Below are 124,556 nucleotides of genomic sequence, written 5' to 3'. Positions count from 1 at the left end.
GAATAGTAAATTCCCTCTTTCTGATTAAGAGCGAAGTCTTATGTGTCCCTCATCCTGTTACATGTAATTAACACCCCCTTTTGGGTGATTCTAAGTGGTTTAACAAAATGGCAGACAAAGTTTCATTTGCAATGGTGGAACATAAGAGTTATAAAATCACATCTCTTCAAAATAGATGAGCATTGTCTACTATTCTGTTTGGTAAGCTTTTAGATAATCTTAGGTCAGAAGCCTCCTCAGTGGTGCTGTATGCTATATATTGAAGTTACAAATTATTGTATTATTAAGATTTTATATTTTCAAATGCTTGGGAGACACACAATAGATCTAGAACATTGCCATTAGCAAAAGATTTAAGAAGTTATTGCTGGTAATCTTTTATGAACTTCATTGTGAAATTCAATACAAAATAAATTAATGCTTTTTTGATTCAAATACAATATTTTCAGGTAAGTTAAATGAAGTCATTCCCTGTCAGAAAATATTAAATTGTACAAGAAATAGTATTCAAGAAGACATTATTGACCCAGAGTTCCATGAAACATTGTTGAAGATTCCACAAGAAATATAGAAATAACATGTATATCATATAAAGCAAAATAATTTTTTTTCTGATTCAGTATTGTACTCGGGTAACTTCAACGGAGAAACAGGCGTGACTGTGACAAGCATCTAGCAGATGAAAAGTTGCCTTTGGCTGTTCGACTATACTCAGACTCATCAGATGTCATCAACAGGTGTATGAATTTCTTTGCATACATATATATATTAACTGAAATGTTTTATATATATAATTCATTTCATATATAATGAATTATATATTTTAAATAAAAGGAGGTTAACTTCTACAGCAATTTTTGTTAAACTGTACATTGGCATTGCAAGGCTATGTATGCAACACGAGTCTAGCCAAACAGCCAAAAGCTGCTTCTCAGTTATCACATGCTAGAATCTAGTGTGGCTGTGTATGCATTAGTGACGTAAGACGTATAGGAAGAATTATTTGGTTGGTTAACCTTCTAAAACCGGGCCGAAATTCTCATAATATAGCCTTCAGACCGTCGCAATCTGAAACAGTTTTGCCCCCTCTTTGACATTTTCCTAATGAGAAAAGTCATTCGTCCCCCTCCATGGATGAAGTAAAATTTACGTGTTTGTCGGACGCTTACGTCCCATAGTAGAGGGGTTGCTAGATTTGCAATTTTTTCAATGATTATTTTGCTTTCATTTAAATGAAGTTCTAAATAAATAGTGCATAAATAAATATGCAGTACTGGATGCCTATCCAGTGCACAATTTATTTAGAACAAAATGTGTGCAATGTTTATATTTCACTCACTATTTCTGATCAATCTCGTAAATAATTTGTGAATTTTTTAACTTTGTTTTCACTCTTCATTTATATTCGCGTATTTTCGTATTAGAAATTAGAAAACGAGAACAAAATTTAACAAAATATAGTAAATATGAACTAGCTTTGTAAGTCTGCAGGCTGGAATGCGATTTTTAATAACGTATTTTCATTAATAAAATATGATAATGACTAATTTAATGAAATAATAATAATATTTATTACCATTAGATGATTAGAATGAGATTCAATACAATTAGATTTTGAGATGAACTTACAGCAATAATAAAGTTTTACATAACAATAACAGAGATTTAAATCTGCTTTTTTCGATAATTTTGTTATTATAATATAAAAATCAAAATCCGAGATACATTGGTTGCGTTTCATCATTTAACTTTAACAAATATTACATTGGACTATCAGGCAAAGGAGGTATATCTTTAACGAGAATTTTTCTTTGTAAAATTGGCTTTTGTTTATGTTAGCAGAGAAAAAAAGTCCGTGACCTATATATGCAATCATTAAAAGAATTTTGAGAACAGGTTTAAATGTTCATGAAGAATTAATTATACGTCAATTTCTTTTCTTAGGTAGAAATTTTGTCTAAAACCATCGTTAATCCAAAGTCTATTTCATTTTCAACGAATATTCTATTTGCACATAATATATTTTCTAATTTATTTTAGAAAGAGTAATCTCACGTTTTCAAAAGAATAAGAACATAGTGGGTGTTGACACAATGTAGTAAATCTGTTTTTCATATTTCTTCCAGTAATGAAAATGATTACCCTGGAATATTTTCAAAGCAAAATTAAGAAAACCGTTTACACCAAATTTTGTATAAAGTATCTTCTCGTGTATTTTTTATTTAAAGTGTGAAATTTTCTCTTTGAAAATATAAAAAATCATGAATGGAGCAAAATTAATTCATGAGAAATAACTTTGAAATGCAATAATTCCATCGTAATGTAAAATAGCGGAGAAAAGTGCAATTCAGTTTATTTATTCACAAATAATCCCCTCATATGCGTAATTTATGTACTGTCGATTGAGAAGTATAGGTTAGTAAATTAAACCGGTTATTTCAATACGTTTCCTTTACAATATTTTTACGGGCTCTTCAGTAGAGCGGTAAAGGTGGCTGAACACTTGCAGCTCGCTTGCGTTTGAATCCCGGCTAAATAGTTGGATTCATGGTTTTTGTGTAACGTAAATGCAAGCCAGCTTCTCTTAGAAAGTCCTCTGCAAAGGCATGACTCCCCTTATACAGGTAATTGTTGTGTGCTTTGATGTAATTCCGTAAGCGAACAAAATTAATCCAATCAAACCCGAAGAACGGGTTCATTACATGTGGAGTTTTCCACCAGGAACGTAAATGCGAGCAATTTTCTCTTAAAAAGGTTTACTTGAAAGCATCCATCCCCTTAAGCAGATAGCATTCACATGCTTTTCCGTAATCCAATTCTAATTTTCATACATTTAATAGTAAGTTGATATACACCTTATTACAGACAAAATAACAACCTTTTTTAAAGATATTTTTATTAACTTGTCTGAATTCCCTTTATCTCTTGAGGATTATAAGAATTTCAGCAAATAAAATTGGCCGAAATTTTACACAATGTAACTGATGTTTTGATTCAATTTAGAACTAACATGAGCTTTACTGATATTTAAATACTTTTTGGCAGATCTCATCCTAAAAGAGGGTCTAAAGATAAATTGATTTTATTTAATTGACAATCAATGAAAATCATTGAAAGCAATCACTGAATGAATGAAAATCACAAAAACTATTATGCATACAATTGTCTCTTATTTATCTCCTGATAAATCAGACAAAATTGCCTACATAATAGAAGCACTTTGAAAGAGTTAACAGTTCTTAAGGGTTTTATGCACTCCACAAAAAAGTGTCAAAATAAAATCTTATTATTCATAAGTATGAAAAGGAAGTAAACAATAAAAGCGGTTTTACCTATTTTCTAGAAAGGCATTAAATCTAAAATATTAATCTATTCTTATTTGTTATGATTAAAAAACATTAAATATGGTAAGCTTAAAGAGCGTGCAAAATCGCTGACGTTTTAATCATAGCAAAAGACAGTACTAAAAAAATTAGCATTAAAATTATGAGACAGATTGAGAGAGAGATGGCCTCTATTTGATTTTCAAGTATATTGGCACGAGACGAAACCTGCGGTTTTTGCCAAAATGTAGCCAAACTGATAAGAAGAGGGAAATAATGCGTAGCCAGCGGCTACTCTGCGTAGCAGCGACAATGGACCACCCAGAGATCTACAGATAGGCGATTCTCTAAAAGAGGGAGGGCATGGATGGTACGACAGTTGTACCAATGCCGGTGTCTAAAAAAGTCATTCTCCTGGTACAACTGCTGTACCAGCCGGCTTCAGAAAGTTAAACGGAATGTTTAATGAACCACAGTAAAGAATGGTTTAACCAACCATACTTTTTGTTTTACTGCTGTTTTTACTATTATTTTATGCAGTGCTAGTGCGTATTTTTTGTTTTATTGTTATTTAGTTTGTTATTTTACCTCTGTTTTTAATTTTATTTGGATTTGTTTCTTCATTTTTTAAATTATTCTGTAGATTTTAACAGTTAAAATGTGGTGATACTTGAAGATAAACAATCCATGTAATTCTGAAGATTTAGAATCTCTTACAATATTCTAGAAGATTGATAAAGAAGGAAGTGAAAAAAAGGTTCGTTGTTGTAATGAAAATTATTTAGCAATGGGCTTTACATGGATTGGTGATACAGAGTGCCTTCTTCACTGTGAAAGAAACTCCAAAAAAACATTAATATGAAAAATAAATCTATTTGTTATTTTAAAACTGTTAAAATCTCAGACTATAGTTTTTGACAAATATTATCAGTTAGTGAAAAGGCTCAGGATGCAAGTTTTTGGTAACAGAGCTTATTGTACAGAAAAGTGAAAGTTCACTCAATCAGTGAGAATGTTGATAATGCTGGTATGTGAAATTATAGTGGGTAAAGTGTTGGGAGAAGATGCAGTAAGGAAAATTGAAAATGTTCTACTTATGAACAATACAGTAAGTTGAATACAACATGATTTTGAAGATTTTGTGTAATAAACTGAAAAATGATAACGTTTCAATTCAAAATGGATGAGTCAACAGATTTAACCAACAAATGTTATGTTCTAGCATTTGTTTATAAGGGAGGAGTTTAAGAAGACTTCCCGTACTGTAAAGAATTACTTGAGAGAAACATAGGAATTGATATATTTAATATTTTACCTGCATATCTGTTAAAAAAATCTTTCTTAGAAGAACTATATTGGCATTTGTATGGACGGTGTAGCTTCCGTGGTTGGCTGCATTAATGCATTGTTACTCTTGTATAAGAAGACATTGAAATTCGGTGATTAAGTAAAGGCAGAGTTTTTAATAGTGTTTTTAAGTTAAAGGAAGAGATGCATGCACATATTCAACAAAACAACAAATAAGGTTTTACTAAATACTGTGTGGATCAAATGTGGGTGCAGATGCTAGCTTATTTAGCAGATATTTTTCATCACTTACGATTGGCTGAAGAAACCATTCTCTTGCACATCCATTCATCTTCAGAACCTGACTTTAAAAGAAGACAAATGTTGTAGTTTACATTAAAGAGTTTCAAGTGCTCTGCATTTTTAGCCATTCAGTTATTTTATAAAAGGCATGCAACCATTTCATTCAACTACTACAAATCAATCCAAGAAGAATTAATTACTTGTGTTTTATACTGTTGCGTGCATACGGGTTCCTAATAACACACAAGTCTCATGAAAAGGGAATAAAGTTTTATTCTTATCACAACAAATAAAATAAAAATGCTGAAATTTCCTCAGAGATATTGTTGCAGTATCTCACAGTAGTTATATTATAAACTACTAAAACATTTAACAGAACTCTATTCAAAACAGAGAAGGTTAATCCTATCTCACCGCGAATGCTCTACAATAAACCACAAGAATTGAGTAAACAACTGAATTTAGATATTTTCCTTCAGAATTTATAAGCTTTTTAAATGATGCACGATCGTATGCACATCTCGTATTTTTAAAATTTTTCTGGATAGCAAAAGCAATTGCGAGGTATCTATTTATTAAAATGTTAAATGCAGGTGTTCCTGTATTTTAATTTTTCCGGCATTCCTTTCTCTTCAAATAAGTCTCGTGCTGCATTGCACGGGAATATCAAACAATCTTAATTACTAATTCTACTAAAAATAGCTAAATAAATCGCAAAAACTGTAGCACCGCCACTTTCCCAAGGACTGCATGTCAGTTGCAGTACAATCCCAGGATAGGAAGCCAAACTTACAAATAAGCAGGGTTCGTACAATCCTTAAGAGTCCTTAAGTTTTTTGGAATCGATTTTTGGTACATAAAAGTCCTTATTTTTGGTCAAAATCGGCAGAAGGTCCTTAATTTTAATCATCAGAAATGTCTTTTTTTAAAAACTGCCATTTTGAGTGTGAATTATCATTTTGGAGGAATATATTTGGCGATTCACTGACATATATGGTTATCTTTTGAATGGGTTCATGGATTATAATTGGTTTCTATTTCTAATAGAAATGGTGGGGTACTGGAGTTTCTTAGCAAACATTTTGGCGATTTTAAGTCAAACATAAGCATTTCAGAATTCATTTTTCCTAAGAAGAGCTCTTTAACAACTTTATTAAACGGTTCTGAATTTGGCGATTTTAAGATCAGTTTCTATAGAAAGTTTTTAATTCCGATATCTGGGAATTTTTCGACACTTGTTTTTAAAACGTAACGTTGATAAATTTCATTAAAAATCATTAAAATAGTAATATATTGAAATTATATTTAAAAATAACATTAAAATAAAGCATTTTTATTTTTCGCTGCATATTATAAAGTTTCATTTTGGCAACTTATAATACAATATTTTGAGTTTGAAAAATAAACAAGGTATAATGTATAGAAAATGTAAGTATAAAGCACAATTTACAAAACACTTCTTAGCAAAAGAAGAATTAGCTATGTAATTAATTGAAAATGTCTTCTTCTTAATTTTTTTATAGTAAGAGTTTTTCCCATGCAATTGTATTAGAATATGCATCAGTTTTCTCTATAAAATTATTTTTACACTTTCTCTCTCTCTCTCTCTTTTTTTCCAAAAATATTTTTGGAGTTTTGCTGTTACAGAATTGGTAAGGATAATTTTTCTTTAGAATTTTAGACATTGGAGCTTGGAAAGTTTAAAAGAATTTGAAGGCAAGATTTATAGACCCATGATTCTAGAAGATTCCAGAGATAAGTGACAAAATAAAAAAATGTCTTCATATTATTAACACGTAATGGATGTATTTTACAGAAATTTTGCGATCAATTTCTTACTTTTTGGATAACGTCTGGAAGAATAATGAAAACATAATACATTTGAATGTTTTACTTTTGATACTAGAATCGTTTTCTTAACATGTTTGTCTTCCTTTTATTTTCAGTAGACACGAGTATGGAAAAGATCAAAAATGCTTATAATCTTATCACATGGCCAGGCATTATAGAACGGAATTTTTTTATTAATAAAAAAATTGAAAACTTAGGCTTTTAAAAGATTCATCTCATATTAGATGAATCTTTTAAAAGCCTAAATTTTCAATTTTTCTTAATACATCATACACCGATCTGGCAGTAGGCATTTTCCCTTTTGATCCAATCTTCTCTGTGCAACCTTTCTGCTGCCTAGTGCCTTTCTAAATTCTGCTTCCAATGTCTGCTCTAAATTCTAAAAGTTTTGCTGTTTCTAGATTTTGTTGCTCGGTATGTCACTAAATTCTAAAAATTTTGCCACACCAGCTCTGTAACCGAACCTTACCATATATATTTCATATTACTAAAGTAATAAAATTAGCCGCTTTTTCTATACATTCTAAAATGAAAAAGAAACCTGTTGAAGAGAGAAACAATACACGAAGAAAATTATTCTTCAAAGATATGTACAGTTATTATGTAAATTACCCAGTTGTTTGATTTCAGATTTTACTATAATTTCCTGTTTTTATTTCCTCATATGGTAGAGTTACTGAGCCAGTTTAAATTTAAATTAAATTGTATAATCTTTGACCAATAAAGTTTGACTGTTCTTGTTTCATAACGCCACCATGAATTGTAATTCATTTTGTTAGAATCAGAACATGCCTTTATGTTCTAAGTTCTTTTTAAATAAGAAACCTTTGTCTGATATTGTAGTTAATTTCAGGCATAACGATAATATGCTTCACATCTGTTGGGGGTTTTGGACTATTTAAATTTTACCAGATCAAGTAAACCCTCATAGGTATGTTGTGGAGAGGTTGACAAGCTGCAGAAACTAGTCAGAACATTGGTTTGTGTATTGAGACAAATTTCTGATTGTTAGAAAAGATGCTTAAAAAAAGAGAAGGAAATCGATAAAAATTAACCAAAATGTCTATGAAGGCTTCAAATTAAAATGAGGCATAAATATTTCATTGAGTGTTGTTGCAAGGCATACAAGGGGTGATCAAATGAAAAGGTACGAAACGACACGGTGGGTACACATGTAGACTTTATTCAAAATATACACCATAGGCCTGAGCACAACGATCCCACTGATGAAAAAGCCGCAGGATTCCTTGTTCCCAGAATTCTTGTGGCCGTGATGAGACCCAGTCCTTCACAGCGTCCTCTGGTTCGTCGTCCAAGTTGAAGCGCTTCCCTTTCACGTGTTTCTTCAGTGGACCAAACACATGGAAATCGCAGTGTGACATATCCGGACTGTAGGGCGGATGGTCCAACGTCTCCCACTTGAACTTGGCCAGTTCCATGTGTGTGACTCTAGAGACGTGTGGACGTGCGTTATCATGGAGCAGAACCACACCCTCCATGAGCAGCCCGGCCTTTTTGTTTTGATGGACCTGCGTAGGCGTCAAAGTGTCTCACAGTACACATCGGAGTTAATGTTTTTTCTGTGCTCGAGGAATTCCACAAGTAGCGGACCTTGAACGTCGAAAAAGACGGTGAGCAACACCTTGCCTGCTGACAACACGGAATAGCTTTGAACTTTTTAGGGGGAGGTGCCGACGCATGCTTCCACTGTATGCTGTCCCACTTTGTCTCTGGCTCGTAGTGATGGCATCAAGTCTCATCACCTGTAACGATCCGCTCCATGAAAGCGGGGTCTTCCTGATACTGAAACAGATGTTGCAGTTACCCATACGCAGTTCCTTTTGCTGGTCGGTGAGCTGCTTCGGAACCCAAGCGGCACACACCTTCCAATATCACAACCTGTTGTGAACAATTGTCCACACGGTTCCATAGCTGACGTCCACCTTCACCGCCAACATTCGCGATGTGACACGCCGATCACTTCTCACTAGGTCGTCCACCTTGTCGATGAGATCGCTCGTGACGACAGTGTTTGCCTGGCCTGGTCTCGGGTCATCACCCACACTGTCACGGCCTGCACGAAAATGGGCACTCCATTTTCTGACAGATTTGTGAGAGACACCTTTCTCCCTGTAAACTGTCACCATCCAGCGATTAATAGTTGCCGGTTTCTCACCTTCCGCTGTCAGAAATTGGATAACACCTCGCTGCTCCTCAGTCGTCGAATTTTGCAACGCGAATGCCATCCTGTCCTCATACGGACTGCCGCATCATTTGGACGTCGCTTTTGATAAGAGCCTCTGCTCACTCATGCGCATGCGGGCGCCCGCGCATGCTCCGATCCCAGTCACACACTCCAATCACTTCTCACTAGGTCATCCACCTTGTCGATGAGATCGCACGTGATGACAGTGTTTGCCTGGCCTGGTCTTGGGTCATCACCCACAATCTCACGGCCTGCACGAAAACGGGCACTTCTTTTTCTGATAGACTTGTCAGAGACACATTTCTTCCCGTAAACTGTCACCATCCGGCGATGAATAGCTGCCGGTTTCTCACCTTCTGCTGTCAGAAATCTGATAATATCTCGCTGCTCCTCAGTCATTGAATTTTGCAATGCGAACGCCATCGTGTCCTCATATGGACTGCCGTGGCGCCCGCGCATGCTCCGATCCCAGTCAGACACTCTAATCACATCCCGAGATGTTTCACTACGTTCTTCCATGGCGGAATATGCAAATATTTAACTGTTACGCGTTTTTACGTCGTTTCGTGCCTTTTCATTTGATCACCCCTTGTAAATGTTTTGTAGCTTTTAATGTATCCTAATATTGCGCAAGAATCAATGTCATAATTTACATATATTTTAAACTGTGAAATTTTATTAGATTTTTATAAAATTTTATAGTGATTATGTAAATCCATAATGACGAAGGTTATCTAACTACCTAATTTAATTGCTTAGAACCATCTGCTTACCCTTAAAAATTATCTCTGCATATTAAAGTTATTGCCTTTCATTAATCCTCACCGTGGTCACAAAATAAAACACAGAAAATTTAAGTAAAACATGTTCTTTGCATCTAGTGAGACTTAAAATAATACAAAATAACTTATCGCCTGTGGTGCTTTAATGTCTTATTGGAACCTTAAAGTATATTAACTGAGTTACAACCCCTGGAACTCTACACGAAGCTATGACACTAACTGCATCAAACAAAGCCCAACTAACTTTCAAAACTTGCAAACTGTGCCAACAACAGGCCTTTTAGGTTTGTTCTAATCAGCAGGTCTCTCTCTAGACAAGAAGCAGCAGTGACAACATTCAGTCTTTTGGTTATAAATCATGTTGATTATGATCTTGCTTCTCATTTTAACATATGACACTTGACATAAAATTTACCTGCTATTTACTAAACCTCTAGACCAGGGATGTCAAACTCATAGGTACACTTGGGCCAAACAAACAAGGTTTAACTTTAGGCGGGCCGAAAAAAAAAAAAAAAAAAAAAAATCAATATTCATAGAAACGTAGATTTATTTCGAATAATACAATAATAAACATATATATATATTTATATAGAAAAGAACAAGAAAAATTTAATGTTTACGTCCTGATACTTGACATCTCTTCTCTGCTATTATCTTTCCTATTTCGGGAGAAATTTTGTTTCCGTGATAACTTTCAACGCTGACCCAAGATAAGCATCATTAATACGGTTTCTAATAGGAAACTTATTACCTTTCATGACTGAAAATAACTGCTCACACTGATAAGTGCTACCAAACATGGAAATAATTTCATATACAAATTTTCAAGTATTTTCAAACCTGGCTGGTAAATATTTGTAAAATTCAGGCACGCCCACTTGAGTGAATTTTGCTTTCAAATTTGAGTTGCATTGAATCTCGATCACCTCCATTTGCATATGGCTGGGTACTGAGTCAATACTTATTGAGAAAAATCGAAAAAAACAAAAAAAATTTGTCTTCGAGGGAACAAATCCGAATTCGAGAGAAGCAAATCTAATTACAATTCTAAATAAAAAAAAAAAAAACTAAATAAATAACTATGAAATCCGTAACAATATGAATTAAGTAATAATTAATAATAAAGCAAAGTGCATGCACCAATATATCGTACAAAATTATGATTGGAAAACTGAGACCATGAGTTCGGCTATCGGGGGATGCGTACAAGTTCTGAGTGCACGTGTTCCCCAAAAGCCGAAGGTAGCTGAATGCAAGCTACTCTCACGCATTTGTAATTCAAGTAGTGTGTGTGTGTCCGCTCGCTGTGAGTAATCTAACAACACTGAATAAATTATCGTTAATTACTTAGCAGTAAACATTTAATTTTTTTCTTCGTCGATATGTTATTTTATTATTATATATTATTATTTGCCGATATATTGGCCGGGCCGCAAAAATATTTTTGTGGACCGCGAGTTTGACATCCTAACTCTAGACTGAACAAGTATGAGACACAAAAAAAAAATCAACATAAAGCCAACTGTTAGTAAAATGTAAATGCCACTTATCTTCTTTCAAATATGTCCAACTATTATAAGTGTAAAATATTTAATGCTACTTGATAAATTGCATAAAGTTTATTTTATTCTCGAACTTTAATTTTAAACTTTCAGTAATTAATTCATGTTTAATAGTGATGTGTCATACTTAGGGATCTATTTTATTTTTTAAATGGTATTACAAAAGTGAAATTCAGGCATAGATAATATTTGTGTTGGACTATAGAAACACCGTACGAAGTTTTGTGAGTTCTGCGCATGCTCGCCTCGGATGAGCGGTAGATGGTGATGAGAGAGCGGTGTGCATGAAACGGGAATTTCCCTTCTCATCGGAATGTTATTATTGATGTGTTAAATAAAGTTTATATATTTTATACCTGTGTCTTGCCTCACCATGGAACATTTACATTGGTGACCGACGTTGTACAACGCACATCTTTTGATCGTTTCTTGGAATTTGGACAAAATATGAAAACGAAACTAATCCAAACATAATAAACAATGGATGAAATATCAGCAGTGAAAATACCTCCTTTCATTCCTTCTGATCAATCTCTATGGTTCACGATGGTGGAATCTACTTTTGAATTAGCGGTTCCAAACTGAAGAATGAAGTCATTTCTCGCTGTGATGAAAGTAAATCGCAGAAAATATGTCACTTACTTGCGGGTGAGTAACTAGGAGATCAAAAGCCGTATGAACTTTTACGCGTTATGCAGCAGCTAGCTGAAAATCATAACGTGACGGATACTTTTGTTGTGTAATTATTTATGCAGCAACTACCTACAAATGTGCAATCTATTTTAGCATCAATCAACCCTCTAACCGTACAAAAGGCTGCTCAAATAGCGGATAAAATTTTGGAAGTGTCAACTGCTCAGGTAAGCGTAGTTTCTAATTCTTGTGCATCAACTATTGTTACACCGAACTCTGAACTGCTTAAAGAGATAAAATCGCTTTGCAAGGAAGCTTCATTTCTACGACGCTCAAGGTGTCATTCTCGTAATCGTAATTTTCGTCATGCAACAAATCGTGAGAAAACCTCTGAAAAAAGTTATCTATGTTGGTACCACCAAAAATTTGCTTCTAGAGCAAAAAGTGTACTCCACCCTGCAATTTTCAGGGAAATTTCCAAGGCAAGGAGTAGCGGTGACATACGCCTCGCCTTCTAGTTCTCATCGCCTATTTGTTCGTGATCTCAAAACCAATATTAATTTTTTAATTGATACAGGCAGTGATTGTTCCTTAATTCCAGCCTCAAGATCTGATAAAAATGACTACTCCTATTTAAACTTTTCTGGCTGCAAATGGTACTAAGATAAATGTATATAAACAAAAGTTATTATCTTTAGATTTAGGTTTAAGAAAACTGTTTGTTTATCCATTTTACGTATGCAATGTTCAAACTACTATAATTGGGGCAGATTTCTTACATTATTTTAACATAAACCAGATCTTAGAAATCGTCGCTTAAACGATACTTACACCAAATTAGATTGTCATGGTATTTAACATGTTTGCTAGTATATATTCAGTGAAATCTCTAATTTGTAATGATCATTATGCTAAGTTATTCAATGAATTTCCTCTTATTGTTCAAGCTCCTTGTGCAAACCAAATTGTCAAACATTCAGTTCAGCATCATATTGAAACTTTTGGCCCTCCCGTTTTTGCCAAACCACGTCGGCTTGCCCCCGATCGTTTGAAAATTGCAAAAATTGAATTTCAACATCTGTTAGATTTAGGCCACATTCCCCCATCCAACAGCAATTATGCTTCGCAATTGCATATGGTCCCTAGAAAAGATATGAATGATTAGCGTCCTGTCGATGATTTTAGAGCCCTTAATGCTCAGACTAAAAAGGACGAATATCGAATCCCTAGTATTTACAAGTAAACTCCATGGGTGCAACGTATGCTCCCATGTAGATTTAGTCAAAGCATTTCACCAAATTCCGATTGCTCCCGAGGATGTCCATAAAACTGCTATCTGCACACCATTTGGACTTTTCGAGAGTACTCGGATGCAATTTGGTTTGTGCAATGCATCAAGCACTTTTCAAAGGTTTATCGATGAAGTGACGAGAGGTTTAACTGGTGTATATGCATTTATTGATGATATTTTGATTGCCTCAGAAAGCCACAAAGAGCAGTTAACAATCTGCGAGCTCTCTTTCAAAGATTAGATCATTATGGTTTAGCAATCAAACCCTCAAAGTGTACATTTAAAGTTCTTACCTTAGATTTCTTAGGATATAAAGTCTCTAAAGAAGGTATTTCTCCCATTCCAGATCGAGTTGATGCCATTTCTAAATTTCCTAGACCAACAAACTTAACACAGCTTCGCAGATTTCTTGGCCTATTCAGTTTTTATCGCAGATTTGTGCCACATACAGTGCACATTTTGTCACCTTTAATTAAGCTTCTTGAAGGTCATTCTAACAAAAAGAAATCATTCCGTCCAACTAAGAAGACTGAAAATCCTCTTCCGTGGTCTGAGGGTGCCGAAAAAGGCATTTTTAGAAGCTAAAGAAGCTCTTGCAAAAGATATCCTCTTAAGACATCCAATTCCTGGTGCTCAACTCAGTCTTTGGACCGATGCATCTAATGTCTTATTGGCAGCTCTCTCATGCAACTCCAAAATGGTCAATGGGAGCCAATAGCATTCCTTTCTTTAAAATTGAATAACAGTCAACGGAAATGGACAACATATGACCGCGAACTTCTGGCAATATATGAGTCTATCAGGAAATTTCGGCACATGTTAGAAGGTCGCAACTTCATAATATTTACCGACCAAAAACCACTAACATTCGCTTTCAGACAAAGAGCAGAAAAGTGGTCTTCTCGATAACTGGGACATCTTGACTATATCTCTCAATTTTCCACTGATATACAATATGTTAAAGGTAGGGAAAATGTTATTGCCGACACATTCTCCCGAATAGAAGTACATTCTGTTTCTCACTCACCTATTCTGGATTTCAAACAGTTAGCCTCAGCGCAGCTCACAGACCATGAACTACGACAATTACTAACTTCTAAATCTTCTTCTTTGAAACTCACGAAACAGTATTTTCCGCTTGAAGATATTTATCTCTATTGTGACTCCACAACCAATGTCCCTCGTCCTTTCATTTCCTTTTCATTTAGACATATCATCTTCCAAAGTATTCACAACCTTTCACATCCAGGTATATCTGCCATTTCAAAATTGCTACGCAGACGTTACGTTTGGCCTAACATGCACACTTTTATCAAAAACTTTGTGAACGCTTGTGAGAAATGTCAACGTTCCAAGATACACAAGCACACAAAATCACCCATTTCGACATTTTTACTTCCTGATACCAGATTTTCTCATATTAACATAGATTTTATTGGCCCATTACCAATTTCTAAAGGTTCTCAGTATTGCTTGACCATAATCGATCGCTTCACGCGATGGCCGGAAGTAACTCTCACATCTGATATGACGGCTTAAACAACTTGTAAAGCTTTAATTAGTGGATGGATAGCTCGTTTTGGATGCCCTTCCACTATCACTACTGACCAGGGTCGGAACTTTGAATCGCATCTTTTCAGGGAGTTCACGAACTTGCTGGACAGTCATCGTATTCGTACCACTGCCTGTAGACCTCAATCAAATGGAATCATTGAACATTTCCATCGCCAATTGAAAAACAGTATAAAATGGCAAGAGAATCCTCGCTGGACAAAGTCGTTACCTCTTATACTTTTGGGTATTAGATCTTCCGTCAAAGAAGACATCTAAGCAACTTTTTCTGAGTTAGTCTACGGTACTACCTTAAGACTTCCTTCGGATATTTTGTCTCAGATCAGCTTTCTCCGCTATCCTCGACACTAACATATGTAAATAGTTTACGATCTGATTCCCATCGCAACATCAAAACACTGTTTAGAGCCTATCCACATTCATTCATCTTTAAAATCGTGCTCTCATGTTTATTTGAGAATTGACGCAGTCAAGCCTCCTCTTCAACAACCATACTCAGGTCCTCATCCAGTCATTGAGCGATATGATAAAACCTTTATCATCTCCGTGAACGGTAAAAATCAAACTGTTTCAATTGAGCGACTCAAACCTGCATTTTTCATTAGTGACAAAACCTTTGTCCCTAACACTAAACCTTCCAGTAAGACAAACACATTGAAACCTACCATCTCACATGTTCCTAAAACTATCACAAAATCTGGACGACATGTCAAATTCCCTCAACATCTGTCTACCATCTACTATATATAATTTATATATATTGTTTATTCAGTATTTCATTTATTATGTGTTTTATATTGTATCTTTTACTTTCACATTTATCATTGTATAATATAAAATTATGTATTATTTTTTGTGTGTCGGTCGGTTTCTCTCACTGGGGGGGATACTCTGTGGTGTTACTATGGAAAAACCGTACGAAGTTTTGTGAGTTCCGCTCATGCCTGCCTCGGATGAGCGGCAGTTGGTGATGAGAGAGCGGTGTGCATGAAACGGGAATTTCCCTTCTCATCGGAATGTTATTATTGATGTGTTAAATAAAGTTTATATATTTTATATTTGTGTCTTGCCTCACGATGGAACATCTACATATTTTTAATTCAATTTATTCAGTTCTTATTTGCTCATAGGTCCTTAATTTTTTTCATTAATGGTCCTTAAAAGTCCTTAACTTTGATGTGCAGAAATGTGTACGAACCCTGACTAAGGCATCAATGCAACAATAAATATTACATTACAATAACAAACAACATAAACAATAATTACAATAGTAACTTGAAACAACTCAAATACTAAATACAAATTTACAAGCAAAGAGGACTATGGTCTTATACTATTTATAATATTACAATATATACACTACGTACTATGGCCATAGTAAGGAGCTAACCTGTCGTAATGAACGACTTTAAGTTTAGAGTTCGAAGACTTACGGATCTGAACCACGACGTCGTTCAGTTTATTTAGGACTGTGTAAGGACCATCCCAAGGTGAGTCCTTTTCGTCGAATCGGGTTCCACAATGGCACCTTGTCTCCGTTGACTCGAGGTCCAGCAGCTCTCTTGTCATATCGGGTCTTCACCCTTTCCGTCGCCAAGTTAACTCGCTCTTGCATCACTTCGAACAGGCCTCAGGCAGGTGACTAAATAGATTACAAGGTACACGAAGGTCACAACCGAAGAGCATCTGAGATAGATAATAACCGGTAGACTTGCGTTTCTCTTCGACCCTAGTATGATTTCGGCAGCTTTCTGAGCTGGGGCTTTAAGACAAAGCGTCAGGTTTTCCATGTGAGGATCCCTTCTGATGAAGGTTAGTTATGTCCTAATAAGTCTCTATTTTTGAAGTCCATGAAAAAATTCTATTTCCTTAAAAAGTCCAATCCATGTATGCAAGGATCTGTAATCTCTGCCACATAGACCGTGTGATGGTAGGCAGCACTTCCAAATGTGATGTTAACGTTTACTTTTACGTCGATGTCGATCTTCTCGGTGGATAGTCTGGAGGGTAACGCAGGATGGCGTCCAAATGAGTTTATCCTTAAAATGTTGAGCTAAATCCTTCTGAATGATGGTAACATTAGCTCCTTGCAACGAACTCCATCGACATGGCCACTGATGGTTGGTCCATTACTGCTGCTACCCACTGCAGAAATCTTAAACGCTTTAGAACTCACTTTTTTCACTATCGTTCAAATGATCATTAATGCTCTTCTTGCGTCGTTGCCGGAAAATGGTCTTATTTTCCTGGGGTGTTCTGCAGTTCTTTCGTACGTGGCGTTCAGTTTCGCAGTTCCTTTGGTTTCTTGTCACTCTTTTTACGTCTCACGCCATTTAATTGTCTGTTTAACTCGTCTATCTTATTTTCCGTGCTCTGGGGTGTTCTGCAGTTTCTTCGTATGTGGCCTTCAACAACGCAGTTTTAGCACTTTAGAATTGGTTTCTTTTCTCTCCTGCTCCATCTCAAGGTAGTGACTTGTCTGGTCAAATCATTTGTTTTATTTTCTGTGCCCTGGGATGCAATGCCGTCGTATGTGGCCTTCAGCACTACATCCCCAACACCTTAGAGCCAATCCGTTCTCACTCCTACTCCGTATCAAAGCATCAACTTGTCTGGATAAATCTTCTAAACGAGACATCAATTGATCCACTGGCTCGTGACTCACAGAGCTCTGACTGGGTAGCGATCTCTACAAGTTACTTGCTGGGCTGCCTCGAATTTCATGGCGTATATAGAGTGCTTTTTATGTCGTTGACATCCGCCATTCCTTGAGCCTTTGGTATTTCCGAATCCCGGATGCCATCGATAAAGTACTGCAGGGACAGGATTTCCATTGTTTTTTTCGGGCACTCCATTAAGGCGAGGTGAGACAGCCTTTCAACATCCGTGGCCAGCTCCTGGAGTGTTTCTGTGGGCTTCTGTTGATGGGATTTTAATTCAAACCTAATGTACTCTTTTAAACATTTCTCCCCAAAGCTTTGCTCCAATGCGCCGGATAAAGCTTCAAAGTCTAATCTCTAATTTTCGGGAAGTGTCTGCAGCATATCGGCTGCGTATGCTCTCAGAGAAGCGGCGCGATGAGAGGCCTTAGCTTGGAAATCCCATCCATTCGCTTCCGCACTATTGAAAATTGCTTCTTATAAACTTGCCAAGAAGTCTTCCTATCATATGTAGAAAGCTTCAGTGAGGGACGAGCAGGAATGGGTAAGAATTTAAAAGCATCGGAATTGCTCCCTGCCGTCGCTTCGAATTTCTTTAAAGTATCAACTTCTTTGGCAACTGCCTGAAACCCCCTGTCATCAATTTGTTGTTCCACGGCAGAAACTCTCTCTCTTCTGTTTGTTCTTGCACAGAACAAACTGTATAATCTATTTGTTGTTTAACGGCAGAAACTCTCTCTTCTATTTTTTTCTTGACAGAAGAAACTTTCTCTTCAATTTGCCCAACTTCCTTTAAACCACGTCTTTTATACCTCCCGTAGACTCAAATTTGTTTTCTATTATACAGGCAATCTCTTCCACTTTAACAGCTTTCATCTCTACTTTAATTCTTCAAAAGGCACCGGTATATTATATATACCTTTTGTTTGTCAAATTTTTAACTGCCTAAAAATTGCTAATTTTACTGTACCAAAAGCTGTAATTGTAAGTTTCTAGTGTTTTCTTTCGATTTTAAATGAGAGTACTACCCAATAAATGCTCAATATTTTGCTGTTTTTAAATTAATATACCTCGTTCCAAGGTATGTTTGAAGATTCATAAATTCTATTGGAGGGGCAGGAAACATTCAAAATCAGCAAATATATGACATGTGCAAATATATACACGTGCTGAATCTTTTATATTTACTTCATTTCAGTCAGAAGTGATAATTAACAGAAGATTATATATACGATTTTGAAATCGGTATATAAATTTTACCGGCGTCCACACTGAGACTACCACGTCAGTAGATGGCAGCACCAGGCTTTTCCTTCTCTACTCTGTGAGACAACAAAATTTCTTTATAATTGTTTGCGATATAATAATTTGTCTATGATTAATTCATAAGTTGTTTAGGATTCAATATTATGTTCATGGGGGATGGGGAGTTTATTGACCCTGTGCTAAGAATGATATAAGTATTTTAGTTTCATTTTATTCTTTGCTTACTCATGTGGAGTTTCTCATTCATCTCTGTTTGGCTAAAATTTTAATTTCAGTGCTTCACTCTTTCCCCGGATAAAGACTCATCGATTTCAAAATCGGCATATACCTTCTAAACGTTACACAATTGTAGGGGTTGAATATGGCATGTTAGCCCGTAAAGACACCCGCTGCTTCGTGTTTCCAAAATCCTAGAATGCAGCGAAAATGATAATAAGTGATCGACAGCTAATTTGTCATTCCCGAGTCGCGATCTTCACAGAGAGGCTGTGATAAGGCCACACTAAAGGAAAGCTCACAAACATGAGAAATAGAAATCCACTTTAGGTCCGTCTTTTAGTGGAATGGAAACACGCCCCCTGATGATTTGAGGGTATGATTTTTGTTAATTTCAGACGAGTTTCCTCCTGGGTTAGGATGCAAGTACATGGTTTTCAAAATAAGTTCGCAGTTGCTGAAAGAAGGGAAAACATTTAAGGCTGGTTTTAGATGCATAGCATTTATCTTTGGAAGAAACAAATAGGGACAAATGTTTATTTATTTATTTCAGTTTTAATGAAGCTTGGCCTTTTTATATATTATCAAAAGCATAAAGTATAATGACTTCAAAAATGCAACACAATTTTTCAGCTGAGTCATAGTGCTTCATTTTTCTACTTTTTTATTTTTTGCCTGAGTTATATCTCCTTGTAACATTGTAATAGTTCAATTACAGCATGATACGCTTTACGCATGCAGTGTTATATTTGCTAATTTTTTTCATAAAATAATGATATTGAATTTTAATCACTTTCAAAAGCTTTTTACCCATATTTTACATCAGTATGCTCACCTGGGTGGCATCATTAAAATGTACATAAGCATAAATTTTATTTCCAAAATTTTAAATTTCTAGCGAAATTTTAAAAGTTTATAATTTCAGACTTGCATAACTATATTGAAGCACCCATCTCTATAAATGTCCATCAAAAGTACGCAAAATAGATTAAAAAACAAAAATGAACAATTGTCAGCTATTGGAAAAAAAATGACTTAGAGAGGCACCGGTATACTATATATATCGGGTTTCAAAATTTAGGATTTCGCTGTAGATTTTTTGAGTCCTAATTTTGTGTTCTTAAGATCTATAAGCCACAATTCATGCAAAATTTTATCATAATTTAAATTATTTTATATACCGCCCCTCAAAGGGTTAACTGATTCTTGACAAGTGTCATCTTTCTTGAATGACTTCCATCTTTCTTTAATGAATTTTTGCCGCGCTTACATTACCTCTTTAACACCCTTCTTTCTTTTTTAACAGAATCTTTCATCTCTCCTTTAAATGCAGCAAAGGCGGCCATGAGTTGCTTTAACTGTTATTCCATTGCTCCTGTGATTGGCGTTCTATACTCCACTCTTGACACCAAAAAGTACGTATTCGTAATAAATTGAATGCACAAGTCCGATGAAAAGTGAATAAAATTTATTCATATCACAACAAATAAAACAAAAATGCTGAAATTCACTCAGAGATATTTGTGCAATATTTCACAGTAGTTACATTATAAACTACTAAAACGTTTAACAGAATTCAATTGAAAACAGACAAAGCTAATCCGATATCACCTCGAATTCGCTACAATCAACCGCAAAAACTAAGTAAACAACTCATAAAACAGCTGAATTGAGATGTTTTCCTCCAGCTTTTATAAGTATTTTAAATCATGCACGATCGTATGCACATCTCGTATTTTCTCAATTTTTCTGGATGGCAAAAGAGTACAAAGTACAATTACGAGATATCTATTTATTAAAATGTTAAATGCGCGTGCTCCTGTATTTAAATTTTTCCGGGGTAGCTTTGTCTTCAAATAAGTCTCGTGCTGCATTACACGGGATTATAAAACAATTTTAATTACAGATTCTACTAAAAATAGCTAAATAAAAACAAAAACCGTAATAATACTTTTATTCTGATTATAAACAGATAATTATGTATCTTCCCTATGAACCTAAATTAGATCTTGTTCTAAATGGATTCTAGAACTGCCTTAATTGTTATAGTACACAGATTATCAATGGTCATAAATGATACTGCATAATAAATTTATCTTTATACTAACAGTGCAAAATAAAACGAATTTTTAATCTTCTCTTTAGCATTTTGTCACTATTCATTTCAGTAAATAATAAGGAAGTGCATACGCTGCCTCATATTTGTTTTTAGAAACTTGTGTTTCAGTTTTATTTGCAAATATTAATTACTAAATGTGAGCAAAATCACTTTATCTTTATTTCACATATACTATTTCACATATTGTCTTGAAAAAAGTTATTCAAAACGTTTTTGGTTGAAAGCGTAAATTATTCAAAAAAAATGAACTCGCATAAATTATTTCTACATTTTGAACAAACAATTCAGATTTAATAAAAATAAAAAAATAATAGGATATTCAGCATTTTTTTTGGGGGGGAGGGAGGATATCCTTTAGCCAAAATTACTTTTCATGCACTTTTTTATGGATTCAATAGTTTTTTTTCGTGTAAGAATGTTCTGTTTTGCACTGTTCCTCTGTAAGAAACGCCTTTAATAGATCTTTCGAAGAAATATCGTTATTTCCATATTTTTTTAGCATTCCAAGTTTTCTCGTAGACGCTTTTAGGTTTTCATCAAGAGTAATTCGTATTCTTCTTTTATCAGGACTGGATTCAGAGATGTATATGTGTAATATGTGTATGCTCATATAATGCCATACATATATACATTTCTGAATGCTGTTCCGATAACAGAAGAGGACTGAATTCTGATAATTATGTTAAATAAATCAGAAAATATTTTCATGTGTAACAAATAAATAAAAGTTTAGCTTTTATCAAACAAGAACGTACTAACACACTTACAAAGACATTTAATATCATAAAGTCCAGTAATGAAGTATATTTAAATATTTAATAAAGCAATTAAGTATTTTGATAATTATGAAGTTATTTGTATTTCTTCATAAATACATTTTAATTTATTAATTTTGGTATGCAGATAGACATCCATTCATTCCAGATGTGACATAAATTTCCAGTCAGAAGAAATTAAGAAAATCTCCGTAAACAAGAACACAAAATTAGAGTTTGGAAATATGCAGCTTGGAAGCGATATTAAGAATACCTGTATTAATATCACTCCAGCACATTGCCCACATTGAATAGGGAGATGAAGGCGATACTGGGGAAAAGTTCCTTCTTGGGATGGGAGAGGTCTTTTTTCATCGATCGTCCAATTTTTCCTATGGCCGCGACATGGTTCGAGGATAAATCAGTAATCCCCTCCAGTGACGTGGAAGAAAGTGGCTGATGGAAGAAAAAAATGTCGTGACGTCAGTTAAGGTAGTTGGGGCGGTAAGTTGCCTCCACCGGAACGAACATGTAAATAGGATGATTTCCCACTTAGTTATGAATTATGGGACCATTTATGTTTGACCGATGGCAACCCCACTCAGCGTGTTTGGTTTTGAGATCACCGCCGATGAGTATGGGACTTTGATTCTGGAGAAATGTGTCTAGATCTTTTGCACGGGGTATTTCGCTTCGTTGGAAGTTTGACTTGTACTTTCACCACCTTGTACGCCTTACTATTAATTTGTATCGTCAGACACAAGATACGATTCGTAAATCCGCTTTCTGTAAATGAACTCTCTACTTCCTCGGTGGCGCCCGAATGAGCAAGTTGCTAGCTTTAGGTTTTTGTAAGGAACTGCGTGGATTTCTAAATGCTGACAACCTGTTCTCGTGTAGTATAAAATTGAATTTTTCGGAAATGACGTATAACAGAAAAAACAATTATAATTATTCCGTACCTCAAAAGATTTTAAACTCCGGAAATAAGTTTCCACAAATTTCCGAATTTAAAGAGGAAATTAAGAAAGGCTTTTCTTTGGATCTAACGTTTTAGTTATCCGAAAAGAGGAATGGATTAGAGCAGCGAAAATCTGAATTATGGTATATAACTAAGGGTCGACGCTTGGGGTCGTGAAGTTTATTTTTTTGGATGTTTTCTACTTTTTATGGGGTTCCAGATGAGTATTAAGAATTGGAAAATTGATGTATGAATCAAGAATGTGTAGGTGTTCTAAGGCTTCACACAAATAAGGCTGGTGATTATAAATAGCTATATTAGCACATTTTATATTTTCTGTTTATTACCTTAATATCTTGATATTCAGTTTAGTAATTTATAAACGCTTTCATTCGAGATATCATAAATTCAGTCTATAAAAATTATGTGAGAACGTCAGTTTTAAAGATCATATATTGCTATTAACTCATCTTAATAATAAATTTATGCGAGTTCTGAAAAAGATAAAAAAGTGTCGGCAGTTCTTCGAAGAATATCTGAAGTGTCACATTCTTTTGGCATTAGCAGCTAAAACACTTCATAAGAATTACTGTCATATTTCAAATTAAATTAATATGCATCGTTAAAACATATCACAGAGAGAACAAGAGTTAGCATAGTATAAACAACCTCTTGGTTATTATAATCGCCAATAACCTCCATCGCTTTTCTGTAACAGAATATTGTCAAGTATCGTATAATGTGTAATATAGTGAAATGCACGTATTCATCAAATTTAAATTTCCGATTCTGAATAAGATTCAAAACAAACTAGATATAGTCATAAAATATAGACCACCCTATACATTCTCACATGTACAAATATGGAGCATTATACTTTCATTACAAAATTTCAAAATTTTCAGTTTCAAAAGCCTTGCCTCCAAACCAGTGTCAAAATCCTTGCTTAATGTTATTTTGAAACGCTGGAGCCTTGGCTGGGGGCTCGAGCCAAGGAGGTTACACTTCACGACAAGCGAACCTGAGAACACATACAAGGCTAGAATAATGAACGTCTATGTAATATATATTCTATATATAATTGAAAAAGAAAATGTAAAGCGAACTGGTAATTAGACGAAAGACCTATCTGGTCTCAAAAACTTTTGCGCATAATGCTGCAAAAAGATTTGAAAGAATAGTAGTAGGTAGGAACATTGCTGCAACCTTGCTAAAAAGTTACCAGGAGCTGTAGCTCCACGAAATGTTGTAACATAGTACTACGAGGGTTGGAACTTTAATAGTGGCAAATATTTATTTACAAGGAATACAAAAGTGATTCATGTCACCATGTTTTACAGTCCTTCAATATAGTCGCCAGCATTGTGTACAACCCGTTTCCAATGATGTGGAAGTCGCAGAATACCTGTAGCAGCGCCTGTTTTGTTGATAGTTTGAATGGACCGGTCTACTGCCGCAAGAATCTCAGGAACAGTTTGGAAGCGAGTGCCATGAAGTGGTTCCTTCATCTTAGGAATTAAGTCATAGTCACAAGGGCTTAGATCTGGGGAGTATGGTGGATGGTAAAGCACTTCCCAGCCCCATCACTTGAACAAATCAGTCACAGCTTGCGCTGCATGCGGCCGAGCATTGTCATGCAAAATGAGAGGAGAGCTCTGCAGGAAGTGTCGCCGTTTTTTTCTCAAAGCTGGTCGGAGATTGTGCTCCAAAAATGAGCAGTAATACTGCGCAGCGACGGTCTGCTGTGGGGGAACGGTATGCGTTAGGATGACACCATCACAGTCGTACACGAGAATCACCATAACTTTCACATTGCTGGGGTTCTGTCGAAATTTCGAACGTCGTGGTGACCTGTGATGACACCATTCATTTGATTAGCGTTTCAGTTCTGGCTGGTACGATCGGGCCCAAGTCTCATCCAACGTAATGATACGGCATAAAAAAAGCATCTCCTTCGCGCTCATAGCGCTCCAGGTGGATTCGGGCAGCGTCGTATCGTAGCCATTTCTGCATTTCCGTCAATTGATGTGGAACCCATCGTGAAGCAATTTTTCTCATGGACAGGCGTTCGTTCAGAATGTGCAGCACAGTCGTATGCGCTAATTCTGTTTGTCCGGCCAGCTGACGAATCGTTTGGCGGCGATCACTGTCCATTAAAGCGGCAACAGCTTGCATGTCTGCATCGCTGACATTAGGACGACCTGGCCGCAGCATGTCTGCCACGTTTTGGCGTTCTTTATTGAATGCTTTCACCCATCTTGCTACGATTTTGTAAGGCAATGCAGATTCTCCTCAAGCCTCTTGAAGCCCTTGATGACACTGTCGTGCTGTACGACCTCTGGCACTTTCAATTTTTATCCAACAACATTGATCTTGTTTTGAAAACATCCTGACAACACATACTTTAGACCGCGAGCTAATACAAGGATGCGTTCTTCGCGTCACTCCGCATGCGCGTGACGTAGGCAGGACGAGTCTTTTTGCTGAGAGGTAAGGTAGGTATGTAATTTACGTGTGGTTACGCGTGTGGTATTTCAGCTGTGTTGCCACTATTAAAGTTCCAACCCTCGTATATAAACAATAAGAAATTTGCCTGGTAAAACTGGAAAAACTGTATAAGAGCGATAAAACTGCCAAATTTTAGTGCTGGAAGACTTGCTATTGCACGAAAAAATTAATTAATCTGACCGTTGTGTAATGTGAAAAGTTAACTCACATGAAAAATGATGGACGGAAAAAATATATATATATATTAGGAAGTTACAAAAAACATGGGTTATAAATGTCAATATATAAAATGCCTATACATAAAAAATTAAAATTAAGAGTGATTATTATTATTCTATATATTATTATTCTATATATAATATATATAGAATATATATATCACACAGTATATGTATATTCTTTATATTACGTAGTATATGTATATTCTTTATATTACGTAGTATATGTATATTCTTTGGCTAGAACGACCTTTTCACGGCTTTTCACCCTGTTCTTCAAGTTATCCATACGCACCAAATCGGCCGCGGAAATTCAATTCCTCCAATTCGCTACACATATGCTGACTTCTTGCCAAATCCAGCGCATTTTTAAGTTGCAATCTTTTTATGCGATGAAGCTGCAGTTGAAATTGTTAGTTCATTGTGGTGTAAAATGTAGGGCATGTTATTATCTTAATTTATATGAATTTTTGACTATAATCTAAATATGATGCATACGAATTTGATGACATTTAAAACCCGAATAATTACGTAAAACTTGAAACGGAAGAGCTAACAATGTATTCCATGTAGTTTGGGTTAAATGTTTTCCCCCAAGACCGTTCGCTTAGTTAAAAGTAAAATATATAAATTTAGAAAATCTGCCACGAGTTATTTTCTCTTAATTTTTAGGAGTTCATGCAGTTTGTTGCTTCCGAAACAGTGAACCAGAGAAAAATGCCGATTTTTATTTTCTAAAGATGTTAATTTGATTTTAATTTTCCATTATTTAAAAAACTCTAATTATATTTTGTAACAGACATCAATAAAAATTATACCCTGTAATTTCTCCTAAGACACATAGTCTTCCAGTCATGCCCAGACAATCACTGTCCTACAGTACGTCTTATCCTATCTTTTTTATTACTGTTTAAAATCAAAAATAAAATAAATAAAAATACTGGAAAATGAGATCTTCGGATTACAGTCTAACAACTGAAGAGTTTACCATTCGAAATTTCAAGATATTAGAAAAATATTAAAAACTTTAAAATTGTAAAGCAAACATAAAAATTAAGACGTAAATGATCTTATACCAATTAGTTTGTACCAATCAGTTAAAAATATAATATTAGAAATATCTTTTGTTAATTATAACAAAGCGGAAATGTTTGTATGAACTAAAAAATTATAAAAATATTAAACTCTAATGTAATGACTGTAAGCTCTGAATTGGAGTATCTCAGTGTATTATATAAAAAAAGTCCTTTACCCTTATAGTCTCCACGAAGACATCTCATTCTTTAGACAGAAATCCTTGTTCCTTCTACCATAGTTAACTTAATTGATCAGTACTTCCGTACTGGTTAGTTTAGGTGATTTGAATATGGCAAAGCACACAAGAGCTATCTGACTAAGAGGTGAGATATATTCGTGGAGGACTTTCTAAAGGAAACGGGCTCGTATTCACGTTATACATGGAAAAAACCACAAATCCAGCTCGTTTGCTTGGGTTCAAACAATGTCAAACTATCAGTATTCAGCGATCTTAAACATTCTTCTACTGGTGGGATACTTTCATATTATATTTTCTAATGGATGTTAGCTTGTATTTAAAATGTTATTTATAACTATTTATAGTTCTGCCTTTTTTTAAAATTTCTGGCCTTGAAAACGGCCCTTGTATTTTTAGTTTGTGGCCCTGAAAATGGCCAGGACTTAAATGATTTTCATGAGTTAAAAATTGAAATTTTTACTATTATGTTAGTGTACGCTACCTTGATTTGCCACCTTAAAGCTCTGCTTGCCTGATCTCAGACTCTTATTTTCGCCTTTGGGTGAGTGGCGTAAGCATAATGTGGTATACCATAATAAGCTGTTTCTCGTCTTTTCGGCGTTAAGGCTGTTCTCCGAACAATATCCTATGGTTTTACACATTTTTTTTTTTCCCTTACGTTCTCCTTGCTCAGCAGTATTCATATTTCACAGGGTAATTTTTTACAATATTACTTCTCGAAACGGTAGAACTATATTTTTCGGCGGACGCATACACTTTCTAGTATATCCAGTGTTCTCAACTTAGGTTGACCTGTACTAGAGATACAGGCTGACTCGTCAGCCATTTTGAATCTAAGCTTTAGGGTTGCATTTAGGTGTGGAGCGCCAACTTTGGCTCTTTAGCGCTGTTCGCTAAATTTCATTATTTAACATTCTAGAGAATCCGAATTTCAGCTTTTTCTGCACTCCTATAAAGATGCGTGGCTTTTCCTCCTTCTTTTGTCTGCAGTTCAGATTCTTTCTCGTATTTTTTTTTTTTTAATTGTCAAATTTCTCGTATGATTCAAGTTATTTTAAAAGTTTCTAAAACATTAGTTAAAAATACTTTCTTTTTGAATTCCTTTATTGAATTTTCAATTTTTCCTTTTAAATACACGCATAATGTTATTCATCTGAAAATGTATTTTTTGACAAGAGATTTCGCTAACCTCCATTAATTTAGGATAACGTTTAAAGTTTAATCTAATTCTTGTTTTTTATTTTTAATATGTTATTTCAATTTTGCTCACATGGAATCAAACGTCTATTATAGTAGCCTTCATAGTAGCCTTAACTTATTCTAACTTCCTAGGCTCGAGCACAGGCCTCAGATCGTCCAATCAGATCGCAATGCAATTTTCGATATATGAAATGGCAACATGTTTTTCCTTGTTTAATTTAGTCATTACATTGCAGTCTAGCAATTTCGATATTTGACTTGAAAGCGTCAAATTTGTGTTCAAAGGGGTTGTAATATAAGTATACAAATATGTCTGTTGCATATGTTCCACCTTCAAAAGTGAGACCATCTCCATCGCCTGCACAAATCCAAAAGGTGTATATTCTTTTTTTTAAGCAAAGACTTAAGCAAAGATTTTCAAAATGTGAAAGTTTAAAATGTTTTATCATGTTTCAAAATAATTTTCTTGTTACTTGAAAATTTGTTTTAATTAGACATTCCATACACATTTAAAAAGAACATATTCTCGAGAATCTAACCCATCAGAAAGTCTATGATTGTCATTGAGAATTATTTTTATAAAATAGAACTTTTAAAAATTATGACTATTTTGTAAATGTAGTAAAGGACATCTTAAAATCGTGTTCTTTGTTTAGAATGTAATAAAACTGTCATTTTATCAATGAAATTAATTAAATGACAGCAGTAATATACTACTTTTCATCACTTTATTTTAAGCATGACTCATATGGTGATTTCTGGCATCTATTATACTCTTTAAACTACACTTATGATTTTGGTTAATATCTAATTAAATGTTTGTAATTTATTCTTGTGATTTGGGGGGTTTATACTTAAATATACTGAATTTTAGTTTAATTGTGAAATTTTTGAACTGTTTTTACAGTATTGCTGAGTCTCTCTCTTTTTCAGTTTCCAGATTTTCTGGTTTTTAGTTAATCTGAATTTAGATCATCAGTTCAACTGTAGCTTTATAAAACCTACCGTCAAAGAAAAAAAGTTCTGAATGGAAAATTGGCACTGTTATCTCTTATCAAAACATCAGCGGTCTGAGGAATATTCAATGTAATTTTTCTGATTAATTTTTGTTTGATCCCATTTTGAAGATTTATAAAGCACTTTATGATGATTTAATTAACAATTAATAGGTAAATATTAGTATTTAATTTTGCTTTTGCACATATATTTAGCACTGGAATGGAGAATTAATAATTTTTTCACCAGATGTTACAAAAATTTCACTTCGGGCAGAATGCTGTTATTATTATTCTTATGCTAGCCAGAGAGGTTTTCTTTAGCTCTACAGTTTTCTCAGTACTGTCTGATTTTTCGTGCACCCACAGAAAAGTTGTAAACTTGCTGACTTAGAGAAAAATTTTTGTTTAATTCTTTTTATATCTATTTCAACGAGGCACTGAGTATACCACCTATTTTTTTCATTCAAGACTACACGCTTTTCGTTTCTTATGTTGTTGTCATCCTTATATATATATCTGTAATAATCTGTTTTTGCCTAAAGAAAATAATTCAAAGAATTGCACAAACATCCAACCTAAAAGCAAAAAAGAGTTGTATGATTCTTATACATGAGCCAAATTATGCTGTATTCATACAGGAAGCTAGGTTCAAGATTTCAACATCTTTTTCTCTTTCAAGGAATATTTAGCAATATAGTTCATTGACGAAATTGTCATTGTGCTAAAATTTCGGTGAGAGGGATCATGCTAATTTTTATTCACACTGGAAAAAATGTTTAGAGAAACAGAAAGCTGTCTGCAATGAGGGAAAGTTATGTGCATGTTTGGGATGTTGCATAAATACTTTTTGGCAATATTGTGGGTTGCTGCATCAATATTTTGGATAAAGTGCAGAATCACCCACTTATATGGCATGTATCGATGTGTACATGGACAAAATCAAGGGAGTGCACAATGCCAAATTTGTGCAATTCTCTTATTTTTTAAGTGAAAATATGTTGATGTGTACATGGATACCGAGTTTGTGCAATTCTTTGACTTGTTATTTTCAAGTTGATGCTACTAATATGACTCGTATCGATGTGTACATGGACAAAGTCAAGGGAGTGTGCAATGCCAATTTTGTGCAAATCTCTGATATTTTTAAGTTGAAAATGGGTCTATGTGTACATGTATACTGAGTTTGTGCAATTCTTTGACTTGTTATTTTCAAGTTAGCGATTTTGAGAAACGCACGTAGCAGGGGGTGATTCTGCACTTTCTGCAATACTTTTAGGTGGTGTATTGCTATATCACTACTTTTCAGTGGGAATTCAGATAATCAGAAAGAATCAATTTCCATTATTTGTAATTGATGTATATATTATTTGGTAAATAGTTTGAATGCGTCATATTATTCCAATCTACGATCGTATTTTTGCAAATGTTTAGCTATATATCGCATTGTTTATGAAACTTACATTATTTTGGCCATCAGAATTTGATATTCCATTTATTGAAAGTGATACTAATTTCTAATATATTTTATGTGATGCATTAATGAGAATGTACTATGTGTGTGTATAAGTAAAGATATGTGGCAGTTTCAAATGGCTGGACACTTGTAACTAAACCCTCTGACCACTCAATTTTGTTTATCAAAACTGCTTCAAAATTTGCATATTTTTTTAGTACATATTTCAAATCTACATATATTTGAGAGTTAAAATATGGAGTACAGTTTTGTAACCAAGATTTTGTTTTAAATATAGATTTGTTGCATAAGAACCAGCTTTCCTGACAGTCTGTTCAGAATTACTCTTATATATGCCCTCGGTTGGCGACAAATTTCTTGCCAAATATTTTTGGCAAGAAACTCCACGGTGTCATATTGCTATCTAAATTTTGTGTCTACATTTCAAATTTTAAGCCTAAAAATGTTTCCAAAAACGTGGTTTTTACAAATGCAAAATCCACATTTTGCCAAAACAAAAACAAAAAATTTAGATAGCAAAAATGTAAAGTTTCTAATCAAAAATATCTGTGTGCACAGTAATATGTTTTAACTTAAAAAAAAAAATTACGAATTGCACAATCTAGGCAGCGAAGGAATCTACGAACTATGCACACCTTGCTTTAATAAATTAACAACAATAAATTTCAAAGAATACCATGTATTTATAATAAGAAATAAACTTTACAAATTGCACAATCTAGGCATTGCTTACAAATCAATAAAATAAACTAAAATAACAAAAATGAATTACAGACAATTCAAAAAACAACAATAACAACAAAATTTCATAGTAAAAAAAAAAAAAAAAAACCATTAACATAACATTCTACAAAATAAAAACAATAAAATAAAATGCACTTGCCATAATGAATGCTTCTTCAGATAGCAGAATGTAGCTTTACCATGGCGTCATGTATTCTCTATGGTATTTATATGACAGCCAGACTCTATCCACAAATTTGATACTATGATTCACAAATGATCAAAACCTTCTTTTGCTTTGAACACAATCTAAAATACGCAACTGAAATCTTGCCATAGGTAATTTCAAAACATGCACGACACGAACCAATGACCAAATAAAACTGCTGTAACAAAAGAGGAAGTTTCAACATCAAAAGGGTTGCCATACAAACAACATCATCCCCAAAATCGGCGCACAACACGCAGACGCACCAAAAACCAGCGCAGAATGCATATCGCCACATTTGGTGATCTTAAGGTGTATATAAGAGTAGAGCCATTAGTTCTAAAAGTAATCATATAAAGACAAAAATTCTGAAAATAAATCTAATTATTTTCAGATTAAATTACAATTCACTTTAGATTACAAAAGTAAAGTAGGCGTACTAATGAAAATGTTCAATATTTACATAAATTACACAGAAAATAAATTTCACGTTGGTAAATTTGAAAACAATGTTCCAGGCAAAGTCATACTTTATATTCTTTGTGCCAAATTTGCGTTTCTTTGTAAGTTTTTGCGTCAGTTGCAGTTTTTGGAGCAACAAACAGCACATTGTCTGGGAAGCCAGACAATGTTAGGGGATTAGGAATTATGTGGCATGTAAAATGATGAGCTATCAATCTCAAAGATTTGAGAGCAGAATTAGGTCCTTCAGGTTTATGACATGTATCCATGCAAATACAGAAATTCAGGCAATGATAATGCCATCCATTGACCAAAACCTAATTGAAAGTCTAAATATTGTAGAAAATGCATTATTGAGAATTAAATGCAGATGGGAGATGCACTTTTAAATAGATTGGTATACTGTGTACCGATGAAAATCGCAGGCTAAGTCAATTTTGTTACTTTCATATTGCTCATGCAAATCGTGGTATAAACAAGGAGTGGTCAAACTTTATTACTATGATAGGAGCCGCATGGTAAATTAACGTGAAACCTTGAGAGCGGCAACTGGATTTTCCAAGAGTCACAAATTCATGTATCCTAATGATAAATACAGGCATAAATAAGGAGAGGGATATCTAGCAGTTCAGAAATGCTACATAATCCTTGAAGAATGTAGAGATCTAATGTTAAATTTAATGATGCCGAGCCAGATTTAATGATAGCGCCATCAGATCTTCCATTCAGTTTTAATAAAGCATTCCTTATAGGATGTTCTATATTAATTTATTAAAGGTGAGAGAAGTTGCATATATTTGTGTTATTTAAAGCTAAAGGTCTGAGACAAAACTTTTCTAGAAAACGACAGTTTAAAGTGATAATTCTTTGAAATGTAGTCTGTACGCATATGGGGTCACTTAAAGAAAGGAAAGATGATGTTCAAAATGAAATGTTTATGGGGCTAAAATCCAGCAGAACTTTACAATCCATTGTAAGAAATTTTTAATGATCAGGGAATGGATAATAGTATAACATTCCTTTTGTCTGTTAAGCTTTCGTGATACAGGCATACAAGATGATCAAATATTAAGAAGATAAAAAATATCAACTGATTAAAGAATTATAGTGCATGCACCAGAACCGGGAAAACCGGTTCTGCTGCACTGAACTACAGAATAAAGAGGTGAAAAATGTTCGAAGTATAGGGTGGCAGAAAGCATAACACCGGCTCTAACTGAATATAATATTTGTGGAGAGCTAAAAAGATAATGTTGTCAAGTAACATATGAGGAAAAATCATGAGAGAAAGCAATTTCACTATGATCAGTATCTTGACAGATGGTGTTAGGAAAAAGAAATTTGTTTTTTGGCCTCTCATTGCATGATGCAACATTATTGAAACAAAAGTTTGATGATAAATGTGAAAGCTTTATATCTCGAATAATGGCAGTTGACAAAATATAAATTAAAAATTTTGACCAGAATTAAAATCGGTGTCAGTCCAGTGAAGTCCATTCTGTCTGTGACCCCGAAAATTTCACCATGCTCAACCACTGGTTACGTAAATGATGAATTTTGCTAGGATTATCAAATCTTTATTGTAAAATGGGAAAAAAATGTTTTTCAGGTATAAAGAGTGTAACTGCAGCATTTTAGTGTGGGTAAAATTATGAAAATGAAAAAGAAAATTGCATAAAAATGAACAATATGCATAAGAAATGCATGCATGGGGAAGTAACTTGTGAAATGACTAACTATAAAATCCACATATTTCAAGTTTTTCTCCAAATTAAAACAGCTACCACATGGACAGCGATTTCCCTCCATGAAGGAGGTTCTTTCAGTAGTTATCCTAGCTATTCAAAGATTGAATAAAACTAATATCTCAGGAGGAATAGCAAATCTTCCAAGACAATGGATCACGACTGTTATTGTAAAGAAAAGTATTTACAAAGAACATAAGCAGGAAGAATCTGAAATAAAATTAACCAGAGGAAAAGCGTTCGAGAGCATTAATTTTAAATTGCCCTCATATAAGTATATTATGTGCTATCCTGATGTCCATTATCTGCTCTGAAGGTAACATGACTGTGATAGTAATGAACAGAAATAGAATTATTTGCAATTCTGCTTCTTATTCTGACGATAAACTTACGGCAGAAAGCTTGGAATCTATTAAATTGTTACATGCATAATATACTTTAAGAAAGCAAATTAGTAATTAATAAAAAAAAAGGTCATTGTATTATTATTATTATTATTATTATTATTTTTCAAATTGCAGTTATGTGTTGAAAATTAAACTACTGTTTATTGAGAGCAAGTCTCATTTAAAGTGCCAAAGAACCACAAGGTTTCGAGCTGCAGGTAAGATGTGGGAGAGGCGCATGCAGCTTGCAAGTCTTAGTTTGGCCATTCCTGTTATAAACAGTTAGGATTAATGCACTGATGCATTCATCAGAACTGAACAATACCCATTGTTATTTAGCTGTCACAATATCAAGAACATTGCCAAGGAGGCAATTGGATGATGTGCTTTAGAAAAGGGAAATTCTATTAGTGTTGACAGCAAGAGAAAGATCTCCCGCCTCTTTTTTCCTGTCACCAAACCTCTTAAGAAGAATTTTGAGCTCGCAGTATTTTATAGAGCCATTCAGACTGTGGTTTATCTGAACTAACGGAGTCATCTGACATAGTCAACCCATCTCCAAAACCAATTTTTCCCCATAGGGCAGCGAGTTGAAAACTCTGAACTGTAGGTATAGCGAAGCTAATTGACACATTGAACTGACTCTGCTAGCTCAGATAAGCTCCAACGTGAATGGCTCTAAAGTGTACACATGCCACACAATCAGAGAGCAACATATAAACTTGGATTCGATTCCGGTTTGAATGATTTCGAATCTATTTATTGAAGAAACATGAAAAACTATGAAATAATTTCTTTAAAAGCTGAGAGTAAGACATAGTAGACTGATATGCACATAGCATCCCCCCTCCCTGTTTTCCATTTCTTCAGACATATTTGGAAGTATGACTATAGCTCTCTCTCTCGTAGGAATCTCATTTTTTAACCCCTTAATTTTTATGCCTGTAATGATTTGCCCGTACAGAGCGCAGGCAAGCTGATTTCTCTGTCGTTTTCACTATTTTGGCTGTATTTTTTCTATTTTTAATGCCAAATTAGTCATATAGATGGTGGTAGTTGTCCACAAAATGTTAGTTTGCGAAGTGTATTCTGTTTGGTCTGAAAGCACGGGCTTTTTCATAAGCTTTGCATTACACCATGGGTTTTTGTCTTTGTGTGTTTAGCTTTAATATGTATTTTACACAAGTATTGTAACCTATCTTTATCATAAAATAGTGGATGATTCAGAAGGTATGGAGCCAATTTTTTGTGATTTGGAAGCAGAATCTGAAATATCTGCAAATGAGTCTGAAAGTAGTGAAAGTTTTCTATATGACTGCGACACTAGTGTCTGATAGTAGTACAGATGGTCTCAGCCAAGCAAGCAATATTTTAAAATTAATTCTAATAATTCACCCTATCCACCTCCTAGATTTGCTTTCATTGGAAATCCAAAAATTTACTTGAATATTGATATAGCTAATGGTAAACTTCAGTTTTATGAAGCTTTCATGGATGATTATTTGCTAGACCTGATTGTTTTGGAAGCAAATAGATATGCTGAGCAGTGCATGCAAAATAGTGTATTTAGTAGACATTCTAGAAGAAAAAAATGGGAACTAACATCGAAAGATGAAATACTGCTATTTTTTGCTTTGATTATTCTGCAAGGTATTATAAAAAAGCCAGTAGTCGAGCAATATTGGAGCAAAAGGCATTCTACATCTACACTGTTTTTCCCAAAGTAATGTCATATTGTCGTTTCCAGTTAATTCATAGTTATTTACATTTTTCAGATAATGAAAAATTTGGTATTAATTCTCATGAGTGCCCAAAATTAGTTAAAAGACATAGTCAGTCTAAAGTCAGGTGCTAAAACATTTGAAAACTAGATTCCAAGAAGTCGTTACCCCTGAACGAGATGTCACCATAGACTTAGAGACACCATAGAGTCTTATGTTATTCAGAAGAAGACTAAGTTGGAAACAGTATATCTCACTAAAACAACTGTGGTTTGGAATAAAAATGTACATACTTTGTAAATCAAAGACTGGATATGTATGGTCTATGTTAATTTACACAGGAAAAGGAACTGTATTTGATGACAGTAACAAATATTTGAGCAAATTGTTGTAGGTTGTAATGACACTAATGCAACCACTTTTACATAAAGGATACTGTCTAACAACAGATAACTTTTATTCATCGCCTGAAATAGCAGATGTCCTCATTAGTTGCTGCACAGATATGTATGAAACATTAAAACTTCAGAGAAAGGAAGTTCCTAAAGCACTGTTGAATGAAAAACTTCAAAAATTGCAAATAGTCACTCAGCAGAGCGGAAAAGTGTGCATTATGAAATAAATGGAAATGGAGCCGTGTCTCTTATATCTATAGTACGTAATCCAGAAATGGTTCAAGTACCCATGTACAAGAATGATATAAAATGAAAACCAAGGGTAGTTATAGAGTACAGCAACACAATAGGTAGTGTAGATCAAATGGACCAGAACCTAAATACTTATCCTATGATAAAAAAAAGGTTCAAAAATACTATAAAAATACTTTTTCATCTTCTAGACATCATTTATGGAACGCTTATGTGTTGTACAAGAAGCATGGCGATAAAGATACAAATTTACAGTTTTGATTAGATATTATCGACCGCCTAGTTGAAAGCTATGAAGCAATAGAAGAAAGAAAAGGTCGATCTGGAAATTTATCAATTCCACTAAGACTGAGAGACAGAGAGACATTTTTCAAAGGTAATTCTACCTACAGGGAAAAAAAAAACTAAGACCTGCAAGACAGTGCTATGTGTGTTCACTGAAAAAAAATGACAACAGCAAGAGAATTAGAAAAGAGATTAGGTATTTTTGTCCGGACTGTGATGTTAGACTATGCCTCTTGCCTTGTTTCAAGATGTATCACACTAAATCAGATCTTTAAAAAACAGCGTAAGTAAATGTAGTTGTAGTATTTGTAATTGAAAATGATTATATAGTAATTGTAATCGGAAATAATTGCGTAGTAATTGTATTTTTTATATATGCGCAACTGTAAGTTTAACTTCCCTGTGAGGCAACAATGAGAGAGAAAAGACAACTTCCAGGGAAAACATTTTTATTGTATATCCTGTAAAAAAGTTGTTATAAATGCTTAAAATAATTATAAATATTACTTTTAATAACATTTTCTAGCTTACAAATGTAAAATGAACAACGATATGCAATAAAAAAATGTGACATTATTTGGTTCGAATTCATGAAAAAAATGAAACTGTTAAGAGGTTAAGCATAGTGGGGGACCACATATTGCAGTTTTTGTCATCTTTGAAGTCTTGGATTTCCTTTCTATATGCATAGAAAGAGCATAATGTGGTCCTCTTAAAAGCGTCATGCACCTCTTTTTTTCCTTCTTATTTTAAAATTTTAGTTCTGAGGTTGTGTGACTGGTTTTCTGATTGTGTTTTAGTAGAAACAATTTGCTGTGTACATAGGGAAAGCAACAGCCCCAAAATGTGGAAATGTGCATGTATGGAAAAATAAAATTGTAAAAAAAATAGGTAACAGTGGGTGCATGGTTGAAATCAATGTAAAGAAATTCAAACAAATGTTTTTCTCCAAAATTGAATACCAGTTCACAAATGTTCTCCCAAGTCAGACTTTGTGATAAACGTTACCCCTACTAGAAAAATCACAAACAAGCAACTTTGGAGAACATTCATGAATTTTGTTGGGGACTAATTTTTCACCAAGTCAATGCTTTAAATACAACAGTCATTTTCATAGTTGCGGCATATTAAAAAATCTGTACGTGAGCAAACAGTCAAAATAAAGAAGCATCAGTAATAAAATAAATTTTTTGAGAAATCCTTCCTTTTTCACTCTTTTTCCCATGTACTCAGCAATCTGATTCTGCTTAAAAATGCACTAGAATTGCAAAAATTCAGCATCCATACAACTTTGGCAATGCACAACATCCAAAATAGGCATGCATTATGTGCATACCTGGGCTGTCACATAAATACCTTTTGGCAATGTAATGGGTTTCCACATAACTATTTTAGCGACACATTGCTTTGCCCTAAGAATACTTTTTCGTTATTTAATCAGCAGGGTTGTGGATAGTTAGAAAGTATCAAAAAGTCATTACTTATTTGAAAAAGGAGCTCAAAATCTTGGAAGAAAATTTCCTGTATTGACAATCATGTTCTTGCCTAGCTACTAAGAGGTGAAATAAGCAGATCACCACATTTGGCACTTGGCGTGTAATTTTTGCCTGTTAATTAGAAAGTTTTGCAAAGTTTGCAATTAGTTGTCTCAAAAATGTGTATTTTTAAAACATAGGATCTTCAGTTGAGATTTAGTTGTCTTATTGCTCTATGTCGGTAGATTTTTTGTGATGAAAATTCTTTATTCTGATAAAATAGTAAATAATTTATTTAGTATGTATTTTTCTTTTGCAAATATTTATTAGATGCTCGATGAAAATACTCAGCTGATTCAGGCTATTGTGGATTATCAAAATAAAGGAAAAGCTGTTGAATGTCATCAGTGAGTATTTTGCCTTGTAATTTTTGAGTTCTATTGTCTTTTATAATTTTCCTTTTCTGATTTGATCTATTTTATGGGAACTAAAATCTGTTTATTTCAATCTAATCTAATTTAGCTGCCATATTTTTAATGAATTATTTTTATTACATATTTTCTTGGAAATGAATTTGGTATTGAATTCCCATCAAAAAGGAATTTGCTGAAAAATTGTTATCATATCTTCTTGAAATACACATTAAGTATGTTCTATACGTTTTGAGATCTATACATAATAATGCAATGCAGATTAAACTCTTCATTGTTTTAGGTACCAAAAGCCAAATTTTTAATTGTGTAAATAAATATGCATATTTTTTATTTAAAAAAGAAAAAGGGGGCTAGATTTTGGACAATATGAGCAGATTATGTTAAATTATCTTAAGCAAAAGCATAATTGTTCTTTAAATATGATTTCTTAAGGTGCAAAATAAATTAAGAAATTTTTTACCTTGACCTTTTCATGTGGGCTGTAGAGTCTAAATTTTTATATATTAAAACCATTTAATCTTCTATACAGTTAGAAAAGAATAAAAAACAAAACAGCAGGATCATTTCCTCTGCCGTGTGTTAAATAGCAAATTCTAGTCTCCGTATTTAATTTATTTTTAACCTTATTTAATATGGTGGATATGTGAGACTTAATATCCCACAAAGAAATCTGCCCAAAGTGTAAATGAAATAGAACATGAAACAAAAATTTATAGATTTTTCTAAGTTTTTGTTAGTATATGTGTCCTTAAAGATAGTAGAAATATTTAAACAAACTGAAATATATTCTGAATAAATTCAGGTGTGTATGATACAGTACTTGTTGGTTGTTCCACCTTGACAGGAAATGGATATTGATGTATTTCAGCCTTTTGCCAAGAAATACACAATTACTTATAAACACACCTAGTTTGTTCAGGTATCTACAGTGTACAGTTTATTTATTGTATATGTACAGAAGCAACTTTATTTGTATTTCTCATTTTATTCAATACAATTTTGTAAACAGTTTTTTGAAATAAACAACATACAAAAACTTGAAATTACAACAGCTTGCAAAACAAGTTGTAGAACATCTTGAATACATGTAGCATATAGAAATATATCTAAAAGGCCACTTCTTGGTGGTCACAATATGGTTTCTTTTTCATCATACAATTGTATCAAATTCAAAAAGAAACATGTTGGTGTAAAATTTTAAATTAAATGAAACAGCAACCTTATTTGGACATAAAAAAAAAAAAAAAAAAAAGCACTTTCTGATAATCTGCACTTTTAAAAAGTCGTGAAAATTAGCAACTAATTTTTCACCAAGCTAACATACAGAAGGAAAAGCCATTTTCAAAATAGTGCTGCATTGAGAATTACATTAAAGAGCAAAGAGTTACTAAAATTTAAAAAGCAAGAAACATTGGTAATAAAATATGTAGCCTTTTAACCGCTTGCCTGATTATCCCGAGTTATCTTGGGTTCGTATATATTGCAGTTAATTATTATCCCGAGAAAACTCGGGTGAAGCAGAATTTGTTAGTATGATTTCTTTTATTACGGTTTTACTCGGTCTGGAGGAAATGAAAGGAAATATTCAGCTTTGATTGGCAGTTTGCCAAATTTTGTTGGTTGCACGGTTCTTTTGGAGGGATTGGTTGCGTGTTTCAATATTGTATAGTATACGTTGGCTTGTGGATTAGTAATGTATAAAGAAGGATGCATGTGTTGGGAAAAAAATAAAATAATGTTGATGATGCAAGATAGCGAAAGCGATGATTTTTCAGATAGTGAATATGAAGAGGTGGGGGGGGGGATCAAATCCAACGAGACAGTGTACTCTGTGCTCCTGTGAAAGAGATTCCAGCGGTAAGCCAGTAAGAAAAGAGACCAGATACCAGTGTAGAACATCAGGTATCACTCTGTGTTGTCCCTTGTTTCAAAAACAATCATACAAAGATTAATATTTAACTATTTTTGTTTGCCCGAGATAACTCGGGATAGTAAACTAATATTAAAATAAATGCTTTTACACCTTCAAAAAATTAAAAATTCAACTTAAAACATACATATTTTGATTTGTTTCGTTTTGTTGTATTTAATAATAAAATAAAAAAAATGTGATGATTTTTTGCAATTTAAAAAAAAAAAAATTGTTAGGGAAGCGGTTAAGAAATCCCTTTTTTTGTGTGTTGTTTTTCTTCTTATATGTAGAGAAATTTGTTTTCGCATTAAAAAAATCAGAGAATTTCAGAAATTTACATCATGCAACATTCACATTGTGCACCAGCCAAAACAGACATGTGTTATGCACATACCTGGGTTGCCACACATAAGTTTTCTGGAAATTGGAATGGCACATAACTATTTGAGCAAAATATTGTTTTGTCTTGTGAATACTTTTTCATGACTTTATGTGAATTACCACAAATACTTTTTGTGAATTACCTTAAATATACTACTCATGCAAGTGCTCTTGGCGGAAAAAAATGCAGTACTATGTTTTTCAGTGGACTATTTGACTGCTAACTTTTGATCTGGACATATGATTTGTCATACCAAATACATGCCATACAAAAACATATTGTACAGGCAGCTAGTAAAAAATAAATGTAATTGCTAATAACAGGTATATAATAAGTATTTTCCTCACTAAAAGACTAAAGTAAACGTCTCAAAAATACATTTTTGGGGGGGGGGTACTTATCTACCATTCCCAATAGAGTCGTTGATGACCAAGAGGTTGATATCCGAATACACCGTCAATTCATTTACGTAATTTAAATCACTTTGATTATTAAAAGTTGATAAATAATATTGATAATTAATTGTTTATTGATATAAAGTTAAGCAAAGTTTTATTTAAACACATGACTACAGTGAGTTTCAGAATTTAAGTGTTCCTAGAGAAATATCCCAAAATAAAAGTTGTTACTTAGCCAACATTATTGATTTCCTCTCTTCGTGCGTACTAGAAGCAGGCTTTGTCAAATCAATAATTTAATATGGAAAAGGAAAAGCAGGTTGAATGTTTTTGAAAGAGGTGCTTTAACCCTTTCTGGCACGCAACCTTTTAAAGATGAAATTTTGATAAAAAAAAAGGTAGGCAGTTTAATTAGGCCTAGAGGAGTACACAAGTAAAATTTTGTAAAGTTAGCACTTATCGTTTTAATTCTGTGGGTGTGCCTGCTTCAGGCCACTGATTAAATAGAGCTTCGAAAAGAGTTCTGAAACAAGCATTGATGGGAAGAGCGTAAATGAGTAAGAGATTTTGCCTATGATTAAAAAAACACTAGATTCTGTATACCATAGCAGATTTAGCATTACCCAGTATGTGCCATGGGGAGATCTGCTACTCTACCATCCCCTAAAAAGCTCATTTTTGGTTATATAATGATTAAATGTTAAATGCTTATGAATGAAAAAAAAGTAACATGGGTATATAATATTTACATTACTTACATTTCATATTTACACTGTAGTCTATTTTTTTCATCGTGGTACTTTTCGAAGAAAGTGACACCACCTTTGAAAAAAGCACAACCCAATACTGTATGTTTTGCATGTGTGCTGCGATACGTATCAGATTCACTATCTTAAAGCAATTAGAAATGGTCAGCCTTCTCTGATCCATTCAGAAAATAATTAAAAATCTGAAAAAAGAATAAACTAATAATTATATCTACAATTTGAAATTATAAACTATAAAATAAAAATATAAATGTCTACAACTCCAAAACTGTTAAACGTAGCACTAAGAAAACTTCTTTGAACCAAGCGAAGCGAAAGAGAACTGCTCTAGTGAAAAACCAAACAGCTAACTGATAAAATTATCCTTGACATTCAGAAAGTCACCCCAACAATTTCTTAGTTGATAACCAAACCTCCTGCCCAAAAAATAAAAGGGGGAAGAGAAGAAAGAGAAAATGAAATACAGATGGGGACCCACCTTTCTATGTTAATCAGCTGACCGATGAGCTGCAGAGGAACAAAGATACAGCTGCCTCTCAGTGACCTAGACTCGTAGTGAGCACAGTCTGGGAACACCTCGGTTCGCCATTCAATTTTAGGCAAGATTTCAAGGTAAAAATTTAAAACTAATATAGAATAAGGAGATTAGGATATAGCCAAAAAAAAATAACATAGAAATTTCCTTTTAAACAATTCCTTTTATACCCTAAAAAGATCTGGAAGATTTCTTTGAAAAATGAGGGTCTTAAAAGACTAAACATGGCCAAAATATATGGACTGGTTTGTGTTGAGCTGCTATCTACTATAAATAAAGAAGGTTCAGGATTAAACATGCCAACGTGAACTGTTTGTGCAGTCGATATTTGTGGTGGAAGAAACTTTCGTTAAAACGTAACCTATAGTAACCTTCAAATCCTTTTTCATTCAATTTTTCTGTGCGTACAGAAGGAAATTTTTAGGTGCTGCAAAGGATTGAGCATTTAGCATTTGTATGCCTAATGTTCAAAATAATGCTTTGACAAATCAAGTACAGCAATGATGAGAGGAACATTATTAAATCAAACTTTTGTGCTATTATAATCCGTGATTTTCGTGGCTATCATCTTAATTATCGTTGCCATGACATATGGTAGATGGCCATAAATTATGCCAAGCATTTTTTAAAGTATCTGGAAACACAGCCTTCCACGATCTTGTGATGCTACACACAGCAGATTTTATGCTAAAATATTTATTATTCAAGAAATTGAACATGGATTGTAAAAATGCTACTCTATATTTGTATTTCAGTGCGCGAATTCTGATAGCTACAGGCTGAATGATGGATGTACAGTTTGGAGAAAGAATAATACGAATACATTATATTTCATTAAAACTTTAAGTCAGTACAATTTTTGTGTCATCAGGTAAACCAACCAAATTGAAATGTTGTCGAGTGTTGGGTATAAAATGATTTTCACTCATCTCCATGCAACTTTAATCACTGAAGATATTGTTGCGTGCGTACGGGTTCGTTATGAAATGAATGCACAAGTCCGATGAAAAATGAACAAAAATTTATTATTATCACAACAGAAATGCTTAAATTTTCTCAAATTATCATGCAGTATCACAATATCTCACAGTAGTTATCTTTTAATTTTTCTATTGTACATTTAATTTAATCAAATGTACAATAGAACGTAATTCAAAACAGCTAAAGAACGCTAATCCGCGAATTCGCTATAATCAACAACGGCAGTTTTCTAAACAACAACAAACTAAGCAGCTACTACAAACTGAGATGTTTTCCTCCTTTTATAAGATTTTAAAATCACGCGCTAGAATTTTCCAGTACTTTCTCGAAATCAAAAAGAGATATTTATTTATTTAATGCACGCGCTCTTGTATTTTCAATTTTCCGGCTTAGCTTTCTTTTAATATTCGTCACGCGCTGCACTGCGCGAGCAATAAAACCATTTAATTTATAATTGAACTAACATTAGCTTTTTAAATACCAAATTCGTAACACTGCCCCCTTCCCAAGGACTGCACGTCCCGGGCAGTACAATCCCTGGACAGGAAGCTAAACTTACAACTGTGGCATAAATGCATTAATAAGCATTACATTACAATAATAAACAACATGAACAATAAATGCAATAAATAAAACAAATCAAATGCTATCAAATACATTTCAAATACAAATCAAATACTAAATGCAAATCAAATACTAAATACAAATCAAATCAAATATACATTTAAAAACAAAAAGGACCATGGTCTTATATTATTTACAGTTATTTACATTACGTTCTATGGCCATAGTAATAAGCTAACCTGTCGTAAGAGTTCGAAGACTCACGGATCCGAACCACGACGTCATTCGTGTTCAGCACTGTATATGGACCATCCGAAGGTGATTGTAATTTAGGACTCAGTCCTTTTCGTTGAATCGGGTTCCACAACCACACCTTGTCTCCTTTGTTGGATCTATGTCTAGTAGCTCTTGTGTCGCATCTGGTCTTCATTTTCTCCGTCGCCAAGTTGACTCGCTTTCGTGCAGAACGATGCATCCTCTCAAACCGGGCCTGGGCATCTTGGATGTGTTCCTCAGGCGATGAAGGCGCATCCATAGGGCGACTAAACAGGCGGTCACAAGGCAGACGAAGGTCTTGACCGAAGAGCTTCTGAGATGGAGAATAGCTGGTAGTCTTGCGTTTCTTTTCGACTCTGGTATGATTTCGGCAGCTTCCCGAGCTCGATCTTTCGGACAAGGCGTCGACATTTTCAGGCGAGGATCCCTTTTGAGGATGGATAGTCATGCCATCAGATGCTGAAAGCAGCTTATTGTTTTTGAAATCTAAGGAAAAATTGTATTTCCTTAAAAAGTCCAATCCGAGTATGCATGGATCTGTAATATCCGCCACATATGCCGTGTGATGGTAGGCGGCACTTCCATACGTGATTTTCAGGTTTAACTTCCCAGCTATGTCAATCTTATCACCAGACGCAGTCTGAAGGACACAGGATGGCATCCAAATAAGTTTAAACTGTTCAGCTAAATCTTTCCTAATGATGGTAACATTAGCTCCTGTGTCAATGATCATATTGCAAGGAACTCCATCGATATTCCCATTAATGGACATTCCGTTACTGTTGCCATTCACTGTATAAATTTTAAGCGCTTTAAAACAAGGTTTTTCATTATCTGGCAACTTCCGTTCCTCAATATGGTCATTAATTTGTTTACTGCGTCGTTGCTGGGAAATGGTCTTATTTTCCGTACCTTGGGGTGTTCTGCAGTTTCTTCGTATGTGGCCTTCAACTCCGCAGTTCCAGCACTTTCTTTTCACTTCTGTTCCGTCTGAAGCCACTGACTTGTCTGGTTAAATCACCTGCTTTATATTCCGTACCCTGGGGTGTTCTGCAATTCCGTCTTAGGTGACCTTCACTACCACATCTCCAACACCTTAGAGCCACTTTGTTCTCACTGCTACTCCGTATCAAAGCATCAACTTGTCTGGATAAATCATCTAAACGAGCCATCAATTGGTCCCCTGGGTCGTGGACTCGCACAGCTCTGACTGGGTAGCGATCTCTAAGAGTTGCTTGCTGGGCTGCCTCCAATTTCACGGCGTACAACAGAGCGCTTTTTACATCCTTTACATCTGCCATTCGAAGAGCCTTCTGTATTTCAGGGTCTCGGATGCCGTCGATAAAGTATTGCAAGGACAGGATTTCCCTTGTTTCTGTCGGGCATTCCGAAAAGGTGAGATGGGACAGCCTTTCAACATCCGTGCCGAGTTCCTGGAGTGATTCGGTGGGCTTCTGTTGACGGGATTTTAATTGAAGCCTGCTGTAGTCTTTTAAACATTTCTCGCCAAAGCGCAGCTCTAATGCGCCGGATAGAGCTTCGAAATCTAGCCTTTGGTTTTCGGGAAGCGTCTGCAGGATATCCGCTGCGTCTGCTCTCAGAGAAGCGGCGAGATGACAGGCCTTAGCTTGAAAATCCCATCCATTCGCATCCGCAACGATAGAAAATTGTGTCCTATGCACCTGCCAGGAGGTCTTCCCATCATATGTAGGTAGTTTCAGAATGGAACGAGCAGGCATCGATAAAAATTTGAAACCTTCAGAATTGTTTCCTACCGTCGCTATGCACTTCTTTAGGCTGCCAACTTCTTTGGCGACGGCAGCAGAAACCCTATCATCAATTTGTTGTTCGACGGCAGAAACTCTCTCTTCTATATGTTCTTTTACAGAAGAAATTCTTTCTTCTACTTGTTCTTTTACCGAAGAAACTCTTTCTTCTATTTGTCCAACTTTAGTTTCAACCGCGTCTATTCTGCCTTCCATAGCCTCAAATTTATTTTCTATTACGCAGGTAATTTCTCTTTTCATTTCGTCCTGACCAGCTTTCATCTCATCTTTAAGAGATTTCATCTCTTCCTTAACGGATTCCTGGCCCAATTTCATTTCTTCCTTAAATGCAACAAAGGCTGATATCAGCTGTCTTAACTGCTCTTCCATCGCTCTTCTGATTGGCATTCAAACCCCACTCCTGACACCAAAAATTGTTGCGTGCGTATGGGTTCGTTATGAAATGAATGCACAAGTCCGATGAAAAATGAACAAAAATTTATTATTATCACAACAGAAATGCTTAAATTTTCTCAAATTATCATGCAGTATCACAATATCTCACAGTAGTTATCTTTTAACTACTCAAATGTACAATCGAACGTAATTCAAAACAGCTAAAGAACGCTAATCCGCGAATTCGCTATAATCAACAATGGCAGTTTTCTAAACAACAACAAACTAAGCAACTACTACAAACTGAGATGTTTTCCTCCTTTTATAAGATTTTAAAATCACGCGCTAGAATTTTCCAGTACTTTCTCGAAATCAAAAAGAGATATTTATTTATTTAATGCACGCACTCTTGTATTTTCAATTTTCCGGCTTAGCTTTCTTTTAATATTCGTCACGCGCTGCACTGCGCGAGAAATAAAACCATTTAATTTATAATTGAACTAACATTAGCTTTTTAAATACCAAATTCGTAACAATATTAATTAAAAACTCAGAAAACATTAATTTTCGCCCTTACTTTTCCGAGCGGTTACAGTCTGGCATGCTGGAGATAAAAATCTGCTTTATTTCAACAATTCTTGCCACTACTTGCTTTCAAATTGTAGAGTTTGTTACTAAAAAATTTAGAAGTTTTACAAAATATGAAATAAAAATAGCATTGCCAGTCATTAAATATATTATTCCTGATTCCAAAAATTCATGGGGAATTTGAATTCCCAATTTTGACCAACAGAAATTTCTTGCAGATACCAACTTTTAGATATAAAGCAAAATACAGTACAAAGTCCGTAATCTGGATGTTCATTATCAGGAATGATCTATAATCCGGACTTCAAAACCACAAACTTTTTTTTATGCTTTACGCATGCGCGTTTAATGTATAATGGACGGTATAAGCTATGCTAAAATTATCTTTACTGATTCTAAGGCATTTCAGTTAATGTTGCAGATTGTGCTGTTCCTTAATCTTAATTAGATTCGGCTTATTATTTTTTGCAAACAGTTATAGCAATTTTATAAAAATTTAAGCTTGAACTTTCGATTTTATGTCAAAAAGAGTTTCCAATTCTGGAGCTGCCAAAGGATTTACAAAGCGAAAGCATGTTTCGATGTCCATCAAACAAAAAGTGGAATTGCTGCAAAAAATGGATAAAGGCATATTCATCTCAAAATTATACGAGGAGTATGACATTTATAAAGTCAACTGTGTATGATATAAGCAAAAAAAAAAAAAAAAAAAAAAAAAAAGGAACTTTTTGAATTTTTTGTGGATTCCAACACCCCACTTGCAATGAATAACAGAAAAAGGTTTTGTTATGCTAAAAGCGATGATCATAGCCAAGTGATGATTGAATGGGCCAGACAGTGTCGCTACGAGGGCATGCCATTGCCTACTTTTTGAACCAATGAAATATTTCATGAAGAAATGAACTTAAACACTGAGTGCACATACTCAACAGGTCGGTTAACCAAATTAAAAAATCGCAATGTTATAAGACAATTAAAAATTTCAGGTGAAAAAGCTTCAGCTGATACTGAAGTTGCTGAACAATTTGCAGATGAATTCATTGAACTCATTACTAGTGAAGAAATGTCTCCAGAACAAATTTACAACGCTGATGAAACTGGTCTTTTCTGGCAATATGTACCGCAAAATGCCTTGGCAACCTCTACAGAAAAGGCTCAAACTGATGTCAAAGATTCCAAAGCGAGATTAATAATTTTAGCGTAGGCAAATGCTGCAGGAATGCACAAGTGCAAACTTTTCGTAATCGGAAAATGTGTACGACCGTGAACATTTAAGGAGTAACGATTTTCCTCGTTATATATTGGGCAAATAAAAGAGCATGGATGACACAAGCGTTGATGAATGATTGGTTTGAAAATCAGTTTATACCTGAGGCTTGGAGACATTTAAATTTGGTTGGTTTACCTGATGACTCAAAAGTAGTCCTGATTGTAGACAACTGGTCGGTGCATACTTCACTTCAAGTTTTAGTGAAAGATAATGTATCCATATTATTCTTCCCTCCAAATTGTACGTCTATCATTCAGCCTATGGATATGGGAATAGTGCTCACGCTAAAATGCAAATATAAAGTAGCATTTTTAAAATCTATGTTAAATTTCTTGAACAATTGTAAGACTATTCAAGACTTTTTAAAATTTTTTAGCATAAAATCTGCTATGTGGAGCATCGCAAGATCGGGGGAGGGTGTGTCTCCAGATACGTTAAAAAATACTTGGCATAATTTATGGCCAGCTACCATATTTCGTGGTGAGGATGATGAAGATGATAGCCGCGAATTTGAAGGTTTTCAGACATCGCAAACTAAAGGTGAAATTTTCCAGTTATTGGATTTTGTAAAGAAATGTGGAGAAGCGGTAATAAATGAAGATGATATAACAGAAGTTTTTCATTGCAACAGCAATGCTCCAATCATCAATCAATTAATGGATGGCGAAATCTGTAGTACTGTTCTAGATCCAGAAAATACCGCTTCCGATAGTGAAGAAAGTGACAGAGAGGTTATTGAAAATGAAAAAATTTTGAGTGACAAGTTAGTCGGTATTCTCGACACAGCAATTACAGGATTTGAACGGTGGAACTTTGTAACTGAACAAGAAATTATGTCTGTTTATAGAATTAAAGAGAAAGTATTAGCACAAAAAACAAAGCAACTTAAACAGCTTATGTTGAAAGAAATGTTTAATAAAGTAAATGATTAAATATTGAGCTTTTTTTTTTTTTTTTTGTAAATTTTGATACCCTTCAGATCATTATTGCTCTTTATTTCATAATTTATGGTTTCATATTTTTAATTGTATAATTTCTGCATGCCATCTTACCAGATTTAAATTGATGATCTATAATCCGGAATCGTCGAAGTCCCGACGACTCCAGATTACGGACTTTGTACTGTATAAGTATAAATTTGAAATTTTTTCTTTGTGTTATTTTTATTTATATATTTTTAAAAATATCTAGGAAAAAGTTTTTAATTTAATTAGGAAATTTTTGTTTGAAAAAAAAAAAAAAGCCCTCCCCCCTTTTTTGTAATTAGTGCTAATCAACTACTTTCAGATTGAGCATTGGCCCATGTGATGCTGCTGTAAAGTATCATTTTTGTATGTCTTCTTGCATTGTAGCAATGTGCCATAAAATTCATGGAAATGAGAAAGATAGGAATATTGTACTTCATATATTTTCAAAGGACAGTTTGCTTTTGGTGAAAAAAATGGATACATGTATCGAAGACAGGATTCTATTAATATGAAGAACACTATAATTTGAAGTGAACATTTTCAGTGCAGTGATTGTGAGGATGATACGAAAAATCGCTTACTTGGATTGCCGCAAAAGAAACTGTTAAAATCTAATACTGTGTCAATAAAAGAAAAATAATGCAGAGTGCTCTACACAAATTATGTTTGAAGAAAATTCATTTTGAGGTTGATTACAAAAATGATGATAGGAATAATAACTGAGATCCGAATGAATGTTTTTAAAAAAGAACTCTCAAGTGACGATATAAATATTGCTGAATGCCCTAACTATAAAAACAATCAAGAATGCATTGATAATTTGTAAAAAATAAAGCTAGCTCATTTAAGCATAAAGCTAGCTAGCATTAAATAATATAAAAAATTAATATAAAAAATAAAGCTAGCATTTAAGGTAATTTGTAATCATATAGAACGCCAAAGAAATTTTGTATAAAAAAGATCTTTGTCCTTTGCCTGTCTTTTGAAAAATTAAGTAATTCTCTTTAGATACTGTGAGCAAAGTTGTTTTGTCAAACTTAAGACAACGATCTTATAATTATTTAGATACCGTATCAAATTGGAAGAGAAACACGGCAATGTAAAATTTATAATTAAATCAAAAAAGCAATCTTATATTAGATTAAATTTTGAATAGAACTATCGATTTCAAGAACAGTCAAACATAAGTTCCTCTTCTTTTAGTAACAGGAAAAAAAATTGACATATATATTCAAAACTATGCAAACTAAGGGTCCCCCCCCAACTTAACCCCTTAACTGGTTTGCTCGTACAGTGTACGGGCTACTGATCATTGGGCACATCTGGTTAGCCCGTACATTGTACGTGCATCGATATTTCCCCCTTTCTTATTTTGATTTGCCTGTATTTTTAATATATTGAAAGAGAGGCTTTAGTATTAAAAGATTTCAATAGATGGCGTAGCTTGTCCATAAAATCATTCTAACGAGTTTTTTCTTTTGTTACTGGAAGTCGAAAATATTTTGCATTATTGGTTCTTGAAAGTTTTGCTACACAGTTTTTTGGTTGTGAATTCAAAGCTCTTTAGTTATGGATGATACAATAGATGATGATACTCTATTGTTAGATGCTTCTGATGATTCGGATACAAATTCAGAACTGTCTTGTAATGTTCTGGATAATTCTTCAGATGTTTTGTGTAGTGAGATCAGCTCCAATGAAGACTTGACTTCTGCTAGAAATTTTATTGAAATTGATGTAGAAAACCTGCCTCTTCTGTGTCCCAGGTTCAATTTTACTGGTGTTCCAGCAGTAAATATACAAATTGATGATACTTCTGATGAACTACAATTTTATGAAGCATTTATTGATTCTTCTTTGATGAATAAAATTGTGGAAGAAACAAACAAGTATGCGACACAGTGCATCCAGTCAAGCACTGCAAAAAAATTCTCAAGAAGTAAATTTTGGGAACAAACAACTCAGGAAGAGATGCATATATTTTTTGCTCTGGTTATACTGCAAGGAATTATAAAGAAGCCTGTAGTTGATCAGTACTGGAGTAAGAGACATTCCACATACATGCCTTTTTTTCTCCAAATAATGACTCATCGTCGATTTCACCTTTTGCAACGATACTTACATTTTTCGGATAATTCAGCATTTGATGCACAAAGTCACGAATGCCCAAAATTAGTGAATTTGTGGCCAGTTTTGAAACATCTGAATGAGAAGTTTTGTTCGACGGTGACACCACAACGTGACGTAACTATAGATGAAAGCCTTATGCTTTTCAAAGGAAGATTAGGGTGGAAGCAGTATATTTCCCTAAAAAGAGCAAGATTTGAAATAAAATGCTTCATGCTGTGCGAATCGATTTCTGGTTATGTATGCTCTGTAATAATATACACAGGCAAAAACACGATTCTGAAACCAGAGTTTTCAAATCTATGTATTTCGTCACAAGTTGTTACGACAATGATGCATCTGTTACTGCATAAAGGATATTGTCTTACGACGGATAACTATTATTGGTCGCCAGAATTAGCTGATAAATTAATTTCGTGTCGAACGGATACATATGGCACCCTGAATCTAAAGAGAAAAGAAGTCCCAAAGGAAATGCAAAAGAAAAAACTAAAAAAAGGAGAAATCATTGCATTTCAGAGAGGAAAAGTTACTGTTATGAAGTGGATGGACAAAAAGAATATTTCATTTCTGTCTACTATTCATAATACTGCAAAGGTAGAAATACAGGTCCGCTCCGAAACGAAACAGAAACCAAAAATTGTTATGGATTATAATAACACAATGGGAGAAGTAGACCGCATGGACCAAAATTTGAGTCATTAGAAAGAAAGGGAAAAAATATTATAGAAAAAATTTTTTCCACATTTTTGATATTGTCGTATGGAACTCATATGTCGTATATTGTAAAAAAGGTGGAAAGAAAACTTAGTTACGGTTCAGACTTGATCTTGTTGACAGAATTATCGAGATGTACCATTCTGGGATGACTTGCAAATATGGACGACCTGGTTCTGAGCCTAATCCTTTAAGACTGACCGAGATACACTTAATAGAAGTTATTGCTCCAAGAGAGAAAAAACTTAGACCTACCAGACAATGCGTTGTATGCTGTTCCAGGAGGAATGAAAGTGGAAAGAGAATCCGAAAGGAAACACGGTATTTCTGTCCTGATTGTGATGTAGGACTTTGTCTGACACCGTGTTTTAAATTGTATCACATAAAAAAAGACTAGTCAACAATGGTATTGGAAGTATGAATTTTTAACGTATGGTAAGTTTTCTTTTAGATTCGCAGTTCGTGAGATCTGTATAATAGGCTTCACTGCATAAACTCCGTGATTACAAAAAGCCAACATGTAGGGGCATTTGTGTTACAAAGTTATAAAATAAAAAAATGCTTAAATTCATTATTTATCAAAATTTTTAAAAAAATTCTTTCATTTTCCTTTTATTCTAAGTTAGGCCTTTAATTATATGCAATAAAAAAATATGCTTTTTTTTGGAACATTTATGGAAAAAAATTGACCAGTTAAGGGGTTAAAAAGCTCTTATTACAGTTAGTAGAAAGAGTAATAGAATTCTCCCACTCAGTATGCAGATGAAGAAAAGATAATGAATGCCACAGTTTTTTGTTTTTTCTTCATGATTTAATAGTAAATGCCAGGGGGATGGAACCTACAACTATTAAAAACTGTAATGTATTTTTATCTATTTTATTTCTTTGCTACGAATTGTGTCTTTGCAGTCAGTGTCAACATTGCTACATCATCACTCCTCACTTCCTGTTTCAGAGGGAAAAGTTTTCTATAGCCCTTCTTTTCTAAGTGCTGAGCAGATGTGCATCTACGGAACCAAATTATTGATCAATTATTGATTATGCTAAAATGATTGTTTCTTCAATAACGAGATATTTTGTTTAATGGCAAAATGAAATTAAGAACCAGGACTGTCCATTTGTTTTATTATGGGGGGGGGGCGAATGTGCATGCATAAAGCATACCGGAAAAAAAAGTTTTGGTGCCTTTGAGGTGCAGATTTTAGATCATTGTGGATCTCGGACTTTGGACTGTGTATGTATGTATGTTGTAATATGTATAGGTATTTATGCAGATTTGCTTATTTGCTAATTGGCTGTATATTTTAATTGTTTGAAAAGCAACAAGTTATAAGTTTAGTGAAATTGACTAATCAGATCCTTTTAATTTTGAAGACTAAGATTTCTTTAAATGTAGACTGAATTACAGTCAGAGCCTGAATTATCGAATGCTGCCAGGAGAGTACTGAAAATTATTGTTAGTTTAAAGAATTATCTTAAACGTGATATGTATTATAAAATTCAGGGGGGTGGGAAATGTTTGTTAATTTTTAATTTGAGGAACAGTGTGAAGAAACACATTTCTGTACACTGTAGTTAAGGAATATAATATATTTTGTATTTTAAGTATATATGCATCTTTTTTGTAAAAGCATTTCCAGAGAGAAACCATTTCTTTGCTATTTTTGGCAATGAACCAGCCATCTCGTTTTTAAAATTTCCACTCTGCTCATGCATGTAAGTAAAACATACAGAGGGTGTTTAAACATTTTTGTAAGACTTTTGATTTTCTCCATGAATTTAAATATTAATTTTTAAATACAGATGTGACTGCCATCAAATTGGAATATGGTTCAGTTATTGTCTAACAGCATTAAAAATATTCTTTTCTTTAAAATGTTGCTGTAAATATAAACAATGGATGGAAGTCTAATATTTATGCTCTGTCCAAAGAGAAATACTCTTATTCAACTATTAAAAAATATGTGAAAAGCATGGTTATTTAATATTTCTACTTGTAAAATAAGTGACATAATTAATATGAAATGAAAGAAACGTCAAAGTTTACATTTGACTGGAAAAAAAGGCAAAAAATGTATATCCAGTAAAGGTACATACAGCTCTTATTAAATCTAAAGTCTCATCTTATGTTTTAAAGGAAAATCCTGCCCCCCCCCAAAAGGGCTGTTGCCAAATTTTTAAATATCTCTGTAGGAACTGTGAACAAATTTATAAAATCTGATTTAAAGCCAATCCCCCCAAAAATTATGTTCATCGCTTAATGCCTAAACATATTTCTCAGCATAAGACTATGTGCAGACTGCTGTATGGAAACTATTTGGCAGGAGAAAAATGGAAATATATAGTTACAATTGATGAGGCTTGGATATACTTATCTGATTCCGATAGAAAAAGATCGATTCACTACAGAAAAAGAGGAGAAAAAGACTTAATATATTGGTTCAGAGAAAAGGAGGAAAGTTTTTCAAAAGGTTTTATGGTCATTATTGGATTCTCTTATAACGAAAAACTTAAAATAAGGAAAGTAGAAAAAAATGTTAAAAATGAATTTGGATTACTATCAAAAATATGTTTTAACACTTATTTTTAAAGAAGAAATTCCATCAAGTTTCATCAGGATTAGGCTCCAAGCCATACCTGTAAATCTACTGCTCTGTTTTTTGAAAAAATGAGAAATGAAACCGAAATTGAAGCTATTCCATTTAAATGCATCCTGTCCAAGTCCCCTGATGTGTCTCCTATGGATTACTGTGCATTTAGACTTTATAAACGACATCCCAAAACACTGATAGGACTCTGGAAGCTTTGTGAAGGAGCAGTGGGATAAGATCAACCTTGAGGTTTTAAGAAAAGGACTTTTATCTTGGAAATCAAGATATAATATGATAGTTCAATAAAAGGGCTATCAGACTGAACCTATTGTAGAAAATAAAATTCTAAGGTTTGTTCATACATAAAATCTTTACAAAATTGTTGCAAAAACGTGTGCACACTCTCTGTATGTAAACGATGAAATCTTACTGAGTTACCTGAGTTTTCAACAACAAATTTCCATGTAATATTAATTTTCTGCAATGATTGTAGTGAGGAAAGATATCAGTGTACGGTCAAAAGTCTTTAATCCGGACTCGTCGGGACTTTGGCGATTCCGGATTATCGGTTTTTCCGGATTATAAATCATTGGTTTAAATCTGGTAAGATGGGGGGGGAATTAAAATTAAAAATATGAAACCATAATTTATGAAATAAAGAACAATTATGATCTAAAGGGTATCAACATTTACAAACAAAAAAAAAAAAAAAAAAAAAAAAAAAAAAAAACTTAATATTTATTTGTTTATTTTATTAAACATTTCTTTCAATGTAAGTTGTTTAAGTTGCTTCGTTTTATGTGCTGATACTTTCTCTTTAATTCTATAAACAAACATAATTTCTTGTTCAGTTACATAGTTCCGCTGTTTAAGTTCTGTAATTGCTGTGCCGAGAAAAACCGACTACCTTGTCAATCGAAATTTTTTCCTTTTCACTAACCTCTCTGTCACTTTCTTCATGCCTTTATCCATTTTTTGCAGCAATTCCACTTTTTGTTTGATTGATATCAAAACATGCTTTTGCTTTGTAGATCCTTTGGCAGCTCCAGGATCGGAAATTCTATTTGACATAATTGAAAGTTCAAGCTTACTTTTATGAAATTGCTCTAACAGTCTACAAAAAATAGTAAGCCGGATCCGATTCGAAGATTAAGGAACAACGCAATTTGCAACATTAACTGAAATAGATAATTAGATAATTTTAGCTTAGCTTATACCATCTGTTATACATTAAACACACATGCATAAATGCATTATGTGCATGCGTAAAGGTATTATGCGCACATGTAAACGCATTATGTGTTTATGCATGTGCAGAAAGTTTGTAGTTTTGAGGTCCGGATTATAGATCATTCCACATTATCGACGTCCGGATGAAAGACTTTTGACTATAAAATTACATGAACATCAAACCAAAACTTCACTTTTGAATTAATTTCATAATAAGATTTTAGTATAGCAACTCAACTTGAAAGACAGAGCATTTACTGTAAATCCTGTATTGTTTAAATTTCATTTTTTTTTTTTGCCTTCATATGAAAAATAAATCTTCTTTGTTAATTTTGCTTCTATTAGGGAAACCAACTGTTTCATGTTATACTAGAGTGTCATCAAACAAAAGTTGGTGCAAAGCTCCTGGTGTAGGATGCAACAGACAAGAAATTGGAAATTTGTCATAAAACAAATTAGATGAAAAGTATTTAGAAATGGTCTTTTTTATAGCAGCATTGCCTATAAGATTTCTATATTAATGGGTGAAAGAATAGAGATGATAAAATGAGCCCCGAAAGTAACAGTTCTTGTAACCAAGAACATTTCTTAAAAGGAAACTACTCTAAAATTTTCTTAAAAGCTTGTAGTTTACTTTTTCCCTTTAAAGAATTGTCTTCAAAACCTGAATGTACAGGGTGTCTGCGTAGCGTATTTGGAAACTAAGTTTCTTGTTCACTGACTTTCAATTGTCACCATTTTGGTTGCTCTATGTTGTGTTTTCAGTTTGCTGTGCACATTCAAAATGCTTAAGACAATTAGTTCTCCCGCTGACTGTGAGATTCGTGCCGTGATTAAATTTTTGAATGCGAGGAATGTTAAACTGGCCGAAATTTATCGTCAAGTGACAGAAGTTTACGGTGAATACACGATAAGTGATGGAATGGTGAGAAAGTGGGTAAGAATGTTTAATGCAGGTCGAACAAATGTCCACGCCGAGGCTCGGAGTGGTCAGCTTTCTGTTGTCACCAATGATTTGGTAAGGAAAGTTGATGAAGCAATTCATGAGAACAGACGCTTCACAATGACAACTCTTTCAGAGGCATTTCCACAAATTTCACGTACTATTTTGTTCAAAATTGTGTCTGACCGCTTGAATTATCGCAAACTGTGTTCCCGATGGGTTCCAAAAATGCTCACTGATGTTCACAAAACAAAGCGACTTGGTAGTGCCCTGACATTTCTCACGCGGTACAGTGATGAGGGAGAAAACTTTTTAAACCAAATTGTGACAGGTGATGAAACTTGGGTGTGTCATTTCACACCAGAATCGAAACAACAATTGATGGAGTGGAGACACACTCATTCTCCGGAAAAACAAAAGTTCAAAGTGACAATGTCATCACAAACAATCATGTGCACTGTCTTCTGGGATTGGGAAGGCGTTTTGCTTACTGAATTTCTTCCCAGGGGTGAAACCATTAATGCAGCACGATATTGTGAGACTAACAAAACTAAGGCATGCCATTCAAAACAAACAAAGAGGAATGCTCAGTAAAGGAATTGTGTTGCTCCATGACAATGCTCGGCCCCATACTGCTGGTGTCACTCAATCGTTAATTCGACAGTTTCATTGGGAGCAGTTCGATCACCCGCTGTACAGCCGGACTTGGCGCCGTTCGACTATCGCTTGTTCCTGCACATGAAGCGCGAGCTTGGTGGCGAGTGCTTTGGATCTGACGATGACACGAAAAATGCTGTGGAGTCGTGGTTATCGAAACTGGTGGGAAGTTTCTTTGACGATGGTATACAAAAACTGGTCACCCGCTATGACAAGTGTTTGATCATTGGCGGAAACTATGTTGAAAAATAGTTTAAGACATGTATTTTCATGTAAAAATAAAATTGGATTCGAAAAAATTGTTTTACTATTTTTTTTTTCAAAACAGTACTTAGTTTCCGAATACGCCTCATAATTAAAGAACCCTATTTCAAAGCTGCCTGCAAGGAAAACCAGTAATCAGAAAATTGTAAAATTTTGTGGCAGACTTAATGAAGGGATGAGAATGTCTTTCAGCGAGGAAAAAAAAAAAAAGTTACAGATAGCTAATAAATTATATATTTATCTACACCTTTATAATAGTTTTACAGTTGTACAAATTTTGTTGCAAGAAAACATGTTCCACATGAAGGCTATCATTTTCAGCTACCATCTGAAATGTTTTCAGGTACCTCATTTTCAGCTGTCATGTTCCACAGTTGACCGAAGTGTGTGCTGCAAAATGTTCAACACAGGTCGTGATATGTTAGCTTTAAGATCAGGTAAAGTTCTTGGATTGTCATGACATACCAGATATTTTAAATGTTCTCAGATCCAAAAATTACATGGATTGAGGTCTGGGGATTTGGAAGGTCACACACTATGAAAGTGCCCGCTGTTTTGGCAAAACAATTTTATTAAAAAAGACATGATCTCGTAAACTTATCGTCATTGTGAACATCAAGCACATTAAAAACAAAGTCTCCGGGAATGTTTCTAGGTTTTATAACAGTTGCTGCATAACTTCAACACAGATTCACATTTTTACTACAGGTTTTCAAAGTAAAATGCTCTCTAGTGACTCTATTTGTAAAAAAAAATTTTTTTTTCTCCTTGAAAGACATTCCTCATCCCTTCATAAGGCCCACCATAAAATTTTAGGATTTTCTGATCACTGGTTTCGCTTGTAGGCAGTTTTGAAATAGGGTTTTTTAATTATAGAGACTCTATATATGAAATATTGGGCAGTTTTCCTTGCTTAAGAATGCCTGCTTTAACTCTTTTAGTGGTCTCAGTATTTAAAATATACTATATCCAAATATACTATTGCACTTATATTTGAAAGTTAAGAGAGGAAATGCTCCTATTGATGTGTAATTTAGGGTAAAATACTTTGTCTCAGCAGTGACAAAATGGTTAAGACTGCTGAATGCTGATAGCTCGAACCAGTCAGACAGGCTGGCTTCATGATTGGTTTTCATCCTTTTCCCCATGTGTAACATGAATATGAGCCATTTTCTCTTAAAAGTTTCTCCACAAAGGCATCAATCCCTTAAGCCGAAAACCTGTGTGAGCTTTGCTGTATTTGAATAACCTAACTTTTAAATACTTGATTTTTGTAACCTTTTCAGTAGGGATATCCCTCAATGATAACTGATTCTGCAGTCAGTATTTAACTTATATGACATCATTAAATACTCTTGAATAGAAAATGAGTCAGAAATGCTCATCAGAATTTTTGCAATGGATAGTTTAAAGAACATATATAAAAACAAATTTGAAACAGTTTATAAAGCACACAATTTACTCAGATAAATAATAAATGTAAAATTTGGGCAAAAGGTTCTTTCTGGTACTTCTCCTTGAAGCAGGCTAATCATGTATAGTATGACAAAGTGATATCAGAATTTAAATGTTATTCTTTATTCCTGCAAAAATCTCAGTTATAACATCTGAATAAGTCTAAACATACATTTAATTTGCTCATTTTTCTTTTTAAGGTATCAACAGATTCTCCATCGAAATTTGGTATTCTTAGCTTCAATTGCTGATGCTGTTCCAGGCATACTTCCTGTGAGTAATAATTGATTTATTTAAAAGATAAATTTTACTTTGTGAATCATAAAATATGTACATGTTATTAACTTACTATGTGTAGAAATCTTTGTATTCCTGAGCAGTGTCTATTTATTTTGTTTGCATTAACTTTACAGTACAGGGTGATTATAATTAAAGTTTAAGTTTCAAGACGCTATAAAAAAAGAACCACTGATGAAAATGATGTGAAATTTGAAAGGAATGTTATTGAAGAAGGCGGAAAGCGGATGGCAGAAGAAAAAATTTAGTTTCAAAAGTTAGCAACAGATGGCGCTGTAAGCGGCAGAATCACGACGAGAAAAGAGAAATGATTCGTAAAACAACGGCTAAGATGGAAGTTACACATAAAAACGCATTGACAAATTAGAATTGTTGAATAATTTTATTTGCATGACTGTACATATCACATCGAAAGGGACGAATCGGTTTCAAGAGTTTTGCGGCGACATACCGCATAAGAACCATTCATCAAAGAAGTTCGGAACTGTAGCGAGACTGGCGCAAAACATGTTCAATATGGTGTCCACCGTTGTGTGCAACAAGTTGAAAGCGACAAACAGCATGTTCCACAACGGATCGCAGTGTCTCCGGGGTGTTGTTAAGAAAGTGTTGCGAAATGCGTGCCTTTAATTCCGCTAAATTTTCAATTGGAGCATGGAACACAACATCCTTCAGATATCCCTACAGCCAGAAATCACACGGAGTAAGATCAGGCGATCGGGACGGCCAGGCTGTAGGGAAATGACGGCTGATAATTCGAGCATTTCCGAAATGGCGCCTCAGCAGCTGCTTCACGGGATTTGCAATGTGCGGAGGAGCGCCATCTTGCATAAAAATGATTTCATCCACACATCCACGCTGTTGCAGAGCTGGAATCGCGTGGTTGCGCAAAAGAGACGGATACCTCTGACCAGTGACGGTTGCGGTAACAGGACCGGAAGCACTCGTCTGCTCGAAAAAATATGGTTGTAGGATGAATGAAGCCGTAAAGCCACAACATACCGTGACCTTTTCAGGATGAAGTGGTACGGGGTGCGTTGCCAGTGGATTTTCTGTTGCCCATATTCGACAATTCTGGGTATTCACGTATTCTGCCAGATGGAAATGGGCTTCATCTGTCCACAAAATTTTCCACGGCCATTCATTATCCACTTCCATGCGAGCCAGGAATTCTAACGCAAACGTCTCCCTAGCTGTCAGGTCAGACGGAAGAAACTCCTGCACATGGCCAATTTTGTACGGATAGCATTGCAGGATGTTTCGTACAATTTTCAGCACCGTGCTCGTAGGCCTGTCCAATGTTCGGGCAATTCCTCGTGCACTACACGGTTGCACACCACCGGCCGACCCTTCCTGTAATGCTGTGGCCACTTCTTCAACTACCGTCGAATGCACTCGCTTTCTCCCTCTTCCAGATTGCACATCAAACAAACCTGTCGTTTCGAATTTTTGCATCATTTTCTTTAGACCTATGACACTCATTGGACCAACGCCTTCTTTTATACCCTTCAGTGTCCTGAATTTTTGCAGAGCTACTCTTGCACAATCATCATTCTTGTAATACAGCTTTACCAGCAGAGCGCGGTCCTGCAGTGAAACACCCATGGTGAACATCTGAGACGCGAAATGAGGAACAGCTTGGTACCTGGCGGCTTTATAACACTGAAATTTAACTAACATTTTAATTTACGTCTTCTTCCGCTTGCAGCGCCATCTGTTGCTAACTTTTGAAACTAATTTTTTTCTTCTGCCATACGCTTTCCGCTTTCTTCAATAACATTCCTTTCAAATTTGGCATCATTTTCATGCGTGGTTCTTTTTTTATAGCGTTTTGAAACATAAACTTTAATTATAATCACCCTGTATTTTGTTTGCATTAGCAATGCAGTAGGAAGTCCAAGATCTGCAATCGTCAAACTCTGGCTTTTTTTTTTTTTTTTAATTTGTTTGTGGATGAAAAGATAAAGGTTACTTATCGGGTTAAAGTTGGTGATTTTCGTGACATTTTCTTGAAAAAATTCCCAAATAATAAATATTTATCATTAGTTGTCAAGCATTATTTACAGATCTATTTTTGCTTAAAAAAAAAAAAAACATCGGAGGATTGCAGAGACTTTGTATTACACAAAACTCAGCAGCACTGGCTATCTAATAAACACATCTCCTTGTTGTTCTATTTAGAGATTTTGTCTGTATTCATGCAAAAATTTTTTTGCAATTCTTTTTCCATTGCTGGCAAGTTCCACAAATTCATATTTGAAAATTAAATTTAAGTCAAAAAATATGATTTGTTTATAAAAACTGTTGAAACTTGGAATAAAATAAAAAGAACACATACGGAAATGACAATTATAAAATATTATGTAGATGTTAGTAATTGTTGTTGCTTGACCAAAGGATTATTATGAATATTGTTGCTTGAAGAATGATTATGCACATGGTTGCCAGAATATGGCACATTCTGAAAATTTGGCCATTTCTATTAAGGTGGTTGTAATAGCATAATTTACACTAAATCATACTGCTTTTTAAAAGTTTTACAATTAACAGGATAACACATAAACACAGAAAATTCCTTTGGCATACTAATGGTAATAAAATTATGAATTGAAGATGTAACGCAGTATTAAATGATGGAAGAATATTATTGAATGGAATTTAAAGGGGGAAAATGAATCTCAAGTTATTCTGATTTAAAGTACATTCCAGTGTGTAATGTGCACTTTTAATGCAAAAAGTGAGATTGAATTTTAAGGGTGCAGGTTTTAAGCTGAATATAAAAAAAAGTACCGTAATTTCCTTAAGAAACGCAGCGGTGTTTACGTGTTTAAAACTTAAATTTTCAGCGGGTGCGGCGTTTAGGTGCACTAAAAATAAAATATTTCCTATGATGGTCATTGTACATAGTTTGGATGGCCTTGTCATTGTGCATAGATTGGTGCTGTTCCCACACAAAAGACCACTCAGTTGCTTTTTGCGAACGTTATTTTGTTTACATTCTTTCCCTTGAACAGACTTACATGCCTTATTCGCCCTAAACGAGATCTCAGAACAATAACATTCTTCCCCCTTTCAAATCAACATTCTCATCCGTTTGAATAGTCTCTTTCCTCTGCCATTCGATGAATCTTCCAGGACCCATCCTCTTTCCACCCCTGCCTTTTCTGCAATTTTTTTCAAAGGCGGACACGACTCCACCTGCCTCGCAATAACGAACTCTGACATATTTCCTCTTCAGCATGAATGGATTTTTGTTGGCATTCTGCCAAATACAGATCCCATCAGTTAGGGTACAAGTACTTGTTGGACAGTTTTTAATTAGGGAGCGGAAAATTTTTGAAAATGTCTCTAAATGGCACAGAAGCTATACATTTCTTACCTTTAATTTATTTTTGAATTATGGTTTCATTTCATGCATTTTTCTTAACTGGTATGTCATATATCAGGACTTAGGTTGAGTTTTTGCATCTATACGGCCCACGACGATGTCACGCACAATTTAATCTATTGCGGTGTTTACGCTGATGCGGCGTTTGTGTAATTTTAATTTTTTTCCCGGCATTTTTCTCGAGTGCGGCGTTTACGCTAATGCGGCCTTTCTTCCGGAAATTACGGTAATACATTTAAAAATAAGGAAAATAACATACAGAAATTTCATGTACCCAAATTCTGTTTAATTTAAAAGAAATGACACACCTTATGAACTTCAAAATTTTCATTATCAGATAATTTCCTTTAAACAGATTAATTATTGTGCTTGTCATTTTTCTTTCGCATATGGAGCTTTCATCAATGCCAAACACCTTGCTGCAGCATGATTTTTGTTTCCTCGTGGAAATTGAATGACTTCATATTTGAAACCAGCACTGTATTTATTTTGTTTGGCAGGAACCATATTTACTACTAAAAGGATCACTAGATCAGCTATATTTCAACTAAGCAAATGCGGCCTTCGATGTTCGCTTCAAACTTGTGGCTTCAGATGATTACAGAAAGAAAAAACATTCAGATGACTATAGGAAGAGAAAACAAAACCTCGAATTCATTTCTTACCCTAAATTATGTCCCTCCTTATCTCAAAACCCTAGAATAACATTCTTGTGCACACCTGCATCAAATACAACCCACCCTTTCTGCAGAATAATTTACTCCTTTAAGCATTTCCCCCCCACACACACTGGTTCCACATTCGGTGTACTATTGGGAAAAAACTTCAATTGAATGACTTTGAAAGATAAAAACATCGCACATGTATCTTTCAGGTTTTTTCATAAAGAAAAAGGTGTGCATTATACTGCAAATGTACTTAAAAAAGTGTAGTTTGAAATTATAGGTGCGCATTATATGCCGGAATATATAGCATTTATTCATAGACTCTTGAAGGCAAATTGAGTTATATCAAATATCAGATATTTTGAAATTAAATAGCTTGGTCAATTTTTGTTTTATGAGAGCCTAATTTAAATTGAAAAAATTCAAAACATATTTACATCATTTAAAACATTATATTAATGTTAATGACAATTGCATGATAATGTCTTGTACTTCCATTTGACATTACAGCATCAGTGACAGTTGTAATGTCAATTAAAAATGTATGTCAGTGTCCAACAGTTGCAAAAATTAAGCCTGGGTAAGGACTTCTTTGGAAACAGTGCATATAAAGGACTAGCTAAGCACTTGTATTTAGCTTTAATTTGCTATAGCTCTTAAAGTATTCTTTTTAGTAGAGTTGTTCTTCCTTTCTATTCTGAAAACAGTAATATGCTTGTGATAAATCTGTCTAAAGTGTCTTATTTCAAAATTAACCCTTGTCATAATATTCTTAATGTGATGCTTTAGGTATATATAGTAACATAATTCTACAAGTAAATATAAAATCTTTTATTGAATTACAGTGAAATGAAAACTTTATTAAACTGCAGTAGAAAGTCTGAAATATGGACATATAGTTTCCAGAATAATTTAATTTTTGGACTTCTGAACAACCAGCAAGCAAAACAAACAAAAAACTGAAAGGGCTCAGATTTTAAAAGGCACCCCAAAGGGCTTGTCCAGGTTTTTCTATGCTCTTGCCGAGCTCATGGTCTACCAGTCTGCTGTTGCACTCAATCCTTTTTGTCCTTTTAATCTTATTATTAAGCATCATATGCTATATACAATACAGCTAAATTAGAAAATTTAAAAGCAGCATGTGTTTAGAATTCCTGATGAAGTATTAACAGAGTTCGTACAGTTCTTAAGAGTCCTTAGTGTTTTTGGAATCGATTATTGGCCCTTAAATGTCCTTAACTTCGGCCAAAATCATCTAAATTTTCTGTCTGTTTTTAAGACTGCCATTTTTAGTATGAATTAGTATTTTGTAGGAATATTTTTGGTGATTCACTGACAAATATGTATTTTATGGGTTATCGTTTGAATTTGTTCCTATTTCTAACATCAACAATGTAAAACTGGAGTTTTGGGGCAAGAAATGAAATGTAAGCATTTCAAAATTATTACTTTTTTTTTCCTAATGAAGATCTCTTAAAAGTTTTTCCCTTTTGATGATGTGAATTCATTTATTCAGTTATAAATTTAGTGACTTATCAACATTTTGGCAATTTCAAAATCACTTTCTATACAAAATGTTTAATTCAGAGATTTGTGAATTTTTAGATGATTTTTTTGAAGTATTGCAACATTGATAAAATTTCATTAAAATAATGGTAATATATTAAAATTATAGTTAATAATATTAAAACAAAACTTTTTTATTTTTTTCCTGTCATATTATAATGTGGCATTACTTTACATTCTGACTTATTATTACAGTATTTTCAATTTAAAAAATAAACAAGGTAACAAATGCTATAAAACACAATTTACGAAACAAACTTAGCAAAATTAAAATAGGTATGTAATTATTTGAAAATGCCTTCTTTATTTTTTCATGGTAAGAGTCCCCTGCCCCCTTACATTAGTTTCCTCAATAAAATTCATTTTACATTTTTTTTCCTGCTAAAGTTTTTCTGCCCTTTTTATTGTTACAGAATTAGTAGGGGTAAATTTTCTTTTGAATTTTTTTTTTTTTTTGACATTGTACCTTGAAAAGTTTAGAACGATATGAAACCATGATTTATAGAGCTAGGATTCTAGAAGATTCCAGAAAAAATTAGACAAAATGAAAAATGTCTTCATGGAATTATCATGTAATGGATGTATTTTACAGGAAGTTTATTGTGAATTTCTTATATTTTGGAAAATTTTTGGCAGAACAATGAAAACATAATATTTGAATAATTAACTTCTGGTTCTAAAAGTCTTTTTCTTAACATGTATATTTCCCTTTCTCTTCTTTTCACTTGACACAAGCATGGAAAATATCAAAAATGCTTATGACATGGATAGGCATTTGTAAAAAAGAATTTTTCTATTAATAAAGAAATTAAAAATTTGCAATTAAAAAAAATTCATCAGATATGTCTCAATGCATCATACACAAAGCTGGCGCTAGGCATTTTCACACCAGATGCAATTTCTGTGGGTCCTAAATTCTGCTGCCTAGTTCTTCTCTAAATTCTGCTCCCAGTGCCTGTTCTAAATTGTAAAAGTTTTGCCATATCTAAATTTTGTTGCTCGGTGTGCCAATAAATTCTGAAAATTTAACGCTGGCTCTGTTACCAGCCTGACCTATTAGTCCACATTTTTAATTTGAATTTGACTGTTCCTGTTGAGTTACATAACAACAAGCTGTTGTTGATTTTATTAGCATAGAAACTTCCATTTATGTTCCAAGTCTTGTTTAAACAAAGAGGTTTATTTAAGTCTTTATCTGACTTTATAGTTACTTTCAGACATGGTAATAATTTTCTTCACATCTATCAGGGTTTTTCAACTGCTAAACTTTCACTAGATCAAATAAACCCGTGTAGGTTTATTGTCGAGACATTAACAAGTAAGGAAGTGCAGCAGAAACTAGTGAAAACATTGGTTTGCATATTTAAACAAATTTCTTATTGTTAGAAAAAATGCTTAAAGAGAAGGAAAGTGATATACATTTGTCAATGTCTGTAAAGTTTTCAAATTAAAAAACTGCATAAATATTTCATTGTATGTTAAAGCTATAAAACGTAAATGTTTTGTAGCTTTTAATGTATAATTATCCTAATACAATTTAGAATCAATGTCATAAATTGCATGTGTTTTAAACTGTGAAATGTTATTAAATTGTGATTTTAACAGGGCTTTTTTAATAAACATTTTTTAAAAATAAAAAGATTCAACTGTGACCATGTAAATCTATAATGACTGTGGGTACCTAATTTAGTTATTTGTAACTAATTGCTCACCCTTAAAAGTTATCTCTGCATGTTAAAACGAGCTACTGCCTTTCATTAATACTTACTGTGGTCACAAAATACAACATAAAAATGTAAAAATTAACATAAAACTTATTCCTTACAGCTAGTGAGACTTAAAATAATACAAAACAACTTATCACCTCTGGTACTTTAGTGGCTTATTGGAACCTTAAATTATATTAACTGGATTACAACTGCAGAAAATGTACATGAAGCTAGGATGCTAACTACAGCAGATAGAGCATAACAAGTAACTTTCAAAATTTGCCAACAATGGCAACATCAGGTGTTCAGGTTTGTTTTGATCAGCAGGTCTCTTTTCTAGGCAAGCAACAGTAGTTGCAACAGCCAGTCTCTGTTACAGATCATGCTGGTTATGATTTTACTTCTCATTTCTAACCTATGCTGTTTGACATAAAATCTGCTTGCTATTTATTAAATCTCTAGACCAGCGGTTCTCAACCTTTTGACTAATGCATACCATCTAAACAAAAATTGAAGATCTTTAGTACCACCACTACATTTTAATATGATTATTTTTTAATTTCTCATTAAAAATATATATTTTGCCATTTGAACAAGCTGTTGGCTATTTGTATTAAATATGCACACATAAACATTTTAGATTAAAAATTGACTATAATTTAAATTTTTATAATTAAAATGGTAGTCAATTTAATTTAAATTATAATATTTTAATTCCAAAATTTAATGTGAAATTTGGACCTTCTTAAGAGATATCAACCTCTTTATGTCTGGTTTTATTTCACTTAGTTTTAAGCGTAAATTAGGATCTACCGTTAACATTGTTCTGTATTTATTTTTCAAATGTAACATGAAAGAAAATCCTTGATCACACAAATAGCAGAGTTGCCAACTCTCCTGATTTAGGCGGGAGATTCCTGATTTTCAACCGCACTCCCGCCAACCCAATTTACAATATATTTCTCCCGACTTTTTCTTATTCTTAAAATTTCTCATGATTTTTATGGAACTTGGCTTAATACTTGGTTATATGAACAAAAAAAAAAAAAAAAAAAAAAAAAAATTGATTTTGGACGTCTGAAATCAATTGAATTTTCTCTAGATTATATCTAAAACAAAACCTTGAAAATTAGATAACTTCTGCTTTGTGAGTGAGAGCATATACGTATCCAGAAACGTCGTTCTTCAGTTCTCCAATGAGCATCGTGCTCCACTGCGTGTCATCTGGCATATATTAACCAATGAGGACAAAGCAAGCTGTTATTTGGATGTTCTTTAGTTATTTCGGTCATTTTGTCCTGAGTTGTGTGAGTACACGTGCTTTCGGGAAATAGTTTTAGAAATTATCATCTTTTGTTATGTCTGCGAGAAAGGTGAAATACTCATTTCCAATTAAAAAAATCGTACACAGTTGATTTTCCTTCCATTATTTCCTCAAGGAAATGTAATAAATTCGCGATGTGTACCGCCTGTCGTTGCGATTTTTCTATTTCGCATGGTGGAAGAGCGGATGTTCTCAAACATGTGCGTACACAAAAATACAAGGACAACATGAGTTGTTTTGAAAAAACGAAAAATTAAATTTCTCTTCGGAAACAAAGAACCGAAAAGTTATTAATGCAGAATGTCTGTTCTCTGCTTTTTTACTAGAGCATAACCTGCCACTGAATGCATCGGATCACGCCGTAGCTTTATATATAAAAATGTTTCCCAATAGGGAAATTGCTAAGAAATACTCAAGTGCAAGGATCAGAACAGGTGCAATTGTTAAAAAAATGGATTTGAAAAATAATTCTTCAGTTATTCAGCATTAAAACAGCTCCGTTCTGCATCTCTGTGGATGAAAGCAATGATACCGATTCAAAACTATATCCAATTGTTGTTTCTTTTTTTAATCCAGAGTCTTCAGAAATTGCGTGCAGTGTACTTTCTGTCTCCACTTTAGAAGGACATTTGACAGGCTTTAATATAGCACATCTAATTATTAAAACATTAAAAGAAAATGCAGTCCTTCTGGATAATTGCTTAGCACTTGGTGCCGATAATGCACCAGTAGGCTTGAAGACTGGTGCTGCAGGCATCTTAAGAAAGGAAAATTCATATTTGCAGATTATGAGGTGCACCTGTCACCTCTTAAATTTAGCAGCTGAAAAAGAGGCAGCTTCTTTACCAATAAATGTGGATGAACACATTGTTGATATTTATTATTATCTTGAAAGGAGTTCTTAAAGGAAGGAAAAATTGAAACAGTTCCAACAGCTGCATAACAGCAGTTTACAATTAGAAAACTTGGATGAAGTTATAAAATCAGCTAGGATTGACACCCAGTGGAGTTTAATTGGAAAACTGAAAGATGCTGATGGAATTTTAAAATATAGTGAACTGTCTGGAATTACGTTGGCCATCTTGACTGTTCCCCATCGCAATGCAGATTGTGAGAGGATTTTCAGTGTTGTTGCGAAAACGAGGACTAAATTTAGATCTAATATTAGTGATGACACATTAGAAAAACTTTTATTAGTGAAAGCAGGCCTACGTGGCAATCGCTATGAACAAAATTATGAAGTTTCTTTCTTAAAGAAAGAAAAATCTGCCACTGTTTATAGCATTTGTACGAAAACTGATTAAAGATTTTTTTTTGTTTTTTTAAACAATGCAGGTAATAAAAATGTTTTTTTTTTTTTTTATGTGTAAGGTATTTTTGTTTTGCTTGCATTTAAGAATTAGTTACTATTTAAAGTTAATTCATTATTAAAAACTATATTTTCATCATTTAAAAAGTCTTTTTAAACTTTGTGAAAAATCTCCTGATTTTTGAGTGTCGTAGGTTGGCAAGTATGAAATAGATTGCGCAAAAGGGCAATAAAAATTTAATAGCTTTATTTGAAATGCCTTTAAATTCTTTTTCCTGTGGTTCAGCCAAAAGTTAACAAGTGCATTATTTTTGAAATCTTCAGTTAGAGTCCGGTCACAAAAAATCTCCATCAATTGCTCGTTTTTTTTCCCCCCCCACAAGATAAGCTTTCAAGTACATTTGAACAACATGGGTATCTGATCCAATTTTCTTTTTTGTAATCCTCGGAAAAATACATGTTGAAATTATTTATCAGTGAAAAACAATGATTTTTAATGCTAGATGCTAATTCTTTTATTTTCAAATTATTTTTGTTTAGAAAACTTTCTAAAAGCGGTAAAAAGTGTAAAGTTTAATTATTAACTCGATTTTTTTTTGTCATAGCATTTATTTTATCGTTAATGGTAAACAAATTAACACTTTGCCCTTATAATTCTAAATTAATTCATTTTCTTTCCAAAATATCTGCTAAATGTGTTAAATAATTCACTAAATAAACATTTTTGCAATTCACATTTTGGAATCACAGAGGAAGATTTGAATTTCTGATCGAAGTTCGAAAAGACAAAAACTTTGCCTCTGGATAACCACCTTACTTCGGTATACAATGAAAGCATTTCATGTTCACTGCTCAACCCTTGGCATTAACCCTCTGGCTGATCATCCTGCGATTTCCACGGGCAACTCAAATGTAGCAAAATTTTCTCATCCCGCGATTTCTGCGGGCATATGTTTTTTTTCCTTTATTGAGGAACGGATCCCGTTCTTTCCCCGTTTAACCATTGAAGTAAATTATATACAGTATTAGGCGTTTAGTTTACATTTTGGCCAAAAGGTGTCGTTAGTTGTCTACTAAATTGCAGCATTTGAAGGCACGCAATGAATTGGAAGTTGATCTGTCAGCACTATCCATATCTTCAGGGCAGATGTTTTTATTTTATTTGGCTTATAATTCCTTACTAAATGTAGTATTTCATCTCGATATACTCCGTCTTTGATATGATTTAAATCAAATTCCTCGTCATTATAATTCGCTTCTGATAGTGAAGAAAGTGACACAGAGGTTATTAAAAACGAAAAAGTTTCGATTTACAAATTAGTCGGTATTCTCGACATAGCAATTATAGGACTTGAACAGCAGAACTTCGTAACTGAACAAGAAATTATGTCTGTTTATAGAATTAAAGAGAAAGTATTATCACATAAAATGAAGCAACTTAAACAACTTACATCGAAAAAAATGTTTAATAAAATAAACAAATAAATATTAAGCTGCTTTTTTTTTTTTTTTTTGTAAATTTGGATACCCTTTAGATCATAATTGTTCTTTATTTCATAAATTATGGTTTCATATTTTTAATTTTATAATTTCTGCATGCCATCTTACCAGATTTAAACTGATCTATAATCTGGAAAAATCGATAATCCGGAATCGCCGAAGTCCTGACGAGTCCGGATTAACGACTTTTGACTGTATTTTCTATAAATAATTTTTCTTTTCTTTTCAATATTCTTAATGCTAGTAGATTGTCTCGGATCCATCACCTGTGAAATATCGCTTTCCCACTTCGTCAATCCTAGCCATTTTCCCATTTGAAAATGTAGGTTTGTTTTATTATTTTTTCACAAATATTTAAATACATAATATTAAGGAAATGCACGAGTTCCTCAAAAACAGAGGACGATGTTCTCAAATCGTGTAGAAAAGTAAGGAAAACGAAGCACCAGGAAGACGAAATGCCTGCTGTTAGAGACAGCAAATCAATGGGGAAAAAATTATTCTAATAGAAAATAGAGTAATATAAGCTCGGAAATGGTGGCAACATAAAGTGTAGACTTGCTAATAAATTGATCAACTCTAAAAGAATTAATGAGATAGTACTATCTTTTTATAGGAACTTATTTTTATTTCCTATTTAAAGCAACATCTATTTCTATTGCCCCTTTTAAAAACATCATTTATGACAAATTTTGTTGTCTGTAGCTAAAAGAATATTTGTGAAAATCAAAACGGATTATTTTGCTATAGTCTGTGAGCGGCCATTGTCCTTGAACGAAGCTCAAATCGTATAAATTTACGAGTGCTAGAGAAAAAACTTAAGTTAAACATTATGTTGGAGTATTTAATTTTTGAACTTAAATTGGTAAAAATACTTACTTTCTTTGTGTACCATCTACTTTCTTCTTGCGTACCACCAGTTGAGAATCATTGCTGTACAGTGCTCTAGACTGCTGCTCTAAAATCGCTCGCTGCTCTATCTCTGCACGTATCTATACGAGACAAAAGAAAAAATCTGATGTGTACATCACAACTTCCTTGCATGAAATATTAAATTATATGCATTTTTTCCTGCATGTCATTTAAACTTATTGAATTGAATTAAATCTAAATCTACGATAGTGCATAAACCAAAGTAGAATAAATGCGCTTTTTAGAATTCACTATATTTATTTACAATAACAATCCTCTGGTGCTAGGTTCACATAACAGTGTTACATCTCATTCATTTAAAACTCAGAATGCAAAAAATTTATATCATATGAAAAATTATCTAATCCTTGCCACATGTTCTCTTCAAATACTAAAATAAATTTTAAGTGATGTATAAAAGAAATTAAACAAATATGAAGTAAACAGTTTTTCACAGACAATTCAGCGCTACTTACCTTGTGCGCATGTGCTTCTCGTAAATATTCTCCTCTGTCTGAAACTGACTGGTGATAGTATTTTCTGCTAATAACTAATATTTCTACTTATTTCCTCAAATTTCATAGAGATGTATTACTCATTCAATTAATTCAGTTCTCATTTTGTGATAAGGCAAAAGTACATAAAAACTCAAAATACGTATATTAAAAATTTAAAGATATAGAAAAACATAAAACACCAAATACAGTTAAAACAATTTTAAAAAATGCTTTAAAATTAAAATTGCAGTTTCTACACAAAAGCAATTCAGCCAGCAGGCCAGAAGACCGATTTTTTGGTGCATAAAACTGAAAGTTTAGACCAAAAAGGCACTGAAGGCGTAGAAACTGATTTAATTTGTCGTGGACGCTATGCTGAGTTAATATTTGGGATAATTTAATAACTTAAATGACAATTCCAGAATAGATTAAGCGTAATTTAATTTGAAATAATAAAAGAAGACGTTACTTTGTTGTTGCGAAGCTTAGTTTCTCTAAGATTGGCAACAAAACCACTATTTCTGCTAAGTTTCAAATGTAAAAAAGTATGGCTGCTACGGTAAAAAATTTAGGCTTAGCTGCACGTAAAAATACTTTTAAATTGTTGATAATTTTACAACTATAATGTGCAGGTTGCACCTGCTCTGGCCCTGTGTTAGCATTTTTCTGTCTCACCTAAACAATAAGTAAAGTTCCAATGTTACCATTTATGTCATTTTACTAGATTTAAACTGATGATCTGAAATTTGGAAATTTCCGAAATCTAGAATTGCTAAAGTCCTGACAGTTCTTGAGTTCTCTCGTACTTTACACTGTATTAATAATAAGCATTAGTACTGTTGTCTATAGAAAAAAAGTAGTAACTTTCCCATTCTTAATCCAGCATCAATAGTTATAATCTTTGCTTTTCTCCTGTTTTCTTTTTCCTTCATAAACTTGTGTACTGTTTCTGTGTTATTTCAATTGTAGTATAAATACTTGAAACATTTTCTTGAAATTATTTGAAAGCGAGTGCTGTGGTCTCATAGCTTATATTGCATGTGTGTATGAATTATTTTTAAATAAATGTAATTATTGGTATGCACACTTTTGTGTGTTTTTGAAAGAAAAAAAGTATTAGGCATTTTTATTAGTTATTTATTGCTTCTTTTATAGCCACCTCCTGCTCAACCACATATGCATGGACCTGGGCAACAGATGCCATCAAATATAGACCCATCTTCATTTCAGAATCATCAAAATCAACCAGGAAGTGGAAATCAAAGTAATGTGGGATTTATGTATGACTTATGTGATTTATGATAATATTTATGTGTAATTAATTAACCACAGAGCATAAGTATTTTATTTCTTTATACATTTTCCAATGCATTTCTTTCATTACAGTGCTTTCATGAGTACAATTGTATATGATTTAAAATGTAAAATTATGAAACAACTAATGAAACGGCGATATTTTTGGGCTTATCAAAAATCAGAGTTTAAGTAGATAAAAGCTGAGAAACTGATTGTATTAAGTTTGTTTTTAATAAATAACTTAATTGCCTGCTATGAATATTATTAAAATGATTGACTAAATTTTAAATAATTATGAAAGTATTTAAGAAATATACTTATTACGAAATGTAAGGTTGTTGCTTTGCCTAATTTTTGTTTTCTTAATATAGTTTGTTAACCACCTTTGTAGTTGGTTTTCTTTTAATAATCAAGTTTCTGTGCTTTGGGGGCCATAGAAATATTATTGGTAAATTCCCTGAAATTGTAGGAAGTTAATTATATTACATCTTTATATTTCTCAACTTGCATATCCTGATTTTCAGATCAAGGTATGACTTCTAGTCAAGGAGTGACTGGTAATCAGTCACATGGTTCTGGAGTGCCACCAAGTTTTAATGCAGGACAACAACCTCCTGTTGGACAGCCCCGTGAGTATATTATATTATTAGATTTGTCGCTTAAATAGAATATGATGTATAGATTCCTGCAAACTGTCATATGTCTTGCATTATTTACCCCATATCTATGTTCTTTTATATATAGTAACTGTTCTGAACTGGAAAGTTGGAATTGGAGATACATTAAACATAGCGTGGCTATATTAAAGGAACTTGTTTTTGTTACTCTCCAATTGCGTGTCTGAATCTCTAGATGTAACTGTAGCAAAAATTTTGCGGGACGCGCTAAAATCACTTCACGCTATGTCTCGGTTGCATTTGTTCTCCGATGAAAATGTCTTTAGTGCTAAGTTATTCAACAGTTATGTAGTAATTGTTGTAAAGATTTATTTGTTATTTAAAATAACCATCTCTATTTATGTGATCCATCATACAGTGAAGCCTGGCCAGGCCTCTACAGATATTAATTGTCACACTCAGCACCCCATAACAAATGGTAACTTGTGAACATGCTTTTTTTAATCGGAACAAATCCGCGCAATTTCAAGGAAAGAGGAGAATTTCCTTTAGTATAGTTTTTGGTGATAATGCATAAAATGTGTCTCAGTAAATATTTTTGTGTTATTATGCATATTGGATTGCTTCAACGTATACGTTGATGATCAGGTTCCAGCAATGCATGATTGGATAAGTTTTGTGCATCAAAGGTGTATTATGATATTTTGTGCCAGTTATTTCCGCAAAAGGAATAGTATAAATGTGCATCCGTCAAGTGGGTGAGTTTTATTTTTCTTATGTGTCTCTCATGCTGTAGATCATTTGAACCCAGGTCCTAACATCAACTATTTAGTGCTTCTTGTATGTACTTAGCACTTCACGTGCATTGCAACTGCATCATTTTATTTTCATATGTATTTATTTATATGTATTGTTACGAATTTGGTATTTAAAAAGCTAATGTTAGTTCAATTATAAATTAAATGGTTTTATTTCTCGCGCAGTGCAGCGCGTGACGAATATTAAAAGAAAGCTAAGCCGGAAAATTGAAAATACAAGAGCGCGTGCATTAAATAAATAAATATCTCTTTTTGATTTCGAGAAAGTACTGGAAAATTCTAGCGCGTGATTTTAAAATCTTATAAAAGGAGGAAAACATCTCAGTTTGTAGTTAGTTGCTTAGTTTGTTGTTGTTTAGAAAACTGCTGTTGTTGATTGTAGCGAATTCGCGGATTAGCGTTCTTTAGCTGTTTTGAATTACGTTCTATTGGATATTTGAGTAGTTAAAAGATAACTACTGTGAGATATTGTAATACTGCATGATAATTTGAGAAAATTTAAGCATTTTTGTTCTGATAATAATAAATTTTTGTTCATTTTTCATCCAACTTGTGCATTCATTTCATAACGAACCCGTACGCACGCAACAATTTTTGGTGTCGGAAGTGGGATTTGAATGCCAATAACAAGAGCGATGGAAGAACAATTCAGGCAAATGATGACTGCATTTGCTGCTTTCCAAGAAAAGATGGAAGGAGCCGTCAACTCCATTAAAGAAGAAATTAAAGGCGAGATGAAATTGGGCCAAGAATCCGTTAAGGAAGAGATGAAGGCCATTCAAGCTGGTCAATTAACTTTTAAAGACGAAATAAAAGCCGTACAAGTAAAGATTGAAGAAAGTCAATACGAAATGAAAAGCGAAATTGCCTGCATAATAGAAACCAAATTCGATGCTATGGAAGGTAGAATAGATGTGGTTGAAAATAAAGTTGGGAAAATTGAAGAAAAGGTTTCTTCTGTCAAAGATGAAATAGAAGATAGAGTGTCGGCTGTGGAGCGACAAGTCGAAGGAAGAGTTTCGGCCTTCCAACAACAAATTGAAGAAAGAGTTTCTGCCGTCCAAGGACATATTGAACAACAAATCGAAGACAGAATTTCTGCTGTCGTCGCCAAAGAAGTTGACACCTTAAAGAAATTCGTAGCGACGGCAGGGAGCACTTCGGATGGTTTAAAATTTCTACCCATGCCTGCTCGTCCCTCTCTGAAGCTATCAACATATGATGGGAAGACCTCCTGGCAGGTGTATAAGACACAATTTTCTATCGTGGCGGATGCGAATGGATGGGATTCCCAAGCTAAGGCCTGTCATCTCGCCGCTTCTTTAAGAGCCGACGCAGCGGATATCCTTCAGACTCTTCCCAAAAACAAAAGGTTAGATTTCGAAGCTCTGTCCGGCGCCTTGGAGCTGCGCTTTGGGGAGAAATGTTTAAAAGACTACAGCAGGCTCCAAATAAAATCCCGTCAACAGAAGCTCACCGAAACACTTCAGGAACTCGCCACGGATGTTGAAAGGCTGTTACATCACGCCTTTTCGGAGTGCCCGACAGAAACAAGGGAAATCCTGTCCCTGCAATATTTCATCGATGGCATCCGGGACCTTGAGATACAGAAAGCACTGCGAATGGTGGATGTTAAAGATCTGAAAAGCGCTTTAGTGTATGGCATGAAATTTGAGGCAGCCCAGCAAGCCACCCGTCGAGACCGCCATCCAGTCAGAGCTGCTCAAGTCCAGGAGCCAGGGGATCAAGTCACTGCTCGTCTAGACGATTTAACTAGACAACTGAACGCCTTGAGACAGAATATTGGTGACAAGAAACCGACCGTAAAGTGCTGGAACTGCGGTGCTGAAGGACACATCCGACGAAACTGCAGAACACCCCAGGGCACGGATGCTAAGACCGCTCCTAACAAACAGCAGGGAAACTAATTAGTGGCCATCTCGCGGGGCGGAGGTAGCCAGATCATGAAAAGCCCCAGTTTAAAGCGCTTCAGATTTTTGCAGTGAGAGGCGGCAGTAATGGACTTTTCATAATAGGACATATTAATGGAGTTAGTTCCCTGCAATATGACGATAGATACAGGAGCCAACGTTACCATCATCCGAAAAGATTTGGCTCAACAACTGGGAAGCAAACTTATCTGGACGCCGCCCTGCGTTACCCTACAGACTGTGTCTGGTGAGAAGATCAACATCGATGGAAAAGTAAATGCTAACATCACGTTTGGAAGTGCCGCTTACCATCACACGGCATATGTAGCAGAGATCACTGATTCTTGCATACTCGGATTGGACTTTCTAAGGAAATACAATTTTTCCTTAGACTTGAAAAACAACAAACTGCTTTCAGCATCTGATTGCATGACTATCCATCCTCAAAAGGGATCCTCATCTGGAAATGCCGACGCCTTGTCCGAAAGACCCAGCTCAGGAAGCTGCCGAAATCGTGCTAGGGCCAAAAAGAAACGCAAGACTACCAGCTATTCTCCATCTCAGATGCTCTTCGGTCGAGACTTTCGTCTGCCTTGTGACCGCCTGTTTGATCGCCGCACGGATGCTCCTTCATCGCCTGAGGAACACATCCAAGATGTCAAGGCCCGTTTTGAAGTGATGCACCGTTCCGCACGAAAGCGAGTGAACTTGGCGACGGAGAAAGTGAAGACCAGATACGACACGCAAGCTACTAGACATAGATCCAACAAAGGAGACAAGGTGTGGTTGTGGAACCCGATTCAGCGAAAAGGACTGAGTCCTAAATTACAGTCACCTTCGGATGGTCCATATACAGTGCTGAACACGAATGATGTCGTGGTTCGGATCCGTGAGTCTTCGAACTCTTATGACAGGTTAGCTTATTACTATGGCCATAGTACATAATGTAAATAATTGTAAATAGTGTAAGACCATGGTCCATTTTGTTTTTAAATGTGTATTTGATTTGATTTGTATTTAGTATTTGATTTGTATTTGATAGCATTTGATTTGTTTAATTTATTGCATTTATTGTTCATGTTGTTTATTATTGTAATGTAATGTTTATGCCTCAGTTGTATTTATGCCTCAGTTGTAAGTTTGACTTCCTGTCCAGGGATTGTACTGCCTGGGACGTGCAGTCCTTGGGAAGGGGGCAGTGTTACGAATTTGGTATTTAAAAAGCTAATGTTAGTTCAATTATAAATTAAATGGTTTTATTTCTCGCGCAGTGCAGCGCGTGACGGATATTAAAAGAAAGCTAAGCCGGAAAATTGAAAATACAAGAGCGCGTGCATTAAATAAATAAATATCTCTTTTTGATTTCGAGAAAGTACTGGAAAATTCTAGCGCATGATTTTAAAATCTTATAAAAGGAGGAAAACATCTCAGTTTGTAGTTAGTTGCTTAGTTTGTTGTTGTTTAGAAAACTGCTGTTGTTGATTATAGCGAATTCGCGGATTAGCGTTCTCTAGCTATTTTGAATTACGTTCTATTGGATATTTGAGTAGTTAAAAGATAACTACTGTGAGATATTGTAATACTGCATGATAATTTGAGAAAATTTAAGCATTTTTGTTCTGATAATAATAAATTTTTGTTCATTTTTCATCGGACTTGTGCATTCATTTCATAACGAACCCGTACGCACGCAACAGTGTTATTGAAATGTTGACACAAGTGTGGATGTTTCAGTCGTACCTCTCTCTCTTGCTGAAACAAAATGCCCACCAGAAAATCAAATGTATTTGCAGCTAATGGATCAAAAATCGCAACATTTGGAGAGCTATTACTGTTTTTTAAACTTAGTTTGTGTCGCAAATTACAATGGCCATTAATCATAGCTGCTGTTTCACACCCAATAATTGGTGCTGACTTTCTACAAAAATTTTCTCTATTGGTTGATATTAAAAATCGCTGCTTACTCGACTCAATCACACAATTATCTGCTCGAGGTAGTATCGGAAATGCCACTAATTTCGTAATTAGTTTTTTTTTTTTTAAGATTTTTTTTAGCAAATTTATTGCTGGTAATTCTCCTTTCTACAAACTCCTTGAGCAGTATCTTAATGTCCATCTGCTCAGTAACCAGAAAACCACCTGCTGACCACGGTATTGTGCATTACATAGAGACAATTGGAACACCAATATTTGCCAAAGTAATGCGGTTGCCTCCTGAGAAATTAAGTGCCTTAAAGAAGCCTTTAAATATATGCTTGAACAGGGAATTTGTCGGCCCTCAAAAAGTTCATGGGCCAGTCGCCAGTCCACTGCACATGGTTCCCAAGAAAAATGGCGACTGGCGTCCTTGTGGGGACTACCAACATCTTAACACAGTTACTTTGCCTGACAGATATCCAGTTCCTCATATTCAGGACTGCATGCAAGTGTTGGAAAGCAAAAGTGTTTTTCAACATTAGATTTAACTCGTGCTTTTCATCAAACCCCAGTCAGTCCACCTGATATACCAAAAACTGCTCTTGTTACTCCTTTTGGATTATTCGAATTTCCTGTTATGACTTTTGGGTTGCGTAACACTGCACAAATGTTTCAGCATTTCAAGTCCTTCATGACTTCGATTTTTGTGTGGCATATTTCGATGATATTCTTGTAGCTTTGACAAACGAAAATGAGCACATCGAACACCTTCGTTTAGTTCTCGACCGATTTCAGTCCCTATGGTGTAGTTGTCAATCCATCAAAATGTGTTTTTGGAAAATCCCAAGTGTCATTCCTTGGTCATGAAGTTTCCTCGGAGGGTGTTCACCCCCCTCCCCGCTTAGTGAGCTACTGCAATTCAAAATTTCCCAGAATCCAAAACTGTCCAGGAGTTACGTTATTTTCTGGCCATGTTGAATTTTTATGATCGCTTCCTCCATCATGCCACTTCAAAGCAGGCACCTTTGCATATATATTTAATCGGCAGCAGAAAGAAAGATGCCCGGCCATTTATTTGGTCGGCCGAATCTCACACAGTTTTTGTACAATGTAAGGAGGATCTAGCATTGGCAATAGCTCTTAGCTATCCTTCTAAGCCTCCTTTAGCATTAATGGTTGATGCATCTAATTTGGCCATGGGTGCGGTTTTGCAACAGCTTTGTTTAGACAGAGTGTGGAAGCTACTGGCATTCTTCTCAAAAAAGTTTTCTGCTTCACAATCAAATAATAGCACATATGATCACGAACGTCTTAGTATGTATGAGGCAGTTAAACATTTTTGTCATATGGTCGTCGAAGGTCGGTTGTTTTCTATCTATACCGACCACTAGCCTCTGATTTTCGCCTTCCAACAAAAGCCTGACAGGACTTTCCACAAGCAAATACATCTCTTTGATTACATAGCACAGTTTACAATTGATTTAGGCATGTTGAAAGCTCTCAGAATATGGTCGTTGATGCTCTGTCCAGAATTAAAGAGGTTTGATTGCCTTCAATAACAGATTTCTCCACCATTGCAGAGTGTCAGAAACAAGATTCAGAATTACAAAATCTTTTGTCTGACAAAGCTTCACATGGACTTAATTTATTACCTATGCAGCTGGAACCAAATCTTTAACTGTACTGCGATGTGAGGGACAGTGTGGTGCTACCATACATTCCAATGAAATTGACATTTTTAGCCTTCACAATTTATCCCATTCTGGCATCAGAGCTTCCCACAAGTTAATTCAACAGCATTTTGTGTGGGCTGGAATGCAGAAGGACATCGCCGTATGGGCTAGAGCATGTGCAGACTGACAAAGGTAAAAAATACATAGACACACTCAAACTTCATTGCAACGCTTTGAGTTACCATCTGCTTGGTTTAGCCATATCCATATCAATTTGGTTGGACCCTTACTTCTATCAAAAGATTATACATACCTCCTTACATGTATCGACAGGTACACTCGTTGGTCAGACGCTATACCTATTGTGGATATTTCAGCTGATAGTGTCCAAAACATTTTTTTTTCCACGTGGATCTCATGGTTTGGAGTACCCAAGTGCATCACCACAGACCAGAGACGTCAGTTCAAGTCTCAATTATTTACTGCATTAACAAAATTCTTTGGAACTAAAGAGATTCGCACATCAGCGTGTCATCTGAATTCCAATAGACTTGTCGAGAGGTTTCATAAACAGGCCATTAGATGCCATACTTCTGTTCAGTGGGTTGATGTTCTTCCCACAGTGTTGTTAAGATTAAGAATGACTTTAAAGAGGACCTGTATTCTTCCAGTCTACAGTTTCAATTTACGCTTACCTGTAGATTTTATAAACCTCCAAAAGAATCAATCAATGTTGGGCCTCATGTGTTTTTCAGACAATTGCATGAAACCATGGCTGCATTAGCTCCTACACTCACAAGTGTACATTCTTCAAGTCCTGTGTTTATTCCCAAAGAGCTTGCTAAATCATTGTATGTGTTTTTAAAGTGTGATGCATCAAAAAAGTCTTTGGAGCCTACTTTTACGGGCCCACATCTGGTTATAGGTTGCACATCCAAGAACTATCATATACTTATCAGCAACAAAGAGGCAGTTGTGAGCATTGATTGTCTTAAACCGGCCCTTATTTTTGTACCAGAAACTGTCAAGACTAATACTTCAACCACACCCCCTTCGAAGGCACCTTCACCCCATATGTCTACACCTCCAATCTCCACAGCATCATCGCCTGTACCTGGATTCCAGAAGCAAAGTGTTCCTCAGCATACATTTTCTGGATGTAGAGTCTGATTTAACCCTCGGTACCTGTAATTTTGTTGACACTGGAAGGGGAGTACTGTGGTGATACTAAAGGAACCTGTTTTTGTTACTCGCCAACCGCATGCCCAAATCTTTAGCTGTAACTGTTTCGGAGATTTTCGGGACGCGCTAAAATAACTTCACGCAAAGGTCGCATTTGTCCTCCAATGCAAATGTCTTTAATGCTAAGTTATTGAATAGTTATATGGTAATTGTTGTAAATAAATGTTTGTTATTTAAAATCAACCATCTCTATGTGTGTGATCCATCATACAGCAAAGCCCGAGCATCAGCACCCAGCGACAACAGGTATCTGTTATTAAGATTTGCAAATCTTTTATATATACTGTTGTTATTGTAGCTCCATCCATTATAATATTAAATTTCTTTGAAAGCATGAAATTTTGCCATCGAGAAGTTTCCAATTGATTTGGAGCTTCGTTATGATTCTTTTTACGCTAATTGCCAGATGTGCTGCATCACTTATGTTCTCGCTTTTATCTTCTGTTCAGCAGCAAGTGGCAGGGGTTGAACATTTTTTAGAAAAGAATTTTCAGTACTGGTTGCTAAGATTACATCAACGAATTATTTTTCTTATTTATATTTGCTGGATTCATTATATTTAGCCCAATACTGATAATGATATTAAAATAACAAAAGACAGCTTCTATGGATTTCTAATATAAGTATAAATATGATTACTTAATATAATGATTTTGTCAAAAATTGTTTCAATATATAATTTTAAAATTTTAACTGGTTCAAAAACTGGTAATTTAATAAGAAAAATTCCTAGTTGAAGATGCTACAAGATATTTCCATACAGAAGCCAAAAATGTTTTTGTGGTTTTTTTTTTTCCTCCTTTCTACTGAGTTTTGGATGTCAGCGAGTTCAAAATGGTTTATAAACTGTTCAGTCCCAAAAGTGACCTAATGGAGTAAGTAAATAAAAAAAAGTATTTGTATTTTGTTTAATCTCTCTCTCTATATATATTAACAAATTTCTCACTATTGATATTCAAAACAGAATGTTCTCTTTACTGTAACCAAGTCTGGGTGAATCTCAACATCCAGATCACCACTGATGCTGTAATTATCTGCCTCGTAGATGATATCATCTTCACTTTTGTCAATGGTATTGCTGATCAACATTTTTTGATTGATTGAAAACAATCATCTCTGTTTTATTTTTTGAATAAATGAGAAATTTGTACTAAGATAGGTCTACCTAAGTAAGATGACTTTTGATGATATGTAGCAGGATTTATAAGGCAGTTTTAAATTTAGCTATATGGCTTTTTAATTTTTGGTAAATTTGGCAGAATCTTATTTCTTGGCTTATACACAGACTGGGTTAGATTTGGAAATACGGGGTGATTCAGAATTCATCATCAGTATTTGGTGGGGAGTTAGGGAACAGGAAAAGAAGGAGATTTCACATAGGAAAGCATGGGCACAGATGAACTCATGGTGGTGTAGAGGATGCTATGTGTACAGAACTCCCATGCATAAGCACAGCTGTTTTACATGTGCAGTCAGTCGTAATTCGACTAGGTGACTTTGCAGAAGTAACATGAACTGGTATATGTGGAATCAATTTGCAGATATACATGTAACTTACGGTGCGGCAGAAGGAAAATGTCTTCGAGCCAGGAAATTGTATGCAGTGTGCTTCCCCAACTGCCGTTCGCAACAGCATTAAATGTTTTCATGCATTCATCGACAACTGAGTGAAACAGGATTGTTTACTGCTAGTAATGTTAATGAGGGAGGCGCTGATCAGCACGGACAGTAGCAGTAGAGGAAGCTGTGAGAAAATCAATGAACATCCTGGTGCTGGAACAAGGCGACACACAGCGAACAGTTGTGAACGAACAGCGTGGCAAATATTACATCAAGAAGGGTTACATCTGTTTCATCTGCAAAGAGTGCAATTACTGGCAGCTGGCAGTAGACGACCATCCCAAGCATGTTATTTTTTGTCAGTGGTTCGTGCAGAGAACAGCCATTGATCCTAATTTCCCAATGTTTGTTTGTTTCAACAATGAAGCCATTTTCACTCGAGAGGGTGTCTTCAACACACACAATTTGCATGTGGGCTCATGAGAACCCACACGGTACAAGATCTGAAGCTGTGCAATAATGTTGTGTTGTCAACTTGTGGACTGGGATTGTCGGTGACTGTTTGTTGGTCCCGTATTTACTACCGTCTCATTTGGACGGTGCCAAGTACCTGACATTTCTTCATACTGTGTTACTGGATCTTCTGAACGAGGTTCATGATGGTATTATATGGCGAATGTGGTTCCAACATGATGGTGCTCTTGCATATTTTGCAAGTGCTGTGTATTCTTACCTAAGCAGAAAGTTTGAAGATCAATGGATTGGTCTCGGTGGACCGACTCTTGACCATCACATTCACCGGATTTATGTCCAACCGATTTCTTTGTATGGGGTGCTATAAAAAACATGGTGTACGAGATCCCTGTTGATAGTGCTATGGACTTTGTAGCACGCATATCGGTCGCTGCCGCAAACATTCGAGAAGGTCCGGTTGTCCATGCAATGCTGTTGTGAGTCATGCATTCTAGCACATGGTCGGCAGTTTGAGCACCTCTTGTAAGTCTGTAAAACCAATGCAAAAAAATGTTACATGTAAGATAATAATTTTTTTTTCTCCTTACCACTTCCTTCTTATGTGTTCTTCTATCATTGAAATGGGGTCATTTTGCCCTACTACTACATGGCATATGCGCCAAAGCATTCCTATGCGAAATCTCCTCCTTTTCCTGTTCCCTACCTTCCGACCAAATATTGATGATAAATTCTGAATCACCCTGTATAGTAATTCCTATTGAAAAATCTTAAAGATACAATTTTTACATGAAGCCTCTTATAAAGTGAAAAATAAAAGCTTGTTAAACCTCCCAAAAAAGGGAGGGAATAGAGAGTGGCCAGGGTATGGCTGATGGGTCATATTTTGGACAATGCTACTATGGAAAAAGTGTATATAATGTTGTATTTATTTTTGTTTCTTAGCAAGATCTGAAGTATGGTATCAAAATAGCCATATTCTTCAGAAAAGTGTGTGAAGTATCATAGGTGTTAAATCCTTTTTCTACTTAGGACAGCAAGTTTTTCATACAAATTATAAATAAATCTATAAGTAAAATAAGCACTTTTGTTCAAACTTAATTATATTAATATTTGCTTCTTTGCATAAGAAGTTTTTAATATACTTCTGGCCATTATTATGTTATATTTCTAAAATTAATATAAATAATATGTTAGATATAGTATTTTTGGATCTACTTCTAGTTTCTGTGAAGTAGGCGAGAGTATTGATTGCGCCTTTTTTAGATTTACTAATATTGTTTCTGATATTGCAAAAAAGTGGATACCGAGAGGCAAGCAATTTATCTAGAAACCTTTTTGGAATGAAAGTCTTGCCATTCTTAAAGAAAAATCTTCTAAGGCTCGTATTGCTGCAGCACATTCCAAGAGACTTGAGGACATTCAATATTGGAGAAAGTGTGTTGCGATCCTTCATAAAGAAATTCTTTCTGCTGAAAGAATTTCAATGATTACATTTGTAAAATTGATTGTAGGAAGAATGGCAAAAGAGTTTACAACTATGTGAACACATTACAGAATAAGAAGATTGCATCTATTAGAGAGCCCTTGAAAATTGGTAGTCGTGTTTTAACTGATGACAGTGATATTTCCAACGCTTTTAATTCTTTTTATTCTTCTAGACAATGCTTGAGGAGAGACCTCAAGATCCAACAGAAGTTTATTAGACGGGAACTTCGTCACTCTGCCTCTTCCTAAAATTGTGGACACGAGATTTTTTATCAAGACTTTGATATGGCAGAATTTGTAGAAGCTATTAGACATGTCAGGAGTGGCAAGAATCCTGGTCCAGTTAATTTCCATTCCGATTTCCAGTGATGCACTCTTTTTATTGTTGGTGCTCTACAACTACAGATGGAACACTGGTGTTCCAGCGATTTGGAAAAAGTGATCATGGTTCCTATGCTTAAAAATAATAAACTTCTGTATAATTGAAATGGCAATTGACCCATTTCTTTAACTAGAATTTTATCCAATGTCATGGAAAGAATGATTACTTCTCCTCTGAGTTGGTTTCTCAAATCTAATAAACTTATTTCTCCAACTCAGGCCGGATTTAGAAAATGATGTCCGCAAACCAGCAAGTTATTTTGCTGATTCAGTTCATAAAGGACGCTCTTGATCAGAAATGCCTTGTTTTGGCTGTTTTTGATAAAGTTTGGTAACTCGAATGCATCCAGAAATTACAAAAACCTGGGTGTTTGCAGTAATATGCTCTCTTGGATCGGTTTTCTTTCACAACGTTTCTGTGCCACTCGTTTTGGTGATTCTGTGTCCAACTTTTAACAAAGTGAAACTGGCTTACCAGAGGGCACGGTGTTCAGCCCTATTTTATTTAATATCTCTGTTTATGACCTACCAAGTATCTTGACTTCTGACGGATTGACTAATGCTACCTTTTTTGCAGACAATCTTGCTATTTGGTGCTGTGCAGCTAAAGGTTATCAATCCAAGCTAAACACTCCTGAATAAGTCTCGAGAGGCTGGAGAGCTGGAGTTTGGAGAATAATGACTATAAACTTGGGGAAGACTACTAGACCATATTTTACTTTAAATAGACAGCCTTTCACTTCTGATCTTGTTTATAGAGGTTCTCCCTTGCAGCATAGTGATGTTTCATCTTATCTGGGTGTCATCTGTGATAACAAATTGAAATGGACTAAGCATGTTGAATACGTCATCTCAAAAACCAGGAAGAGACTCCTCATTCTTGAGACCAGTTGGTGCTAAATGGAAATGTGGCAGAGCTACCCTTAACACTACTTATAAGACTTATGTCCAGCTGGTTTTAAATTAGTGCAATGAATTTAAACCCATTACTGGTCTCAGCCTTGGATAGATAGCCTCTTGGGTATGCTTGATATTTTTCAAAAATCAGGCTTTATGCTTGATCACTGGAAGTGCTAAAACTACTCCCGTACTTCCTATGCATTTACTTTGTGATCTACAGCCAGTGACTAACATGGTTCAGAGGAATGCAGCTATCCTTTATAACAGACTTACTAGACTTTTAAATATTTCTTTTTGGCGTAAATATGATTTTAACGGAGTATGACTAAAGACTCGGAAGGGCTTCATTCAATGCGTCCAGGAAAATGCTCAACATAATGCCATTAATGGCAAGGCCTATGAATTGTTAACTCATATAAATCCACTGGAGTTTGCGATTCTCGGTGTCAGATTGGACTTTAAATGTGAGGAAAAATTACATATGCACAACTGCTCTTCGTGCCATCACTTTGGCAACTGTTAATACTCGCTATCCTCCTCTGGAGGGGCTTCATATTTACACTGATAGTCCCTTTTGCATTTCACCCAGAGCACTGGTGCTGGCATCTTCTGTGATCTGTTTTCCTTTTACCTACATGTTGGCTCTCATACAACCAATTTTGACAGTAAAGCCATCCATTTAACCCTTAAACAGCTTTCTGCTCGTCTCTCTCATCTTAATAAGACTGTAATTTTATCATACTCAAGTTCTGCTCTTCAGGTTAGCAAATAACCTAGGAAAACAAAGTGCTCATGTCCAGAGCTGTTGAACAGAGTTCAGACAAAGGTTGCTTTCCAGTGGGTGCCATCACATTGTGACCTTTGAGGAAAGGAGATGGCGGACCTTTTGGCAAAAAAGGTACAGATATTCTCCAAAGGTCTTCCAAAGACCTTTCTCTTCACTCTGCTAAACTTGAAATCAGTAGGATTTATAAAATCCTTTCATAATGCTGCTGTTAGTACTATTGAAAATAAGTCATGGAGGGTGCTATTAAAAGCCGACTATGTTTTGGACTCTCCTCGCGCTACTGCTGTGGCTGAGCTTAGACTATTGACTGGACATGACTGCCTTGGTGCTCATTTGTTTTGTTTTAATCCGATTGCCTCATTTTTATGTACTTTATGTGCTCTGGATAAGTCATGGATGCTGCTCTTCTGGATGTGTGCTCTGCACTTAATAGTTTGGACTGTGTTGTAAAGAAGTATTGGAGGACTTGTCACCTAATGGCTTGATGTCAATGGCTTGATGTCAATTTGATAAATAAAAATATATTGGAAATTTTTTACTGTACTTAGCAACTAAGTTGCATTGAAAGATTTTTCTAATGTTATAATTTGTGCCTGATTAGAAAATTCTTCATCATTCATTAGTAAAAATAATTTTAATTTTCTTCATGTGTTTGGTAAGAGTTTTCAAGAAAGTATTCAGTTTAAAAAACTATTCATTCTAAAAATATATAATATTATATCATTTGAAAAATATTTGTCTATATACGTCTTCATAAATATACTTATCTTTGGAAAGGGTCATTAACTTGATAACATTTTACAAATGCTTTTTGATTTGATTTAAAAAGATTGTATTTTCTTTTGATGTTTGTAAAATATTTGTTTTTTTATGTTACTAAACAATATTTTTTTTTTCTAATAAGATCAAGCAATGCCTTCTGGACCTCCAGTGAATGCTAATCAACCCCATGGTCCTGTATCTGGTGTATCATCTAATTTTAACCCTGCTCCACAGACTTCCGTTGGCCCTTCTCGTAAGACCTGTACTATCTACTTCCTTTGTATTCTTTGTTTATTGATATTTATAGATAAATGACCTATTATTGAAATATATATATATATTTAGTTATTTTTATTAGTTTCTTTTATTTTGTGAATTCTCCAGAAGAAGGGAAGTATAATAATAAAATGGAAAGAATGAAATGAGGAGAGATAATAATGAAAAAAAAAAAAAAAATGTTTAAATAAAAATAGCAGCTAGTATATAAGGAAACAAATTGTTTAATATCAAGGAAATTCCTTAATACATATTGACTGTTTTCTCTGTATCTTCATATAATCAGCAGCATACCAAGGAGATCCCCAAAGAACCTTAAATTTTGAAGTGTTTTGTACCTACATGTAGAAATATAAAAAGGGAACTTTTATATTCTGGGAGATTGATTATATATGAATGTGCCATGCTTATTGTTAAACATTTATATTAGAAGCAGTGATGCTCTAATTTGATGATATCAACAGTCTTTCACACCTTTAGCCATGTGGCTGCGGGGGTGGTAGATATGGCTATATATGCAGAAAGTGGGTGGGTAAGTGTGTGCCAAAGTACTGTTGCAAACTAAACAAGTTTATTAAATTTTTCGTTAGATTTAAGGAAAAGTTGCACATCACCTTTAAAGGTGCCAAGAATAACCCTCCAGAGGTGAAGTCTAAAACCTATAGGACTTTAAAAAAACAACCAAGTTTTAGCTTTCTTTGTTGACAGAGAAGTTGAAAACAGTTTTTTAAAGCATCAAAAATGGCAGATTAATGAGCTGTCTTATATGTATGTTTGTCTGCTAAGATGAACCTTTTTTTTTTTTTTTGTGTGTGTGTGTGTGTGTGTGTTTATTTTTTTTTTTTCAAATCATTTTAACTATTTAATTTTAATTAAATAAATGTTACTTATATATTTGTGCCGATATTTTGTATGGAGATAATTTTAGTAAAGGTGGTCCTGAGGTGCTGTGTATATAATCAAAGCTTTCAAAGGTTTTTCTCGTTATTAAATATTCTTTTCCCTAGTTTTTGGTTTCCTGGTTTATTTAGGTATGTTTCCAGGTATTGAAACAAAAATTTTACATTTAATTAAATTAATTTACATACTATTTGATCATCTGTGTCGAAAGCATGAATATATGGAAAGCTACATAAGTATGTCAGAAGTATTTCATTATATTCTTATACTTGTGGCTTCAAGTATTCTTATACATCTATCAAAAAGTTGTATATGTCTTCCAGATAAAGATGCAGTTGTTATTGTGGTAGGCAGTTGACCTACTTCATGTTGATATCAGCCAGAGAATTACAGCTGTTCAGATCGTTTCTAATCATCTTGCATACTGTGTTTTAGATTCTACTGCTAAAATAACCTGGCAGTAAATTCCTATTTTCATTGGGCTGTGGCTTTACTGGTATAGCAGCAGATCAAGCATCTTTACATTTTGAGACTTGAGATTGTATGGATTTTATAGTTTTGGAGATTTTCAGGTCGTAAGTGAAAAACTGTTAGATTTAATTTAAAATAATAATAATAATAATAATAATAATAATAATAATAATAATAATAATAATAATAATAATACAAGTAAATTCTTAAAAAAACACATAAAAGGAAATCCTTTTTTAGAGAAATATATATTAAGTATATCATAGTTTTATATAAAAAAGAAATTAATAGAAACAGGGTATTTTCTTTGTTGACATTTGAGTGGCTGCATGACTTTCAAGCATTGGGTCAGCAAATTTTCGATTTTTTAGAAGATATTTCTCTCACTTTAAATTTTATGACTCTTTTTGTTTTTCTCTCTGTTTCTATTAATTTATGTCAGCTTAGCTTCAAATTTTCATCTTTTAATAGTGGATTGCATAAAATAACATACTCAATAATAACTATGAAAAATGTGTTTGGTTATATCCTGTAGTCTGCTTACCACTTTTAAATATATATTCCCTACCATTTTTGAAACAAAATTATGTTCTTAAAAAGGAAAGAGGAGTTAAACATTGCAGTTTCACTTAGAGACATTATCTGCAAAAATAGTCGAAGTTATAGATTTTAAGTTTTCTTAGCTTTTCAAGTATTAAAAAAATAGTGTAGAAAGTGCTGAGCAATTCAGAAGTCCTTAACACATAAAAAAATCTCAACGCTGTTGTTTGACTGTGCATTGGCAAATAAACTTTGTAAGTTTTCGGCTCTGTAATTATTTCTTTCTGTGCTTGATTCTTCTGTCGCAGGATTAATCAACAGTTGGTATAGTTCTGAAGTTATTAGGCAAGGCACATTTAGCTTATCAGTCACTGCAATTAATGTATCCACAAAATTAAATATATTGCTTCCATGATCTTTATGGTAAATAGGTACATGGCAAACTTTTGCTTCAATTGGTTGTCCGAAAACATGTGTTAGCAATATTTTACTTCCTTCTCTCTCCTCTAAATCTGAAATGAGCGATGAATGTACGATCGTTATCTACGTTCCAGAGTTTACGAAAGCTTCGGTTTTCTCAGAGTTAATAAAAACGTACTTTTTTCAAAGGTTGAACGATGTGTTCTGCGAATTCGGATCGTAGATGGGATGAGTCTACTTTAGCTGCGATGGCTTCTTCTTTTGATGTTCTGTTTGAACTTTTTTTAGTTTTGGGACCATCCTTTCTCTTCTTATTTACTGCAGTTTCATTTTTTCTTCTTTTGTCTGGGCAATCTCTTGTGATGTGTTGAAAGTTTCTACAAATATAACATTCTTTTCTTCTCGCATGAGATCCTTTTTGTTTTGAATATTCTCTTCTCATGTGTGGCGGAATATATTTATTTTGTGTAAATGTTGTATCCAGGAATCTCGGTGATCATTTAATTCCATTTTGGACTTCGTCGAAAGATATTCCTTTGACCATGAAATAAATATCACATTTTTTTAGGTAATTCTTGCGGCTTCAACCATTTATGTGATGTGTGCAGCTATTTTGTCATCTAAAGCTTGGAATAATTTATCCAAAATAATTAACTCCTTGAATGTTTCGAAATCCTTTACTTCTCTTGACTTGCAGTAATAGTCCCATGTAGCTGTTAGTTGTGAAGTGAACTGGATATGCGATTCGCCGGAATAACGCTTAATTTCCTGAATTAGAATGCATATTTCTGATCCATTATTCTGAAATGGTTTAATGATCTTGATCACGTGTGCTAGATATTTTCAAATTACAGGGTTAGCATGCTTCCTGAAGACTTGAAAAAGTGTTCAGAATATAATAATTGTATAATTACTGATGAGATAAGAAAAAAATAAATTAGTGAATTAAGTGGTATAAAAATAAAAGAAAAATTGAAATCAATGAAAATGTAGATTGACAGTTGACAAAGAAATTCAGGAAGTAAAATAATGTATAAAAATTAAATAAATAAAAATTGTAAAATAAAGTAATTGTTGAAGATCACAAGGATCCGGATTTAATTTACACTACAGAATTAGTTGTTTGTTATAAACTAGATAGTTAACATGCATAGATGCATTTTTTATTAGGGGTATATTTATTATAAGAGAGTACATTTTTTGAAACATCACAATAGTATTGTTTTGCATTTTTATTTAATACCTATCAGAATATTAATAAAAATTTAAGAGTGTGTTACTTAAAAGTGATTTATCTGTCTGAAGATCTAGATTGATAAAGTGAATATATTGCTTTGAACATTGCATGAAGAGTAGTTATGTAATATTTCTATTTATATTGTGATAAATCACTGAATGTATCTGAAATTTAATTGAAAGCTACTATAAAATTTAATCTATACCAATAATCCACTTTTTATTTTGACTTATCAGCAACGTAAGAGCCCACTTTTTGGTAAAAGTCTCATTAGTGACAGAGTTTCTAAATTCGCGCAACACTGAGAGAGCTGATAGAGCAAGCTGCATAGGAATTTCATAGATAGCCTCAGTAGAGTAAATACAGACAAATTGAACTTGAAAAGTCTAATATGTTAGCCAGACAACCTTAGGTTAGCCAGACAACCTTAGTATTATTTCCATTATTATGCAATCTTACACTTATAACTAAATTTAGTATAATGTGCATAAAAACGAAATAATCTTAGTTTCATGAAGCCATTAGTTCATTAATAATCTCGCTAACACGCTTAACGTTAGACAGCTTAAAATCATTGTTCAGATATTAAAATTATATATTCAGATATTAGAATTCAGATATTAAAATTAAATTTCTTAGTAGTAGAGGGAAGAGTAGTTTACTAATTAGAAAAACATTGATTTTTAAGAATTTTTGGTGAGAAAAGCAAACTGATAGTTAACATTGACTGTTAACTGGGAAACAGTTAACACTTTCCAGTTTTCAAAGATTTTGTTAATTGGCAAAATGTGAATGCATCTGTTTGAGTTCCACTACCCTCATAAGTTTAATTCTAATCACGTTTATAAATTTTGTTAATATAAAAAGTGCATCTAAGAATTTGTACTTATGTCCATTTTCAGATATTTCTGTCAATTTCTGCTTTCAAAACTGCTTTTTTCGAAGAGTAGTTTTCCAGATCTATTGTCTGAGTTAGTGGCAGGAATTCCTAGAGTATGGTTTCTTTGTGATCCGACCACACAAAACTTTACATTTTAGAGATCTCTATGTTACTGAAAGAGGAATTCTTTTTGGGGCTTAGTCCACATTTTTTTGTTTGTTTGTTGTAAACCTGACTGTGTAATATCTACCCACTTCTCATCTACAGTAAGGGGTTTATTCAAAACAAAGCTTCTTTTATTTCTTTTCAGCCCAAAATTATATGCTTAAACTCGTGCAAGTATATTCTGCTCTGTTAAAATATGGTGTATACATTCATCAAACCCTATATGTTATGAGTTGCGTATTTATAGCATCTTAAATTGCTAATCTCCATCAAATGTTCATGTACTGCATTTTTTGGAATATTTAGTCTGTCTTTTAGTTCCTGAACTGTATAATCAATTTTCAACAACAGATCCTTTTTAAATAGGTCCTTGTTCACAGAAGATGGTCGTCCAGAACAGACATCATCTTTGAAGCTGAAATTTTTCAAACCATCTTCGAACTCCGTTATTAGAAACAGTACTTTACCCATATACAGCACAAGTTTTATGAGCAGTCTTTTTTTTTTTTTTTTTTTTTAAATAAAGCAGCATAATATTACGAAAATGAAATTTTGAGTTCTGTATTCTTAGCAGTGGACTGAAGCAAAAATTATGCACCATGATCAGCATGTGTCTTTAAACATCTGCCTCAGTTACTCCTTATCAGCAGTAGTAAAATTATTAGAAGGAAATGCTGTTCACTTTGATAAATTGCAACTCTGTGGCTGACCCAATATATATTTCTTAAATGAGCATATGATAGTGCCAGTGACTTACACCTAGGTACCTGAGTATGGAGACCCTATCCCTTATAGAACAATTAATATGCCTAATTAGATATATGCAAGAATAATTTATAGTCAATTCCGGTTAATTGGACCACATCGGGAAGCGATCATTTTGGTCCTGTCCGATTACACTAACATGTCCTATGTTGTTAGACGACAGGACATGCTATATGTAGCAAACAGTAAATGTACATGTAAATCATGTACTAAAATGTAATTATGAACTTTATGATGTGGTACACACATATGGCGAACATACATGTACAAACAAAAAATACAGTCAAACTTTTTTTCATTGAGAAAATTAATTTAGAAACGAATTCTAAGCAACAATCTCCATGATACTCAACATGCGAAGCACAACAAAAACAATTTCGTACCAAGTTCCAGTCAACATTTGAAGAACTTGTCCAACGTGATCTGATGCATTCTCTTGACGGATTGCACATGAATGAAATCGCCACAAACATCTAACGCAGGAATGGGACCGCCTTCATTTTCCTTCTGCATGAAATACCGACACAAAGTTTCAGTGCATTTCCTTGCATCCTGTGTTGTCACTTGCACCAACTTATTAGCGGCATCATCATCATCATCACTTTCTTGGTCTTCCGATGCTGTCGTGTGTTTTGCTGCAACTCGAGCAATGATTGCAACGTTGTAATCTTCATTTTCATCGTAGCGTTGAAGCTCATTGTCAATGGATAAAAATTCTTTGCAATTTTGTACCTATTGAAGTTCCACATGTAAATCATCATTTTCACTTTCAATGAGCATGTCCACATCAATCTTCAAAACCAAATGCTTAAAGCCACAGTGAGAAAAACAGTTCTGAATTGTCTCACTGCTCACTTTTCGCCAGCTGTCGGCCACAAATATAACTGCTTGTAAGATGTTGACCTTTGCACTGACTTTGCTGGCTTTTGACGATAAGGTCAGCAAATGTTCTTCAATTGCTTCAAAGATGTAATTAACCAACCTTGCACGATAAAGGTTGTTCAAATCTTTTATGATGCCCATGTCCATTGGCTGGACCAAAACTGTGGTCCTGGGAGGTAGAAATTCCAGTTGGATGTTCATCAAGCAATCTAAATGAGGATGTGCTGCACAATCGTCAAGAAAAAGTAGTACTTTTCTCGACTGGCGTTGTAGCTCTCTGTCTCAATGCTTCAGCCATTCTTTAAAAAGTTCAGAGGTCATCCACGCATTTCTGTTCGCATGATACACAACTGGTAAACTCTCCATCCTTAGTCCTTTAAAGCAGTGAGGCTTAGTGCTTTTTCCTATAACCAACAGTTTCCTCTTGTCCGTTCCTGACATGTTTGAGCAGCACAAAACAGTTATGCGATCCATCGCTTTTTGGAACCAGAGAGTGCAACATGCTTGTAACTTAATGAGCCGTCTGGTGTAGCACGATAATACAGCCCAGTCTCATCAGCATTGTAGGTGTCATCTGCTGAAAAATTTTCAAGAAGCTCGGGCAGTTTTGTTAATTTCCATCCTTCAGCATTTGCACTATCAGCACTTTCTTTCTCGCCATGTGCTTTCTTGAATTTTATGTCATCTCTAGATTTCCATCGAGACAAACAACAGTCCGTAACTTTAAAGTCATCGTGGCCCAGCTTTTTAGCGAGTTTTTCTGCTTTGTATTTTAACATTGGGCTGCTTACTCGCACAGATCATCCAGTAACAATGGCAAACCATTCATTAAGGGCCTCATCGACATTTGGGTCTTTGCCTTCACGCTTTCGTTTTTTGGAAATTCCTCCTCGTCCTTCACATTGTGCCCATTCTTCTTGCAACTCATTCTCTTGTTTTATCAAGTGCAAAATTGGAGTCTTTGCCAATCCGGTTATTTCCACCAACTGACGCTGACTAGTGTTTCATGGTTGTTGCTTGATCTTATCCAGGAAACCAATTTTTTCAGCTAACGTCAAGTCCCATCGTGGCATTTTGGCAGGGCAGACCAGACATGTGCAAGGTGGTCTGAAGAAACCTTGGTGTTTTGGGTTCAAGATGTTGAGGAACGTTGCGGCGCGCAATGAACTGGAAGTTGATCTGTCAGCACTATCCTTATCTTCGGGGCAGATGTTTTTATTTTATTCGGCTTATAATTCCTTACTAAATGTAGTATTTCATCTCGATGTACTCCGTCTTTGATATGATTTAAATCAAATTCCTCTTCATTATAAATATCACGAATACAAATCAAATAGTTTTCTGGTTGCAATTTTCTAATTTCGACCATGTGTAATGTATGCTTTACGCATGCGCGCGTTGAAAGAAATGTTTAATAAAAATATTTTTTATTATTACTTTAGATCATAATTGCTCTTTATTTTACAAATTACGGTTTCATATTTTTGTACAATCTTAAATTTGTGGTTACTTTTTTATTATACTCAGTTAATTGTTCTATTGTTTTGTAGTACTTGTAATTTTGGGTAACTGGATGTTTGAATTATGTGAAAAATTTGATAACATTAGCAAACAATGACTATATACAAAGATTCTTCTAGTTTTTTATACTTTATATTACTATAGATTGTTATGTATATCTTAAATTTATTTAAGTTTTATTAGTAATATCCAATTGTAATTATAGATCAAGCTATGCCTACAAATCAAATGTGAATGGAAATCAACCTCATGGTCCTGGAATTCCTCCAAACTTCAATCAGCAACCTCAGCCTCCTGTTGGGCAGTCACGTAAGAGTGATTTTTTCATTACTTTTAGTAAAATATGGGTCCTTGTGTTAAGAAGAATATTGTTTTAAATGTTCTTAGTCAAAGCTAAATATTTTTTACTAATAAAAACATTTGAAATGATTTAAAAATTGATGCTTTCTTATGTCACCGAATTCCAGAGTGTAATGTTTGCAATTTTAGTTTGTGGGTGGATTTCTTATGCATGCGTATCAAAATTGTTTGAATTCGCACTGTATGTGGTTCCAAACTGTTATACTTTTTGAATAAAACCGCTATTCGACATTGATCCTTTTTTATTACATGTTTGTTAAAGTAGCCACTGCATAAGCCTGGATTAGGTTGATGAACACTCAGCACACAGAAATAGATCTAACTAAGTGGTAGTAAACACAAATGGATCTAATAAGTGGCAGTAATACTTTTGTATTGATGATGCATTGTTTGATTTCTGGGATGCAGATCTCAGTTCGACTAAATGTCATTTCCCACCTTTGAGGACTTTGTAGAAGCAGTGCCATTGCATTTCCAAATCCTACTAATGTATGGCAGCATTAGATAGCAACAGCTGAGTGAACAGCTGCTGTGGGCTTGCCATAAGCCTTTGACAGCATTCTAAGTTTGCACAATATGGATTAGATGATTTTATGCTTTGGTAACCCAGAACAATGGCTGCTTTTACAAGAAAGAATCTCTATGTTTGTAGGTGTTTATGTTTCAGTTATTTTGAATTTTTGTTTTCATATTTTAAAGTAGAATTCAGTACTAAACTGTAGTTGCTGATGTTATTATGTAGTATAAAATATGATTATTACAAATGATTGAGTTACAATTATTTGTTCTTGACTTCAGCAGAGAATATGATTAGTGACTTTTGCCATTTTTCCTATGGACGTGGAAGTTTTTCCTTATTAAAGCAACCAACTATCTTGTTATGTACAAATTTGAAATGTGCAACTTATTCGATTTTTAGACTCGGTGGCCAGAGCTTATGTGGTAGCCACTATGATACAAAAGTACCTTTTTTTTTTTTTTTTTTTACTTATTTACTTCTCAAAACTGCTGTTATTTTTCAAATATGTCTTTAAGCTACTATGTTTTTATGGATATGAGCTGAGCTCAAAATATGTTTTGCAATCACATAACTGATATCAAAATAGCTATGGTATTGGCTTAGTGTCTAGGATATCACATGTTCTAAAATAGATATAGTACAAAGTCCGAAATCTGGACTTGTCAGGACTTCGGCGATTCCGGATTTGGGATTTTTCCAGATATTAGATCATCAGTTTAAATCTACTAAGATGGCATGTAGAAATTATAAAATTAAAAATATGAAATCAAGATTTATGAAATAATGAAGTGTTTATGATCTAAAGGCTATCAAAATTTACAAAAAAAAAAAGCTTAATATTTATTTGTTTATCTTATTAAACATTTCTTTCATTGTAAATTGTTTAAGTGGCTTCGTTTTTTGTGCTAATACTTTTTGTTTATTTCTGTAGACAGACATAATCTCTTGTTTAGTTACATTGTTGAAGTCCTGTAACTGCTGAGCCGAGAATTCCGTCTAACTTGTCAATCAAAATTTTTTCGTTTTCAGTAACTTCTCTGTTGCTTTCTTCAGTATCGGTAGCAGTATTTTCTGGATCTAAAACCATACTACAGATTTCGTCATTCATTAATTGACTGATGATTGAGAAGCATTGTCATCACAATGAAAAACTTCTTTTGTATCAGCTTCATTTATTACCGCTTCTCCACATTTCTTTCCAAAATCCGTTAATTGGAAAATTTCACCTTTGTTTTGCGATATCCGAAAACCTTTAAAATTAGCGCCTATCATCAAATTTAACTATTCTTCACTATATATATTTGACTATGCATCACGAGCTTGGCGACTAACGACAGGTTGTTCTGCTAATTTTATCTTGCTTCTATCGTGCACTGAGACAATTAAGCCTGAATTGTATTAGTTTAGTCATTTGTTATATGTATGGCTATTTCTTGCACATGCTTAAGGCTTATCAGAGTTCTGAATAAATAAATTCCCACATATACTTAAGTCTTATTGAGGGCAGGCGCTGGATATCTATCTGCCTGAGGCAGTCTCTGTGGGTCCTAAATTCTGCAACTCTGTGTGACCATATGATCCCTGGTGCTGGTTCTGGGTTTATGTGAATAACAAATCAGTTATTCTTAATTCAAATAGCCCTAAATGTAATCTTTGGGTCTATGAGTATCATCAACAAAATCTGTTTTTAGCATAAAGAAATTTTTCCTCATCAGCATATTTTAGTGCATTTAACTAAAATCTGTAATCATTGCCAAGCGTAATGCCAACATAAAAGGTTACTATACCCTTTATTATTCAATTACTAACATAAAAAAATTGTTTAGGCATCACTACATGAATCATTACTCAAGTTATCATGTTTTGATAAACATGCGGTGATGAAAGGAAAGTATAATAAATAATGATTCGCCAGGTTGGCGTCAGATCAGTGATGTATCTATGTTGGAAAGTTTTGGTTTGAGATGTGTGCCAAGCAAATATGCAGCAACGGAGCCAAATTACTGATCATACAAATTTATGCTAAAATGATTGTTTCTTCAATAACAAGGTATTTTATTTAGTGTCAAAGTGAAATTAAGAATCGGGACTCTCCAGATGTTTTATTATACGTGGAGGGGGTAATCAAATGCGCATGCTTAAAGCCTATGAGAAAAATGTTGTTGGTAGTTTTGAGGTCCAGATTTTAGATCACTCTGGATATTGAATGTCTGGATTTCAGACTTTGTATTGTATATGAATTACACCACCAAGTAATTTGACAAGCCTGCTGTTTAAACAAGAAGACTCGTGATTTTTCATCACATCTCTCATTTTCGGGTTAAATATCCAGATATCTCAATTTTCAATTTTTCTGAATTTAGATAATTTCTTACCTATGTAAGTCAAGAAGTATTAATATAAATAAGTGACAGTTGAAATGCCACAAAAAATTTGCTGAAAAATTCCTTAAAAATCCTTAGGTAATGATGTTGTTTCTTCTTAATAAAACTTAACCCTCCCCCTCCACCAACAAAGTGATTTTTCATAGTAATTTTATTCAATTTGACATGTTTCAAAATATTATAGAGACTTTTAGAGTATTTTATAAAGACTTAATTAGTGTTTAATAAATAAATAAATATTTGTATTTAATTTTGCTTTACATTTGTAAGTAGTGCATTACAATTTTTTTTTCAAATGGTTGTATGCCCATTGGTTATTAATTTTATTTTTGCCTTGTTTAAAAGCATTTTGATAAATAACATTCTTTTCTCTGTTAGTTTTCATGACTAAAAAATAAGTAAATAAAATGCAGATAGGAAATTAGCCCCAAACCCTAGCTTAATATTTAGTATAATAAATATTTTATATAATAAATATTTTACATTAAAATCATGTTATACCTAGCATAATAACTTGAATAATGCATTTGATTTTATCTCATATATATCAGTGTAGTGATGTTTGAAAGTTGTATAGCCATCTAGTGTGAAAAGCTTCTGATTTCTTTATACTTCAAAACTGAGAGTTATGCAAAGTCTTGCCTCCTAGCAAGTATGTCAAAAATTGAGATGTCCATTGTCGAAAACAGGGTACATCGTGTTATGTCAAAAACATATTTTTTATTAATTATTTAATTAATAAGCTTTGTATGATTATTTTTGGAATACCCCTCGCATATAATTTAAATCTGTATATTTATGTTAACTTTAATATGTTTATGTTCATTTTCGCTTGTTAGCAAAATACAAAATTTTATTGAAACCAGATAATAATTTAAAGTATTCATAAGTGAAATATAATAAAACACATCACAAAATATTTTAATATGCTAGCTTTCCATTACAGGAATTTGAAGATAATTAATATTTTCAGTTATTAAAATTGTCTATATATTTTATCTTGCTAAGTACGCTCTGTAAATAATCTTGTAAAGAATTCTTTATAAATTACTGTATTTTTTCAATTATATATATATTTTTTCCTTATATAAATGTTTAGAAAAAAGATTTGTATTATAATTGCTGCATTAAACTCAAAATTTTTGTTTTCCCTACAGTTTTTGTATGCATCGAGCACTTTGTTTTTACCTGGAAACTCTGAATAACTGATAAAATAATTTTGATTCTTCTATTTATATTTTAAAATGGTAAAGAAATTTTCGGTGGCTTTCAAATGAGCAGCCATTATATCTATAGTTAGTTGCAAAATTTTCCTTTTTTCAAAAGTATGCCAGTTACTATATTTTATTTTTGTTTCAAAATGTCATTATGAAGCTGCATTTAAACAAAGTGTTTATTTGTGCAGACGGTAGGTTTTCATTTTGATATTACTAGTTTATCATCAGAGAAATGATTGCAATTACATATTTTGTTCATAGCAACAATTACTGTATTTCTTCGATTATTAGATGTTCTATTACTTCCCTGTTATAAGTCTTGATGAGAAATAACTGGTTACCAATACACAATTTTTTTCAATATACACTCACTTCCAAAAGTTAAGCACGGACAGGAAAATGCTAATTTCCGGAAGCCAATCAGAATTGAAGAGGATGCAATTCGCTGCAGAGGTAGATGGAAGTATGCAAATATGTTAGGTAACAGCCAATCACGCTTTCATGTCAAGAAATCTGCAAAAAAGGCAGTCTTATAAGAAGCCAGCTTTTTGAAGGGTTACAGAAGTTGATTGTAAGTGCTGATAGAAGGTGTTTAAAACTGTCGTACAATTTGTTTTCAAGACATGCGTGTTTCTATGACTTCCAGGAGACGAATGGAAGATTCTGAGTGCTGGCGTGTTGTGGGGCGCATTGAAGCAGGACAGTCAATCACAGATGTTGCTCTTTTCTTCGGCATTCATCATTCTGTAATTTTACGTTTATGGAAACATTTCCAAACCACACAGACAGTTGTCCGAAGGTTCGTAGCCAGTCGCCCGAGGGTTACAACCCCCGCAGAAGATCGATATATTGCTATTGTAGTCAAGCGGAATCCCAGAGCGCCCTCCACACGTGTGACAGGTTACCGCGTCCATTGGTAAGGCGATATCTGCAGCTACTGTACATATGAGTGGACTGTATGCCTAGATACCTCGAGTTTGTGTTCCTCTATTCATCCAGTCAAGAGGGGCATGATTACAGTGGTGCTGGGAACATGTCAATTAGAATGTGTCTGACTGGGGCAATGTCATGTTTACTGATGAGTCAAGATTTGCTGTAGAGCCGGATGGATGACAAGCATATAAGGATATGTCGTGAACAATGAACACGCAACCCGTCCCAAAACATCACCGAACATCACGCATTCCAAGGCGGTAGCATTATGGTGTGGGCATGGATTTCATTAGGATACGGCACCGACCTGCGCATCTTTAAACGGGGTTCTTTGACGGCTGTCCGGTATCGAGAAGAAGTCCTAGAACCCATTGTGAGATTGTACGCTGCAGCAGTTGGCCCTACTTTTGTTTAAATGATGATAACGCACGTCCCCATAGAGCTGACATCGTCAATGACTACCTGGAGAGTGAAGGGATTGCGCGTATGGCGTGGCCAGCATATTCGCCCGACCTTAATCCCATTGAAAATCTTTAGAATGCTCTCGGCTGTGCTGTATCTTCACGTTTCTCACCTCCAGCCACTCTTACTGAGCTGGAAACTGCTCTACAAGAAGAGTGGCAATTGCTTAGTTCTGCAGTGGTTGACCACCTAATTGAAAGCATGGTCACAAGGTGTAAACTTTGTATACAGGTGAGGAAAGATCACATACCCTATTAATATCCTTTTTTTTTCATTTTATGCTGTTTATTTTCACTATATACATAATTCTCTTTAAGTCTCCAGTATGTCATTATCTGCTAACTTACAAAAATTTAATATTGTTTTCATTTCTGTATATAATTATTGATTTTGTTTTATGCATAGATATATATCCTATTTTCCTGCCGAATTTTGTGTCAAAGCAGTATTTGTTGACTTTTTTTGCATTTTACATCTTTGTGCTTAACTTTTGGAAGTGAGTGTACATACAGAAACAATTTAAATTTGTACAGTCAAAAGTCGTTAATCCAGACTCGTCGGGACTTTGGCGATTCCGGATTATCGATTTTTCCGGATTATAGATCATCAGTTTAACTCTCGTAAGATGGCATGCAGAAATTCTAAAATTAAAAATATGAAACCGTAATTTATGAAATAAAGAACAATTATTATCTAAAGGGTATCAAAATTTGCAAAAAGAAAAAGCTTAATATTTATTTGTTTACTTTATTAAACATTTCTTTTAATGTAAGTTGTTTAAGTTTTGCTTCGTTTCATGTGATAATACTTTCTCTTTAATTCTATTAAACAGACATAATTTCTTGTTCAGTTACAAAGTTCCGCTGTTCAAGTCCTATAATTGCTGTGTCAAGAACACCGACTAATTTGTCAATCGAAATTTTTTCGTTTTCAATAACCTCTGTTACTTTTTTTCGCTATCGGAAGCGAATTATAATGACCAGGAACTTGTTTTAAATCATATCAAAGACGGAGCATATCAAGATGAAATACTACATTTGGTAAGGAATTATAAGCCAAATAAAAACATCTGCGCTGAAGATAAGGATAGTGCTGACAAATCAACTTCCAATTCATTACGCGCCCGCCGCAGCGCGGCGTTCCCCCCCGCCGAGCAGCGTGAAATTGATAAACAGATTTCGGATTTCAAAACATACTTTCGCTTTAGATCCTTTACATATTAACAAATATATATCGGAAATTCTATTTGATATAATCGAAAGTTTAAGCTTACTTTTATAAAATTGCTCTTACAGTCTGCAAAAAATAATAAGCCGGATCCAATTCGAAAATTAAGGAACAACGCAATCATCAACATTAACTGAAATAGATAATTAGATAATTTTAGCTTATACGTCCATTATACATAAAACGCGCACGCGAAAACGTATTCTGCACTTGCGCACACTGATATGCGCAGTCGTAAAAGGTCTTACGCGCACGTGTAAACGCCTATGCGCATGTGTCAACGCGCCGCATGCGCAGAAAGTTTTTAGTTTTGATGTCTGGATTATAGATCATTCCGAATTATGGGTGTCCGAATTAACGACTTTTGACTGTATCTATTATTTTATTTAATACCCAACATTCATTTTAAACAGATGTTTTCTGATAACCAAAATTCAATTGCTGCTAATAATAATGAAATGGTACTTACATATTTTTCCGTCTATACTATTTTGGCAAACAAAATCTATAGTTAAACAGTGCGTTTTAGTGCCAATGAAAGATAAACATGACATCATAGTACACACATAAGATTTTTGCTTTGGTTTTATGTTTTTAAATCTCAGTAAGCTAGTTTGGTTTTTGTGAAGAATGATATAAATTAACCACTAATTCTCTTTTTTATTTTCATACATTTTGAAAAAAGGGTTAAAATTTAGGATTGGCAAGCTGTGGAGTGTTTTCAAAGTCATGATACTCTACAATCGTACTCAAAACATCAAAATGTGCATACTCAATAGAAGACAAACATGCTTAGTAGAATACTTTGGGCTTTGACAAAATGACACAGTAAAAATCAGCATGATTCCGCTTTTATGTATTTTACAAAGAAGATAACTATTTTGTAATAATTTCAAACATTATGTTATTAGGAATTTTTAGTTGCCAGAAAAACTAGTGCAAGTTTAATGAATTTTTTATTGTCAGATAATCAAAAAGCCTAAGCTATGCTATTTATTATTTGATAGGCTGTATCAGTAATTTGCATTTGCCAGTTATATAACTAAAAAAAGAGTGATCTGTAGGTAAATAGTGATCCAACTACTCTTTTAAAATTCTGCAGAATGATTAGTGTGAATTTGGCAGGACCTTTGCCAACTTTCATGGCGACAGAAAAATACATAAGTATCGATCAAATTTTGTAGCCAGTGTTTGAAGCAGTAGAGGAATCTGTACCATCTTTTTTTGTCAGTGGAATATTAAAATTAGTAAGCATATTAAGCATTTATCAGTGAGAAACTTTTCACTAAATGGAGAAATACCAATTGTATGTGCATTGGAAATATAAATTACATTCGTGTTTAACTTTTGGATCAGTAATTGTTTATTTCTTGCTTTAGCAAAAATGTGCTAATTCTTATTTCTTACCAAGGCCATTTACAACTGGGAATTACCTATTGTTTTCACCTTTCGAAGAAGGTGATGCATCTTATAATCAGTGACATCTTATAACCGAAGAAATATGAATGTTAATATTGTTAGATTAATGTTTATGCCATTAAAGTAATTGATCAACAATTTGGGAATGTATCATTCATAAATGCAATTTTTTTTTACAGCAGAATGATAATAGTCATTCATTCATTTAGTAATAACCTGAGAATCTCAAAGATTGTAAAAATGTTCTTATAAAATATTTTAAAATTTCCATTGTTTAGATCAATATTTCAAATGTACTGATTAATGAGTTGATGCTAAACAGATATATTGATGTCAAAATAGATGAAAATTAATAATATGCAAGTGTGGAATAACTATTTAAAATAACATTAATTGAAATTAAAATTGCAGTTATTTTTATTATTTTAAATTAATTTTATGTTTATTTATTTTTTATTGCTGCATGTTTAGATCAAGCAATGTCATCTGGCCAGGGTGTTGGTTCAAATCAAAATCATGGGCCTGGTGTTCCTCAAAACTTTAATTCTGCCCCACAGCCTCCAGTTGGCCATTCTCGTGAGTATTTTGTTCCTGATTTCTTATGTATGAGGAGCCTTTGGATACTGATAATAAAGTACAAGGTGCTTCATTTGGATGTAGTAGTGATAGATTTTGTGCACTTGTGCAAAGACCATAAGGGAATGTATTTACGGGATCTATTGTATTTTAATTTTTTTGGGGGGAGGGAGGTGCTAAAATTGACCAATATTCAATCAAAATCTTTTTTAAGTCCAAAATTTTAATAATGTGACCAGAAATCTGTCACACTCAAGAAGTAGTCTAGAGCCTTTAAAAATACGCCAAACCCCATTACCAGACATATTACATTCCTAAATTGGCAAGTTTGAGTAAACAGATTTAATGGCTGATGAGAAAAAAAGTATGCAGACTAAACATAAATAAGCAAGGTTGCCTAAAATCATTACCACTGCCAAAACAATAACGAAGGAAGAGCCACTAACTTTACATTACTACTTGACGTTAGACTAACCACAGCATGGAGAATAGCCCATAAAGCTTGCTTTACAAAATCCACTTAGGACTATCTGTCAAGCCAGATACAGTGGGAAAAAGATTGGATTTCACTAGTGTCACATGCGAAGTGATTGATGCTGGTTTTAACTCTGGCAATGTCATTTTATCTGATGAGGAACACTTCTGGTTGTACGGGTAGGTAACTTTCCAAAATTATCAGATTTGGAGCTGCAAGAAGCCTGAAATGGACATTCTCAAACATTTTCATTCATAAAAAATGACATTGTTGATCTTTTATGGATCACAATGTTGATTCTGTATTTTTTTTGTCGGAAAGAACAGGGCTCATTCCTGATATTTATGACAAACATTGAATTCAGTACACATGGTGATCTTTACTTAATATGTTTCACAAACAATAATCACTTAACACATGGACTGTATTCCTTCACTTTTATTTCATTACACTAATTGTAAATAAGTTGTCAGCGATGCAAAATAATTGATACAAAGTAAGCGAGCCATTCTACATGGCTGTCACAAACACAATTCTATCAATCAATTATCTTGTTGCCAAACATAAAGTTCAAAACTAAAGGAAGAAAAATAAAAGAAATTTACTCTGTTTGCAACAATAAAGTGAAGCAAACTATACTCACATAAACACATGGTTTCAGCAGAATTGAGCTCCTCAGTATTGCTGAAATCATGGACTTGCTCAGAATCACTGCTTTCAATCACTGCTGGACTTGTTCAGAAGTTGGGATCATAATTGCATTAGTGCAAGAGGTTTCACGAATCATTTTATTAAATACTTGCATGGCCTTTCTATAGTGCTGCTTTTCCTCACTCAACAATTTCATATGTAGCTATGATAAAATCTATGCAGATAGACCAAAACCACACAAGTGCTAAAATAGTAATATCAAGTATTAAAAGGTAGGTTTTAATGGAGCATCTGAAGTGAGTTATTGAGAACTTTGAGCTGGGACTTTGTTCCTTAGTCTCCTCAAATGGCAGGCAGTTTGAGGAATTCAAATTATAATTTTTACTTTCTTGTACAAAGTAAATGAAATATTGTAATGGCAAAAAATTTCTAGTGTCATATTTCAGTAGAAATATCCATTTTGACTAATTTTTTTTTTTTTTTTTTTATAACATCTGCATTCATGGACAGAATAAAGGTTTCTTTTTTTTTCCCTAAACATATTTTTTCATGATGTAGGTATCTTGTGTAACTCAAAAACAATTAGCCTTAGAATGTTAAAATTTTGTATATTGGACTGCTGTAACATCTAATTGTGCATCTTCCTTGTATGTTGTAATTGGCAGTACCAAAAATGTGTATACAATTAAATTAGGTAATAGATATACCCCCACCCCCTTTAACCTGGCATTTATTTTTACAACTGTTGCTTGTAGTTATGTCCAATGCAGAAGTGGTTTTAAATTGCAAACATATTCATATTTTGGCAATATTGAATTAAAAGAAAATTTATTTTCGACAAATAAGGAAATCTAACTTTTAATGTGATCTGTTGGTTCCCATATTTATATTTGGGAAAGTAAGTTTAAATGAAAGGTAGCAAAATATGTGTATAATTTAATAGGCCATACAAGGAAGTCATGTAGTATCCACATTTTTTTCTTCCACTATGTAGATCTGGAAAATTTGAAATAAAAGTCTTTCTCCATTCAAAAGCTATTCAATTTTTTTCATTGTTGAGACTCTGCAAAGTACCTTGTACCATGTTGGTTGTACTGCAAAATTTATTTAAATGTGTAATTATTAGATAGAGAAGAACTCATTTAATATATTTTTACTACTTAATCAAGTTTACTGCAGATATGTATATTAGAGATGCCAGCCCTCCTGGTAAAATTAGGAGACTTCTGTTTCTCATCACTTGTCTTGGTAAATCACCAAATTTCAAAAATTTTAATTTATGTGAATTTAGGATCACGTCTTTCAAGTGTAAGTATAGAAGAATTGTTTATTGCAAAGTGGGAAAGAAAAAGAAAATTCTATGATGAAAAATTTGATGACTACCATACGTTTCGAGATATTCAATTCGGGTATAAGCAGAGAGGTAAGATTTTGCAGCAAAATTTTAACCAAAATAGAAAACCTGTATAAGCCAAATTTAAAATTGTTCAGTATACAAGTCTAGGTATGCATGTTGTCAAAAGTTCAATTAAATGGTTGTCTATCCTATCATTTGAAAAATAGGGATGAGAAAATTGTTGAATGAAAGGAGACGTCTGGTGCCATAGTTCATTTCTTTGAATTATCCCAACTTTAAGATGTATATGTAATTGGCACTTGACAATAGCATGAGGAATTTTGAAGATGAATTATTATTGATCTATGAGAGAAAGTGTTTTCTTTGTTTGCCATATTTTAACTAAAATGTCTGTTTTCCTTCTGGCAATTTCCTTTTCAGTGAAATGGTTTTTAGGCAGTCCAGAAGTCCTCTGTGCTGAAAATGCTTATTTTATTTTGTATTAGCTTTTCACTATTGTACTAATTATCCATATAGATATGATGCCACAAGTTTACATAAGGTGATATAACATTTCTATCAGTCATTTTCCTTGAGCACAATATATTTCGAAATCATGCATCATGTAGCCTGTAGTACTGTCGCACAGTATACAAATTAGAATTCCATATTGTACAATCTTCATTGCATTGTAAACTCTGAAGGTAACCTCCCTCTCCTAAGTATACAAAGACAACTAATGAATAGGTCTATAAACATTTATAAACTTGGGAACAAAGTAATTCAGTAGTAGTCTGACTTTCGAAAGCCTGTTTAATCCATCACTCAAGTCTTCATTATTATTAAAGTGACAGGCCTTCCGTAACATACAAAATCTGTCTCTTGTCATTATTTTTGGTAAAATAGGCCTTTCTATACATGAATCTGTGCTGCAATAATCGTCTTTTCGGTTCTTACACACTCCCATAAGACGCCAACAAAATTTCTTCATGTCTTGTTTATCAATTTGAGGGCTCTCTTGGAAGTTGTGAATTTATCAATATTTTAGTAATAATATTTGTTTGACTTCTCTACAAAAAATGTAAAAAACTTATTGCCAATAAATAAAGCTACAGTACTATGTGGAGTGTTCTCTGTATTTATTTCTAAGTGACCTAAAAATCTCTTCCAAGGCTGTGGGTTTGTCTACTGATGACCATTCTTGGGAATTAGAATCATCTGAATCTGAGCTTGAATCAGAACTGCCTGAAAATCTTCATCAGATAATAATAGTTCTAGGTCGATGTGTAATATCGTAGTCACTAGAATCATCATCGATAACCTCTTGTAATTCGAAAAATTATCTGCACATAATTCTTCATCATCAAATTCTATTTTATTATTGTCTCTCCTTAGGAATTGATTGTAAAAAGAGTCAAATTAAGCACTAAGTTGATGCTCCTTGTGATGAAGTTCAGTTATGCAAACATACGTGTAGACAACGTACGAGCAGGTGTACGAGTATACTTGTCAAAATTATTGGCTGTATAGAGTGTGCCCGCCACTCAACTTCTCAGATTTAGTGCATAGCTGAAAGCTCTGATGTCAAATAATGTTCATTATGGCATAACATTGTCAGCAAAGCACATTCACGGGAATGCATTTTTGCAACATATGTGTTAATGTTGAAGTGTTCGGCCGTCAACCTAGGGCTCATGTAAAAGCCCACGGATAACAATAATTTGTGAAAAATTACTTTTGTCATTATCTGCGCTCGACTACCAATCTCTTCAAAAATGACTGTAGTCGCTTCTCGGGCTGGACTATCAATCCACACAAAATGACTTGAGTCACTTCCCACACAAGATGTGTTGAATATTAAACTTTAATCTGTGTCTTTGTTGGATAAGAAACTGACCCGATGTATTTACTTCTTTTGTTGCACCAACCCCTGGATGACAATACTGTGAAAGATATAAATTTCGTTTTTCCTTTTCCCTTTCTGTTTTTGGCACCTATCATGAAGTTTGCCACTGTGCATCTGTGTTTTTTTTTTTGGCGGGGGTCATATGTTATGTTCTGAATTGAATATCGGATAGATTTAAAAGGTTTTTGTTTTTCTCCAATGGCAGGCCCTCAGCCGACTTTGGCTTAGCCACCACGAAGGCTAGAAGTGGTGGTCATTTTATTATGGAGGCACCTAATAGGTGGGCCACCTTTGCCTCCTTTGAAGGGAGCTACAACCATTCCTTCTCCGGGAGTCAAACCCGGGCCCTTTGGTTTTTCACTCAACTTCCCTAACCTAACTTGGGCGGCAGATTTTAAAAGTATTTTTAATTTATTTTGTATTAGGTTTTGAACTACTTTATGTAAGATATGTGTGTGTGTTTATGTAAGATAAAATATATAACTGAATTATAATTTAAATTAGCATGGAATATATACAATAAAAATTATGTAACTGAGATATATTTTAAATTAGCAGTAGGCCCTTAATTCTTCTTTTTAATTGGGACACTTCCCCTTTTCTATTCTAAAAATAGTAAGAGCTTTTTCAAAACTGTGTCCTATCTAAAAACTAGGTCTGTATTATGTTTTATAAATATGTATGTATATGTGTGTGTAAAATTTTTGCATATGCTTTTTTCCAAATTGAATATGGAATGGACTTGAAATGTATTTTTAATTTAATTTGCCTTGTGTATGTATATATTATATTAAAATTTAAGTTTATTAAATGACTGAATGGTGGTGATTTAATTGCAAGTTATGATAACTGCTTTAAATGTACCTAGTAAGCTAATAGCTAACAACAATCTAATAATTAATACCTAAAATAATAAATAAAATGCGAAAAATTAACCTTTTATGCAGTTTCAAAAGTTATTTTGAATTGTTTTATGACACCATGTTTATATTTGCATACCTGATGAAATTTTAAATTTTTGCAAAGAATTGTTCTATTTTGTTTGCATTATTCATGATCAGTTTTTTAATTGTATTTTGAAGTTTTTAAAACTACTGGTATCTATTTTGATCATCTTTCAATTTTATTTTTTTTGGGGGGGGACATATTACGTGGACCATCATACGTGAATAACTTCAGAGAGGGACGAGAGGCATGGGTACAAATTTAAAACCATCATTATTGCTTTCTGCTGTAGCTATGACTTTCTTCAAGGTATCAACTTCTTTGAAAACCGCAGAAAACCTGGCATCAATATGTTGGTCAATTTGTTGTTGGCAGAGACTCTTCCTTCTATTTGTTCTATGATGGAAGAAACTCTTTTTTTATTTATTCTTTTACAGAAGAAACTCTTTTTTTATTTGTTCTTTTGCAGAAGAAACTCTTTTTTTCAATGTGTCCAACTTTATTTTCAACCGCATATATTCTGCCTACCATAGCCTCAAAACTGTTTTCTATTATGCAGGTTTTTTTTTTATTTATTTTTTTATTATTATTTCCTCTTGACCGGCTTCAATCTTTCTTGAAAGGCTTTCATCACCTCTTTAACAAATTCTTCTATATTTCTTGAAGAGCTTTCACCTTTTTTTTAACAGATTCTTGTCCCACTTTAATCACTTCTTTAAAGCATGCTTGGCCAGTTTCCTCTTTTTTTTTTTTTTTTTTTTTTTTTTTTTTTTTTTTTTTTTTTGAGTATGCAACAAAAGGAGCCACGAGTTGTCTTAATTGTTCTTCCATCCCTCTTATTACTTCTGACACCAAAAAGCATTGCGTGCATACAGGTTCGTAATAGATTCAATACAGAAGTCTGATAAAAAGGTTAATAAAATTTATTCTTATCGCAAGAAATATAACAAAATGCTGCAATTTTCCTCAGAGATATTCATATAGCTATACTTTAAACTACTCAAAGCGTTAAAATACAACACAAATACAAAGAAAAAGCTAATCCAATCTCACTACAAATTCACAAAAAACTGAGCTGAGGTGTTTCTCTCCGGCTTTTTATAACTTTTAAATTGGGTCTTGTGAGATTCTAGTAATTTCTGCTTCTCGAAATTTCTGGAGTAGCAAAAGAGTAGAATTACGGTTACAGATAATATAGAAGTCAATTACATTTATTCAAATTAAATATAAATTACTGAGATAAACTTTTATTTAATGTTAAATGCATGTGCTCTTGTGTTTTTACTTTTCCGACGTAGCTTACTCTTAAAAATTTGTCATGCGCTGCATTGCATGAGGAAATAAAACAATTTTAATTATAATTCTACTAAAAATATCTAACTAAAATTCGTAACAATATTATATATTTCGTGTTTATTGTATTTCTTTAGCATCTCTGGTGAAACTTTTCCCCCCTACTTATCAGCCACTTTAAAGATGATCTGCCTCTTATTTCATTACTCTTGGATGAATAATGTTATTTCTCTCTTTTCTATTTTTGTGAGCCATTTATCAATTAGTAAATATAACATTTTGTAGGATTTTAGTAAATTCCACAGATATTCTGGTTAAAAGAGCTCTAGAAATATTAACATTTTTCAGTCTTGCTATTTGAAACTATTCTAGGAGAACAGTTTCAACATCTGTCAATTTCCAATCCCTTTTCCATTTCATTGAGACTTTTTTTTTTAAATTAGTTCTTCATCCATTACAGTTCTCAGTAACTGCATAATACTGTTTTATAAACTCTTGGTTTGAATGCTGCTTCTCTGTGGCTGCACTTACCAAGATTATAGTATCATTTGACAGTTTGTCTTTTTCTTGAAGTCTTAAATCTTTTCATTGGGAAATTTTTGACATTTTACAAGTTGCACATACAGCAACTTAATACGCTTTCCAGCGATTTCTTTGATTGCAAAACTTAGCCAGCAAAAAGATTGCCTTTTGTCATTTGAATCGATTTCCTACTCCACGATTACATGTGTGTCGATACTATCTTTACCTCTTCTTAAACCTCCAGCAACGACTTCCTTTACATTCTAAGAATGATAATATACAATAATGCTCGGGAGAATTTTGTAAAATTTGCTGATAACTGTCTGTGAACATAATGTGAGTATTCCAATAGGAAGATTTTGGATATGGAATACTTGATTGAGTGTAGAATTTACACATCCATTCCCTACATCAGCTGGAGTTTGAAAAGGAGCACTAGCTCATTCACAGGGTCTGCAAAGCAAGGGTTATCAATCCTTTTTTGCCACATGCACCCCTTTGACCATTGCTAGATGATCATTTCCCTCCGTCCTTTCCAAAGTTTAAAAGAAAAAAAATATATATATATATATACATTTATTTAGATTATTTTTATCTGCTTTGTTAACTAAATGAGAAAAAACATAGAAAATATTGATTAATACCAAACCTTTAATAAGTAGTTGTTTTTATATTTGTAAACTTAATACTTAACAGGTAAGTAAAAGTCTGGCTGCATTCCTTCCCAGAAACTATGATCTCCCCCCCCCCCAGTTTGGAAACCCTGCTCTAGAGGATTGCTTTCATTAACTTTGTAGGAACATTGTAAGGAAATTATGCTTCTGTCAACTGCAGACCTAATGAAACACTTTGCAAACAGTGTCTGGTAGGTACAAGGATAGAGTGGGTGCTACTAGGCAGTCTGAAATTTTGGCTAAATCAGTTTTATTAAAGCACTATGTACCTGAACAATGAATAAGCTATAGTGTATAAACATCTTTGATAATTTACCAGTAGGATATTCTGGCACTGTAGAATCAGTCTTTTGACAGTTTTGAGTTTTTATGATCTGCAGAAAGTTTAATAAACAGTGTTTTTTTTAAAAATGATTAGTGTGTGTTAATTTTGATTCCTAGGTATTTGAATGTAATAAGCAACAAATTTTAATAACTGGTGAGTTTTTATTAACCAGTGAGTTGTGAATACACTACTTCCAGTATACTTTCACTACTTACAGAAATGTTTAAAATGAAGCAAATATTTATGTTTTGACATTTTTTAATTAAAAAAAGTGCTTTTATTAAAATTAGAAAATCTAACTTTTTGTATGATCTCTTGGCTCCTATTTAGCAAAATTTTGTTCTCATTAAAAAAAAGTTTGATACCCATGTTAAAAATTGACTGAGATATTTAATATCAAAATTTCAGATATTTCTGATATTTTTCCACTTGCAGTGAGAGGTTGGTTAATAAATGAATTAGAGTATTTGGAATAAATTTTCTCTCTTAAAAATCTTTCATTGATACTTTTTTTGTGATTTACTAATAATATGTGATTACACATTCTTTACATTCATTTTGTTATTACATGTTCTTTACAATTGGTATGCCAGAAAAAATATTCACACAATTTATAAGTTTTCACATGTTAAAAATAATTAATATTCTCAAATTTTATTAAACTAGAAATGTTTTTAATTTATGCATACGATTTTACAAGTTGGCTATATATGCCAATACCGTACGTAACCTGCCAGTGTTTCCTAGAACACGAATTCTATAAGATTCTTTGAATAAAATTTCCTTCTTGAAAAACTTTGATCAATCCATTTCGCAGTAATCTTGTCACTAAATGGTCAAGCATCGCAAGTATTTTTTAAAAACTGATATTTTATTTTTTGTTTTGTACAGATGCAAACATTTCAGTCTTCAGTATATGAACAGCCCCTGAATATTTGATCACCAATTTCAAAATGAAATAACACGTTTTATCTTACATAGGAGTCACACTTTTTGTATTTTATTTTTTATAATGAGTACAAAATTTTTTTTAAATATTATGTATATATGTAATATTAACTTAGAGAATGTATAAAAATTAAATTTTGAAGTTTTAACAATTTTTAGATTTAAATGTTGAAATGGGAATATTTGCACCATTTAAAACATTTTTGTAATTAGAAATGTATATCTGCAGTCAGCAGCTAGGAAAATAAACTAGAAAAATTCAAGAATTAAATCTTCATTGGACTGCTCATGTTTGCAGTTTTCTTAATTAAATATTCCCAAATTGGTGGATTAGCAGAGACTGTCTGTTTTCATGTGTTGTCAAGGCCACTGAATATTTTGCTTCTAGACTTTAGCTATTATGACAGTGCATTGCAGAACCATTTCAGAGAGCTGCACAACAAATGTTGTGGATGCTTGAATGTTGCTTGAGTATTTTTTGTATTTTGAGGGTTACAACTTTTGAAATTTTTAAAGTTGCTTTGTTTAATTAATAAAATGTTGTATGTTTATATACTTGTTTTTAGATTTCTATTTATTTAAAGTGTTCACTAGAAAGACAGCATTTGTGAACACTTTGCATAATGCAGAATTTATGTAATTCTAAATAAAGTTGAACTCGTAAGTTAGATCTCGTAAAATGCTGTTGATCATGGAGGTAGGAAGTTAGATGGAGTGGCCCTAAACCGGTTTCCCCATACGCTGGTTTGAAGCACTGGCGATTCCTTCTTTGGTGACCAAAACATTGGGTAATTTACCATTGAGTTCAATGGGTTTTGATACGATCGGATGTAAATATTTTGTAATTACGTCGTAAATATGCATATAAATGTATACATTTTCTTTTTCTACTATAATTCAGAGGCCTAAGTATATGAAAAGAATGCATTTTTAAACAACATTTCGTTCTGAACGGAATTAAATGCTATACTTTTCACAGAGCAGATTGCTCAGAATGGTTTAATTTGAAATATTTTCACAAGTTTTCGTTAATTACATTAGAAAAAAATTTAAGGTAATTCGATTTGATTCGGTTAAGGATTACAAAAATTAAGATCAAAGTTCATTGCATTTTTAAAATTATGCATTATTTCTTTTCTATTTATAGAGCTTCTTTCTAAAATACTTTCTCAAATATGACATGATTTTTTAGCTTCTGAGGCATCTTTTAAATCGAAAACTATAAGTCAATTTATAATTAATGCTGTATTCGGTCCATTTCAAATTGGAGCACCTACTAATTTAATAGCGAAATACTTTAAATAGTACTTAACTTTCTCTGAATATTTCTGAAAGAGAATAAAATAAGAATTATTTTTTTAAATATTTATTTAAAACTTGTAACTGACTTATATAAGGGGAATATATGACTGATAAGGGGAATAATTCTTTTATTTATACTTATCAGATTTTTTTACCCTTAATTTTAACAATACATATTTCAAAAATCTTCGTTATTACTTTCTTAAGTACACATCTCATGGAAATTGCTTTACAATACCTTTTAACAGATTGCTTTCCAGTACGAACAATTCTTGCTTAAATAGCTTTATAACGTATTTGTCAACAGGATGTCAATTTATGTTTACAATTCAATGTTAAGGTTATTACATATTTAGATAATATTTATAATCATTATAAATTTAGATGCATTTAGTAATTAGATTTCTTCACAGTAACTTTCACAGTTATTTATGAATGAATAAATCCTTCATTTCAAATACATTTATAGATAATTAAATAAATATTTACGTATTTTGTTAAAGGCAGATGCATGCCTTTTGGAAGCGCATGCATATTTCATATTTTTCATTTCCGGCATGTGAAAACCTTTAATTTCTGTGCATTAACTATATTTTTCGAGTAAAGTAATTTACACTAATTTTAAAAAGTATATGTTACAATAATCTGTGGATGTGAAAAAAATTTATTTTATTTAAAACATTTTGGCGTTTGGAACATAAAATAAAAGTAGCGAATACTTTATTAAGGGTATCGAAAAATGTATACAATTTTAAAGATACGGTGAGGTATTTTTCATTCTTTAAGCATAACTTTTTTGCTAAAATATAAATTTTTGTAGTTCAACAGCTTAGAATTTTATAAAACAAATTCATAATCAAAAGCGCTGTTGTTAATTATCGAAAAATAACCAAGATGTGATTTTTGCGTAAATGTCGCTAAACTATACAAAATGCTATTATCCATCACACTAGGAATGTTTCTTTTATGCGGAAGTGTTCCGTTTTCGATTTGTATAGAACAGTCGTGTATCAAAATACTATCAGACAGCTGTCAAGCGAGCTTCTGAATGTAAATAAAAAACACCCGATCTGGTGACCGAAGCTTCGAAGTAGTGCTTCACTTCTAGTACCGGTTTGGCCACTCCTTCCTTTCTTACCTCCATGCTGTTGATGGTAATAAAATGATATACTGGTTGTTAGATTGTAGTTGAAATTGTGTTATTTATAATTTCTGTACTACAGCTTCATAGTTTATTTCAAAATGTTTTTCATGCATTTGTAAATGCATGCTTTTAAAATAGTTATATTCATTTTAGCGGGACCACAGCAGCAATACCAACAACAGTCAGCATATCCTCCAAATCAAGCTCAACCTCCTCAGCAGCCTTCTCATACTCAGTATAATAGTAGCCCTTCTCCACAGAGTAATTATGCTCAAAATCATGCACCATCTAATTATAACAGTTCGTCACCACAGAATTATCCTGCACCTGTAAGCCAGGCTCAAGGCTATGGACCTAGTTCTTCTCCACATCCTCAGACAGCTCAGCAGCAAGCTCCATCACAGCAGCAGCAGCAACAACAGCAGCAGCAGCAGCAACAACAACAACAACAACAGCAGCAGCAACAGCAGTCATCTCAACAGCAACAACAACAGCCACCACAAGCCCAGCAACAACAATCTTCTCATCAACCGCCACCAAACCAGCAACAGCAACAACAACCTTCTGTCCAAAATTATCCCAATCAATCTTCTAATCAGTCTCAGAACAATTTTAATATGCCTCCTACTTCAACTTCCCAGCCTCAAGTGTATACTACTCAGTCATCACAAACATACAACCAGTCACAATCATATGCTCAACCATCTACAAATCCTCCTTCTCAGTGGTACCAAAATCAAAACACCCAAGCATATTCTTCAACTACTTCAACCCAAGCTAATTATTCTTCTGTACCCATGTCTCAAAATTATATGGGTCATTCACAGAATTTTTCCAGCTCTGCAAGTAATTCTTATGGATCTCCTCCAACAACAACCCAGTCTAATTATGGCCCTCCACCCCAGTCCAACTATATCCATCCATCTACAGGATCTAACCCTCAAGGATCAACTCCACCACCATCTTCAGCACCCCAGAGTCGTTTTTCTTCAAGCTATGGTCAGGGTAATTATTCCCATTATAGACCTGCTTCTCAGCAGTCTGGTTTAGCTCATCCCAACATGAATAGCCAAATGGGACCCCCTACTGTACATAGGCAATCAGTGCCTAATACTAATACTCAGAATTATAGCTATGAACAAAATCAGGCTTATTCTTCTTATCAGTCTCAATAATTGTTTTATAATCATTATTGAGAATTTTAAGGCTATAGTTAATGTAATATGTGGATTTTTCTTTTCACATGAAACTGCAATTTTGACTTCAAGAATACAAGAAAAATCATTTTTCTTTGGTGTTAAATCTGTTGTTAATTTTATATTTGAATTGAATTTGCATATATAGAAGATATTTTGTATTTTGCAGCCTTTCTAGTTATATACTGCACATTCTGCTATCTTTTATGTTTTTCCCCCTTCATATACATGTACAGAGTAAACTTTCTTGTAGCTCAGAAATTAAAACAAAATCACTTTTAATATAGTTTTGAATTATAAAGAACTATTTAGTGTTATTTCTTCTTATTTTAGTTTATAATGTTTCTGAATTTTAATTCTATTGTGTATGCAAAATTTCCAATCTACAGTAGGAAGGGTTTCAATACATTTGCCTCATGTTGAAGAAACTGAATTTTTTTATAATCCATAGAATGCTGAAATAGCATTGAAATGCTACTTGTGTATATTAATCATTAAATACAGTATTGGTATAAACTACATGCATTTGGGTACTCTCTGTCACTGCTACATACTATACATTAGCCTAAAAATTATGCAATTTTAAGATTCTGACTACAAAACTTGATGGAAATCAGTGTTCTTCTAGTTCAATAGAAATTGTATAACTGTATTGAATTGCTGGTAATTAACAGAAATATATCTGAAAAGACATAGCATTTTAGTGCTAAGGGTAGAAAATAAATTTCAGCTAAAAATAAATATTCCCCTTCCTTTCTACACATACAACTGTTTGAATTTCAAATACTTTTTTCAGTAATCATAGTATTATTATTTGTATTTTATTAGATTTGATGTATTTTAATCAATAAATATGTATGGTGCTTAATCATATTGCATAAGTTACAGTCTTGCTACTTAAGACTGCATACATGCATATTAGAATCTCTATAGTTGATATTATTACGTGGCAATATATTTGTTGAAAAAGTGTATTTGTAGCTTAATATGTAGCAGAAATATGTTCATTGTTGGGAAAATGCAAAACTTGTAAAAGTTACATAATTTTTGTATAAAATATATAAACCATAAAGGTTTCCTATAAATAAACTATATGCATGTATTATATTATCCTATAATAATTATTAATTATCTTTATTGTGTTTGTGTTTATATCCAGTAGTGAAAATTTTTGTCTGTAGTTTTTTAAGTCAAAGCCTTATACTTTTAATATATATATATTAAGAGTTTTTTTTCCTCCCCCCCCCCCAAGATCACCATTAAATGAGGTTGAATAATTTGTAATGCTTTGTAGCTGGGTTAATATTTGTTTTTAAGATTTGATAAGTTTTTTCTGCATGATGTAGAAATCATGATAAGGGTAGTAATTTTATCTCTTTCTCTGGTGCATTCCCATACACAAAAAAGTAGGAGGGGGAAAAAAAAAAGAAAAAGAAAAAGAATCGTAGAATTTTTACAGGACATTTGAGTTGTCATAGTCTATTGTAGAATTTCTGTTATGAAGATTCAGCACTATCAATTCATATTTGTGTTTTTGTTCTATATATAATGACTGACATATTATTTAATTTATTCACACAATGTTCAATATGTACATTAATTTCTGATTTTGTTTTCATTGTATTTAAAAGTATTTTGATAAATAAAAGCTGGCTTTTCTCAATATTAAAAAAAAAAAAAAAAAGTAAGAAAGTTAAAAAATGAAATTAGCCTGAAAAGATAAATTTTAGAATATATATTAAAAATTTTTTGTATTTTTATTTCAGGATCATATTATAAATAGTTCAGTAAAATCATGCATTATAGAGTGAACTTAAGTCAGTTTACAATTTTTGTAAGTGTGACTCCACAGGGCAAAATTCTGACAGAAACTCGCAATTTTTTATTATATATGTTAAGAATCTCCTAATTTTTCATATAATAAGGTTGGCAGCTATGGCATAAAATTAAGAAGGTAGCCGAATCAAATGAAACTAGCTAAAAAGCATTAAGTAATATTAAAATTTAGAATGAGGAATTAAAAAATTAAAGTACACTAATATTTTAACTATGTTAATATTTTATTACATCAATATTTCTGATTAAGAAAATGATGTTTTTATACTTTTATTATATATACACATATTTTCTTTATTTAGAAAATCTTTAATCCAGAAATTATTGCAAAAATTAAAAAGTGTAAAACTTGTAAATTTATTTAACTTGTGCAGATAATTTTGTTTTTGTGAAATGTTATAAAATCCCCTAAAATTGTTGAAACTAATCACAGAAACTTCTACTGTAATAAAATTACTACCTCAGTCATGATCAATAACTCTGTTGACGAAAAGCATTACTGAACTTTTTAAAAATTTCCTGTGAATATATGCACCTCTTCTGAATATTATTTAACTTTGTTGTTTTAATACCAGTTGTAGGTTTTCAAGGTCTCTTATTTTCAAAATAGTTTGCAATTTTCTTTATGGCTGAAATATTTTTTGTGAAAAATAATTGTCTGTGTTTTTTAAAAATTTAAAAATATTGTCTTCTGTGTCTGTCTCATTGTCACAGATTAATTAATGTGAATTAAAAATATATATTTGCTCAATATTTCTACTGAGTGTAATTAATATTGTCATAAATGTTTTAGTAACCATTGGGTGCTTTTATCCACATAGTTAATGTTCACCAGTTCCATCCTGCATTTTGTTTTGAAGGTTAAAGAAGTTTCTTATTCCATATCAAAAAACCCTTTTCTGTTGTATATAGATAGTTTTCATACTGCATGCTGAATTTTCGATAGTTTTCATACTGCAAGCCAAATTTTTGGTGATCATGTATGCAGTCTACCGCTTTTAGTTAGTTGCGTGTTTTTTAGAAGGTGGCACTAAAACTGACTTTTGTTCTAATCACTTCTTTTCCCCATTGTTTTTTCACACATTCAAATTTTAAAAAAATCATTTTTGTGTTACCATGTAAGAAATAACTATCTAAAAGCGGTAAATCACATACTGCATGATTGTCAAATTTTCTTATAACGACTGTGTATTTTAAATACTCATTCTGTAATTTTATGACTGTATTCGTTTTGTTTGCATATAGATGTTCGTTGCCTATAAATGTCGTAATGTTTTAATGGCTATATTTGGTATTCGTAATTTCATGTCAGAGCATTTTTATGTATTTCTTATTTTAACATATTGTAACCAATTTTTTTAAAAGTAATGAAATTCAGATTTTATTGAATTGTACAGATCCATATGAAAGTAGCAAACTCCAGTGTTGATTGCAGAATTTTACATTTATTTACATTTTTGCAAATATTTGTTTTGCTTGGTGTTTATAAATAAGCAGATGAGCATCCCAATTTTGAGAAGGAATTTGTTTTCATGATTAACAAAAATAAGGGAAAACTCAAGCATTAAACGTATGTTTTCTCAAAGATCGAAAACTTCGTATCAAGTGCTTAGATCTTGTAAATTTGAAACAAAATGCAAACTTTATATGTAAGTTAGCTTAAGGAGCAGTGAAGCTCTCAAAGAGTATCAGATGTATATAAATAAAAGTCTTACAATTTTTTAAAAAACTTTTATTGATATAATGGTGTAGTCAAGATAAACCATGAATTTGAAGGAAAATTTTAATTCATGTTACGAGTATATGCATAATGGGTTTTATTTAATTTTTCTTGTGAAAATTAGCAATGTTGTTCTTTCAAGAATCATTTTAATCATTTGTGCTTTTAACTCAAGTTGTGTGTAATATTGGAAGTAAGAGAATTGGATTCATTATGTAAAAATTTCCACTTTTTGGAAAAATGTACTTTAATTTAATTGTAAAATTCTTCTTTAAAAACTGAATTAGTAAGCTCAGCTTGCTTGTTTGTTTTGAAACTGGAAAGAGAAAAAGACTGCTTTATATTGCTTAACATGTGATCACACATATTTTTAAGTATTTGTAAAAGGTATTTGTTGTAATATATTTTTGGCTTGATAATAAAATATTTGATTTCAAAATAAAATATATATGTTTAGTATTACATATTGTTGATATCTTTTGACTTAATACTTTAATCTGGAGTTTTTATCTCATTTTCGGTTTCCCAGAATATTTGTGGGTGAGATTTGAGTGAGATACTTCGAAGTCTGATGCTTTAGAATAACATAAATAATTAAGTTATTTTACTGAAGACAATACACTTTATATAGTGAGGATGTGCAAGAATATAAATTTATGACATCATTCAAAAATTACTTATAAATTTGAAGGATGATATTGTAAATTTGCATTTGTATTTGAGAATATTATTCTAAATTTCATGGTGAAATTCCAACCGGATTTTTAAAGTAAAAATTTCAGTTAGAAATGTAAATGAATTTAATTATACTTTAATAATACAGTAAATATGAATTATTTTCAGAAGACAATAAATTGGATACACATATAGTTTACTAAGGATGTATATTTATGAAATAATTCAGAAATAATGCATAAATTTGAAGTGATGTATTAAAAATTTTGTTCTTTGAGAATGTTATCTTAAATTTGATGTTGGAAGATCCTTAGATACAAATGGATTTTTAAAATAAAATTTTCAGTTAGAAATTTTAATGAATTAAACTATTATATTTATGTATGTCATTTGTATGTTACCTCTGTTGTCACTAAAATTCTGTTTATATCTGAACACTGTTCTTTTAGGAGCACAATTTTTAGTTGCATGCCAAAAATGTAAGACCTAAAGAAATAATTTCTTGCTTTTTAGTGCATTGTATTGAAACCATGTAATTTGAAACATTTTGATTTATATTTTGTAGTTTACAGAAAAGAAAGGAAAAAAAATATTCCTTTGTATCAGCATAGCAACAAAGTACTTGATGTCACCTTCATTTCAAGGTCTCTGAGTTTTGTACGAAATCATGTGATGTTTGAAAGAAATGAACAGATGAAATGATGTATAATATTGGTAAAAATTATCAAAAATTGCCTTATTAAAAACTGATCATTTTTTGTTTTAAAAGCAGGTGCAGGGCAATTGCAAAAATTTCAAGACATTTTAAACAACAATAGAAATTTAATTACAAACTGCACACGATATGATGCAGGGAAGGAGAAATAGTTAAAATTCGGAAAATTTTCGAAAAAAGCTTCTTTTAAAATTTTATTTTCCTAGCTGTGTGATGGTACAACATCAAAATTCTGCATTAAAATTTTGATCTCTGTAGAAAAACCTGTAAATAATACTTTAAATTTCAAGGAAATCCAATACATAAAAGTGGATTGAAAATTGATGTCAAAATTTGAACCACACTAATAAACATAAAAGTTAATAAAATATATTTAAGGAAATTAATATGGTGCACCAATAAATTAATGGTAAGTACCTAGATATGTGTTAACAGAGGAAACAAAAATGAATTAAAACTGCATTTACTAAGCAAAACTAAAATTTGATTAAGTTGCCGCTGCTCAGGCTGCATGTCAATAGTCTTCGTAATACTGCTACTACAGTGTACCAGAAGAGCTAAGGGATTATTGCTCTGCAGAAACTATGCAATGTACAAATATACTAGAAGGTGCAATCAAAGCGTGATTCCTTGGAGAGTGAAGATTTAGGTTATGGCATAGCAAGCAAGGCTATGTGTCTGGGAAGGGGTATGTTGTCTTATATTCCCATTACACTTGGCAAAAATCGCAAAAATGTCCATACAGCCAGTCTTCCCCCCCTTCCCGCCAGATTAGAACTGCCAGTATTCAGCGATTTTGCAGCTGGTGGACAGCCCTATGAGGAGCGTTGTTTTAATGGTCTACAAGTGATATAAGCAGAAACCTTACTGCAGTTGTTGTATGAAAATTTTTTCCTGTGCGGGCATTTCACCGGTTCCCCAACAATTTCCTCTATCACATTATGATTGAAAAATCTACTCCCGGAAGTCTAAACTTCTGATTCACCTTGTAGATTCACCTAGCAGCGATTCACCTTGTAGATGACTAGCAGAACAAGCCCTTATGAATAGTGTGAGATCGTAGAAGAAACCCATTGTAATTTTTTATGAGTTTTTGTATCATCACTATAATCGTTGTAATCTTCATTGTAATTTTTGATGAGTCTTTGCTGTATTAACCCACCAGCATAAGGGAAATCGACCACTTTGGTAGAATTGGAATCTTTAGTACAACTTGGATGTATTCATTGAGGGATATGTTGACACACAGCATTATAGGGATGAGGTCTTGAACTTTATATGAGGCTTTCTTTGTATGTATATAAAGAACAGAACTTTAGTTTTAGGACCATAATGCAGGCCATGCAGAACTCAACTGTTTACCGATTTTCTAAATAGACTGGATATTCATT

The 124,556-nt window shown here is 33.6% G+C and overlaps 1 protein-coding gene and 1 pseudogene across 2 annotated transcripts; one reads left to right on the top strand and one right to left on the bottom strand.

The window, feature by feature from the left end:
* Nucleotides 1–8,656: 8,656 nt before the first annotated feature.
* LOC146994955 (protein GVQW3-like) lies at nucleotides 8,657–9,010 on the bottom strand. The gene has a single exon (XM_085825109.1). The coding sequence runs from the start codon at nucleotides 9,008–9,010 to the stop codon at nucleotides 8,657–8,659; it is 354 nt and encodes a 117-aa protein (XP_085681235.1).
* Nucleotides 9,011–28,197: 19,187 nt separating this feature from the next.
* LOC118201555 (uncharacterized) lies at nucleotides 28,198–122,237 on the top strand (annotated as a pseudogene). Its single transcript, XR_015043393.1, has 9 exons — nucleotides 28,198–28,367; nucleotides 38,447–38,523; nucleotides 59,538–59,610; nucleotides 73,660–73,768; nucleotides 74,325–74,429; nucleotides 88,490–88,609; nucleotides 96,610–96,713; nucleotides 105,398–105,502; nucleotides 117,177–122,237. The product of XR_015043393.1 is annotated as an uncharacterized LOC118201555 (transcript).
* Nucleotides 122,238–124,556: the final 2,319 nt, after the last annotated feature.

This window comes from Stegodyphus dumicola, chromosome 10 (genome assembly GCF_044657685.1).
Source record: "Stegodyphus dumicola isolate Sdum_Otavi_A_Nest chromosome 10, ASM4465768v1".
NCBI lineage: Eukaryota > Metazoa > Arthropoda > Arachnida > Araneae > Eresidae > Stegodyphus > Stegodyphus dumicola.
Note: the sequence above shows the minus strand (reverse complement) of the source record. Positions and strands in the feature narration are given on the sequence as shown.

Bases quoted from the DNA above. Each gene is read 5' to 3' on its own strand.
- LOC146994955 (XM_085825109.1), bottom strand. From the start codon at position 9,010: ATGGCATTCGCGTTGCAAAATTCGACGACTGAGGAGCAGCGAGGTGTT.